At 40.9% G+C, this 128,738-nt stretch overlaps 1 protein-coding gene across 4 annotated transcripts; it reads left to right on the top strand.

Annotated features, from left to right (window-relative positions):
- The first annotated feature begins 9,885 nt into the window (after nucleotides 1-9,885).
- BRD4 (bromodomain containing 4) lies at nucleotides 9,886-127,752 on the top strand. 4 transcript variants are annotated; one of them, XM_089533476.1, is made up of 22 exons: nucleotides 9,887-10,075; nucleotides 31,924-32,009; nucleotides 32,204-32,436; nucleotides 62,920-63,238; nucleotides 65,580-65,717; nucleotides 71,500-71,635; nucleotides 73,235-73,503; nucleotides 77,784-78,146; nucleotides 83,653-83,781; nucleotides 84,574-84,783; nucleotides 85,702-85,901; nucleotides 92,404-92,705; nucleotides 93,659-93,769; nucleotides 110,404-110,456; nucleotides 112,121-112,448; nucleotides 113,620-114,168; nucleotides 118,167-118,279; nucleotides 118,484-118,640; nucleotides 118,781-118,908; nucleotides 119,566-119,777; nucleotides 120,906-121,179; nucleotides 122,918-127,752. In XM_089533476.1, exons 4-22 carry the CDS (start codon nucleotides 62,954-62,956, stop codon nucleotides 122,984-122,986), a joined length of 4,026 nt encoding a protein of 1,341 aa, XP_089389602.1. In that variant the 5' UTR covers nucleotides 9,887-10,075; nucleotides 31,924-32,009; nucleotides 32,204-32,436; nucleotides 62,920-62,953; the 3' UTR covers nucleotides 122,987-127,752. The 4 variants fall into 4 exon arrangements, with proteins under 4 accessions (XP_089389621.1, XP_089389602.1, XP_089389593.1 ...); XM_089533495.1 differs by lacking the exon at nucleotides 32,204-32,436 and having other exon boundaries at nucleotides 9,886-10,075; nucleotides 73,241-73,503; XM_089533467.1 differs by lacking the exon at nucleotides 32,204-32,436.
- The last annotated feature ends 986 nt before the right edge of the window (nucleotides 127,753-128,738 follow it).

The following is a 128,738-nucleotide window of genomic DNA, read 5'->3' as shown; positions in this document are numbered from 1 at the left end:
AAAATTGCTCCTCCTTGGCAACATACAAATAAATAATAAGCTGAAATTGCTACTTACTGTTTCAGTCTTGGATGATGTATATTCCTCCTTTCACATTCTAAAATACCAGGACTGTCATATGCATATATGCCTTCAAATTGCCTGTTGATTTATAGCAGTTCCATTAATTTCATATGCTTTTCTTAGGCAAAGAAAACTCAGAGATAGTTTTGCTAGTCCCTTCCTCTAAAATATAGCCTACAGCAACTGGATTTTGTTGCCAGCTGGGACAGGGGATTAAGTCCAGCAGATGCTGGGTGACTGTTTAGCTTCCAAGATCATGCAGGACCTGGTGCCTCCAGGGTATGTACAGGGATGTAGCGAAGGGGGGGGGTTCTTGGGGTCCGGACCCCCCCTTCCATTAGAAAAATGAATGGTGTGTGCTGCTGCGCCGCCACACCCAAGCCCCATTATAATAGTGGCACTTAGTCTGGACCCCCCCCCCTTCCTAAAATCCTAGCTACGTCCCTGATATGTAGGTGCCAGGACTGTTGCACAAGATAAACCCTCTTTTGCGCATTGTTTGTAATTATGAGGAAGAAGCAATTGAACACCTAATAATTCCAGTTCTTATTTCACTGTCAATTAAGTTACATTCATAGGTGGGGTTTGTTTGGGGGTTTTTTAAATAAAAAGTTTCTTTATTTAGAGCACCTATCCTTTCTCCTTCACCCAGAAAAATTCTCAGAGCAGCTTGCAAATTATTAATTTTACAGTTCCCTGCCCTCAGGCTTAAAAAATTTCAAACAAGGGAAAGGGATGGCAATGGGGAAGAGATTAAATCTAACAGATGCTGGCTGTTCTGCTTTCTCTTAGGGGCCACATCAATGGCAGTAGGAGTGGCAAGAGGGTTTCTCAAACAGCCATGAAAAAAGTTCATTACTTCAAATAGTCTACATGTTTTATTATTTCTTCATACCTGGATGAATTTAAAATATTGTTCTTGGAAAATTAATCTTATAATAGAAGTCTATGCCGAAGATTCTAAAGCAAAAACCAGATTCTACAGATGTTTCCATTTTTAAGCAGATCATTCTGCTTTTTCTTTGGCAAAATATTCTTCTTTCTCCTTAGTCATGGAGAGGGCAACTTCTATCCACTGTTATTAACCTTGGAAATCTTATATAGGTGTTTCTCTCACTTCTATGAATGCACCATGTATTGATTCATACCCTTGGAAGTCTTGTTTTTCAAAGCAAAGGATTAGCAACTTAATCCTTAAAACAAAGGAAGAAACAAATGGAGATAGAAAGTGCTGCAGCATATTTTTTTTCATTTGAATGGAACTGTGGGTACACAGACCTACATAAAAGTTACTAAGCACCCCTCACAATGACAATGATTTTTGTTTTTTCAAGAGTGTGACTCCTAAGCATCCCCTACTCATTGCAGCACATTGAAAGCAGGCAGAGGTGTCTGATATTCTGCTTAAGTCTTATGAAGAATGTACATATGCTTGTCATAAGCCAACCCTTGAAGTCACATGCTCAAAATGTCCCACAAAGTGCCTAATAATGGAATAGCTTAAAGTCCATGATACTTTCTTACAGCACAACTGTTAAGTTATCTTAGGGTATTTCAGGGAAAGGTGCATATAGCATGCATTGGTATCTTAGAGTCCACAAAAGTTTGCAGAGCCGACTTTCATACTGCCACCTGTCTGAATATATGTATCCAGTATTCGAAGACTAGTAATGACCAAACCTGTTGGAGCAACTTATGTTTTTGTTGCCTGTGGTAATGCTACAAGATAATATACTACTAATCAGGCTTGAGACTTGACATGATACTTGTTTACATTTCATATGAATCTTACACTGACTCACAGTGGCAAACTGCATGCTTTATTCAGAGAAAGTTTGCCATTGCTTTCTCCTACGGCAGAGAGTGTGTGACTTACCCAAGGTGCACCAGTTGGGTTTCCATGAGCAAGGTTTGAATCTTGGTCTCCTAGAGTCCTAATCCTTCACTCAGATCACTATGCCATGGTGGCTCTCTATTGCTTGTTCAAAGATATAGCTGTGTTAGTGTGTAGAATCAATATGTAAAGAGATCTTGTACCACCTTTGAAACTAACTGCAAGAAGTTGACAGCAGGAGCTTTCCTAGACCTAAGTCTACTTCCTCAGATGCATTTGGCATTAATGCATCATAAGTGTACAATGAAATGAAACAAGTCTCTGCCAAAGCAACTTGCACTTTAAGGAGTCTAATGTAGTCTCCTCACACATACTTTTCACAAGCCCAAGGTGCATATGAGGAAGTAGACTTCAGTCTATGAAAGATTATGCTACCAACTTCTTCCTTTCTCTCACTTAGGAGCTAAACAGACAATCTTGAAGCGGCAGTGTGGGGGTGTGGCATTTGGATGATGCACACCCCAATGCCACCCCACCCTGGCATTATGCCATCCGCCTGCCTGCATCACAGAGCTCCTTTAGCACGGCATTCTGTTGACACACGCCAAAAGGAGTGCCGGAAAGTGTCACTGCAGCAGCAAGGGCACCTTTATGCCAGCTCTAAAAGCAGTGGCAGTTTGCTGTTTCTTTTAGAGCTGGCACGGCGCCAAATCGGGGCCGTGGCATGCAGTTGCTGCGGCCCCAATCTAGCTTTGAGCTGCAGAGCTGCTCCTTTGTGGCGGCCTGTTTTGCCCCATAGTCTCAAAGATGCTAGTAGATGCCTTTGCATACAAGCCTAAGGTGTTTTCTATATAGTTCTCTACTGTTATATAGGAGTTATTCTATTACTTTTCATTTAAGTTAGCTTTTTCTGTCACAGAAAATGCTGTCTCAATATACAATAGACAATTGTATATTTCTCACAGAATATTACCTTTTTTAAAGCATCTCAGGATTGTGGATCTTTTGAATTGCTTTCTAAAAGGTTCTGCTACTGGTATAAAATTGAAAGCAGTGCTTCACTTGAGGACGCAAGCGGTATCTTTATTGCTTTGTGACAACACATTGTTTGCAATATGCATCGCACAGTGTCTTACAAACATGTACATTCTGTGATCCACCTTGCTTTTCCTTAGACCTGTGGACATGCATTTAGTACTAGACAGCAGAAATTCATGAAGCACTAGAAAAATCCTTCTTGGCTAGAGATGCTAGAAAAAGAGCAAGAAAAGTTAGTACTGGTTTTGCAGCTCTTGAAAGGCCCTTCTCCTGTTATTTACTTTATAGTACAGTTGCCCCTCCAAGTCTGCAGACTTGAGATGCGCGGACTTGAAAATCCGCGGAGGGGTGACAGCCATTAACACCAATGGGGCACCCCCCACATGTTTGCGCTTCATTCAAGCCTATGGGGCTTGAATATGTGCGGGTTTTAGAACTAGCGAGGGAGGGTCCAGAACAGATCCCGGTGAGTTCCAAGGGCCAACTGTATTATGACTCATGACAATATTGTGATTCAGGTGATCATAAGTAAGATGTTTCACACAACTTCAGACCTGTTTCTGCTGTGGTCTGCAGACTTACAGTTTGTTACTCAGGTAGTTGCATAATAGCTGAATAGTAGCTGGTAACTTAACATTTCTAGTCTTTACTAGGAAATGTGAATTTGTGGTGCTAGCTACACACTTCTGAAAAATCATACAAACACAGTGCTTTTTCATAATACTTGATTAGGGAAACTTTTTGTAGGGATGTTAAGAGATGCCAGTGTGGCACAGTGATTTGAGTGTTGGACTACAACTCTGGAAACCAAGGTTTTATTCTCAGCTTGGCCAAGAAGCCCACTAGATGACCTTGGGAAGTCACATACTCACAGCCTCAATATGTAATGGCAAACCTCTGAACAAATCTTGCCAAGAAAACCCCATAATAGGTTTGTCTTAGGGTCGCCATAAGCTGGAAATAACTGGAAGGCACATAACAAGAGATGTCAATCAGGTAAATGGAGGAAAGAAATATGTCACCTGGGATAAGGGTACTTTTTCTGTTTGAAACAAATTTTAGGCGCGTTACAGACTGCCCTGAAGGGGCAGTCTCGCGCCGCTGCCGGTTGCTCTGCGAGGGAGCCGCAGCAGTCAAACCACACGGCTCCCTCGCAGAGCAAGAAGAAGCGCCAAAATGGCACTTCTTCCTGGGCCCCGGAAGAGGCACCGCTGTGCGTCCGCGACATCAAAACGGCGGCGCCCATCTGTATAGGGCGCCGCCATTTTGACGCATTCATTACGTGCAAGGAGCAAGGCACGTCAGGAAGCGCCACCCCTCGAGCGTAATGACGGAGCCTCAAGGGGCCTGTCTGTAACACGCCTAAATTCACGTGCAAAAATGCTCCTCGTGCATATGCAAACATGTAAGCACTCTGGCTCTTAACAGTTGACACATTAGGAAGATAGTGTCTTTTGCAGCTGAGGCCATAAATTGAACAGAATACAGCAAATATATTTTCAATAGTATGCACATTATTTAATTTATATACCACCTTTCTCCTGAATGGGACTCAAGGCAGGTCAAGCATGAATTAAACCAAGATACATTAATTATAAACTAATAATAATAATATAATAAAGTTTTAAAAAATAGATCATAATGATTTGTGGCTGAGGCTCAAATTTGTCTGGATACTATGCCCTTTGGCCTCATTCTACATTTACTGGGTCTTATTTATGGTTATTCAAGAAGAAAGATACAAAAGATTTTCATGTTCAATTACTATTATTTGTTCACGTTTGAAAGTAGAACCCTGATACTGAAAATACGCATCAGAACTCAACCCAAATGATCTCTGTGTCAAATTAAACATCTAGGTGCGTTACAGACGCGCTGAAGGGGGCGTGTTAGGGTTAGGAAGGGGCGTGTTAGGGTTGAGAAGGGTGCCCCTCAACCCTAATACGGACCGAGTCCGTTCAAAATGGCGGCGCCTGTCCACACAGGGGCTGCCATTTTGACGTCGCGGACGCATAGCATCTGGACGTTGCACAGTGGAAGTGACGCCGTGAGCGTATGACTAGCGCCTCGTGGCGCCACTTCCGGGTTGCAGAAAGAAGTGCCATTTCGGCGCTTCTTGCTGCACCCAGGAACCGCGTGGTTTGGCCGCTGCAATTCCCGGACGTAGCAAACGGCGGCGGCAGAGCGCCCTTCTTGGGCGCTCTGTAACGCACCCTAGAAAGGTAACATTTTCCTCAATAATTCTATAAGTAAAAACTACTTTTACAAAGTGTGTAATGTAATGTACAGATACCAGTCCAAATACCCTAAAGGCAACAGATCCTGTTTCATCTTGGCAGCTAAGCAGGGTTGGCCCAAGTTAGTACTTGGATAGGTGACCACCAATGGAATACTAGGTGCTGTGGGGCATGTTTCAGAGGAATGAACTGGCAAAGCTGCTTCTGAGTATTTTTCGCCTAGAAAACCTATTAAATTTAAGGGGTCAATGTAAGTCAACAGGCAATTTGAAGGCACAGGTATACACACAGAGTACTTGGCTGCTGTAAGTGTTGTGAAGTAAGATTTTTATTTGCAAGAAGAGTGGTATAAAAGATAAATATTTAGGCTAAAATGTTACTCTTGTACAAATGGGCAAGAACATCTCAAGTGAAACGGAACAGACATGTGGGATACCGATAATACTGTTCTGTCCCAGTCTTTTTACTTTACTCCCATCTTGCCTCCCTTCCCCTGCGCTTGGAAATTAAATTACTCCCCCCAAAAGTGCTATTAACAAATTTGCATGCCTGTCACTAGCTTTTGTGTAAGCTTGTAGACCAAATGATCTACAAACCGACCAAGAAAATCTAGCAAATGCTGCACTCAGCGAAGGACAGGAGAGACCCTCTCACAGCTTCAGGAGTTCATCACATACCATGCAGGTGCAGACAAGTCTACATAGGGACCACCAAATGCAGTGTTCAAACATGAATCAAGGAACATGAGACACTGCAGACTGGGCCAGCCAGAAAAATCAGCAGTAGCAGAATACGTTATAAACCATCCTGGGCATAAAATGCTATTTGAAAACACTGAAAATCTGGACCATGCCAACAACTATCAGGTCAGAATGCACAGGGAAACCATTGAAATCCATAATGACCTAGACAATTTGAACAGGAGAAAAGAAACCCTTAAAGTAAACAAAGATTAGCTACCAGTCCTGAAAAACTAGGGTTGCCATAAGTCAGGACCTCCAAACCAGGACAAATGTAGGACAACATTTTCAAATGTAGGACACTTTTATTAAAATGGAGGACACAAAAATTGATGTTTTTAAAAAAATATATATAGGGTTAGAAAAAAGGGGGGTTAAATAAGGGGGTTTGAGAAAGGGGGGCTATAGAAGGAGGGCTAGATGGGGTACCTAGAGGGGGTTAGGGTTAGATAAAGAGGAGTAAGATAGAAAGGGGTTAGAGGGGGGGCTTAGAAGAGACTTAAATAAGGGAGTTAGATAGAGGGGATTAGAGAGGGCTTAGATAGAGGGGGGTTAGATGGGCTTAAATTCTAAAGCACCAGAGTTGTTCTCTCTGCAGGGCTCTCAGACTACATATACACTGCAGAAATAACCCAATCTGACAGTACTGCCCTGGCTCAGTACTATGGAATTCTGGGAAATGTAGTTTGTTGTGGCTCCAGAGCAGAGCTCTGCTTGTACAGTGCCAGGAGCTGATCTGCCTGTGTAGTTGGGCTATCTGTGAATTTCACAAACCGCTCGGATTCCCAATGATTGGGCGGTATATAAATAAATCCTATTATTATTATTATTATTATTATTATATAAGGGGGTTAGAGCAATGGTTCCCAAACTGTGTCCTTTAAGAGATTTTGGACTTCAACTCCCAGAAGCCTCAGACATGTTACTCAATAGTCTGAGATTCTGGGAGCTGAAGTCCAAAATTACTTAACGAGCACAGGTTGGGGATCACTGGGTTAGAGAGAAGGGGGAGTAGATAGAGAGGGGTTGGAGGGGGGTTGAGATGGAGAGAAGGCGGTAGATAGAAGGGGGTTAGAGAGGGCTCAGTTAAAGTGGGGTAACAGAGGGAGAGGGAGTCAGAGAGAGGGTTAGAAAGGAGAGGGGTGTGTGTTTGGGGGACCTTGGGGCTTCCAATATCCGACGGGGGCGATCCTGGGGGGAGCCTGGGGCCCAGGAGGGGCCTGGAAGGTGCCCTCTTGCCTCTCCCGGGTGCCAGCCCCTTCCTCCTCTTCTGAGCCTTCCCGAGGCTCTTCCTCCTCTTCCTCTCCGACGGCTGGGTCCCTGAGGCGCCCCTCCCCTTTAGTGAGGCAGCTCTCCCGGCGCTTCAGAGCCCCTTCCTTGCAAGAGCAGCAGGAGGAGGAGGGCTGGGGGGCAGGGGTTCCAGGAAAGGGCCCTTTCCTTCCCCAGGCCGGGCTGCCCCAGAGGCCAGGGCCCTTTCCTCCCTTCTCCCAGCGGCCTGCCTGGATGGGCGGGGCCACTGCTGCTGACGACCTGCCTGGCCCTGCTCCTCCTCCTGGCGCCTTGTTGCCCTGCCTGACTAAGCCTGCTCCTTGGGAGGGCTGGCCAATAGGGGCAAGGCAGAGCAGCAGAGCCCTCCCCTGCCAGCTCCAGCCCTGGCTGTTGCGCTCATCACAATATAGGGATGCAGCAGGGCCAGGAGCCGGGCAGCCACCCGAGGGCGTGACGGGACCGGGAACGCCCCCTAGAAAGCGGGGGAGTCACGCCTCCCACCGGGTTATGGCAACCCTATGAAAAACACTAAAATCAAGACCCAGCAAATGCAAATGAAAACCAGCCAGGGTGAGGGGGATTCCCAGCAGACGATGGAACATTAAGTAAACGGACACTCTAAGGCCTTGCCACTCAACAAGAGAACAATACACAGATTAACATGTAAATCCTCTCAACTAATAGTATACAGTATACAGTATACAGAATTTTCTTCCATTCCAGAATTCTCTGAAGATGCCAGCCACAGCTGCTGGAGAAACATCAGGAATAAACTCTTCTAGAACATGGCCTCATAGCCCAAAAAACCCACAAAAAACTATGGATGCTGTGTTTATTTGTAAAGTGGCCCCAATGTCGCCTTTCATGAATAAAAGACAGTGTGTGTGTGTGTGTGTGTGTGTGTGTGTTGTGCACCTTCAAATCATTTCCAATGTATGGAGACCCTAAGGTAAGCCAATCATGGGGTTTTATTGGCAAGGTTTGTTCAAAGGAGGTTTGCCATTGCCTTGTTGTTGTTGTTGTCCCTTCAAGTTGTTTCTGACTTATGGTGACCCTATAGTGACCAGTGCCCAAACCCTTCAGCCTCTCCAGTGAAACATGTCTTGCTATGCCCTTGGAGGGGAGCCAGGCTTTTCCCTGTTGTTGTCCAAAGCTGTTGGTTAGCCCCAATTTGAGGGGATCCATTGAATGATGAGTCAAGACATTGGTTGTGGTTGTATGCCTTCAAGTCATTTCCAACTTATGGTGACCCTATAATGGGTTTTCTTGGCAAGATTTGTTTAGAAGAGGTTTGCCATTGCCTTCCTTTGAGGCTAAGAGCATAGGACTTGGTCAGGAGCACCCAGTGGGTTTCATGGCTAAGCTGGGTATCGAACCCTGGTCTCTGGAGCTGTAGTCCAATGCTCAAACCACTGTGCCATGCTGGCAGTGAGTGACCCCACAGTTCTTCCTGGGCAGCTCATGGTGTCCTGACCCTGACTAAGTTGTGAGGCAGCCCTGGGGCTTCTTGCTACCCTGGCCAAAAACGGCCCCCGTCCTCCATTAAACTGGGAATTGTCAAGGGCTGGGCTTTAAAGGCTGCACCATTTTTACATTTTTAAGGTTTGTGTAGAGTTTTTGATTGTAAGGTGTAATGCTTTCAGTTATTTAAAAGCCTTTACTTACTTACTTACTTGTAAAACCCCTTTGTATCTACCTTTTAATGCTTGTGTAGAAGGAGAAACGTCAGGAATAAATTCTTCTAGAACAGGGCCGCATAGCCCTAAACCCCCACAAAACACAGCGCTTGTGTTGCTCTTCACTGGGACTGTTTCCAAGGTTTAGTAGCTGCCTCGAGCCCTATATGGGGAGAACGGCGGGACAGAAGAGTAAATAAATCAGTAGTAGTAGTAGTAGTAGTACTGTAGTAGTAACTGGAAGAAATGTCTCTTTTGCCCACAGTCAAATAGGGCAAAATGACGCCTGCCGCCTGCCCCAGACAGGCCTGACTCCTTCCCAGAGAAACCAGCCTCTAAGGAGCATGCTCTACGGGCCAAAACACGCTGCAGAAATCATCCACCTTGACTAGGCCACTTTAACTGCCCCCTGGCTCAATGCTGGGGAATTCTGGGAACTGTAGTTCTGGGAGGCACTGAGCCATCTCTGTCAGAGAGAGCTCTGATGACACAACAAACTACAGTTCCCAAAATCCCCTAGCGCTGAGCCAGGGCAGGTAAAGCGGCCCCAAGATGCATTGTTTCTGCAGTCTGCTTTGGCCCTAAGCCGTCGAAATAGTGTAGTTTGGCACCGCTTTATTAACCGCCGCCGCTCCCTCCTGGGATCTGTAGTTCTGTGAGGCGCCGCCGCCTCTCTTTGGCGGAGAAGGCCAAGGGCCTTGGGTGACTACAAGTCCCAGGGTTCCATCGGACGGGGCGACCGCGCTCCAAAGCGGCGTCAAAGTGCGTTATTATGTCATATGTGTCTGCGGTGCGGACAGTGCCCCCTGGAGGCTCCCTTTGGCTCTGACTGCGTGGAGGAGGAGAGCGAGGGCTGGGCTGAGAGGGGAAAGGCTCCTGACTGGGAGGAGGACATGAGTTCACCCTCTTCTTCCTCCTCCTCCCTTTCGAAGGGGCGTGGCCAAGAGGTAAGGGAGCCGGAATCCGGAGCGTGACGTCCTACGCGGGGGCGTGGCTTCGCTGCGTCGTGACGCAGCGCGTTACGCGGTGAGGTCAGCGTAGCGCCGTTGCTGGTCCCGCTGCCCGTCGCTCCGTCCGCCCCCCGTCGGCTCTCTGCGGTGCCAGGCCCTTCCCTGAAGGCGGTGCGAGGCGTCCTCTTCGTCCGGGGCTCTGCAGGATTAGTCCGGGAGGGAGTCTGGTGAGAAGTCGGCCTTGTTCCGGCTCTCCGTTGGGCCTCAGGTGAGGAGAGTTGGGCCGGGCCGGGGAGAGGCTGCGGGGGTTGCTATTCTCCTTGATCATTTACGCCGCCTTGGTAGCGTAACCCGCATTGCGTAATGTGACCGCTGCGTCAAATGGAGTACGTACTTTGCGCCGGGGAGGCCTATTGCGCAAAGGTCTGAGGCGAGCCTTTGCGGGCGTCGGCGTCGGGTTCCCGTCATGCCCAGCGCTGGGCCCGGGGGCGCCTTCCTCCTGGCCGGGCCTCCATGGGGCGCGCTTCCTATGGCGCAGGGGGCGGCTGGCTCTTCTCCGCGGCTACGCGGGTTGCGGAGGGCTGAGGGCGGCTGCGGAGTTTGCGTAGGAGGGTACGTGAATGCCGTAAGTAGGTCGCGCGCACCGTTACGGAGGCGATGATGGCGCCTTCGCTCGCGCCGGCCTGGGCCTCTGGGAGGGCCTCTCCTGCGCCGCTGGAGGAGCGCGGGTGGCGCAGTGAACGGGCCTGGGCGGGGCGGGGCGGGGCGGGTGGCGGAGCGACTGCTTCCTGCCGCCGCCATTTTGTCATCGAGCAGGAGGGGGAAGCGCCCGAGGAGGCGGCGGCGGCGGCGGCTGGGGGGCACCTTCCCCGGGCCTCTGGGGACGTCCCTCGCCACAACGCGGATCAAGCGTCGCCGCCGCCGCCGCCGCCTCCTCTTCTCTGCCCAGGCAGCGGAGGTTGCGGCTCCCGGAGGCCTGGCCCTGGCGCCCGAGCCTCCTCTTCCCCTGGGCTGTGACCCCTCGCCAGTGGAGGTCTCGTCTCGTGTTTTGGCTCAGGCTGCCAGCCCCCTCCTCCACACACACAGCCCTTTCTTTGCTTCTTCGTTTGTTTGGGCTTCCAGGATCCCTCACGCTTTGCGAGCCTGCTAAGGAAGGCCGAAGCGAAGCAGCAGCTGGGGGATCGCCACACAGAAACCAGACGGAAGCAGGAAAGCAGGCCTCTTTACTTACGGCTAACCAAAGAGGAGGCTCAAGCAAATGGCTTCTGCGTAAACAGGAAGCGCAGAACTTAATATTGCTGTTACTTTACTATCTAGCCTGGCTCTCATATTACAGCCCTAGTCAAGCCATTTCAAATGCATTTTCTCAGTGGCAAGCGATTTCCCCCTTCTTCAGAAGGATGCGCGCCCAACGCCACTCTGCCCAGGAAGGCCTCCCTCAGCAGCAGGCCCAGAGAGAAAGAAGGCTCTCTGGCACCGTTTTTCTTCCTGCCAGGAGCAGAGCCCTTAAGGGTGCATTTTAAGTGCCCCAGCCGCCCTTTCTCTTGAGTGTTCCCCACAGGCAGCTGCCCTTTCTCTCTCCTCCACTCCTGCAGTCCACAAAATCACTTAGCGCTCTGGAAGCAGTTCCCCACAGTTCTCTAGGATCTAACTGGAAGTGCAGACTACAACCCATCATTGCTGTTATTAATATTATATGTATGTCCTGCCCTTCTCCTAAGACTGGGACTCAGGGCAGCTTACAACATTCAAAAAACACCATACAGTTAAAAACATACAAAAACAATATGTTAAAATAGGATTAAATCACTACAATAATTTAAGTTTTTAGTTTAAGAGTCGATAAAACTGCCTACCTACATACAGAGCACTTAGTGTTTTGTTTGAACAGTTTAAGGGGGAGCTCTTTAGAAAGCTTTAATTGAATAGAAGCTCAGGTGATGGCTCACTGTTGCAGAAGCATTGGTAGTCTGCTCTGTTATTGGTTACAAGAAACACAAAACTTGTCAGATTCCCCATTTTATTTAGTCACCACAAAAGCACCTCCCAGTTGTGTAAATGGATATTAAGCATACTATCAACCAGTAAAATATTTTATGGCCTGTGGGGAAAAAAGTCATGTTTATTATGTTATGGTAAAATTTGTGATCAACGTTCAGTCTTTTGCCTTATCTGAAGGCTTATCATCTCTCCAGTAAGGGTTATAATAACTTGAGGTGTTTATATTGATATTTAATATTTATAGTTAAAAGTAGGTGTTCTAGTCCAAATGGTATAGACTGCTACTGAGTCAAAACAGTGATATAATGTCATTGGTTGTATGTGGATTAAACCTGAAAATAAAGTGTGGTCTGTCAGTTGAAAACCTAAATCAGCAGGGATAGAGTATAACGTACATACTATAAGCACATTTCTGTAGTTATAGGCATAGGCTTACAGCAACATGATCTTCAGTTATTTCTCTCTAGCAGTGTTGTTTGTCATATAAGATAGTACAGTCAGCTCTTCGTATCTGTGGGGGTTCCTTTATACTCCCCCGGTGGATGCCAGAAATCATGGCAGCTCAAGTCCTGTTCTTTGTAATTGGTGAGATGGGGTGGGGCCATCCATGGATGCTCCAGTCCATGGATGTCAAGCCCATGGATACCAAGGGTCGACTGTAATTGACTTTTGTGCTCTTAATTTTTAATAGAGAAATTTGTTTTCATACAGCATCTGCAACAACATTACAAAAGTGGGAAATGATCAAAAGTAGTCTGTGATATACCTCTTAATGAATACTCTTTGGTGACACGGTTGCCACAAACACAGCCTGAAGGAGATTGGGTACTGATACGCTTTTGAAGTGGGCAGTTACCTTAGTAACAGGACTACCCAACTGCTGTGTAACACTTCTATTTCTCTTATTAGCAAAGGGAATGAATGAATGTCATTGGGATAGTTGTTGCTACTTGCAAGTGGTATTTGGTAAACCCTGCGTAGATTATATTGGAAGATCATTAATTGCAGGTTGCTTACTGTGAACTGCTGAAAGAGAAATTGTTGCTCCCATATCATGTAGTTTAAGATGCAGAAGGGAATTGCCTGCTTTTATTAAAACCTTTGATCCAGAACATGGCCAGTGATTGTGAGACATTGACATTACCCGGATTTACCAAGAATATATCTGATCACATCAGTGTAGAGATGTTCTTAAAGTTACTTTTCATTTTTTATATATGGCTTTTCACTGTGGTGTTGCCCACAGAATAGCTATTCCAGTTGTAGATTTTAAGGCTGAGGAAGATAGTACTTGCCCCAATATTGTTCTTCATCCTACAGAAGTGTAGGAAGAACACATATTCTGTGTGCTGTTTGTGAGTAATCTGTACTTAGAACAAGAGGCTACTATTAGAATGCATCCTTGCCTTACCCCTTTGCCATTTGGGAACCATTCTGTTTCTCCATATTTTGCTCTATAACCCTATTTGTTCAACCTGTACATGGAAGTTTAAGCTCAGAAGGAGTGAAGATAGAAGAAAGGAAAATCAACTGTCATAAGATATGTAAGATATGTAAATGACACCATAGTACTAGTGGTAAATATCAGAGACTTGGAACAGTTGCTAAGGAAAGTTAAAGAAAAAGTGTAAAGGCAGGCTTGCTGCTAAAAAGGAAAAAAAATGACCACAGAGGATCCACATAAATTTAAGGCAGTCTTCCTGGAAGTCAAGATGATGAAACTGAGGCTGTCGTACTTTGGCCACATCGTGAGAAGGCATAACTCATTAGAAAAGACAGTAATGCTGGAAAAGGTAGAAGGTAGTAGAAAGAGAAGAAAACCACAGGCCATATGGATAGACTCAATCAGGGAGGTCATGGGCCTGAATGTGCAGGATCTGAACAGAGCAATGGAGGACAGGGGTCTCTGAGATGTCTCATGCACATGGTTTCTATTTGTTGGGGTCAACTTGAGGGCAGTTAACAGTAACAAATACATATTTTGAATATGGGGTGTACTGCACTTTTGCACATGCGTGAAAAGCAACTGAGATGTCTCTGAGATGACACATTGAAGTATAGCTGTTAATTTTGTACTTTCATATATGAAAGCTATAATGCGTGAAGCAGATTGTGGAGAATTCTTTCTTTGAGATGCATAATATGGTTCATATTTACAAGCATTTTTTAAAGTCACTATGGCGGGTTATAGACCGCCGCTTTGAGGCGGTCTGCCGGCGCTGCCATTTGCTCCGTAAGGGAGCCATCGCAGCCACACCGCGCGGCTCCCTTACGGAGCAAAAAAGAAGCTCCAAAATGGAGCTTCTTTCTGCGGCGCCTCTGTGACGTGTGGAACGGCCGGCGCCATATTGTATGGACAGAGTCCGTATTAGACCCAGGGGCGTCTAGAAGAGACACCCCTTTTTTAAAATGGGACGTCCTGCGGACGTCCCAAGTGCCGGTTTGTAACTGGCCTTTGTTTCTACCTGGAATTTAGTCACAATAATATTATTGCTACTTAGCATCGACTACCTTCATATGTTTAATATTACTCTTCATTAGATTTTTCTAGTACAAAGGGCTGGAAGTATCATTTGGGTGAATGAAGCTTTTGTGTTAGTTAAATCAACATAATAGTTATTTCCAACATGGATAGATTTTAGAAGGGAAAATAAGTGTGTTAAAACACATTCTTTCCTGTGCAGGTGAACTGATGCTGCAGTCTGTGTTCAGAGATGTCTGCTAAGTTGCACAGTACTGGTCCTTGCATAGCACTCATGTTGATAGGAAGCCGAAAATAGTATGCTTTTTCATAATAGAAAAAAATGGATGTATAAAATGCAACCCTACTCTGCATTTTTGTAGGAACAGTTTTATCTAAGCATTTAATGTTAACTTCAGGAATTTGAATTTTTGCCTTACTGTGTTTGAATTGTCCAATTGTTTATACTCACTGTATTGTTTTCCATCATCTCAATTTTTTTCTCAGGATGCATGGGCAAACAATCTTTTTAGCCTTAAGAGGGTGCATTCTGTGGTGGGTTGGAAACCATGCATTTGTGTGTGAGAGGTTAAAGTTCTCCTTTCTAACAATCCTGATTCAAATTTTTATTTCCTTACAGTTCTCAGTAGTAGGGAAGCAACGATCTTGACTGTATGGTAATCACAGAGTGAGTTGGGATTAAAGTCCTCTTCCCTGTACTTCAGCAATCCCAATTAAGATAGTTTTCTTGGCACTGCTAATTGCAGCAGTAAAACACTGGTCTTTCCCCTATCATTTCTTAACTGATCCACTGGGCTGTGTGGGAAATGGCTAGGGTTCCTTGGGATTCTGGCAAGATACATGGAGTGTGGCTACAGCTTGACCATATATATCCTGGAGGACTGGGGGCTCTTCAGAGCTTACTTCTGCTGTGTACTCCTTCATTATTTGTTTTATTCTCTCAATGCACCCTACCCCACTCTCTCACATTGCCAGTTCTTTCTCTTTTATGGTTTGTACAAGAACATTTTTATACAGTTTATTGTGTTTCAGATGTTTGAATATCTAGGTTGAATGAGGAAAACACAGGCTTTTTCCATACCTATTTTATGAATAAAACAAACTTTAAAACAGGCTTGGGAACCATGCAGTCCCAAAAGTATTAGACTGCTGTTTTCAAAAGTATTTAGCTGTCTCATCCATTGTTGAAGAATGCTGAAAGTTGCAGTGCAGCTGCACCTGGAGAGTGCCCTAGAATTCCCACTCATGCCTTAAAGTGTCTCAGGGGCTGTGCAGACCACCCCTTGGGGGGGTGGCCTGCAGCCACCTCTGTCTTCGCCACATTGGGGCCACAGCAACTGCATGCCACGGGCCCGATCTGGCCTTTCTGCAGTGCAGAAAGGAGCTGCAAAAAGCATGTCCTTTTTGCACCCTGGAAAGGGCACCGTAGCCGCTGGCACCACGGCTTTATCGCGCTCCTTTGGCTCTGTGTTATGTGGCTGCAGCGCCAGAGGGGCGTTGTGACAGTGTGTGCCGCGATATGCCATGTGGCATCATGCTACCATGGGGGTGGAGTTGGGGTATGCGTCATGTGGACACCACACCTGAGTCCTCCCCCAGGCCGGCCTTATTGGCCAGTCTGCACAGCTTCTCAGTCTTCTGTCACTGGGAGTGCTGAGTTTGGGATTTCCCAGTACTACACATTTCCACTTTTCTTTGTGTCTCCTTTCACTGAAAGCATTCAGTGTTATTATTCCTTTGGGGGTTATGGGGAAAATAGCCATGATCATAGACTATAAATCTTGGTATGAAGAGCTTGAAAATACAGGTTTCCCCCCTAGAATCAGTTGCTTGTGCTGAAGCCATGTGATGGAAGTAACAATGGTGTGCATGCCCATGGAGCGTGCTGTGCTGCATGCACAAGCATATGCAGTATTTCCCTTACACGGGAGGGTCTGGAAGGGATCCCCGCATTAAAGGAAGGGCGCGCTGTATTGTCAGAAAACACTTTGTTTTTTATTAGCAGAATTATTATTATTTATAGAGTGCCATCACTGTACAAAAAAAGAACAATAAAAAAACTAAAGACACCAAACAGAAGGAAAGGGGATGGCAGTGGGGGAGGGGATCAAGTCCATCAGAAACTGCCTCTTCTCTACCTCTGAGGCCAGGGCGATGGCAATTGGAACGGAGGGAGGGCCCTTTATCTCTCTTTGGATTTGGCATGATGGAGCTGTTCTTCACATCTGAAATTTTGGCTCAGATCTTCCATTCTTTAGATTTAGCAATCACTTTATAAAGCAAAAACCTCTTGTCACCCATATGCTTTTATAAAAGCCTGAAGACTGTTCTAGTGGGGGACTTACAGTGGCACTGAATGATGTTTTGTTTGGTTCTCTGTAAAAGAAATGCTCTTTTTTTACTAGAGGAGAATCCCAACATACAGCGCACCTGCGTCATACACGGGCGCGCCTTACACAGCTTGGGCATACGCGCTCAAGCCGCGGGGCGTGTGTGGGCCGGCGCGTCCCATTGAATTGAATGGGCGCGTGCACCCGTTGCGCCCGGCGCGCCGCCGTACACAAGCCCCATTATTTACAATGGGGCTTGAGCATAGGCGGAATTCGCCTTACGTGGAGGGATCTGGAACGGATCCCCGCGTAAGGCGAGGGCCCACTGTACTCTATTTTACTAACCAACCAAAGGTTTTTCACTCACCTCCTATTCTGGTTACATTCAGGATACAGAAGGTTTACGGTAGTTTCTGATATGTATTTATTCATTAACAGCAACAACCTCATGATAACTCAGAAGTATCCTCAGATGTATTCCTACAAGAATTTCATGTACAGCACTATATTGCTTCATTAGTGTGCTGTTCAAGGTGTATCACTTAGTCAAAGTAGGTTTCCTCAGGGGCCTTTATTTAAAGGTACTCTTAAGTACTCCTCAAAGGCAGAGTGTATAATACATGGTTATGAGCTGCCACTGAAGCTGATAGGCCATTAAGGTACTGTATAAAGTGCAACTGGTGAGGTCACTGATGCCTCTTTGGTCTCATGTAATATTTGTCTTTATCTTTAACGAGAGATAACCAATCAGTTTGACACTGAAGGAGTTTGTATTTGTGTTGGCTTAATCTGTGTTTAGTCTGCAAAAGTTGCTTATCTTATACCTCCATTCAGAAGGCCTTGGTATGCAGTCAGAGAAATTCTTTCTAAATGAGTATAATTATTTGTGTTTGGTTTTAGGAGAATAATTTTGAGTTAGACCATTTATGCCAGAATTAAATTTGTTTAATCTATTTCAAAGGAATTTGTTAAGTAGCACTTTGTGCCAGATTCTTATTCTGCTAAATATATAATCATTTGCACTTTTGCTGGTGGTGTAATAAGTAATAAATTTGAAAGATATAAGGGTTTAGACAGAACCTGCAGTGTGGAATGTATAGTATATACTGGGATTATATTCTTTAGTGTTTGTTGTTGTCGTTATAATGTGTCTTCAAGTCATTTCTGACTTGTGGTGACCCTGTTCACAGTCGGTTTGCTTTTGCCTTCCTCTCAGGCTGAGACTTGCCCAGTATGATATGCCTAAGGTCACCCAGTGGGTTTTCATGACTAATTGGGATTTGAATGGTGGTCTCCAGAGTTTTGTAGTCCAATGTTCAAAACTACTACACCGTGATGGCTTTCTTTAGTGTTTGTTATTGAACTGTATTTATATACTACTCAACTGAAAAACTGATAAAGCCATTTGATTATAGCCATTTGCAGTCAATGAAACAGAATAACCAGCATTAGAGTTAAAATAACAAGGTATTAAAATAGATATGGAGTAGGAAATTTTGTGTGGAAAATTATCTGATGCTATAATTTCCATGCTGTATATATAAGTGCTTATCTGTAGTTGTCTGCTACAATTGGATGCTAAAATCTGTGGATGTTCAAGACCCATTAAATACAGTGGTGTAGTGAAATCCCTTACATAAAATGGCAAAATCCAGGTTTTGTTTTTTGGGAATTATATCTTTTTGGAATATTTTCAAGCCGTGAATGGTTGAATCTGTGGATAAAGTGTCCATGGATATGGAAGGTTGACTATGGGCCTGAACAGACAGGCCAAAATAAAGCTGCTTTGGGTCACTGGAGGTATGCTGTTTAACTGACACACACGCATCTTAAGAGGCCAGAAGCTGTGCCAAAGCTGCACTCCAGTCCTTAGGACTGGAGCATGGCTTTGGTGCAGCTTCCAGACTTTTAGGATGTATGCATCATTTAAACAGCATACCCCCAAAGTAACCCGAAGTACCGTATTTTCCGGCGTATAAGACAACCCCCAACTTTTCCAGTTAAAATATAGAGTTTGGGATATACTCGCCGTATAAGACCACCCCTCTTCCAATGCACACCATATAAAAAATTTAAAAACATCACTGCATTTACCCCAACTCGTTCTCCAATCTTGGCTTGCTTGCTTGCTTGCCTATCTATCTATCTATCTATCTATCTATCTATCTATCTATCTATCTATCTATCTATCTTATTTTTTTTATTTACCGGTTATTTATGCTTCAACCACTAGGAGGGGCTAGCTGCTATGTAAGCCAGCTCCCCAGGCCTTTGCTGAGGCCTGCAAAGCCTGCCTTGCATGCAGGCAGTGCCTTGGCCTACTATAGGCCAAGTTAGGGGGCCTGATGCCCACAAATGCCGGCTTCCAAAGGGCTCTGGAGGCCTTTGGAAGCCGGCATCCAGGGAGGCACCCTCTGCCAGCTTCCAAAGGGCTCTGGAGGGCTTTGGAAGCTGGCAGGACAACCAGGTAAGTGCGCTGGGTTCCTGGGGCTCTCTTGTTACCGGCGTACAAGACAGCCCCCAACTTTTGACCCCATTTTAGAGGGTCAAAAAGTCGTCTTGTACACTGGAAAATACGGTAGCTTTATTTTGGCCTGTCTGTTCAGGCCCTTAATTCAAAATTCCCAGTGCTCAGAGCAATAACATTAACAAATAAATGTACTACTAAGCTTGTTTCTATTTCACAACATCTCCTGCTTCTGAGTCTTAAGACCTAGTAGTCAAGACAAAATGTGATACGTTGGCTCTGCCCACAGACTTATGTACATCCATTAGTTGGGAAAATCATGGCCTGTGAGTTGTATGTAGCCCATGGGTCCTATTTTTGTGGCCCCCCCCCATGCTCTTCAACCCCAACTTTAAAAAAAACTTGGATGAGTTGGAAGCATTTTTGCTTCAAAACATGCAGAATCTCCCCCACTAAACTGTGTGAAAACACATGAAAATACCCCACTTGACCCCTGTAAGCACCCTAGCACCCCATAATTCCACCAAACACTTGTTTTCCTCTGAAGTCCGTCTGAAAGTGGTAATAGGAATTAACACTATGTCACTTCCTCGTGCCATTTTGAGAGGGACTGCAGAGGAAAATTAAAGTATTTGGGCTTTGGGGGATGAAGCCCACAGGGAGGTCAGGAGTGGGGTGGGAATTGGTCCTCCTGACGTCCATTCAATTGCCCAGTGCTGATTTATTGAAGTAAAATGTTGTATCTATTCCAGTTTCCTTATTTGACTTGCAAAATATTCATTCATTAATAGTAATTCATGAAATAATTTCTCAAAATTTATATTTTAAATGTTTAATGTCAATCACTGGTAGTGACATCCCTCAGTGACTATCAGTGATCTCCCAAGGAGCTAGTAGAGAAATATTTCATTTAATAATTAGAACGCCAAACTAATTCTTTGACCATACTGAAAACCAGAATGTATGGTTTGAAGAATTTGTTTAGTCCAAGTATGTTTGGACTATTGGTATAATCTGTAGCTTATGACACTCATGCCCTCTTAGACATGCAAAGCCATTTTTGAGAGCACACAGAGATACATGAAGGCGGGGGAAGAGTAGGAACAGGTATGCGCTTGTTCCTCCTCTTCCTCCTGCCCCCTGGGCCTTCAGCTGTCTCTGGGGAAGTCCTGCCCCCCCAGAGATATCCCCCCCCCCAGCACTGGGTAATACCAGTGCTGGAATGCCTTTGAGTTTGGTCACTTGCATTCAGTCTCTAAAAAGTTTGCCATCTGTAAGCTTGCTCAGAAATTACTGATTACACACACTGAGGGATGCACAACTTAAATAGTTTTGAGAGGGTTTTATTGTTTGTTTGTTTTTGTTCTTTTAAATGCTAGTACTATACAGCTGGCTTCAGCTCCTTGGCACCCCAAATTAAACTGGCAGCATGTTGGCTAGGAAGGAGGCTTTCACTATGGGAGCATTCCAGGTTTATGCTGGGTGCCAAGGAAAATAAGTAGGGAAGTAAGTGTGAGGGATTGCCAGAAATTACTGCCAAGGATGCACAGGTTACCAGAGTATGTTTGTTTGTTGAATGTGTATTCCTGTGCTGGAATGAGTCCAGAGTCATAGAAATATTAGAATTTTTACCCCGATAGTTTCTAAACCTCTTAGCAGGTCACATGTAAAAACATTTCAAACATCTGACATGGCTATAAAATTGTAATGGGATCATTGTGGTGTAGTGGATAAAGTATAGGCTTTGCTGGGGTGATCAAGGTTCAAATCTTCATTCAGCTAATAAGACATAAGGTGATGTTGAGTCAGTCCCATTCCTAGCCTAATCTACCTCAGAGGATGGACCTGTGTTGTGGGAAGAGAATATATTTGTCATCCTGAGCATTTAAGAAGTAAGAGAATATAGAAAAATGACATGGAATTTCATAAATGAACATTAAGGGGACTATGTTTTACTAGTGTCTTGATTCTTTCATCTTCTTTAGGGTCAAATCCAGCTGTTAGTTGACATGGAATAGAATGGAGCCTGAGCAAAGTTTGTTTCCCTATGTTCCTTTCCAGAACTTCTTTTCAGCCAGGTGTGTGTGTGTGTGCATGCACACACACACACATGCAGACACATTTGGCTTAGTTCATTAGCACTGGAAAAGAAATGTGCGTCCATTAGACTTACAAATTCTACACTTGGCTCCCTTACTTCCTCCAGTTACTACATGGAAACCTCAAACTATGTTACAAAACAATAATTGATTTTACACTCATTGAAATCAAGTCTGGCTTCTAGAATGAAGAAGTGTTAGTCTAGTAATCTTTTGATTCATGTCGGAGCATCTAGGATACTTGCATGCTTTGTCCATGATATTTTCCTCACTTTCATTCTAACAGTATATAAAAATATTTTCAAACATTTTGTTAGATTAGCAACAATCCTGAAAGTAATCTAATGCAGTTCCAAAACCCTATGCTATACTCTCCATGCATTAGGCCTGTAATTTCCTCATAACTGGTTTGGGATTGTCTGTATAAGGCACTTTGAATTAAGTACCAAGAAATGGCCATCCAACCTTTTTTAAAGACCTCCAAAGAAGGAGACTCCACCGCATTCTGAGGCAAAGTATTCCACTGTCAAGCACCTCTTACTGTCAGGAAGTTCTTCCTAATGTTTAGGTGCAATCTCTTTCTTTGTCAGTTACTGGTGGGTTGGAAGCCTGGCCCCCCACTGCTCTTACCTTCTACAGCCTGGCATGAGGAGAAGGTGACATCAACAACCATAGCTCTTCGCCCTCCACCTGGTCCTGGTGCTTGAGGGGAACATACTACACCCCAACCTGTGAGTCTTCCCTTTCACTCCCTTCCCCTCCATGGGGCAGTAGATGAGCAGGGAAATATTTTGATGGCTAACGCAAAAATATACAATTTGCTATCATTCAGTTTCCATATTCACACAAAGTCCTGCTGTATATCCTCATACAGGTATGGATGTTATACTGTATTATGTAAGGGAATGTTGTGGGTAGAATTCCTCCATCTCTGTCTTGATCCTTTTTGTGATGCCTAGTTTTCACCGTGATGGGGTGATGACATGAATTGCTGTCTCTCCAGTTTGACAACCAAACTCTCAACAATCTTTTGAAAGAGAATGGGGCAACAGAAATTTGGGGGGGAATTCAAAACCATATGGACTATGCTTTGAATAAGGCTGCAAGGAAGCCAGCTGACTCTTGATGCAGTTGGCTTGTGGAAGCATCTGGCTCTGTCAAATCCACATTCAATACAATCTAACACAGTAGCAACTCTTTTTAATAATCTTAAACACAAATTTTTAGAGGCAATATATTTTGGATTATGAAATGATGAAGAAAAATAACAGTGAGTGGTGGCTTTAGTTTATTACCTTTTCTTGATAACCAGTATCATGATATATAAATGAGTTGCTTAGTAGTAGTTTCATGTTTTCCTTTTAATTTTCAACCAATGCTGAATGGTTAATATGCAGTACAAGTTATACATGACTAGTGTTAGATGTAATGTTGATGGCATGTTCCTTAAAATAAAAGGCACAACTGAGTACTTTTTTTTTTTTTTTTAGTATCAGTTTAAGAAACACCAATGAAGTCTTTTTAATGCATTGCCTATGACCTTTCCTTGTCACGGACCAATGCTTGTATATGTTACCTTAACACAAGGACGGAATTTTATGACCCTCCAGATGTTTTTGTACTGCATCACTCAGATCATAATCCAGCATAACCAGTGATAAAGAATGCAGGAGATTGCAGTTCAGTGCTTCTGGAGAGCCACACAGTTCACAGTTGTGACATAATAGAATCTTGTTTACAATCTTTCCACAAAGGGAAAAGCAACAAATGGAATCAGACCTGTACTTTACCCTGATGATGAATATATGTTGGAAGAGGAAGAGAAGGTTGAAAAGGGAAGTGGGAGATACACAGAACTGAATTTTACTAAATTTGAAAAGTATGCTTGGGGTACTCCGACTTAAATTATAAGCTACACAGGTGGCATGGTAAAGCGATTTGAGTATTGGACTACAACACTCAGAGACCTGAGTTTGAATCCCCGCTAAGCCATGGAAGAACTGGGTAACCTTTGGCAAGTCACAGAGGAAGGCATTGGTAAACCCCTTCAGAACAATTTTTACAACAAAACCCCTGTGATAGGTTCACCATAAATTAGAAATGGTTTGAAGGCACATAACAGCAACACACAGGACCTATATGTGTAGGAATACAGTGAACTGAGAGAGGAACTGTGGCTGTGTTGAAGTCTGTCAGGATTCTATCATGGACAAAGCACTTGTGTATTTCTTACGATAAAATAGACAGCTAAGGTCTAAAAACAAAGAACCTTTGGGATTCTCAGTTATCCCCTTACTGTTAAGCATTGTACTGAATGACTAATATTGAGGAGATGATGAAATAGACAGCAAGAGAACTAGCAGGACAAGCAATACAACTTTTAATTTGCTTGAGGGCTGAAAGAAACATGAATTTGCAAGAAGTCAAGTATATGTGTCTACTGTATCATTGTAAAACATGCTATAATAACATTTCAAGTCTTTATTAAATGGCCAGTTGTTGATAACAGTGAACGCCAGGAATTTCTTTAACCTACAGTGTTTCCAGTGAGGTAATGTGGAACTTTTACTTGATTTCCAATTCATTATTTACACGTTCATTTCCTCTGTTGTGATAATCTCAACATAAAATAATTTTTGTTCCCTCTCTAGCAGACTTATTTAATGGTGATATTTTCACAATACAGGAAATGATCTTGTAAATATTGTGTTGGAACACCATGAACATTTAAATTTTAAATATTTTAATATATATGAGTAACAGTAAATTGAATAATAAATGGATTATAATATATTTAATTTCAGAATTGTTTCTTGATCACAGATTATTTCCTTATTGTTTTAGTAGTTTCAAAGTTTTTACATTGGCAGCCAGAGTTGAGTAATAGTACTTGAATGCAGATATAAGGGAATCGGTAGCGTATTTAAAACTTGCAAAACAGAATTTTTTTACGTAAGTTCTTGTGGATTCCATCAGGTGCATGGAGTTAAGTCTTTGCAGATTCCCTTTTATATGTTTATGCTGAAACAGACTAACAGTGCCCATTTTGTGTGAGACTCCAGGTGCATGTCTGGAAGATCAGACACTTGTATCACTGTCTGATCACCATAGCCACTTCAGCCTCTCACAAGATGTTTGACTGCTTCTAGGTTAAATACTAGTAAGAATTACAGCAAGCACATGATCGTATATTTGCAGACATTCATTGCAGACAGTGGACGACTGTATCACTGGCTTTATTGGAATCTTTTTTTAAAGTGAACTCTGATAAGACCTTGTCATTGGAGAAACTTTTATCCAGTCAGGTGTCTCCTTGTTGACTGGAACTTTTTTATAGCATTCAAAATGATTGCAACTTCTTGACAAAGTCAGGAATAGTTACATTGCCTAAAAGAAATTATCTACAGTTTCACCTGAGAAGTAGGAAAGAAGTTGGATAGTATAGGCTGTAAGGCAAATGTTGTATCTGCTTTTTCTTTGAAAATTGTCATTATCAAAGTTTCCTTGAACACTCCCAGTTTTTCTTGTAGGTCAGAATTTAATGCAATAGTTCAATAGCAAACACTTGAGAGGGCAGTCTTCTGATTCATATATTATGGTTTTGAGAGGAACACGCCTTTACATAATGCATCTGGACATCTTCAAGTTATCTAGGGCCTTATTGCCATTTATACAGGGACCCATGGTTCTGGTAGTCAAAGACAGCAATGCCATAGTTATGTGGTACCTGAACAAGAAGGGTGAAACTTGGTGTGTAATACAGTCCACCCTCCCTATTGGTGGACTTGCCATCCACAAATTTAACCGTATGCAGATGGCAAGCCTCTGTTTTATAAAGGTGCCACGCCACCATTAATTTTGATGGGGCTTGAGCATATGCGGATTTTTCTATTTGCGGAAGAGGAGGTGGAAGGAATCCCTTGCACATACACTCCACAAAAGAACACATCCCAGAACAAAATATATTCTGTAAAGAGAGGAGCACATTGCTCTTAGAAGCCTATAAATCCTCTTTGCAACTGAAGGGTAATTTTAGCTGGAAATGTGATCAGAAAGTGACAAAAAGTCACATCCAGGGAGGGAGAGGTGAAAAGTATTTAGTAGCGAGGCTGTTTGAAGTTTTGGTACATTGTTTTGAACTGTAAGAAGATGAGAGCAGGCTGGTTTTCCTTTACATGACTGGGTTAGAGGAGTGGGGAGAAGGAGAAAGCATGCTGATAACCATTATGGGTAAGCAAACTATTTTTGTTTCAGTCAGCTTTTCATACAAAGCCAAATCCTGTATTTTCCTTTACCATATAAGCTTGTGTATTATTTCTTCAGACTTCCAGTGTTTAGTTACTGTAGTCTTCTAGGGACAATCATAGAGAAACAATCTTTTTTATGTTTAATATCTTTACTTTTTACCACAAAAGTGGCAATATCAAAAGTCCATTGTCGTATACAGTTAGCCCTCCACATTCGTGGGTTTGACTATTTGTGGATTTGTTGCTCCTGCTTAGCCAGCTTGACGTCTCCCCTTCCTCCTCCTCCTCTCAATTTCGTATTCTTCCAAAATAGCTTCAGTCAGAGTTTAAACCACTTTCTAAACCATAGATCTTCTCATCTCCTGTTTTTCCCTGTTCACCACCTTCCAACCTCTTGTCCTTCCAAAAGAGCCAGCCAGGAGGTTGACAGACAGGGGTTTAAAACCTGGCTGGCTTGTCTGTAGCATGCTTATTTCAGGACCTAGAGATATTCATGGGTTTTCCACTTTTAATACCTTCTCCTGTATAGACACGGACATAATTTTAAATGCAACTCCTGACCATATGTTTTCCCAGTGTTTTTTCAGTCATCTGAGTGTTTAATTCCGCTTCCTATGCTAGTCTAGCTCCCCTACCCTGATTCTTACCCTAGTCTTCTGTTGCAAGAATCCTTGGGAAGATATGTATTAGTTGTCTTTTAGTAATTGTTGGTTACTCTTGAGGGCAATGTCCATATAAGTATGAATGGCAACATTTTCCCAGTGATCATTATGTTTGTTTATTGGAAGTGTGACACTAGCTAACCATCAGTGAGATGACAGAGACTAGGTGGCTTGGAACTAAGGAATAGAGGAAAAAATTATATGAGTCAATTGATACTGTCTTTTCTGTAGCCAAGCAGTAGAGGTAAAACAGGATTTTGAGTAACAGTTGCCCAATTTTGTAGTTAGTACTGAAATAGAATCATAGAACCATAGAGTTGGAAGAGACCGCAAGGGCCATCCAGTCCAACCCCCTGCCATGCAGGAAATCCAGATCAAAGCATCCCCGACAGATGGCCATCCAGCCTCCGCTTGAAGACCTCCAAGGAGGGAGACTCCACTACACTCCTAGGAAGTGCATTCCACTGTAGAACAGCTCTTACTGTCAGGAAATTCCTCCTAATGTTGAGGTGGAATCTCTTTTCCTGCAGCTTGCATCCATTGCTCCGGGTCCTAGTCTCTGGAGCAGCAGAAAACAAGCTTGCTCCCTCCTCAATATGACATCCCTTCAAATATTTAAACAGGGCTATCATATCACCTCTTAACCTTCTTTTCTCCAGGCTAAACATCCCCAGCTCCCTAAGGCGTTCCTCATAGGGCATGGTTTCCAGACCTTTCACCATTTTAGTCGCCCTCCTTTGGACACGCTCCAGTTTCTCAATGTCCTTTTTGAATTGTGGCGCCCAGAACTGGACACAATATTCCAGGTGGGGCCTGACCAGAGCAGAATACAGTGGCACTATTACTTCCCTTGATCTAGACACTATACTTCTATTGATGCAGCCTAAAATCGCATTGGCCTTGTTAGCTGCCGCATCGCACTGTTGACTCATGTTCAACTTGTGGTCTACTTGGACTCCTAGATCCCTTTCACATGTTGTCTCCTTAAGCCAGGTGTCCCCCATCCTATATCTGTGCATTTCATTTTTTCGCCCTAAGTGCAGTACCTTACATTTCTCCCTGTTGAAGTTCATTCTGTTAGCTGTGGCCCAGCTTTCTAGTCCATTCAGGTCATTTTGAATTTTGATCCTGTCCTCTGGGGTATTAGCTATTCCTCCTAATTTGTTGTCATCTGCAAATTTGATAAGTATTCCCCCAATTTTTTCCTCCCAAGTCATTGATAAAGATGTTGAACAGTACTAGCCCCAGGACAGAGCCCTCTGGGACTCCACTGATCACTTCTCTCCAGGATGAAAAGGAGCCATTGTTGAGCACCCTTTGGGTTCGTCCGGTCAACCAATTACAAATCCACTTAACAGTTGCCTTGTCTAGCCCACATTTTACAAGCTTGTTTGCAAGAATATCATGGGGAACTTTGTCAAAGGCCTTACTGAAATCAAGATATACTATATCCACAGCATTCCCTTCATCTACCAAGCTGGTAATTTTATCAAAGAAAGAGATTAGATTTGTCTGGCATGACTTGTTTCTCTGAAACCCATGTTGACTTTTTGTGATTATGGCATTGCCTTCTAGATGTTCACAGATTCTCTGTTTAATGATCTGCTCTAGAATCTTTCCTGGTATTGATGTCAGACTAACTGGACGATAATTGTTGAGATCCTCTTTCTTCCCCTTTTTGAAGATGGGGACAACATTTGCCCTCCTCCAGTCTGCTGGGACTTCTCCTGTTCTCCAGGAGTTCCTAAAGATTATTGCCAATGGCTCCGATATTACATTTGCCAGTTCTTTTAATACCCTTGGATGTAGCTCATCTGGTCCTGGAGACTTAAATTCATTTAGGTTAAACAGGTATTCCTGTACTATCTCTTTACTTATTTTGTGCTGAAATTTCCCTATTCTGTCCTCTACTCCATTATCCTCAGGTTGAGCACCCTTTGCCTTTTCTGAGAAGACTGAGGCAAAGAAAGTGTTGAGTAATTCTACTTTTTCTCTGTCTTCTGTTAGCATTTTGCCATCTTCTCCACACAGTGGTCCTACTGTTTCCTTATTCTTCCTTTTGCTGCGGACATATCCCAAAAAGCCCTTTTTGTTGTTCTTAACCTCTCTAGCAAGCCTGAGTTCATTCTGCGCTTTAGCTTTTCTGACCTTATCTCTACACATGCTAGCTATTTCTTTGAATTCTTCTTTGGTGATTTCTCCATTTTTCCATTTCTTGTACATGTTCCGTTTAAAATTTAGCTGAGCTGAAAGTTCCTTTGTCATCCATCCTGGGTTCTTGCGACACCTCCCATTTTTCTTTCTCACTGGAACTGTTTTAATTTGTGCCTTCAGTATCTCTCTTTTGAGAAACTCCCATCCATCTTGAACTCGCTTCTCTTTTAGTATTCCTGACCATGGAATCGCCCCCAGTATTTCTCTAAGTTTACTGAAATCCGCTCTCCTGAAGTCTAGAATGCGTGTCTGACTATGCCTGGCTTCTCCTTTCCACTGTATAACAAACTCCAAAATATTCCTAGATTTTTTTAAAAAAAAAGTCTTAGAGTGGGTGGAGGAAATACTAGGCTAGGCTTGCATTTTTTGATGTGTTCTAGCTTTCTAGCAGCAATTTTAGGGGAAAACCAGTGAAGAATCTTTCCTAACTCTTTTGTAATTTTTTCTATTCTAGTTCTCTGGATTTATTTTTTTAAATGTGTATTGTAGCAAGTCATGGATTTCATATATCTGACCCAAGGATTATAATCTGGCAAACGAATAACACCTTTGCGAAACATACATATAACCTTCAATCACTCCCCCCCCCTTTACCCCCGAATTCCTTAAAAATAAATCCAAATTGATTTCCCCTAGTGCATATCTCTTTGGGGCAAACTTTTTTAGAAATATGAACACAGCTTCTTTGTGTATGTGGAATTCAAAATTCTTCTCTTTATAGCTTTGGATAATTTTTGTAACTGAGGGTGAATCAATACACATATGATTTACCTAGCTTCATCTTTTTACAGAGCTGCTGATTTTGATTAAAATGTCTAATTATGCTTTCCAAATTAATTTTCCTAAAATAAACTTCTACAGCTGCTATTTTTTATATTAAGAGCGGAACTTCAGTATGTTTCAGTTCTGTTTAAGGGATGTAGGTGAGTTTTCTAGTTGAGACTGGCATAATGTGTGATTAGGTTTGCCTTAACCCAGGGTCAATTAATGTTATCTAGGTTGCTTTCCCATCTCCCAGTCTTGCTTAAAGGATCAAAGTTAGCACACACTTTCCCTCACCCCACTTTGCAATTTATTAAACACAGATTCCTTTTGCTTAGTTCAACCATAATTAAAGCTTATGTTAATGATGCTTATTAAAGTTCAGTATTCAGTAGGGTTTTTAAACTACCATTGGTGTTGATTATAAGTATTAACTTGGATTGCTGACTGCATTATGTTTGCATGGACCCTTGCTGTTTCTATGGCTATAGCATAATTCAAAGTAAAATACCTTTATTTTATACAAAAAAGAACAAAATAATTATATTTATCCTAGTCATATGATAAATGTACAGTGGGCCCTCCCCTTACGTGGGGATCCGTTCCGGGTGTGCTGGAGCCCAGTTATTTCTTCCAGGGTTGCGCAAGGAGCTTTCCCGGTATGGCTTTCAGTGAATGCTGAAAGCCGCGTATGCCATGGCCATGTAAGATGCGGGTGCACTGTATGTAGACATGGTGTATTCCTGTTAGCACTCAGCTGCACTGAACAAGTGTTAGAGGGTTAGCCTTTTTTTCTTTCTTTTTTTGTTCTTTTCTTTTCTTAGTTTTGTTACACAACCATGATCCAAAAGTTATTAGTGAAACTGAATTACCATATTTTCCGGCATATAAGACAACTGGGCGTATAAGACAACCCCTGACTTTTCCAATTAAAATATAGAGTTTGGGATATTTTCGCTGTATAAGACTATCCCTCTTCCAATATACACCAAATAAAAATTAAAAAAAAAATCAGATTTGATTTCAATATGGTAATTTTAATTCAAATGCTTATGACATACAGGCACTTATCAGGAAAACCTGTTGTATACAATGCCTGCGTGGATTGGTCAGTTCTCCCTACATGCCCAGCCCTCCCTGTCTCCAAGACTATCAGAGTGGTAGCACAAACACAGCTCTTTTTTCCATGTCCCGGGCGTCTTGGAGACCTGCAACTTGTTCTGCCCTTCACTTACACCTTCCTGGTGAGGCAACCCCTCACCTCGTCATCGGGATCACGTTAAGTCACTTCTTTCCACGAATCCTGATGAGTGGATTTTCTTCTACTGTACTTGTACAGTGCCACCCTTGCTGCTTTCATACGGTCGCTGCATATGGCGAGGATGTGGCCGTGGTCGTTTTTGAGCCCCCCCTCCCCACCATCTGCAGTGACCACAGATTCTCCAGTTCAGCTCAGAGGTTTCAGCACCCGCCCTATAAGACGACACCCAGCGTATAAGACGACCCCTGACTTTTGAGAAGATTTTCCTGGGTTAAAAAGTAGTCAGAAAATACAGTACGTATGTTGACGGCAAGAATATTCTTCTTGCCTGAAATGAAGATGCATTTTTAAAAAAATACATAGCTACATTGCAGGTGGGGCCTTTTTTATTTTTATTTCTGTCAGAAAATTCTTTCCCATCTAGGATGCTTTAGTTTCAGATAATGTTCATATGTACAAGAGAGTTTATCCTCCCCCCCCCCCCCCGGTGTCTTCTAAAGTTTAGTAAAAAAGAGTTCAGCATGGAAGCCTAGAGACTTTCAGGATCTCCTCTTTGGTGTTGTTCTGTTTTTCTCCACCTCAGAACTGTTGCATAGAAGACTAAATCACATGCTTAAAAGCTGTCCTATAGAGAGCTTGTGCTTGTGGATAGCGAGAGCCAGTGTGGTGTAGTGGTTTGAATGTTCAACTGTGACTCTGGATACCGGGGTGAAATCCTCCGTCAGCCATGGATACCTTTGGGTGACCTTGGCAAGTCATGTGGTCTTAGCCTCAGAAGAACATAAAAGTAGACACCTCTCTGAACAAATGTCCAAAGCAGCTTGAAGGCACACAACAGTAGCAATGGGAAAGAGGGAGTTGTAATTGCTGAATTACAGCTGAAGTTTGGAGTTATAAGTAACAAAACAGTCAATATAATGTCATTATAAATTGTCAGCAGGAATTCAGTAAAGTGAGGCCCCATACAGACAGGCCAAAATAAAGCTGCTTTGGGTCACATTGAAGGTATGCTGTTTAAATGATGCATGTGTCCTAAGAGTCGGGAAGCCGCACCAAAACCACAATCCAGTCCTAATGACTGGAGCGCAGCTTTGGCACAGCTTCTGAACTCTTAGGACGCACGCATCATTTAAACAGCATACCTCCAAAGTGACCCAAAGCAGCTTTATTTTGCCATGTCTGTATGGAGCCTGAGTTTCTTTTTAACGGAAACGTGGTTCAGCAGCTGTACGTATTAGTCAGATCAATTAGGTAACAACTCTGTTCTCAGAAGTTTATTTGTCATGATGTTAGGTACAAAGCTCAGGAGATAAAGAATGTATTCTGCCTGGTTATGAGGTGCTCACAGGCAGTTGGCTCCTCATTGTTCAACATAGTTAATTTTCTGCATTGATCCAGCAAGGAAGCCCTTAGGTTGAAAATTTACATTTTCAGATATTATATACATACATATATACATAAGGTAAGAGAGCTAAAGCCTAAAAGGGTAGATAATGTTAGAAACTGAAGTATAAATTTTTGGAACTATAGTTCCTTCATAGACATCTGTAGTTTGATATTAATTATTTTTATTATTATTATTTTCTTACAGAACTGCACTTTGCTGTTAAGTGTCAAAAATGGAGATTAGAGAGTAATAACTGGAGGAGACTAGACAAGCATAAACTCTGTATCAAGGTAACTTCCATCCTCCATAACCACCCCATCCACCTATATGTGTGTTCTGGCATAAAAGATTTGGCTTTCAGATTTTCTTTGTCCATCTTGTTTTTGTTTGCAGTTTTAGGTAGTTAATATTGGAAATTGTTGTTTATAATCAGAACTATAATAGCTGGATGAGCATGTATTTTATTAATTTTTATGCCAAATAGCATGGGTTAGGTCCAGAGTTTCCCCTCCATGAATAGAAGAGTTTCCTCCTTTTGGCTGAGGTTCACTGCAGAGAATAATGAAGGGGGATCCCCATTACCATTCTGAAGAGTCTTCCAAATCTGCTGAGCAGCTTTTTTGGGGTGAGAGCAGCAGAAGAAATTGGAATTGGCAACTACCTACAGTGCGGACTGCTGGTTGTGGCAACATGGAATCAAACCATTTATATTGCAGTGTAAGATTCTGATATTAATTTATATTTTTCCCCATGTTCCTTGGTCATCTGACACATTTTTTTAACAACATCAATTGGAGCAAAACCTACACTAAACACTGGGAATGTCTTGTGGGATTGAAGCACCTGGAGGCATATCCAACTATTTGACACTTCTGCATACAGTCATTTAAAAGTACTTGTCCAAAATCCTGAGCTTGTGGCTTGAGTCTGTTCAGAGATTTAGTTAAAATACTTGGGGATAGTAGAATCTTCTTTCTTGGATAAAATCTTATTTGGGTTTGAGTCAAGAACAGAGATCTAAAATTTATTTACAAGATCAGAGACATGGGTATTGGGAGATAATTTCCCTAGTTTTATTTCAGTGACTTACATCCTTGTGGGTGGATTCAAACAACATAATGTGGCTTATTTTTGTAGACACTAAAGTGTTAAAATACCAAGTCAGGCGGGTTATAGACCGCCGCTGCCCTTTGCTCCATAAGGGAGCCGTCGCAGCCACACCGCGCGGCTCCCTTACGGAGCAAAAAAGAAGCTCCAAAATGGAGCTTCTTTCTGCGGCGCCTCTGTGACGTCGCAAGGCGCCAGGGGCGCATTCGCGACGTCACAGGTGCCACAACACGTTCGGACGCACAGCGTCCGATACGTAAAGATGGCGCTGGCCATGTGGAACGGCCGGCGCGTTATTGTACGGACAGAGTCCATATTAGACCCAGGGGCGTCTAGAAGAGACACTCTTTTTTAAAATGGGACGTCCTGCGGACGTCCCAAGTGCTGGTTTGTAACCGGCCTCAGTCATGGAAGACTTAAATTTTGTGGACTGATGCTAGAAACTTTTAATGTTGGTGAGTGATTTCCTTTAGGGAAAGTAATGGGACTAGTACCCACTTACGGTAATAGTCTCATTTGCTTACCCTTGATCACAAACATACACTGCAGCACTTTTCATCTTTGACTGTTGTAGCACTCCTTACTTCAGGTGGAAATGTGGTTGGAGATACTGGGATACCTACATGCAGCATAGCACCTCAGGGCTTTGTGAGTGTGCCATTTATGGAGACCAGGGTGCAATTCCCTGCTCACCCATGAAACTCACTGAGTGATCATGGGTAAGTCACATGTTCTTCGCCTCAGGGGAAGGCAGTGGCAAACCTCTCTGAACAAATTTTGGCGAGAAAACCACATGATAGGTCTCCATAAATCAGAAATGACTGGAAGGCACACAACAATAACAACAATCATGTAGGTATAGATGTATAGATATCATGTTCAGATCTATGTAGCAGCCACTTGGTTGTATATATTTGCCTGTAATGTGTATACATTTAGAAGGAGGTACTGCCAGGGCAGTTTCTAGTTAAATTATCTATTAATTTGTGGTCATAGATCTCTAGCCAGTATACATCATATCTGAGCAGATGATAAGGTGGTCACTCACTGTCAGCACTGTCACAAATAATGTGAATTCACTACGATTGTGGTGGAGATACTGGAGATAGCAATGCTGGGGTGATGTCCCTTAACTTATCAGTACTAACCTGTTAATTGTGCACAACCCTGCTCAATGTACAAATGTTACTGGTGGGTTTTGCGTAATTAACATGGTGGTAGCTATCATGAATTGAGCATTAATATAGAAGTGGCTAACCATGCACCTGTACTCATTGGTGTTGCCTTTATTCTTATTACCCTGGTACTGCCAAAAGATTCCCATGCAGGCCTGATTTCTCCCTGGCAGCTAAAGCAAGCACAAAGCCTGCCTGCCACCTACTAAGTGTAAGATTGGCTCGTCAGGAAACCCAGGTGAGATTGCTTTGAGTCTGCAGAACCTAGAACCAGGCTCATCTGACCCATAGTATAATATCTGTTTTTATAATAATAATAATAATAAGAAGAAGAAGAAGTTTATTTGTATTTTCCCACTTCTCCCAACGAATTGAAGCGGGATTACAACCAAAAATCTCCATATAGGCAATCATGTGTAAAATACATATCATAAAAACTGCACAAAGTATAAAAATTTCAATTACAGTAATCGCAGGGCAGCGGGCAGTTATGCTGTTATGACCGTAAGTGGGGTTTCCTAAAGTTCTTTATAAAAGGTCAGGAGGGTATGCCTGCCGGAAGAGATCCGTCTTCATTGCCTTCTTAAAGGCATCTAAGGTCGTGATGAGATGGATCTCCTCCGGCAGATTGTTCCATAACCTGGGGGCCATAGCTGTATATGCTCTTTTGGAAGTAACGGTTAGTCTGACCTTTGGGTGGTCTAACAGATTCTTCCCTGTTGTCCTGAGGGTACGGGGCGGATTGTGTAGGGAGAGGCGTTCCCTCAAGTAACTCGGACCCAACACTATTTAATGTGTTTTATCTTTTGTTTTCATTAGTGCACTATTATTGTTCCTTTGATTTTCTACTGGTATCATACAGGTTGTTTAGTGAACTATAACTGCTTGGCATGGGAACAGAACTTTTCCAAAGCCATACTTTCTTCTCAGCTTCTCATAATGCATTTCATTCTGCTAGTTTCTTCATTGTTAATTCCAAGTCATTGCTACTCCTACTGTAATAGCCATATTACTGATTTTTCTTCCAATAATTACTCTGTCTCCTGCAAACACTTTTCATTTCATCCCCTCCGCCTTTGTCTTTTTTATTCTTCCTCCCATTTGGAATGTTTTTTGTAACTTCCAAGAAGAGGATGACTCATTCCCTCATGAGCCTCTCATCACCTGGTTTGACTGTTGATTTGCCATCTAATCTGTTATGAGCATTATCTTTTATAGTAATGTGCATCTACTATATTTTTGTACAAAAATAATAGCATCCTGATTCTATAGGAAGGGAGAATGAATTATGCAAATTTTGCATTTATATATTTCATATAATTTTGGAATGCAAGTTGACAAATAATTCTGGATTTAACAAGAGGGTTGGTATAAGAAGTAGACAGGAAGTATAATGGCAGAATACGAGAAAAACAATTGAAAGCAGTGTGCTAATGAATATCTGTTGACCACCTCTTCTAAAATATTCAGGAGAAATCTGGCAAGCTGTATCTAAATCAGTTGATGGCATGATTTGATAGCCAAACACTTTGATAACCAAAATGAAAAGCCACATTATTCCTGCTAAATCTTTCAATTTTCTTTAGACCTTAAATATCCCTGTAAAAGAGTGGCAGATTCTTAAAATACAGTTGTCCCTCCGTTATTGTGAGGGACCCATTCTGGACCCCTGCAAAAACGGAAACTCACATATATTCAATCTCCATTGGTTTGGATGGCCGCCTGCTCCTGCACGTCGCCCTGCGCGCATACCGTTTTAGCCAATGGGGCTCACACCTCCATGAATGATCTAGACCATGGACTTCAATTCCACAAAAACAGAGGGGTGACTGTAATAATAATCTATCTGACTCCATAAAGATGATGATATGCATCAGTCCAGTTTGGGTTAAAGAGTATTTCTATTTTGATTTTCTGTATAAAATAAAATGTGACTCATCTACGACATCCAAATTGATTTTCTTCTACAGAATACTGCAAGGTCCAGTGGATGGGGCTGATGGTGTACATCTCTGCATGCTTAATCAAGAGCTCCATCTTTTACATACATAATAGTGTTTGGCTTGGTTTATATAAAAATAAATTAAAAACTGAGAAATGTTGTCAAATGTTGATAAAATCAAATGCGACCATTTGGAATTTAAGTATTATGAATTACATTTTGTTACCATTTGTTTTTCTTTTTTCAGGGGATATTTGTACAGTGGTGGGTAATCTGGAAAATATAAGGCAGTGGTGACTAATTTGCAGTTTCCAGGTTACATATACTACCATAAATAGTATTGGCAACTTCAGACTGGATTCTAAACCAGAATTGTTCATAATCCAAACTTGTTATTCACTTGCCACTGTGCTAGTGCCTTCTGCCTGATTGATCCCTCCTTTCCCGCGGACTTGAGGTCCACAGTTTTCAATATTTGTGGAGGGGAGACCTCCATTATTTTTAATGGGGCATGCCCCATTCAAGCCTATGGGGCGTGAATATTGGTGAGTCTCCGTTTTTGCAGAGGTCCAGAACGGATCCCCTAGGAAAACGGAGGACCAACTGTATTTCAAGAAGATCTTTGTAGTGTTAATGGAGGATTAAGCATGACAGTCCTTTCTTATACATCTTTGCAATTGTATTCTCCAAAAATATTGTAAATTCATCAGGTTTCTAAAAGCATAATCCAGAATTCTTTAATTAGATTATAATAATGTCAAACTGGATAATTTGCTTAATTGTATCAATTGTTTGTTTCATGAACAAAGGAATGGTTGTGGAAGATCTGGAACTATGGATTGTATTTCAGCCATTACACCAAACTGTAATCTGACTATAGTGAACTATAATTAGAAATAGTTGTTTGACAGTTGTGGCTATTCAATAAAGCAGTCACCACAACCACTTCATATTTCTTATCCATGGTTTATAATGGTGTTTGAATTGAATCGGGAGAATAAATTTCTGACTCTTTTGAGAGGCTAAGAAAAAGGATTCATGCAAGAATGATACAGTGAACCGGTGGCTTCTAAGAATATTTGTGCTAAGTAAGGAAAAGATTGTCTACTAAACTTGTCAGTGGGTGCAAGCATCTATCCATACAGGGATTTTTTTGTAGTATAGTACAGTCCCTCCGAATTCTCAGGGGATCCATTCTGGACTATCCCCCCCCCCCAGTAAATTTGGAAATTCGCATGTATTCAAGCATACATTATTAACTTTAATGGAGGTTGCCCCTCTGTGAATAGTCAAAACCGCAGATCTCAAGTCTGTGAAAATGGAGGGGGTCACTGTATTTTCATCACAGCTTAAATAACAGCGGTATCTAACTAAAATGGGTTGTAAGAGTTCCTGATAAACTTTGATTTTGCTTTTTGATGTTTATATTTACCGGTAATTGAAATACATGACTTAATCATGTTAATCATGTAAACAAACCTCTTTGTTTACTTATGCAAATAGACAGCATTTAAGTTTAAATCTGCCATTTTAACTTGTATTTAAGGACTTTATTTTGATTAGTAATTAAAATGAATATTCCCATACCTCTGTTGTTATTATTATTGAATTTTGTTTTGGTTGAGGACATGGCCTACATTATTATAACACAGCCATGAAACTGTCAGTCATTCTGTCAGCCTAACCTACCTCACAGGGTTGTTGTGAGGATATAGTGGGAGGAACACAATGCATTCCCCTGGAACTGATGGGAGAAAAGCTATAATGTAAGAAATAATACATAAACTTGTAAATAGTTTTACTTAAAAAGAAATAAAAATATGTTGTCCAATATTTATAGTAGTTTTTTGTTTGTTTGTTTCATATTAGTAAAAATGAACAATTACTTGGTTTTCTTCCAACACTGGCTTTATTCTTCTCTTGCTTTGGAAGCATTGCTGTCATCTCCATTTCTGACAGTTGTTCAGAATCTGCAGGAAGTAAGAGATGACACTTTCTAGCTGTTAACAGCAGTTTTCTTTAGACACCAGAGGAATAATTTGCTGGACATTTTGCATAATATTGGCCCCATACAGACAGCTGCTTCGGGTCACTTGGGAGGTATGCTGTTGAAATGACGCATGCGTCCTAAGAGTCCGGAAGCCACACCAAAGCCACGATCCAGTCCTAAGGACTGGAGCACAGCTTTGGTGCAGCTTCCGGACTCTTAGGAAGCATGCATAATTTAAAGACCATACCTCCAAAGTGACCTGAAGCAGCATTATTTTGGCAGTCTGTATGGGGTCATTGTTAAAGGTAACAGCCTCCCAAAAGCTCCAGTATAAGTGTACAATTTAGAGTGTGTGAAAGAGATTTGAATTCAGGTGTTCTGAGAGGTGAGGTTGAGTTCCTACCTTTTCTTCTCTTCCATCTCTGCTCCCAATTACACTGTGAAGGTACATATTTGGTATCCAGCAACAAATTGGAATAGCTGCTATCAAGTGTGTGTGTGTGTGCACATGTGGAAGGATTTAATAGTAATCTGTAATTTGCTGCCTGGTTTATTATATCATCCATAACAATTAAGGCGGTGGGAAAATTAAATGTGGAAAATACCCACACAACTTTCAGTTCTTATCTAGAATAATAAGGCAGCTGCTGTGTAGGCTTTTCTGAGCCCTTGAGAGGGCAATTTGAAAGATAGGTAGTTATGGTTGCTTTGTACAATGTGATGCTGTCACCTCATGATGCTGTCCTACTGGCTTCATGCTTCACGCTTTTGCTGGATGCTTGACTAAGACCCCATACAGACAGACCAACATAAAGCTGCTTCGGGTCACTTTGGAGGTAGGCTATTTAAATGGTAATAAAATAATAAATAAAACTTTTATTTATATCCCGGTTTTTGTTACCACAATCAAAGTGGCGTACAACCTTTAAAAAATACAACAATCCTAAGTCCTAAGAGTCTGGAAGCCATGCCAAAGCCATGATCCAGTCCTAAGGACTGGAATGTGGCTTTGGTGCAGCTTCTGGAATCTTGGGACGCATGCCTCATTTAAACAGCATACCTCCAAAGTGTCCCGAAGCAACTTTATTTTGGCCTGTCTGTATGGGGCCTAAGAATTGAAGGTAAAGAATGCTTGGATGCATATTGGCTTATTGAGATCCTGTTGCAATATGGCTGGTGAGAACCTTCCAGTTTGTCCACAGCAGGGATCAGACTTATGCAGCCATCCCAGTGTTGTTGGACTGCATGTCCCATTAGCCATAGCCAGCAGGGCCAATGGAAATTGCAGTCCAATAACTGCAGAGTTGCACATTTCCAATTCCCTGCCTACAACAACAGTCTAGCTACATCCATGGCCCACACACACTGCATAGGTATTTGGGATGCCTGAGATATATTTTGAATATTTGGTTAAGTGTGTTCTGAATAGTTTTGGTTGATTATTGGTAAGGCTTGGGCCTGATATTTCTGTTTTGAGTCAGAGATGAGATCAGGAATTTGGAAGATGCTGCTCCAAGCTTTTGTTTCATCTCTGTAGGACAATCTTAAACTATTGATTTCTGTGCTCCTAAAAAATTTAGTGTTGTATAGAAATTTCTTAGGATATATTTGATGAGAAATATAGTAATGGTGGATAAGTTGCCAAAAGACAGATTCTCAGGCGATACTGATATTTCTCTTTACTGTTCTGCCTCAGAGACATGACATGTTGGCATATATGCAAATTTGTCCTGAGGGCTCAGCCAAACTTGTGGTGTTGTGTATAAATTGAAAAAAGCAGAGCATACCACCAAGTTCTGTGTAATATCTGAGGATTCCATGCTTAGTATACAGAGTTCCTTCATCTAGCAATTTATCCAGGAAGATATCTACAAAGATACAAAACTTAAAGAGACTGGTCTAGATATCAAAAAGTGAAGGACATTTTTATCAATTTACTTATTTCAGTTCAATTCTAGAAATCTGAGCCCTGTAATCTGCTGGACAGTGGTTAGGAATTATTAGGACCAAGGATATACTAGAAAACATTTGTTAGAATACTATAAGATACATATTCTTTTACAGTCGTCCCTCCCAATTTGCAGGGGATCCATTCCAGACACCCCCGCGAATCCAGAAAATTGCACAGATCCAAGCCCCCTTGATTTGAACGGTCCCAAGGGTAAAAAAATTTGGGAGCCACTTTTCCATTTAATCATACTCTCAATGGGTGGATGTTCTGTTGCTAGAGGAATAGTGCCTCCTGTGTTCCTTTTGCATTCTTTTTATTAATAAAGACAATGAAGATGTGGCCATGGGGACTGTTGCTGCTCCACTTTGTAGAGGGCATTCTCATCATCCTTTACCTAGTGATAATTAGCTTTATTGTACAGTGTGCCCGCGTTATATACTGCTTTCAGCTTATGCTGAAAGACACGCAACAGAACAGACATTGATGCACTGCGTGCATAAGTCCCATTGTTTTCAATGGGGCTCAAGCATACACGGTATTTGCCTTATGCGGAGGGGTGTGTGGAATGAATCCCCGCATAAGGCAAGGGTGCACTGTACTAGGCTGAAGGTCTGTGTAGCCCACCATTTTATAACTGACCATCCCGATGCTTCTAGGAGGCTCACATAAGAGGACATGATTGTGATGGCTGTTTACTATGGTATTGCCATTATCTAGTACTCATGAAGTTAATGTCTTGAAATAATAATTTTCTCAATGGTTTTATTGTTGGCATTCTGGGTCATAGCCATTAATAGGCTTAATCTATGTGGATGTGTATATTGTTTTTAGTGGCATGCAAATTTAGCTAGTCATTACCATGTTCTGCAGTGGTTTTTTAGATTTATCGTGTCACTCCTGTGTTATGAACCCACTTGTATTACATTTTTAGAAAGTTTTCAGCATGAGAAAATACCTGTTTCGGTATTCTTTAATAAAACTGAATGTGTTTATGTGCCTCAAAGGGATTTGAGTAAAACTCCTTGAAATGTAGTCACATTTATAATTCATCGTTCCCGTAGTTTGTACAAAGTAATCAATTAAATGTAGATTACTGTTAATTTTCTAGATTAGTGTTAATTTTGCTGCTCAGTATAGTCTCTTTGACCAGAATCAGATTTTATTAGGTATTGAACAATGTCTGGAATAGTTTTTTGCGGGTTTTTCGGGATTGTCTAGAATACTTTTAAGGCAGCCCATTTTTTTAAATCCTAAATGTGGCCATTTGATAATAGTGAGGAGGGCTCCTTATTTTCCAGTCCTGGCAGGCTCCGCCTCTCAAATGCAGCTCGGGTTCATGCTCTGCGATCCATTACAGAGCCCTTGCCTTTGAGATTCCTTACTGAACCTTCCTTCCACAGTTGGCCTTAGCTTAACAGCAGTGGTTTCTTATACATCACAAGAGTATAAAGTGCAAAAGAGCATGAAGCAACACAAGATCCCCACAACTCCATATGAGTAGTGATTACTTTTGTGTATAACAGGCAGATGTCTGTTTTTGAAATATTGTTTTGAATGCAAACATGGATTTGGTGTTGCTTTATAGCATAGCATGAAAGTTGGAGGAGTCTATGGTAACATAGACATCTAGAGCAGAGAGGGCAACAGTTGGGGTCTGGGAAACACATTAGCCCCCAGGAGACCATGGGGCCTACAAAAAAGCAATTGTATGCCCTCAGTGCCTTCTAGGAATCATGTGGATTATTTCCCCCCATGTTTTGGGCTTTTTTAAAAAACAAGACACTTCCTGTTCACTTTCTATGGGTCTAAAATAGTTCAGCGGCCGTAAAACATGACAAAAATGCCCCTATACCTCCTAGTGAATGCTTGGAGGACAACACATCATTTATTTATTTACCGGGGGGTGGGGGGTGGGGTATAGAGTTTCAGGGAGTTGTAGTCCAACAACATTTAAAGGGTCACAGAATACTCTCACTTGTCTCAAGTCCATCATTCAGCTTGATACCCCTTCTTGGAAAACCTGTGTTGCAAATGTATTTACATTGTTGTTTAGAGCAGTGTTAGTACAGGGTGGATATAATCACTAAAGTTCCGTCTCCAAAGTGAGCATAAGTTTGGAGTGATGCTATTAATATATTTCCTTCCCAGCAGTCTCTGTGCCTGAGCTGATAGAGATTTTCTTACTCTTGGTACTGAAGTCTCACGGGATAATTATTCTGAGTATTTCAATGCCGTGCTAGAATTATGTCTTTATGTAGAATAGCTTTGAACACAGTGGGTGCTATACCAGTCTGTTCCAAGCTGTCATCAGTTAAGTAGAATCATAGAGTTGGAAGAGACCTCAAGGGCCATTCAGTCCAATCCCCCTGCCAAGCAGGAACTCTCAATCAATCACCCCAGACAGATAGCCATTCAGCCTCTGTTTAAAGACCTCCAAAGAAGGACACTCCTATCACCCTCCAAGGGAGTGCGTTCCACTGTTGAACAGCCCTTACTGTCAAGAAGTTCCTCCTAATGTTTAGGTGGAATCTCTTTTTCTGTAGCTTGCATTATTGTTCCATGTCCTATTCTTTTGGGCATGCACCGAAATTGCCGCAGGAACGAAGCCAGGGAGAAGGGGCCTGTCAGGGTGTCCGGGGGCATGCAGCCCCAAGGATATCCCTTTTCCAGGCCACAGGGAAGCGGCGTTTTGCCACTTCTCCGTGGCTTAGAAAAGCGCCGGATTGGGGCCGCAGGGGCTGCCGGTATGGTTGCCTTGGCCTCAATCCTCCACGGAAAGGGGCGGGTGCAGGATGCCCCAAAGGGGTGGTCTGTACCACCCCTCTATGTATTGTTGTTTGCTTATGCTGTGACCCGCCTCAATCCACTGGGAGAGTAGGAATAAAAATAAACTTTATTTTTATTATTATTACCTTGAAGGCACCAGATCCTGTTTGATTTGGAAGCTAAGCAGGGTCAGTTCTGATTAGTACTTGTATGAGAGACTGCCAATGAATACCAGACGCTGAAGGATATATTTCAGAGGAAGGAAATGGCAAAACCACTTCTGGGTATTCTTTGCCCAAGAAAACTATGAAATTCATGGAGTTGCCATAAGTCAACGGGTGACTTGAATGCACTTACATACACTTCATTCTTTTTTGTGGTCTCTGCGAATCACACAAATGGGTTATTCTGCGCCAGCACAGCAATTTCGGATCCTACTGGAATCTCTAGGGAAGACTTTTTGATGGTAGCTCCACCCACCCTCCATATAGGCTCGGTGTCTTCCTGCCCCTTTTCAGTTCCTTTTGTCCACCATGTGAGCTGCACAGGGAACCTCGCTTGGAATTCACTCCTTCCGTCTCTTTCGCTTTTGACCACGTTTTGGCTTTGACTTCTCTTTGGATGGTGATTTGGACTTGTTTTTGACTCTGATTACCAGCATTTTTTGACGTGTTTGACCATTCTCTCATCTCATCCTTTGGCTTTTGACAATGTCCTTGCACTCTTTCAAAAGATGCACCAAGTGCAGAGGAAAGATTCCCAGCCTGGATGGCCACTGTATGTGCCTCCTTTACTTGGGCAAGGGTCACAGTGTCTCTACGTGCCCTCACTGCAAGGCCTTTACACCACAGGCCAGGAAGAACAGGGAGATGCGCCTTCACTCTATGTGCAAATTTTGAGACCTCCCACGCTCCTTCTGCCGAAGGCATCCCTTCCGCTGAGGCTTGACAGTCTCTGCAGAGAAACGCAAAGCTACCAGTGATTAGGGTTCCGGGCAGCTGCCCTTCCCTAAGCAGAAAAAATCCTTAATACGGCTCCAAGTCCGATAAAAAGAAGCATAAATCTTCTAAGGCCAAGGGCAAAGACTCTTCGCATCATAAGGACAAAAAGTCTCACCCTTCAACATCTTCGGAGGCTGACCATCGGTCTCGTACTGAACAAATCGTGCCTCCCATCAATATGGACTCGGGCTCGCTGCCTTGCGGCCAGCCACCCACTCATCCTGAAACACCTATTCCTTCCCGAGAGGACCTCAGCTCTCCACCTTGAGCTGAGTCTCTCCCAATTCTTCAAGGACTCCCTGAACCTTACAAACTCTCTGATGCAGAGCTTGAAGCTTCTCCTCGTCAGCTTCCTGATCCGAACTTGACAGCATCTCAATAAATCCCTGTGGAATATCTCTCTCAAACCTCTGAAGTCTTCCACTTTGATGATGAACTTGGCGAGAATCTCTCTTATGGTCTCCCAGAAACCTCTGATAGAGACCTCATTTTTGATGACCAGACGGAACCTACTACCTTCCCCTCGACCCTTCAGAAGTTTGAGCTGGATAGTTTGGGCAATCCTTCAGTACCGAGGAGCCTCGGCTTCCCTCCCTGATGGCCTCTGCTTCAGCAGTGGCCCCTAGGTGCTGTCCTTCCTCCACAGTGGCCCATGCTGACCAGCCATGTGTTTTTCCATTTCTGGCGTCTCTTCCTGCTGCTGTTTTTCTGCCACCCTGGACATCTCATTTGCATTTAAGGCCTGCCCTCAGTCCTCTTTCAGCCTTATCCGAATCGCCTGACTACTCAGAATCGGACTATTCCCATGTTCACCCCAGCCAGGCCCTCACAATTCCTGAAGTGGCCTCTCCCTCTTATGATGTCAAATCATTTGCTGAACAAGTCATCCAAATGGGCAAAGTTCTCCGTGTCGAGGTTCTCCACACCGACTCCGAAGCTCTCAACCTCATCGATGAATGTGTCCAGGGCAGGGTTCCAACCCCCTCTTCAATCCCATTCTTACCCTCCATGTCAAAAATGGTTAAACGTTCTTTGACTGTTCCCTCATCTGCTCAACCACTCTCCAAGAAGCTGGATAATTTGTATAGGATCACCCCTTCCAATGACTCTTGGCTCTTTGAGCACCCCTGTCCCAACTCGGCTACTGTGGAAGCCTCTCAACTCCGCTTTACCCCTAAAGTGGCTTCGATTCTGAACGACACAGAGGGCCACAAACTGGACTCCATGGCTCAGAGGTTCTATGCCTCAGCGATCCTAGACCTCAAAGTTACTAACTATGGGGCCTGTATGGTTGTTTACCAACAGTACTTGTGGGAACGTGCTCTTCCTCTCTATGATGACCTCTCAGAGGAAAAGAAACGCCTGGCCCTTACAATTCATGCCGAGGCACATTCTCTGGCCACTCAACAGATCACCTCGGCCAGACACTCTGCTGATTGTGCCACCAGACCACTCTCAGCAGCCATTGTCCTCCGTTGCCATGCTGGCTGAGATCGTCTGACCTGACACCCCAGGCCAAACTGGCCATTTAAGAGCTCCCTTTTCATGCATCAGGCCTTTTCCATAAGGACACCGACAAAAAATTGGATTTCAGAAACAAGATGAGAAACACAGCCCGTAAATACGGTATGCCATCCTCAACAACTTCTTCGTCTCCCCACCCATACCATTGTGGTTCTGGATGGCTAAGACCTTCCTACCCCCACCCCCAACCAGGGTAGATCCAATCAACCTTCTGATTTCCAACAACAGCATTTTACCTCTCAGTAGCAGTCCTCATCGGGAAAACGCCAGTCAAAATCCAAATACAAACAGCCCTTCCAAAAGAAGGATTCTGACCAAGGCAAACGGCGCTTGTGAAGTTTTCCAGCGCACTTCGCCCCATTGCCCCCCTTTGGGGATTGCCTGGCCCATTTCTACCACTCTTGGGCCACCATAACATCTGACTCTTGGGTCCTCAAAATTATCTAGAGGACAGAGAGAACAGGAGATGCCGAATTTGAAAAAATAATAAAGGAAGAAGGCAAACAAGAGATTTCTCGAGTTTATAAATTGTTATTAAAATTTGGTTTGGAGCAAGAAACTGTTAAAAATGCATGATTGATTGGGCCAGAGATATAGGACAAACTATATCAATGGAACAGTGGGAAAGAAATTGGAAGAAAAGAATGAAAAATACGCCAAATTTGGGACTTCGTGAACATTTAGTAAAAATGCAGTTTAGGTGGCATCTTACCCCACATGTGTTAGCCAAAATTAATAAGAACAACAGTAACAAATGTTGGAAATGCGGCAAGGAGGATGGTACATATTATCATTGTTGGTGGCGCTGTGAAAAAGCTCGAGCTTTTTGGTCTGATATACACGGGGCGATGATAGAAAGACTAAACATACATTTTAGAAAAGACCCTAGACTTTATTTACTTACTATGATCGATAAATCGGAAGAAGTTAAAGAATTTGAAAAGTTGATTTTTTATATGGCTTCAGCTGCCAGAATTTTATATGCAGGAGTTTGGAAAGATACAACAATTCCGAACAAGGAGCAATGGCTAATTAAGTTATATGACTACATGGAATTGGATTGTTTAACTTTACTGTTAAAAGGGAAAACGAAAAATGATTTATGGAAGGTGTGGCAACCCTTCATACATTACATGAGGCTTAAAAAGGGAAAATATTCAGCCATTTTATTTGATGACTGACCATCTGTAAAATTGCTCACTGGTATGTAAAGTGAGTACTATTAATCTTATCACAATAGAAAGAGGATGTGCACTGGTAGACTAATGAGGTTAAAAAGACATTTTATTGTTGCTTTTTCACTACGAGAAGATGAATAATTTTAAAAATGGCAGTAGAAATATGCTATTAGAATATAGAGATAACAGGAAAAGCTAAGGAAGTGGAATAAAAAAAGGTTGAGAACATAATTTTGTATATAGAAATGCAGGTATGGGGAAGAGGAACTGTAATATTTGTATGTAATAAGAAGTTATATATGTTTTATTTTTTGACTGGAAAACAATAAAGAATATTTTTTTAAAAATTATCAAGAGGGGCTACGCCCTCAAGCTCCAACATCTTCCCCCAAGGGGTAATTATGTTTCCACTCCCCCTTCAGACACCCTTCTCAGCGAAGTGCACTCAATACATCAAAGAGACCATTCTCAAATCCAAGACTGTTTTTTCTCCAGATACAGTACTTCATTGTCATACTCCCAATGTCATTGGGCCTGACAAAGAAGAGCCCTCCCTCCTTGCCAACTGTCATCTTCCAGTCTGGGAGGGAGTGAAAGGACAGGCCCAATAACATCAGGCCTGATGAAGAAGATCCCTCCTTCCTTGCCAACTGTCATCTTCCGGCCTGGGAGGGAGTGAAAAGGCAGGCCCAATGCCATCAGGCCTGGCCTTTATTAAAAAGCAGAGCCCTCCCTCTAGTCCATCTGCCTTGGTCCAGGCCTCAGAGGGAGAGAAGAACTGCTGGACCTGACCCCCTTCCCCACCACCATTTCCTTTTTCTTTTGTGTCATGTATTTTTAATTGTAAGCCTGAGGGCAGGAAACCATCTAATTAATTATTGTAAGTCACTCTGAGAGCCTTTATTGCTGAAGGACAGGGTATAAATACTGTTAATAATAATAATAATAATAATAATAATAATAATAATAATAATAATTGTCGCCAAACCTAATGGAGGCCTCCGCCCCATTCTGGACCTCAGTTGTTTGAATTCTTTCATCCATAAGTGTTTCCGTATGGTGACTCTTGCTTCCATCTTACCCCTATTACAGGACTCAGGCCCTGTACAGATGGGCCCTTTGCGACGTGTCCACGATGTACTAGGGTTGCCTCGGGGTGGCGCGCACACACTCCCCGTAACCCTAGCACGTAGTGCATGCGCTGCCGTTACGTAGCGCCTTACAGATGGCGCACGTAACGATGTCGCAGCTGCGCTGCCTCCAAACAGCGATGCGTAGCTGCAACATAACAGTGCCCGTCTCCGGTGCTTTGCAGCGCCACAAAAAGGAGCTGCTTTTTGGAGCTCCTTTTCTGCTGCACAGCAGCGCCACACAATTTATATGTTGCAGCGCTCCTGTGCAGCAAAGAGAGACCCCCCCCCCCGGCACCTCTTTCTGGTGGTCTGTACCCCGCCTCAGATTGGTTTTCCACTGTGGACCTTCGGGACACTTATTTCCACATCAGCATCCAAGAGGACCACAGAAATCTCCTTGCCTTTTCTGACTGACAAGGGACTATCCTCCTCGGAGGTCAATGTCCCCATTGTCCTCGAGTTCCTCAACTCTCTCTTTCGGTCTGACTTTTCTATCTGCTCCTTGAGATGCTGCTTCCAGCTTTCTGGCCACCCTTCCTTTTTTGTCAGTCCCTTGATAAAGAAATTCTTCAAGGACCTCCACAACCTTAGGCCCCTGATTCCCGCCCCTGCGCCAACTTGGGACCTTCAACTCGTCTTGGCAGCCCTGTCTACAGCGACCTTCAAACAACTTGCTTCCTGTGATCTTAGGCTCCTCACCTGGAAGACGGCATTTCTGGTCACACTGCCCTCTGGATGCCAAGCCAGTGAAATCTGTGCCCTCTGCACTGACTCTCCCTACCTCAAATTCCTGAAGGATAAGGTTGTACTCAGAAACTATCTTTGGCAAAAAGAAAATGTCCGGTCTATCTTTCATCTCAACCAAGACATTATTCTTCCAACCCTTGCCCCGAACCCAACCACCAGCACTGAACGTCAACCCCACTCTCGATGTCAGGTGGGCTCTGGCTTTCTACCTTGATAGGACTTTGGTCTTGAGGCATTCTTGACAGTTTTTCGTCAGTTACTCTGTCCCTAAACGGGGATTGCCTGTCACCCCCCAACGTTTCTCTAAGTAGGTGACCTCCACTATCCACCTCTCTTATGAACTTTTTGGAAAGACTCTCCCTGCTCAAATTCGAGCCCATTCAACCAGGGCGGTAGCCACTTCCTCTGCCTTCCTGTCTGGCATCACCTTGGAGGACATTTGTAAGGCTGCAGTCTGGTCACAACCGCTGACCTTTATCAAGCATTATAGACTTGATACCAGACAACATTGTGAGGCAGCGTTTGGCAGAGCTGAGCTTCTTTCTGCAACACATTGAGGTTAATTGACAACTGTTAAATGATACACAATCACACTGTTTTCCTAGTTTAATAACTTTATTTATTACCAGGACGCACCCTCCTCCGGGAGAAATTCAGCTTGTCAGTCTAACCTATTTGTGTGATTCGCAGAGACCATGAAGAAGAAGGACAGGTTGCTTACCTGTAACTGTAATAATAATAATAATTTATTTTATTTATATACCGCTATTCCAGAGATCATAGCGGTGAACAGCAAGTAAGCTAATTTGCAAGTAAGCTAATTAGCCCCAACAGTCTGGGTACTCATTTAGCGACCTCGGAAGGATGCAAGCCTGAGTCGAGCTTGGGCCCTTTTGCTGGTCTTGAACTCGCAACCTTGTGGTCTTGAGTGAATGGCTGCAGTACAGGCATTTAACCACTGCGCCACCAGGGCTCCATTCTGTAGTTCTTCGAGTGGTCATATGCGAATCCACACAAATCCCGCCCATCCTCCCCTCTGTCGTGTCCTGCACTTTCTTCTTTGTCTGCTCTTACGGCGGACTGTTTGAACTGAGAAAGGGCAGGAAGACACGGCACCTATATAGAGGGTGGGCAGAGCTACTGCCAAAAAGTCTTCCCTAGCGAATCTAGTAGGATCTGAAATTACTGCACAGGCACAGAATAACCCATTTGTGTGGATTCACAGATGATCACTCAAACTACAGTTACAGGTAAGCAGCCTGTCCTTCGTGAAGATCCCTAGAGCATTCTTTCACTTTTTGGATAACAATCTTATTAGAACTTGAGCCTATGCACAAGATATTTTGTCAAGTCTCCTTTCTATGATTCTGTGTTCAACCAGCTGCTTGTGTGTTTGGCCCTTCCTGTTCATGGCATATTAATTTAGGAGGAAGAGAATGATGATCTGCATCCAGAAAGTTGCAAATGTCTCATTGACAGTGTGAGAGAGTTGTAAGGAAGGTAGGATTACTCTTTATCACTCTCAGTTCTGTCTCTCTTGGACATATATGTTATTAACAACTATAGGTGCATGGCTAGAATTCTCTTCATGGGTATGACAACAGAGAGAGTGAAGGCTGGCCAGTTCCAGTGACTTGTAGATAAAACTGCCTATCTTGATGCATTTCATAGAGTTCCAAGACTGGTTTGGTACAGGAGTTTTCTTCGTCAATCTAGGATGAGCTTTGTTAAGATAAAGCCAGGTGGAGTTCAACCACGATGATTCTCTTCATGAATTATTATTCCCAACCACAGTAAACCCATTGAATGATTGTTGGTTTACCAAGTTACCATTGATTCAATAAGTCTGCTCTTGTTGAGACTTAACAATAGTATTTGGGCCAATAGAATGGCTCAGTCAAAGAGGACAGTACCCTAGGTCTGCAGGAACTGAGCAGGGTTGTTGAGGCCAGGATATATTAGAGATACTTCATTCATAGGGTCACCAGAGGTCGAAGTCAATTTCAGGGCAGTTAACAACAAAGTATTGTTCAGTTTGCTAAAACTGAGAGTTTACTTATTCTTCATTTATATCTGTACTAATTATGATTAAGTTCCTTCATTTTGTTTTAAAACAGTTCAGTACTTCGCAGCCTTGGAATCTGCAACCTCACTCTTTGCGGAGGGCAAGCCAGGAGGGAACAAAATGGCGCGCACGGGAGCGCACAGCCATTGAAATACATGGGACCCTAGTATTGGCGAGTTTTCAGATTTGCACCGGGGAAGGGGGGTCCAGAATGGATCCCCATGAATTGGTAGGGATGATTGTACATCTATTGGGTATTAAGACCTATTGAAAAGTGTTGGATGTTTCTTCTAAGCAAAACGTGCCCTCCTGGTGCTGTCATGTCCACAGGCCTACTTGCTAAGGAGGGGAACAGATACCTGGGATAAAAGTCTAATGGAGAGATTTTAGTGAAGCAGAAAGTAGAGTTGATCCAACCCTTATCAGCAAAAATTTGCTGTGTTACATTTTGTATTGTGTTCATTGAAGAAGGCCAAGAGTCTGTTGAAAATTGGATTAATACCTCCCTGTCTTGTTAACTGTCTTCACACTGATCAGTACTCATCTACATAGGCCCCAGTTTTGATTTGTTAGTAGGTAGATTCCTTTAGTAAGGTAGCTGTGGCCCAGACAATCCAGCAAGAACTCAGGTACACATTGTTCTACGTCCACAAAGTTTATAGCTTGTGTGTACAGCTCATGTAGCAGCAAAAGAGTTTTGAAGTGCTAGTTAGAATATTCTTTATGGTGTGTTCCAGTCTTTTAGCACCCTCTCATGACTTTCCCTGTGTATTACACTGTTCTGGAAGAGGTTCCTCTCTGTAATTTCTAATATGATTTAGTAATAAGATTGCAGTTTTGAGCCTTTTTAAAGAGTTAAACAAATACTGTTGATGGGGTAGGCTTTTTTTATGGCCATCAGATAAAAAAGTAACAATGAATTTTTGTTCATTGTTCTTTCTCAGATTCATATCCTGTCTTTTACGTATGTGATCGGAATGGCCTACACAAATGATGATAATAAAATCAAATCTAAAACAAAAAGCAAATAGGAGCAATACTTTCAAAACATCAGAACGAAGCCTTTTTAAGCAGTATCTCAAAAAAGCCTGTGGTACATATTAGAAAGTTGATCATAATAGATAATTGGATAATCTTGGATTGATTTTCTGGCCAGTCTTTTATTGACCTAATGATTACTGATGTAAAAACTCACTTTGCGGGCAGGTGGTGAAGGATTTTTTTTTGGGTGGGGAAGAAGAATGCAATAATAATCCCACTTGATAGATTACAAACCTTTTTTAAGAAACTTTTTTAAAGGAACATACATTTTGTGCAAAAACCTTGTTTTGCATAAAATTAACTTAATATATTAAAAATACAGTTGATTCAAAATTATGAATTGAACTTTTTCATAGAAATTATTTAAATTTTATAACTTTGTATAGTTTGTACACCGTTTGACAGGTTTTACTTCTATTTTAACTCCTGTATATAAAGCGCTGTGTAAAATTTTACAGCGCTATATAAATAGATGATGATGATGATGATGATGATAATTTTGCTACAGATGAGGATCCTGAACTACCATATATACTGTACTATAAATTGACATCATGTATAAGTCAAGCTCAACTTTTGGGGGCAAAAGTATAGATTTTGGTATGCCCCGTGGATAAGTCGAGGGTCAAACTTCCTGAGGCAGCCGGTTGTGGACAAGGCTGGGATACCCTGCCTAGACTCTCTGCAGCAGGGCTGAGTGATCTCCCTCCCTGCCCAGCATCTCCTTAGCCATGCTCTCTCCCTGGGGAAAAAGCCTGACTGTGGAGAGGCTTTTAGGTGAGCAATCACCCTGTCCAGCATCCTCAAAGCCAGGCTCTTTCCCTGGGGAAAAAGCCTGCCTATGAAGAGGCTTTTGGGCAAACGATCACCCTGCCCAGCATCTCCCTAGCCAGGCTGTCCCTTACGGAGGCAGCCCGGCTGGGGAGAGGGTCAGGTCAATTACCTATGGGCCTGTGTATAAGTCGATCCAGGTTTTTTTGGGTCAATTTTTTGTCCAAAATTTCTCAATTTATACACGAGTATATATGGTATAAAGAGCACTTGAATCATAAGGAACTACTTTCGGTTTTCTCAACAACCGTGTGTGTGTATTTTCAACATCAGTAGAGCAGAGAAAATTAATTGGTCTCCCCCAGTTCTCCATAGTGTCAAGCAAACAGTCATCTGATGCTGTGCATAGTCTCATGTTGCTATCATCCTCTTATGTAGTTTTTAGAAATGATTTTAGGGCAATAAAACTAAACATATTGTCTTAAACCATCTATTTATCATTCTAAAAGAAAATATTTCACAATCCATTCTTTCAATTTTTCTGGGAAAATTGGCTTTGGGGAAAAAAGGGGGGGATGGGAGGGCCCTGAATTTTCACATTTCTGGTTATGATCATACTCTCTCAGTGCTAGGAAGGATCAGCAAAGTTACTCAGAGAGTGCAGGAGATGGAATGCTTCCACCACTATTTTCACACTGCTGATATAATTGTAGGGTGTTTTAGCACTAACTACCACTGGCTAGCTAAGCTCAGTTTGGTAATGTTACTGTGGCCTATTACAGACTGCCAAAATAAAGCTGCTTCTGGTCTCTTTGGAGGTATGCTGTTTAAATGATGCATGCATCCTAAGAATCCGGAAGCTGCACCAAAAGCTGCACTCCGGTGCTTAGGAATGGAGTGTGGCTTTGGCGCGACTTCCGGACTCTTAGGACCCATGCATCATTTAAATAGCATACCTCCAAAGACACTCGAAGCAGCTTTATTTTGGCAGTCTGTAACAGGCCTATATGTCCTTGTTGACATGTGTGTACAAAGATGTGTGTATACATGTAACATGATGAACACATGATTATTAGGGTTTTCCACAAAGTTGCAACACTGTGCTGCAACAACAAAAGAATATAGCAGCCTCAAATGTGGACAGTTAGCTTAGCAACAAATATTATAAGTAAATGATACTCATTATTTTATCACACTTATTTTACAAAAAAGAAGCATCCTACTTAGTATAGCAAACTTCAAGATGGGCAGCTACAAGGAGTGGGAGTTACCCCCCCCCCCAAAAAAAAAAAAAATCCTGGAAGGCTGCATTCCCACATTTCAGAGGAAGGAACTGGCAAAACCACCTCTGAGAATTCCTTATTGAAGAAAACATTATGTAATTCATGGTATCACCATAAATTGACAGACTTGAAAGCTCATACACACACAGAGTCACCATTGACACTGTGAGCCAGTGTAGACATTGGAATATTGATGTAGACATTGGGATATTGAATTAGGAAACTGGGGGACCAGGATTTGAATCCCTGCTTATCCATAGAAACCACCTTGAGCAAGTCACACTCAGCTCCAAAGAAGGCAAGGGTGAAACCCCCTTTCAACAAATCTTGCCAAGAAAACTCCTTAGGGGCAACATAGACTGCACCCACCAAAAGACTTTCCAAAATTTCTCCATTTTCAGTTCACACCCCAGCCCAATTCTCTAGTAGAAGTAATATTGTGCTGTATTTCTGCAGGTCGTTGTTTTGGCCAGGACATAGCTGAAAATGGAGGTATGGGGGGAGGGTTATGCTATTTCATATGTTGGGGGGGCTTTGGTGAAGTTTTCAGGAGAAAAAGCCCCCCCCCCCCAATATTACTTTTTTTTTAAAAAAATGGACTGTTTCAGGAGAGTGTTGCAGCTTTGGTGGCTGCAAAAGTAGTGTCCAGGCAGCCTGTCTCCCCTTCCCACTAGAAATCACAAAGATAGCTCTAGAAATTCTGGATGGAAGCCCCAATGTGATATTGACACAGGAGCATACATGAGGAAAATAGGATGGATTCAGAGATTTCTAATAAAAAGAGAAGGTATTATTGCTCAAGCAAATGCATTTGCTTTCATCCTGAGTGAGATCCAAAACACACTGCAGAAATAATCCAGTCTGAGATTGCTTTAACTGCCCAACTGGCTCAATGTTAGGGAATCCCCGGAATTGTAGTTTATTGTGGCCCCAGAGCTCTCAGACAGAGAAGTCTAAATGTCTCACAGAACTACAGTTACTGGGATTCCCTAGCACTGAACCAAGGCAGTTAAAGAGGCGTCAGACTGGATTATTTTTGCAGTGTGTTTTGGACCTTTGAAACCCTGGCTGACCACTATTACTTAAAAACTCTGAAAGGAGAGACCACCGTATAATTTCTCAATTTGGGGCTATGGACTGATTAAGGGGACAATCACATTTAGATTCAAGGTGACAGTGTGATCTTTGCTCTACAAAAAGATGACAGTGGGGAAGCTGTGCTTGAGTCCTGACCCTTGAAATAACTTTGACACAAAACCCATTACTCCTGGTTTGTTCACCAAACCATTGGACTTTACATTACCCTGAGGTTTCAGCTTCCTATGGGACACACAGAGCACTGGCAGGGCAGTAAAATAAACATATAGTGGGTTTCACTATAAGAAAGCTAACTAGACATTTACTGGGTGCTTCACCAGGAAATAAACTTCTGTTATATACAGTTATGTCTTGAATAACATTTCAATACACTCAGCCCTCCATATTTGCGGTTTTGACACTCGTGTTTTTGATTATTCGTGAGGTCAAGGCCGCTGTGTGCAGATTTCTTCTCCTTCCTCCCTTTTTACCTCAGGAGGGAAAAGCCGGGTAGGGTGAGCGTGCCAACCCTGCCCCTTTCTTGGGCAGATCAGTGCCTGGGCAAGACAGGCAGCCATCCACCCAGGAAAGGGGTGGGGAACCAGTTAGAGGGACTTGAGGTAAGGGGGAAAAGAGGAGCGCCTGCACCTGCTCCTCTTCCACTGCTCACCCATCTCTTTAACTGGCTTCTGTGCAGGGAAAAAATTGTGATTTTCCCACATTCATGAGGGTCTTGCACCCCTAATCCCTGCGAATGTGGAGGGCTGAGTGTACATTTAAAAAGCATTTTTTAAAAAAAAAGCTTTTGTGTATATACATATATCTGTGTGTATACATATATCTGAAAATAATATTTACAACAAAGGAAATTCCCATATATAACTTATCCTTTCCTGTTCGAAAAGTGTTGTGTATGGTGTTTAATTCTCTTCATTTAACCAGTATGTAAGGAGCAGCCTCTTAAGAGCAGCAGTTTTGAGACCCTTAAAATTCTATGACCCTAAATTTATGTCAAATAATCTTTCGGTATGCCTGGGTTTATGAGCATATCATGTATATCTTATAGCAACAGGAAGACTAATGCTTTTCACAGAAAGTAAGTCCCGGTGGTTCTATGCATTCTTTCAAAAATTTTCACAGTCATATTCACATATGAGTATATTTCAATAAACCAGGAGGATACCAGGTGTGAAACGTAAGTCACCATATTCTTCATGTTCAGTGATTCCACTTAAGCAGATATTAAGCCTTTTGCTGTTATTTTTGACTTTGTCCAGCCTATCCTGCAACTGCATGGTCTTCTTTTCCATCTAACTTTTTCACTATTTGGAGCACATTTGGTCTAATGCTTCTCCCATGGTATTTCCCGGTTTTAAAAATTTGTTTGACAGAGTGTAGAATTTCTCATCCTAAGGAGCAACTCTTCTCCAAAGCTCCTTTTAGCTCCTTTTTATGTTACTGGGGCATTTCATAAATTAGATCTCTTACAGCTTCATCATTGTGAGGTTTGTTTTAATATTTTTGTTACTGCCATCCATAATTTGTAATGTTTTAGAGGAAGTAACTAACATTTGTTGAAGTGGAGGAATAAGTTATATACAAATCTGGTATTTCCATTGTCTCCTGATGCAAATTATGGTGTTTTTAAATTCTCCAAATGGGTTGAAATTGTGCCTTAATGGCTGTTAATCTGACATAATCTGCTCCGCTTCCAGCTCCAGCCACCATTATGATTGACGGCCAAACTACCGTAGAGCTATCCACTGGTTAACAACCATAACTGCCAATGTATTCAGCAGTTTAAGTATACACTATGCAAAGGTCTACTTCTCTGTCCTGAATCTCCTAGCATTCAGCTTCAGTTGATGACTCCATTTATGAGATATGAGAGATGGAGAAAATCCCAGGCATTATTTTATACATCTCCGTAATGTCTCCGCTGTTAGTTTTTTCCCCTAAAGCTAAACTGCCCAAAATGTCGTAACTGTTCCTTGTAGTTCTGTTGTTAAAGTTGACTATTTTGTTCGCCCTTTTATCCACTTTTTTGATATTCTTTCTTTAGCTTTGTTATTCAGAACTGTATCAGATATTTGAGATTTTGTCATACAATGGATGTGTTTAAAGGCAGTACGATAGCAGCAGTTTTGTTTCTAGGCATGCCCCACATGGAATTCACATTATACTTCTATTGCATTGTGGATCAGCATTTTCATTAAGCTGTGTACCATAGCTCCAAGATCTCTTCCTGGTCAGTTGCTGCCAGTTCAGATGCTCTGAATGTATATATGAAGCTGGGATTTTTGTTCAAATATGCATCACTTTATAGTTGCTTACACAGAATTTTATTTGCCATTTTCTGCCCATTCTTCAGCTTCGAAAAATATTTAAAATTTAGTCTCTTCCACATATTTGACCACTATGTTTTTTTATTAACAGGTTTCTTAGAACACTGGACATTTGAGATTGTATATATGTGTGTACCTTCAAGCAGTCTGTTGATTTAAGGCAGCCCCATGAATTTCAGAGTATTTTCTTAGATAAGGAATATTCATAGCTGAAGTCGAAGGCTTTCATGGCTGGCATCCATAGTTTTTAGTGGGTTTTTCAGGCTATGTGGCCATTTTCTAGCAGAGTTTCTTCCTGACATTTCACCAGCATCTGTGGCTGGCATCTTCAGAGAATTCTGGCATGGAAGTGTGTAACTTTAGGTTGGGAGGAGTGATTTACATGTTAATCTGTGTATTGTTCTGTTGTTGAATGACAAGGCCTCAGGGTGGGAGGATATGTGTCTGCTTAATTAGTGATCCATTGTCTGTTAGGAAAAAAACTGATCCTTAATTTTGGTGTTTTTCAGGACTGGTAGCCAAACTTTGTTTACTTTAAGGGTTTCTTCTTTCCTGTTGAAGTTGTCCAAGTGTTTGTGGGTTTCAATGGATTCCCTGTGCATTCTGATCTGATAGTTGTTGACATGGTCCAGAATTTCAGTGTTTTCAAACAGCATTTTATGCCCAGGATGGTTTATAACATGTTCTGCTCCTGCTGATTTTTCTGGCTGACTCAGGCTGCAGTGTCTCTCATGTTCCTTAATTTGTGCTTGGACACTGCGTTTGGTGGTCCCTATGTAGACTTGTCTGCAGCTGCATGGTATGCAGTAAAATGGTAATTATTTAACTTTTTTTGAAGAGTGGAGGGATCAGAGTTTCATTGAAAACATGCAGTTGGGACTTTTATTAGCAAGAATGAGTTGGTGACTTGGCAACAATGACTAGAGTCAACAAATTAAATCCAAGCTTTAACTGATATTTGTGTGTATGTGTACATCTGAGCTCTACCTGCCACAGAATTTCTTTTTTCCAAACTTCCCACTCCAATTGCCACCTCAAATTACTTTATTAATTTCTCCCAGTTGAAATTACTATATTTAATGCATAACCGGCAAGCAGAATTTTTTATGGAAAGGAAAATCAGAGAGAGAAATGTGTTGTGTATGCACATTGCATTTTCCCTTTGAAAAGTTCTGGAACCAAATTCTTAATGAATTTTTGAAAAGTTTGTGGATTCAGGATGAAGTGCAAAAGAAAGTTGATAACCTTCAAAAGATGGATTATCATATAAAAACTATAGTGTCTCCTTCAAAATACTGGGGTTGCTATGTTCAGTGGCCTGAAAAATATTTGCACTAAGGACTTGTGTTTTTATGATTACATTCATAGCTACTTTCTATAGCTCCCAAGAGCTGTAGCTCCAAGAATACACTGTTGTCTGCCTTTCTCATGCTTCTATCTGTTTATAGTTCAAACCATGTTTGTAGTTTGAAAAGGAAAGTGATCCAGATTTAGTTAGGGGATGAATGCCTATCTTGCTTTTCAAAAAGAAATGTGCAGTTTTTGATTTGTAGAACTGTGACTTTCAGTTCTCAGTTTTGACTAAGTAACAGTGTGAAGTTATTTCTGCTTACAGGCCTTTTAAAAAACACCTATTTAACATTTACAGCCAAAGAAAAACATGTACAGTTTGTCAGAGAAAAGCCTCTATTTTTCAAATCTCCATAGCTATTACAGGTAGTAACTTGAATATTATTTCAAAAGCAGTTCAAATGTAAAACAATAGAGGAGGTCACTGGGAGGGAATGAATGTTATTAAGATCCCAGTGCTCTGAAACTGTATTGCTTTCAAGAATCCAGTTAACATTTAACAATAAAAAAGGTGTAATAGAAAAGACATACAGTGGATCCTTGTTATACGCTGGGGTTTGGTTCCAAGATCTCCCGTGTATAACAAAATCCGTGTATGCTCAAGTCCCATTACATATAATGACATAGCAAAATGGTGTCCCTTATAAAAAATGGAAAATCAAAGTAAATTTATACTTTTTTGTAACATTTTCAAACCGTGTATGCTTAAATCCGTGTATAAAAAATCCGTGTATAAGAAGGGCCGACTGTATCATAGTAACACCACAGTTACCAACAAATCTGCTTACTGTATCTTCAAAACACGCTGTTAATAATGAGAGCATATTACTTTGCACCAAGTCTAGCTTTTAGCACACTTTCCCCCAGGTTCCTGCTGAAACATCATTATGGTCTTTTATTATACTGTATAGTGCCATCACTGTACATGGCGCTTTACAAGTGAAAGAACAACAGAACAGTTTCCTGCCCTCAGATTTATAATCTAATTGCCCAGAACTCAATCAGATGAGTTTTATGAGGTGAAATCCTCAAGTTCATAATTATATGACAGAATATGGCAGTGGTTCCCAACCTGTGGGTCGGGACCCCTTTGGGGGTCAAATGACCCTTTCATGGGGGTCGCCTAAGACCATTGGAAAACATCTGTTTAATTACAGTTATGAAGTAGCAATGAAAATAATTTCATGGGTTTGGGTCACCACAACATGAGGAACTGTATTAAAGGGTCGCGGCATTAGGAAGGTTGGGAACCACTGGAATACGGTCTCCCAATCAATTCCTTTTTTCAGACCAAATTTTTAATTGGACTTTCTTAAGATCTGAGATATAGGTCCAGATACCAGATTATATACAGGGTGTTTCACAAAGAACAGTTTTGCACCAGTATTTTTAAATCACTCAGTATTTTTATTTACAGTGCAATAGTTTTACAAATGATCTGACATTTTGTTAATTGTGGGTAGTGTACTATTTCCTGAGCAGTACATGTTTCTTGAATTTTATGTTCCAGTTACATGATGTAAGATTTCATAATGATTTCTTTTGGCTATTTTAGTATTAGTATCTGTATTAGTAATACAGATTTCTCTGGTAAGGGGATAAGACAACGGGAGAAAAAAGCTTGAAACTTTTGCATTGTGTGAACAGAAGTCAAGAGAAGTTACTCACACCATTGGTGTTGTTCATCCACCAGGTCCAACTGTTAAAAGCTAAGGCTTATCCTCTCCCATCAGACTATTAACTATCCCATCCATATTGGCTGCCTTCTTTCAGGAATAAACAGCTGTTTGGTGTCATTCAGGTTCAGTTACAGAAGAAAATTTGAAATCTTCCTCTCTTATAGTTATGACAAGCTTACTAGCCAACCACAGATGACTGGTTTTTATCAGTAGTAAGCTGCGCAACAGGTCTTTCTTAGTACCTTTTTCAGTCTCTATGTCTAGAAATTACCAGTGTATGTGCGTCAATGGTAAAGGCAAAAGTAGTTGTGACTCAAGAGAAAGTCTATCTTAATGCCTTCATTTTGCTTGTAAATGTGTCCAGTGTACGATTCACTGAAGATGGCTGAGGGTGTGGGAGAAACAAATTTAACTTGTATTTAGGATCTTTCTTTGCTAGATAGCCTTTCAAAACCTAAGAGTTTCCATTGAGTCAGTTTTAATCTTTAAATTTTAAGGTTTCAATGATGTGGAGATCCAAAGATTCTTTCAAACATACACAAAATGTGCATGTATGAACAGAGACATGGGACATCTATCCATTCTATCTGCCATTGCCATGGTCTCAGAGAGACAGAAGATCTGCTAGACTTGGACCTCTTCCCCAGTGCCATTCCTTTCTTCTTTTGTGTCATTTCTTTTTAGACTTTAAGCCTGACGGCAGGGAACTGTCTAACAATTTGTAAGATGCTCTGAAAGCATTTCTAAAGAGCAGGGTATAAATATAATAATAATAATAATAATAATAATAATAATAATAATAATATATGAATTAACATGCTGCAATATATTTGTACTAATAATACACCTGTAATGTGAAAAAAGCTTTAAAATGCTTCTACTATTTGAACCTTTTTAAAATCTCCTAAAGCATAGTTACTTAGATGGAAGCATGATTTTCATGTACAAAAGGACTTCAGTACAAGTTGGCATTGCCTAACTTTTTTTTAACATTTCTACATCCAATAGCAGTTATATGGAATGCAAAAATTTAGCAGTGAAACGCTCATCTAACTAATTATCCATTCTGGTAAAAGTTTTCAGTGGAGTAATGCCTGGTATATATTTGGTTAGTTGATGGCTTTGTTTTGATTTGTTCAAATAGCTCTTCACCCTGAGCTTTCAGAGCACTGTGCTGTCTCTGTGACTTGCTTCTCCCTGCCCAAAACCTTTTAAAAAGGTTCTTTTTGAGGCTCAGTGTGGCTTCTTCCTTATCCCAGAACAGTGTCAGAGTGAATGGTTACAGCTGCTGGGGATCGTGTGCAAAAAGGGTCCCATGCAAACTGCAAGTCACTTCATTTCAAAGGCACAGGAATGCTGTCAGAAAATTTGTTGGCAATTCCAGTACAATGTGATACTAACAGCCAAGCTGTTGTTGTCTATTATAAATTCATGTCAGCTTTGTAGGCTTCGAAATATGTATATACAGTGGGCCCTCCACATTCGCTGGGGCACAGGAGCCCAGTGAAAGTGGGGAAACGGCAAATAAAAATACATTAGTTTTTAACTTAGAGCACACCTCTCTAGGAATCTCTAGGACTTCCAGTACAACTCAGTGGTCAAAATCCAGTAGATGATCATAGGATTGTGCTGAAGGACAAAGAAATGCCTAGAGAAGTGTTTTCTCTAGGAATCTGTAAGTCCCCCAGTGTGACTTCATGGTCAAAACCTCTGACAGAGTGACACTGGAACATCTGAGATTTGTAGAAATAACATATTAATCAAACCCATAAAAGTCAAAGGAAGGACAACTGTACTTCACTTGATAGTATGATACCGTATGTGTAAATTTGATTTTATTATTAATTGTACTCCTGCCCAACACCCTTTTCTCCCTTCCACCTCCAATCTGTTCAGGTTATGGTGTAGTTATAGTGTTAATATAGTGTGCAAGTTATAAAAAAAATTTTACTTACACAGTTACACAGTTATATATATAAATTCCTAGCAAATAAAGTTTGTTGCAGCCAACACTTTTGGGTGACATGTACACTGGACATTGTTGATACAATAGATGCCCCCTCCCTGCATCTCCTCAAGCCCCATATCTGCTTGAGAGGGATGGAGATGGAAGATGGGGGAAAAGGAAGTACTGTTTTGCAAACAGACATCATCCTTTAGTTCTTATGGCAGCAACTCTGCTAAAGTACCAGCTCTGTCAGGCCACTCTTCCTTTAATTTTCACTTCCTCACACCCATTCCATCAGTCTGCAGCAAAGGAAAATAGTGGTGGGGGAGCAGAAGTAATCTGCAGCCTGTGCCAAGAAGCCAAATCAATTTAGTCTCTTCTGTCTCTCAATTGGTTTCATTCTAGCAGAAATAACGTAATTTGTAAGAAATAATACGTAACTTGCAAGATTTGATTCTTGAGTTTTCCTGTTTTCCCATGCCTTCCTAATCCTTTATTTCTTCTCTATCATGTATTTTAATTTTAAACCCATGGTCACAAACTGTTTTTTTTTATTTTAAGCTTCTTTTCGAGACTTTCTGGATGAAGCCCGGGAAAAATACCTTAAATAAGTACATTATGAAAGAGCCAAGAAAAATATTTTGCCTGTCTTGCAGGAAAAAAAAACTGCATTAGCCTAAGGTCAAAAACACACCACAAAAATAATCCAGTTTGAGACTGCTTTAACTACCCTGGCTCAATGTTAAGGAATTCTGGGAAATGTAGTTTTGTGAGACATTTAGCCTTCTCTGTCAGAGAGCTCTGGTGCCACAATAAAGAGCAATTCCCAGGATTACCTATCACTGAGTTAGACTCAGGACAGTTAAAATGGTTTCAAACTGGATTGTTTCTGCAGTGTGTTTTGGACATAAGATATTCTATAGCTCATTTGTATCTTATGATAAAAGATGTCACTCTTTTGGCTAATATATATATTAAAAAGCCAAGGTGTGAGCTAAACTAGATGCTGTGTGGCTACATCTTTCACTTTAAGGAAATTAAAGCGTTCAGAAATTGCCTTTCTATACTGTACACAAATGAACAGCCATATTTAAACAATGTTTAATATTATGGTATTTATTTTGCAGAGTGCCTGGTGAAGAATGCAATGGGATCAATAGCATGTCTACCGAGAGTGGCCCTGGGACAAGACTGAGAAATTTACCAGTAATGGGGGATGGACTAGAAGCTACACAAATGTCTACGACACAGGCTCAAGCCCAACCCCAACAAGGCAATACTGTACCTGCTAATCCTCCACCTCCAGAGACCTCAAATCCTAACAAACCCAAGCGCATGACCAACCAGCTACAGTATCTGCTCAAAGTGGTGCTCAAGACACTATGGAAACATCAGTTTTCATGGCCTTTCCAGCAGCCTGTGGATGCTGTCAAACTAAACCTCCCTGTAAGTATAAACTGAAAAGGGAAGGGAAGGGCAGTGCAGTGCAGTGGATCTTTGGTCATACCAGAGAGCAAGGGGAAGAATAGTTGTAGAACAGTGATGGTGAACCTTTTAGAGGCCGAGTGCCCAAACTGCAACCCAAAACCCACTTACCCTATATTCCGGCATATAAGACGACCGGGCGTATAAGACGACCCCCCAACTTTACAACTTAAAATAGAGTGTTTGGGATATACTCACTGTATAAGACCACCCCTCTCTTCCACGATAAGTCAGAAAGGAGTGAAGGCACACAACAACAACAACAGCAGCAGCAGCGACAGAGGAGAAAGAGGGGGGAGGAGAAAAAAGGAGAAGGAGAAAGAAGAAAAGGAGGGAAAGAGGAGGGAGACTCCACTACACTCTGAGGAAGGAGTGTGTTCCACGTTTGAAATAACAGCATACACAACATTATTTCACCTGCCTCAACAACTCCTCCCACCCTTCCTCTTGGTGCATCTACACTTTAGAATTAATGCAGTTTGACACCACTTTAAGAGCTGCTGCTCCATCCTATTGGAATCCTAGGATTTGTAGTTTTATAAGGTCTTTTGCCTTCTCTGCCCAAAGAATGCGGGGGGGGGGGGGCTGCTCCAAACTACAAATCCCAGGGATTCTGTATGGATGGAGCCGTGGCAGTTCAAGTGGCTCCTATTGGAATCAAAGCCCAGGAAGCTTTGTGCCAAATCGAAATGTGTTAGGCTGCAACTGCACTGCAGAAATAATCCAGTTTAACATCCTTTTAATTGCCATGGCTCAGTGCTATGGAATCCTGGGAATTCTAGTTTTCTGAGACATTTAACCTTCTCTATCAGCAAACTTTGGTGTGACAACAAACTGCAATTCCCAGGATTTCATAGCACTGGGCCATGGCAGTTAAAATGGTATGAAACTGGATTGTCTCTGGAATGAAGATGCAGCCTGAGTTGGATCCAAGACACACTGCAGAAATAATCCAGTTTGAGATTGCTTTAGCTGCCCTGGCTCAGTGCTAGGGAAGCCTGGGAATGGTAGTTTTGTGAGACATTGAGCCTTCTCTATCAGAAAGAGCTCTGGTGCCACAACAAACTACAATTCCCAGGATTCCCTAGCACTGAGCCAGGAGAGTTAAAGTGGTCACAAACTGGATTATTTCTGCAGTATGTTTTGGACCTTCATTATTAAAAATGCTCAAGGTCCGATCCATACTGCAGAAATACTCCAGTTTGAGACCACTTTAGCTGCCCTGGCTCAGTGCTAGGGAACCCTGGGAATTGTAGTTTTGTGAGGGCGGGGCGGGCGACCACTGTCCTTTCTCTGATTGGCTGTTAGTGTGACTCCATCCAAACAGGATTGGTTGCTCTGTAGCCAGCCTTGCTATCAGGCTGGAGCCGAAATGGGCAAGTCACCAAATCTGCTTTGAAAGAGAGCCAGGCACCAAAATCACACCAAAAGCTCTTAAAGGTCCCCATTTTCGTGTGAAAGTCACACATTGGAGGGAAGGTAGAGAGACCTTCTGCCGTCTGCTGCTAGGAAAAGGAGGACAGGAAGGGAAGGGAGGAGAGGGAGCAAGGAAGGAAGGAAGAGAAGAAAAGGGAAGGAAGGAAGGAGGGAGGGAGAGGAAGAAGGAGGGGAAAAGAAAGGGAGGGAAGGGAAGGAAGGAATGGGAAAAAGCAAAGGAGGGAAGGAACGGAGGAGGATGCTTCTTTGCCTTTGAGAGAAGGCTTCCCTTCTGAGGGCTCTCTTTAGGACCCAGGGGCTTTCCGGCATACAAGACGGCCCCCGACTTTGGGGAAGAATTTCCTGGGCTAAAAAGTAGTCTTGTACGCCAGAAAATATGGTATTTATTGCAAAGTGCCATGTCCCTCTGGCTTTCTAGTAACAAACTCTGGCAAACTCTGTGCTGGGATGATGGCACATGTGCCCAGAGGGCTCTGAGTGCCACCTCTGGCACGTGTGCCATAGGTTCGCCATCACTGTTGTAGAATATGGGAGGGCATGAGGAGCAAGGCAGTGCTAGAAAGGAATATGTATGATTTCTGGCTAGGGAGTGAAGGGAAGAGTAGAAATGCTGCCTTGTAAAGCTATAATGAAATTATAGTGAAGAACAGACTTTAGATTTCCATCAGAGGTGCTCAAGAAGAGTGGGGGGCAGGATTTGATAAAGCACGAGAGTCAGCTAGGATTTTGAGGGAAATAACAAAGACAATATTGCATGATGTTGGCATGATGAAGAAAATCAAGAGTGTACTATGCTACTGGGGGGGAAATGTAGCAATTTTATTATAATGTTTTCTTGTCCTACTTAATTATCTTCTTTTATCAGGATTATTATAAAATTATTAAAACTCCTATGGACATGGGAACAATAAAGAAACGCTTGGAGAATAACTACTACTGGAATGCTCAAGAATGTATCCAGGACTTCAATAGAATGTTTACAAATTGCTACATCTATAACAAGGTATGTTTTTGTGTTAGATCAGAGTTTGTTTCTAAAATCTGAATTTGTCACATATGATCATGTTGTTTTCATATCTTTTTGTAAAACACTTCTCTGACTTAAACAATCTTTATTTTAACATGTAGAGTTTCTTTAGCCAAGATGAAACAATTCTTCACTTTTCAGCTTTAATTTAGAAAAGGATTTTCAGTATTTACTGTCTTCTGTACTTAATGTATATACTCAGTAGATCTGTAGAACTAGGCTTTTGCCCATGGAAGCTTATTCTGATATAGATTGGTTAGTCTTATAATTTTCTTTTCACTTTTGTACTTCAACATATACTGCTTATTGTTACAGACAGAGGTGAGAAATAGCAGCTTTTCTAGAGATATGCCTTGAGTAGACCTGTACTATAGTTTAAGATGTCTCTCTGTTATGCTATATGAATCCACATGTATAATCACAGACTCACTGAATTTGGTGTGTTATCTGATGAGAGGAAAACAAAGAAAGTAAAAATTTCAGACTCTGTCAATTAGCTCACGTACTTTCTGAACAAACATTGAATTTCTATATTTTTAAAAATAGTTTTGGGCACCCACTTAGCATGAATTTGAAATTTTATGGATTGCAGATGATACCAGCCATAGATTCCAAGTTTGATTATTGGATTCCATTTCATAGATGAATGAAGTAAAATCATCAGCATAGATCCAGGCAACGCTGAATTTCCCTAATCTTTGTATTTAAAAATATGAATGCATCCCATAGAAGAAAATTCCAATTTTGTATAGTTCATGTCCTGCAGTGGCCCCCAAATTTTTTCTGACTACTACCCCCTTTCTCTCTCTCTCTCTCTCTCACACACACACACACACACACACCATGTGTATTTCTTGATATTAGGGCAACCTATTGCAAATTTCAAATAACCAATTTTGGTCGCTTTACACCTGGTCACCCTTGTTACAGGAAGCTGGCGAAACAGCAACTGAGAAGCCCCTCTCCCATGCCAGCCCTCCTGCAAAGGGCAGTGCAGGCAAGAGGCCTCTCAGTCACTGCTCAGTTGTTTTCCCAAGGTGACTGGATATAAAGAGAAAAGCTTCTCCCTGGCAAGGAAGGACTGCCTCTCAGTCCTTCTTCATTGGGGCAGAGATGGGCATAGTCAGTGTGTGTGTGTTGGGGGGTTTACAGAGGCCATATGCCCTGAACTGGAGACTAATGCAGAGGGGGAAAGGGCGAGATTAAGAGCAAGAGACAACACTACACTTAAAAATCAGTGGGGCTGCATTGTGGTTTTAAGGAACGCTAAGAAGAATTTTCATGCAACCCTCATCCCCACCATGGTCCTAAAAGCTGCTAGTTCTCCTTGTCTTTCTTGTGCACAAATACTTTGACTGAAGGCCTCCCCTTGCCCCGTTTTCCCTCAAACCCCCCCCATTCCCCCTTTCCCCCTCACCATCCTCCTGAATTTTTCCACTGTCCCTTGGGGGGGATACTGTCCACTTTGGGGATCACTGATTTACTGTATTGATATTTTAAGTGAAATCCAAACAGTAATGCATGTTTTCAACGTTCACCAACTGAGTGAAGGTGCTTAAGTGCTACCATGTCCATGAAATGGCCTTGTTATTGTGGCAGTTTTCAAAGTGCAGTATTCTTGAGGCAATATTGCATTGGGAGACTGATCTTCAGATGAGTTACCTACTGCTCTCTACATCTTGTTGGACTCCAAGTCCCATCACTTCCAACCAGTTAGGCCAGTGGTTAGGGACAAAGGTGTTGGGAGTCCAGCAACATCCAGAAGGTTATAGGTTTTCATTAATAGTATTAAATAAAGAGATTTAATAACATTAATTAACTATTAATTAAGCAAAATAATATAGCAAATTAAAATATAATTATATAATATATATAATATTAAGCAGAATATAAGTCTGAGGAGAGAAAACATAGAGGTGAAATTGATCAAAGTGCCAGTAACAAATCAAAACAACCAAAAATAATAATAATAAAAAACCTACCACCAAGTAGGTTAGAGAGTATATAGAATTTAATTAAGTCTTTAAGAGCTACTTTGGGCATGGCATTTTATCATTAAGGAAATAAAAAATTGTAAAAAGAAAATTCATAGCACAAGAATTTATACAAATTTGAAGTCTTCTCCTTTTAAAAGAATCCATGTATGAAAACAATAGAGTTTGGAAATTTACCAAAGCATTGTCCTAACACTTCTTATTTACAGAAGCTTCAGTGTGTCATCACGTTTCAAAAAAATAACTTTACAAGCAAATGTCATCTGTTGTGGCCCTAAAATTACTAGTGAAAAACTTCTAGGAGTATCCTGGGGGAAATGGTGTACTCTGAAAAATAAAAGTGGAGAGTGATGTAAGTCTCAAAAAAAATAGGATGTAGGTATCAAAAATAATAATGAACCCATTCCAGAATCTGAAATGAGAGACCAGAATCATCTTGGTGACTTATACAGACATAACTGGGAACTTGGTCAGTGTAAGTAGCTTTTGGGAGGTTATACAATGAAATATTTATTTATTTATTTAAATAATATTTATTAAATTATTAAAAACGTATTTAACAACAACAGACAAAACAGGGGTACAACTTACACAACAGGAACACAAACAAAATACATCCACATTACATATACACTTCATATGGATTTACGCAACTAACACAGTACAAAACTAAGTAACTTCCTGGAGAAGCATTAGGACCTTATTGAGCCAAAATAAAGTCATTAATACATTCAAAGAAAAAAATTATATTCTCTCCTTGCCTAATTAAATTCTCTTCCTTTCTTTAAATAAAGAATGGGATGAGAAAACAAAATCATTACTTTATCTCGCTTTCTTCTTATTTATATATTTTGTGCTTTAACTCACCAACTACTTGCCTTAAATTAAAATTAAACTTCCAAACATTGAGATATTACCAAAAAAAGTTGGGAGTTATACCTTCGATTTTAACAAATAACATTAAAGGGTTCCATATGTTTTTTGTCTTATTCCAGTTGATGCCCTTAATGTAGCAAGTAAGTTTGTCCATTTCCATAAAATCCAAGAGTTCATAATCCAGCAGATCTGCCCCCTTCCAATGAGAGGTGTAGACCATTCTGGCAGCAGAAATCATAAAAAATATAAATTTTCCATGTTTATCCTCTAGCTTACAATCCGAAATCATATTCAATAAAAACAATTTTGGTTCAAACTTAAATTGCCAGTTTAATATCTGCTGCATCTTTTTTTGAATCTGTATCCAGTATTTCCTAGCAAACTCACGGTACCACCACGTATGTATAAATGAGCCCCGTTCTTTCCCACATTTCCAACAATCTGTGTTCTGATTTTTATAGATTTTAGAGAGTTTCAAAGGTGTGAGATGCCACCTGTTCTGCATTTTATAATAGTTTTCCTTAACTGCGATACAAGTGGTATATTTTAATTGGCTACACCAGGTTCTCTCCCATTGATGTAAGGGTAAGGGTTCACCTAAATCTTGTGCCCGTTTTATCATCAAAGATTTTACTGATTCCTCATGCATTTCTAATTTTAACAAGATTTGGAAATTTTTCTGGTATTTTTTGCAAAAAAAAATATTATCGAATTCGAGAGCTATCGGCTCTATATTGATAGTTTTAAGATCCTAGAGAAACCTTTCTTTAATTTGCCGGTACAGAAACCAATTAATACAAAACTTTTCTCTTTCTAGATTCTCCTGCATTTTTATAGTCAAGGCGTTAGTTCTCTTATCCACCACTAGAATATCTCTATATGTAGTCCATCTACCAGGACATATTTCGTCATTTCTATGAAAGGCCTCATTTATTGAAACCCACATCGAAAGCTTCAAATATATTAGCGGTTTAAACTTAAGCCATGCTTTCATTAGGGCTTTTCTAACAAAATGATGTAAAAAAACATAATTGGCTTTAAGCTTATCATAAAATAAATAAGCGTGAGCCCCAAATAATGCCCCTGCCATTTCCAAATTTAAAACATGTCTATCTTCCAATTTAAACCATTCTGCTAACCACTCAAAACAACAGGCGTAGAAATATATCTTTAAGTTCGGAAGTCCCATACCACCACGTCTCACATCATCCTGCATGATTTTAAATCGGACTCGCGGTTTTTCCACCCCAGACAAATCTGTTTATATCCTTATTCCACTGTATAAATGGAATCTCATTTACCAAAATCGGAATGGTTTGAAATAAAATACAATTAGATATTTAATGTTTCCTTATGCAGTGCTTTCCTCTAGGCATTAGGAGAGCTCACTCACAGTCACTGGAGACTTATTCTGCTGTGGTACATCCAGGTTACAGTCTATATTGGACAACTAATTACTTACCTTTACTGGAGGTGCCTACACACATTGTTATTCCTCCTATGCTATTACAACAACATCCTTTGACCATTGAAGAAGACTTAGTGTCGAAACGTGTTTGGTCATTTTAACATATTTCTCATTTGTAATGGGCATGTACTGTTATCCCTCCCATCTGTATCTATGAAATTGTTAAATACTTGATTTCACCTTCATCTTGTATGTCAAACATTTCCCTTCACTCTGTTCATTGGTTGGGATTTATAGTATCTTAGCCTAGTACTTATTGGTTATATCAGCATTTTTACTGACGGGTTTGAGTATTATTTTAGTCTACATCCGGGTTCTGCACACAGACCCCAGGATCCCTGTCTGCCTAATAGTTTGGCAACAATTTTAACCCACCCCTTTTACATATAACCCATTCCTTTATTCTGTTCTTAATAAAATTTAGCTATACTTTGATGTTTTTCTTCCCTAGACTTCTCTGTTCTGCCAGACTCTGTTAAGGTTTAGGGCAACACCTCAGTGTTTTTGTCACATCATAAGCTCCCTCCCCCATGCACCTCTAGTGGACATTGGTGGATCTTTAAAGAGGACGTTGATTGTCCTTAGCTTTTAGTAATACCATTGTGAGATGAGGTAAATACGCAAAAGATTGCATGCTTCCATTTTTCACTGGATTGGCCTAACCAAAGGTATCGTGGTTATAAAGGGATTGTGTCAAGGCTGTATTCATGCACTCTCATTATTCAGCTTGTACCTCAATGATCTCGCTCCAGTTTCATCCTCAAGATATTTTTCATGCTCCAAAACATTGAGCTACCAGTGTGGCATCATGCTTAGAGTGTTTGACTGCAGGTCTGGAGGCTAGGGTGCAATTGCCTGCTCACTGTGAAACCTACTGGGTGATCTTGGGCAAGTCACATGCTCTCAGCTTCAGGGGAAGCCAGTGGCAAACCTCCTCTGAACAAATCATGCCAAGAAAACCCCATGATAGGTTTGCCTTATGGTCACCACAAGTCAGAAACTATTTGAAGGCATTCAGCAGCAACAATGAGCAAAACTGAACCAAAATATGTCCTAAAAGTAACTACATTGAGTGCAGAGCAGAATAAAATGCAATTAAGGGCAAATTTGGGGTTATTTACAGAAGCACAAATTTAGTTTTAAAATGCTTGGTCATAGATGCTGAAAGCACAGAATGATTTCAGAGTCCTCATCTAGAGATGTTTGAAGTAATCAATAAACATATCGTACCATGGTCATATATTTCAAACATTTATTTAAAAAATCAAGTGGAGATGTCTTAGAAATCAATCTGCCAAATTAACTACCACTTGTTACATGTATTTCTGCATTGTCATACACCTCCAGAAAAGTTGTACATCCTGCCTTTCTGCTGATGTCTACAAATATATATAACTTTGTGCATTTCTTGTTTATTCAGCCAGGGGATGATATTGTTCTAATGGCAGAAGCTCTAGAAAAACTCTTCCTGCAAAAAATCTCTGAAATGACCCAGGAAGAAACTGAAATAGATATAGTCCAGACAAAAGGAAGAGGACGTGGTAGGAAAGAAGCAGGTACTGATACTAGGTCTCCTGTTTGTGTTACTGGGTTTTGTACTTTTATTTTGAAGCAGCAAAATACCTGTCACCATTATATTTTGGTATGTGTAAGGACGGTAAACTTGTATTTGAAAATTGCTTCTTTGAGACAGTGTATGTACTTTATACATGAATCTCTGGTTTTGAAAAGAAACTGCCACACAGAGTAAATTTTGGTCCCATTCAGGTAATATTCCCCAAAACAGTAATTTTCTTTTCCTTATAGGAGTGAATGACAGCTATTCACTTCTGGAGGAGAAAATAGAGGGAGTACCATGAGGGTGAGGGCTAGTTGTGCTATGGATTATACACACACACACACACACACACACGTGCAAAACTATATACTGTATAATATAGTGGGCCCTTCCCTTAAGCGCGGGGTAAGGGAAAGACCATGTATGCTCAAGCCCCATTAGAAGCACGCCCCATTACTTCTTCCGGGGCGCACCAGGGTTTTTTTCTGGTGTGGCTTCCAGCGTATGCTGGAAACTGCATAAGCCACACCAGTGTATGATGCGGGCTCACAGGATGAATATCTTATAATCATGATTATCCTGAAATTCTATATTGGAAAACATTGTTGTGATGAAGTTGCCACAACTGCTTTGTGATACAGGCCAGTTGTACGTACTTCTATGTGATTCATAGATTTCGAACACAAAGGGCCGTGGAAGGAGTTTGGAGCTCAGTGTCAATTAATGTGCCTTGGAAATGGGTAAAGGCAGCCAGTTATCCTCTTACCTCTCTTTAGATAAATGTAGTTATAGTAATTTCAAGGATCCCAGGCTACTTTGTGGAGAAAATACTCCCTTGAGCTTCACAAACTCACTACAGAACCTTAGATGCATATTGAAATAAGTGAAGTTTTTGGTTTTGTTGTTGTTGTTTTAAGAGGATGCAATAAGGGACAAGGGAGTTTTCTCTGCCTCCTATGCCAAACCCTTTGGAGGCAAGTGCAGAAGTTGGGGTCACACATGCAGATTCAGCATCCAGCAATTTTGAAGGGTCGAAAGAGATGGCCACTTAATAAAAGGAACTTTTTTTTTTTTTTTTGGTTTTAAAAAGTCAAGACTCCTGGTGTTTCTCAGAATAGTAGGTTTCCTGAAATGTGTCATTTTGAAGAATTGAAGGATAAAATGTCTTTCTTGTGTAGGTTCCATTTTTAAAAAAAAATGCTTTCTGGATATGTCTTGGAATTATCAACAGGACAGAGAACTGGCACATGTCTTAACTGAAACTATACCTTCACTTTTGCTTTGAATAAACAATACTGCTTGTAATTACAAAGAGAAGAAGAACAGAGTTTAAAATAGATTTGTTTTCAGCTTGATAGTATACATTTGTTAGATACTGGAATAAAATTTGATTCTGTCAGTACGAGATAGGTTGTTTGAAAATGATGGTGGTGTTAAACATTTTCTTACTACTGGTAGTAACAATTATCAGAGAATGAGGATCTATACATTTTAGATAGCTTAAATCTGGCTTATACAGCATTGTTCTTTTAAAGTATATTTTGGTATACTCAAGAGTCTTCATTAACAAAATGTGACATTGTCTCTGTTCTGTCAGTTACAGCCAAGGCAGGAGCATCAGCGGTACAGAATACAACTCAAGCATCATCCCCACCACAGACTCCAACTCTGCAACAGAATCCTCAGCCTGCCCAAACAACTCATTCCTTTCCTCCTGTGACCCCTGACCTTATTGTCCAGACGCCAGTAATGACTGTGGTGCCTCCACAGCCTCCTGCACCACCACCTCCCCCTCCTTCAGCTTCTGCCCCCCAGCCTATTCAGACTCACCCACCGGTTATCCCAACAGCTGCACAGCCCATGAAGGTGAGCAACGCATGGCTCAACTGTTTAGTCTTTGCCATCATCTGCTCTTGAAAAGAATGGGTGCAATTTTCTTGTCTTCTGCCCTCGTGCAATATTAAAAAAAATTATGCCAAAGAAATGTGCAATTGTGCATTACAGGCTTCCAAATTATGCTGGTATTGAAAGTATGAAATTCTTTATTATGGCCAAAGACCAGCATCAATATAAAATATAACATAGAAAAATAAATAATACACATAAAAATATTGCTTGGGATAAAAATCTGTCAACTAGAAACGTAAATAATTCATTTCCGTAACATTTAAGATAGCTTCATTTAAAATAAAATAAAATAAAATAAAAATAAACCTTTATGGGCTTCCGCCCTTAAGATAGAAATAATAAAGGTAGATTAGCAATATCAGATTTTAACCAGACATGCAGTACCAGACATGACACAATATTATGTGTTTAACTTTGATCAGTTGTTCTTTTCCTACAAGTGATTGCTAGTGCAGAAAATTGTGCCACTTTATAAGTAATATGCGAGTTCCAGTCTGATAATAGGTAATTTAAATAAAAAGCTTCAGATCTCCCAGGTACCTTCAAAAGTATAAGAGTGATCAAATTTCTGCGAGCATTGTCATAAAAAGGGCAGTGAAACAATATGTGTCCAACATTTTCTATATCTCCTGAGTTACAGGAGCATGTTCGCTCATGAACAAGAGTCTTACTAAATTTACCTTCCAGTAATGCTGATGGAAGAACGTTTAATCTAGCCAGTGCGAAAGCTATTCTATATCTGGGGATCAATAGATTCGTGATGTAATTTGGCACAGTAAGCAGTCCTATACTGTCCCAATAAGAAAAATAGCTTGCGGACTGAGTTCTATGGTTTTGGAATTCTGTGTCCTTTATGTGCTGCATAATGCCTCAACAAATCATGCTGATTTTTATATTGTCAAAAGTAATTGTAAGAATTAGTTTATTTATGTGTAAATTTACAGGGCTATATAAATAAAGCTTAATAATAATAATAATAATAATGTGTCTCTGGATATTTTCTTTACACTTTTCAAGGTGTAGGCCTTCACAGCAGCTTGCAACATAAAAAATAAAATTCAGTTTAAAAAAAACACATTGTCACACAACAGCAAAAATAATCAACAAACAAAAACATAGCGACCAAAATGCTGGAGAGGCTGTGGCACTATTGGTTCCTTTGAGCACTTGTGGCTGAATTGTCCTAAAATCGAAAACTTTTGGAATGTTATACTAGCTCAAATTTCTTCTATTATAAAACATAATGTAACTTTTTGTCCAGGCCTTTTGTTGTTGTCCATCTACTGTAAAGAAAACAGACAGTTAAAACATCGCAAGCTCATCACATTTCTTATTGTAGTGGCTAGGAATGTAATCACAAAAAACTGGCATACAGGGAATGTACAAATAGTGACTGGTGGACAAAGGTTTGGGACACTTGATTAATGGAAAAACTTTCCAACACCTTCAGACTCTGTAAGAAACCATACACCTTTTTTGAAGACTGGTCGATTCTTATTGACCACATTAACAACAAGTCCCCTGATATCAAACCTCCTGCCCACCAGGACACTAACTCTGAGCCTACCAACCAGCAAAGCTTGAGTGGCAATTTTAGAAACTTGGTTACTGATACTACTTCTAGTCAGATTGTTATTCTGCACAGTTTTTATATGACTAATCAAGGCCTTTTGTTATTTTTGTATTGTTATTTTAGTTTATTGTTATAAAACAAAATATTCAAATAAAAAAACCAAAAACATAGCAAAACATATAATAACAAAGAGAAGATTTAGCCTCTGCATCCACCATCTTGGGGGAGAGAGAGGCAGGCTAGCTCCACCAGGCCTGCAAGGCTGCAAGGAAGAAGACAAGCCCTCCCTTCAGCCACCATCTTGAGGGAGAGAGAGGCAGGCTAGGTCCAACTGTCCGCCTGGAAGAAGACAAGCCCTCCCTTCAGCCACCATCTTGAGGGAGAGAGAGGCAGGCTAGCTCCAACAGGCCTGCAAGGAAGAAGACAAGCCCTCCCTTCATCCACCATCTTGAGGGAGAGAGGCAGGCTAGCTCCAACAGGCCTGCCTGGAAGAAGAATAGCCCTCCTTTCATCCACTATCTTGAGGGAGAGAGAGGCAGGCTAGCTCCAAGAAGCCAAGCCCTCCTTCCAGTCCATCTGCCTTGGTCCAGGCCTTGGAGGTAGAGAAGACTGCTGGACCTCACCCCCTTCCCCACCACCACTCCCTTCTCCTTTTGTGTCGTGTCTTTTTAGATTGTAAGCCTGAGGGCAGGGAACCGTCTGATTAAAAAGATTGTATGTACAGCGCTGTGTAAATTTACAGCACTTTATAAATAAAGGTTAATAATAATAATAATAATAATAATAATAATAATAATAGATTCCTACTTATCTGTATTATAAATACAGCAGTTCTGCTGTGTAAGTTCTCTGTATTACTGGTTTATTGTTGATCATATCCATACTTAGGTTGAAAAAGTTTCTTCTTTAAAAAATAACCCATCCATAAATGGATCTCTTCAATAAAAGGCAGTTCTTTAATCAGTGCCTTTTAAGTGATAGTATTTTATTTTTAAAAAGGTGTAAGTCCAAAGCATGCTTGAATAGGCCCAATTGAAAACAGTGGCATTTAATTGTAAGTAGAAATATTTTCATCATTTTCATAAAAACAAATATAAGTCATATGGTTTTATACAACAGAATATTCTCAATTTATGTCAGTGTGGTCAAACTTTTCATTTTGTGATTCAAAAGTACATATCCATATCATTGATTAATTAACTCTATCACATGTTATCACCTGTAATGGTTTTAGGAAATAATACATGTGTTCCCTTTTCTACAGCATGGGTCCAGAATTGTTTAGGGCAGTGGTTCCCAACCTGTGCTCCTAGGAACCCTTAGAGCTCCATGTACACTTCCCAGGTGCTCTACAGCCACTCCAAGAAAATAAAAGCAACAGAAATGGAATGGAATTAAAGAATAAGAAACGAAAAGTAACACTGCTCCTAAACACCATTAACTTGTAAGACATAGGGTAGGCCTCTTAGGAGCTCAGTCATAGAAATTCATTCTAAAAAGGGCTCTGTCAGTCAAAAAGATTGGGAACCTCTGGTTTACAGCAAAACTTGTTCAGTCTTTGGTCCCTGGTTAGAAGACGATAGCAACATTTGTATATTTTTGTATAACATTTCCCTGCAACCTTGAAGATTTGCTCTGTAGAATTGAGAGACCTTCCAAAATAATGTGTAAAGGAGATGAAAGAAAATGCAGTTAGAAGAAAGAATCACCAACCCTCCCCTTCATAAGTGGAAGGAGCTATTTCCTCAAGACTCCTGTTTTCTCCACTAGTTGAAGGACCCCTTCTGTCATATACAGGAACACTATAGAGTTCAGAAATCGTGGCTTTTAGTTGCAAAAACAACAAAGCTTTATTCAGAAGCTATAGATGTTCACCATGGATGTGTATTGTAAGGACTAAAGAGCCAGCATTAACAAGGCATAGTTAAAGCATACATGAAATCAGATTTTAAGTGGGCTATATTTTCATTTGTTATTAAACCAAAATACTTTCCTTTCCCCCTTTCTCATGAATGCCCCTCCTTCTATCCTCACACCATCAGTTCTCATGAGACTGATCTTGGATCTCCAGGCACAGCCTCAATTTCCTTCCCACCTACTCTTTAACCACAAAGGAATGTTGGCAATAGTCTTAGCAATTAGCATACTACTACATCTCCCATCATTTAGCAGCAGTACTCTATAATGCATTGTAAGCAAGCAAAGCTAGGACAAGAAAATCTTAACCATGGCAGACAAGCTGAAAGACTTCTGGATCCATCCCTGTAGTGGTAGCAGTGATTTAGCATATCTGGTATCTTTCAGAGACATTTACTTGATAATCCTTACCACCAGTGTGCCAGAAAAAGGGTATTAGTTTCAGCTATGGGAAATGAAAGGATAAGAATATAATGGCCTCCATATGGCTACTTGATAAATTCATGACTGAGACAGATTTGAATCTCTGTTTTAATGGCACCTACACTACATCAGTTTTCATAATTCTATTTGTTATTTTATTGGTGTTTGGTAAATAGTTTTGATAGCTTATAAGTATATGTGCAGTCATTATAATTTAGTTTTCTCTTCTTGCATGGCGGAGTTTGCTTAATGATAAGAGTATCAAGGAACAAGTATTGTCAGTAAAAGAATAAAGTCAACATACAGTGTTTTTTTGCTTTTTCAGACAAAAAAAGGTGTGAAGAGGAAAGCAGACACTACTACCCCAACAACAATAGATCCAGTCCATGAATCTTCATCACTGCCTGTAGAACCCAAGCCTGCCAAGACAGGTCCACGAAGGGAAAGCCGCCCTGTTAAACCTCTGAAAAAGGAAGTTCCAGACTCTCAGCAGCATGTGGTAGAGAAAAGTAGCAGTAACAAAATATCAGAGCAATTAAAGTATTGTAGTGGTATCATAAAAGAGATGTTCGCTAAGAAACATGCGGCATACGCATGGCCCTTCTACAAGCCCGTGGATGTGGAAGCACTTGGACTTCATGATTATCGTGATATCATTAAACATCCCATGGATCTGAGCACAATTAAAGTAAGTGTAGTTTTATATGATGGCTTACATGTGAACATACATTATTTAAGTTTCCAGACCACACGATTACAAAGGCTGTATGTGTACTTTTGGTTGCTTGGCCAACAGTATGCATAACATGGATTTTACAGCAGTGGGACAGAGTAGTATTTATTTATTTTGAAGAAAGATTTTTCTTCAAAAATTTGGCCTGAAAGCTACCTGTTTCTTCTTCATAGTCTCTGTGACTCACACAAATGGGTAATCTGGCCTGTGCAGTGCACCTCTCAGAAGCTTCTAGATCAGTGGTTTCCAGCCTTTGGTCCTCCATTGATATCAACTTCACCTTCCATAATTCCTGACTGTTGACCTAGTTGGCTGGGGTATCTGTGATCATAAATCCCCCCCCCCCAAAAAAAAGGAGGACCAAGGGCAGGTGCCACTGTTCTAGAGCAATGTAATATGCATCTTTGAGATATCACTTCCCATCCTTTATACAGCCCTCACTGTTCCTGTTCAATTCCCTTAGTTCCTTTTCATCAACTACAGCAGCAGCAGCATCATTAGAAATTGTTCTGTGTGCTTTTGTTTTTTGTTGTACAGGTTGGTGGATTTTGGTTTACAATTTCAATTCTCTCTCTGTATGTTGGCATAGTCTTTGTCTACATTATACCTGACAACTCTTTTAGACTGTTTTGGTTTTGGTTGTAAGGTTTGGCCTCTTCTAGCAGCCATTGCTGCAACATTATGGCCACATGGGGATTATGGCTTTCTCTGCTTCCTTCAAAAAGTGTACAGCATAAAATGTCAAAAATCCTGAGGACAGACTTGTAAGTGCCTTTTGTGCTTGGGAAAACGGCACAATGTTGGAGTTTGTGTTTTTTGCCAGGCATTCGACCCTATTGTGTGCTTCTTGAGACTTAAGGCTTTCTTTTGGAAGAATGTCTTAATAACAGTTAACTAGGCTGCAGAAAACAGGACACTTTATACTGTCTCAGTATGGGTATCATCCCATTGATCTTCAACTATTTTCCGGTGCACGTCAGTCCCAACAGCTTCAGGCTCATTTTTCAACTTTCTCTGAAAAGATCATTGTTGGGTGTATCTTCCAGGACTTGGAGATCCCAAGAGGGCATGGACTGCTCAGTTTTGGAGTTAATCCTTGGATACCATCTACTCCGGGCCATTTTGTAGATCCCAATGTGGTACTGTTGAGGAAGATCCCTCGATACCAATGTGGGACTATTTCAATATTCAGAACAGCCTTCTCATAGGCAGCATATGAAAAGGAAGAAGGTAGAGGATACTAAAGGTGAAGGATATAAGAACCCCAGATAGTACTCTCCCAGTGCCAAGATTCACTCCTCTGGATCTCAGGTTCAGTTGGGTTTGGTGAGTCAAATTGCACAGGAGAGGACCTCTCTGCCTTCCTCTCTTAGAGGGAGGTCAGTTCTGGGGATAGGGAATAGTAGCAGTCCCTGCAGGCTATTATCTGTGGGCACAGAGGTGGAAGATGAGATACTGGAGTCATTTTGTCTTCCAACTCCTGCACCACCTGATTGTGGTTGATGTAGTTTGCAGTTGCCTTCTCGGGATCAGGCTTTTCCTCAGTCCCTCTCTGTACGTGGGAATTCCTCATATCACCACAGGCTCTCTTCGGGATCATATTCTAGTTCAGCCAGTACTAAACTTTGCCATCCTTAGCCTGAACTATGAGGGGCACTGCTCCATGTCATTTCATCGTTACCATTGAGATTGGTACAAGTACTGTGGGATCAGGGAGAGATACTCCAGATTTTATGCATACCAGATGGGCTTCACATATCACTGCATGGAAAGATCACTGTCTCCACACTGCTACTTTTATTGTGATTATGGTTATCATCAGTTCTACTGTGAGCTTGCAGAACAGCATCATCCTCATCAACATTGGAGACACGAGTCGATACTGTCTGTTTCAAGATGTCGGATTCAATTGCTTTCAGTCTTGGTTGTCCATTCTCCCTCTCTCCAGAGCATCAAAGATGCTAACTGCAAATCCATGTAGACTTCCCCCTCCAGCAGGCTCCCCAGCTTGTTTGTTCCACACTGTTTCACAGCTGGAATTGTCAAGCTCAGAAGGGGATTCAGATTCAACCTCCAAATCTTCAGACGTGCCTACCAGGAATACCCCTCTACACTTGGTGGGTGAACACAATCTAGCTTTCTTAACGGACATCTCAGGCTGGGATGCTATTCCTTCCCCCTTAACCCTCAGTGGTGCTCACAATAGTTCTGGAAAACCATTCTGCAGGTCTGTCATTCAGAGGACAATGGGCATCTGAAAAGAGCACTCCTAGCATCAATGCTCTGGAGATGCTAGCTGTCATTAAGGCCTTTCAGGCACTTGGCAGTCCCTTCTGGGCAAAGTGGTTTAAGTAGTCTCAAACAACACCATAGTGGTCTTTTACCTGAACATGTGAAGGAGGATGAAATTGGATACTCTGCTTTGCTCACTTTTCTCCTGTGGTACTTTTACCTTGCGGAATATCCATCTCCATCATCCATCTCCCAAGGGAAGAGAACATCCTGTCAGAGGCCTTGAGTGGGGCACCAGTGTCCTGCCATAAATGGAAGCTACACTTGGGCAGTCTCTCCCCTCCTCTTCCCCTCCCCCCCACATGGATAACAAGGGCACACTGTACTGTAATTCATGTCTATTCTACAAGCATACGAAGAGGATATTTTTCTATAGTGAAGACCAAGGATTCACTAGACCATATGGTCATTCCTATCTTGGTATTTACTCTCAGATGTAGCCACTGAAATAATAGTCACCTTACCCACAGTAGGGTGACTACATGATGAAAAGTGTAGGGCTCTTGCACCTTTAATAGTTACAGAGCAATGCAGACTTTGCGGATGTTGCTTGTCACTTGGCCAGCTTCATCTTCCCTTTCTGACACTGATCTCACAGTAGTGAGGCAAGACAGAAGACAAGCCATTTCCTTTTCCCTGTGAGCTCATTTTTCTGGTGGAGCACTCCATTGACTGGACTGTGTATGTAATATGAACACAGGCAAAATATAAAATCTGGCTATCTCTTCTGTGTTACAGTAAGCTAAATGCTACAGAGTTCCTAGCTGGTCGCTTTATCTTCGTCTACAATTTGTTGTGGGGGAGGGATGCAGCAAAATTGACATCCTAGTTTGTGCATACCATCCTTGTCTCATATAAAGCTAATTATTAAAATGAATGTTCTTGTCATGTTAATGTAGAGAGGGAGAGTATATGAAATAAAACTTGATCATTTTGATTTTGAAAGTGAGAGAGGTTGAGTAAATGAATATTATATTAATTATAGATACTATTAAGGGAAAAAAGGAAAGATGAATAGAAAGAGATTAATTTTATATACAAAAGCTGTGGCTGCTTGTTCGGAAGGAGCATGGTCAAGAGTGCACTGTTCCTTCAACCTCTTTTGATTAATATGGCCATACAGTATTTAGGAGGAAGTGTCTGTTAAATTTCTACAGGGTATTGTGTGTAGTGTACGTGTGTATGTGTATTGACCTATGGTGACCAGGGGAAGAATGCTTAGAGGTAATTTGCCATTGTCTTCCTCTGAAACACAGCCTACAGCACCTTGCAGTTCATTGGCCTCACCTTGCTTAGCTTTTGAGATCAGACAGAATTTGATGCCTCCAGGATATTTAGGCCATGTCATGTGTACTAGGCATTGCTTATTTATTATTATGTATTTATTATTAGCTACATTTATATCCATCTTTCCTTCATTAAGGTTGCATATATAACACTCTCCGACCTCACTTTATTTTCACATCAGCCCTGTGAAATAAGTCTGGCTGAGAGGGACACTGATAGGTCACCCAGTGAGTTTCATGGTTGAGTTGTATACATTCAAATCCATAAGGTAGAAATAAATATTGTATGCTTATTATTATTTATTTACGGTATTTATACCCTTCTCTTCAGCCCTAAAGGCTCTCAGAGTAGGCTTACAATCTAAAAAGACGTGACACAAAAGGAAAAGGGAAGGGTGGTGAAGGAAGGAGATCAAATCCAGTGGTTCTTCTTTCCCTCTGAGGCCTGGACCATGGCAGATGGACTGGAGAGAGGGCCCGTCTTGCTCTGGCTAGCCCTGATGGAGTTGGGCCTGCCTTTTCACTCCCTCCCAGAATTATGATGTATGTAAAGTACAGTGTGCCCGCACTATATGCGGACTTGAGCGTACGCACTCAAGCCGCGGGGAGCGCAAGGGGCGGCGCGTCCCATTCAAATGAATGGGGTGCGTGCCCGTGGTGCCCTGCGCGCGCAAGCCCCATTCAAATGAATGAGGCTCAAGCATACGCGGAATTAGCCTTACACCGGGGGGGGGGGGGGGGGGAGGTCCGGAACAGATCCCCACGTAAGCAAGGATCCACTGTATATATGTTGACTTTCCAATATAATAGTTACTTGTTACTATGGAGATATAATGTACACAGTATAAGTCTACAGTGTACATATATCTCAATTATATCTCCGAGCGCATATAGTTTTGCAGTGGATTACTGCTATAGGAGAGGACATATAAGGCCTGATACTTTTTCTTATCCCTGGGTGTTTCCTGTTGTACATATTCTTCCTTGCTCTTGGGAAAAGATAGCATTTTCTTTCCAGCATTGAGCAGCACAGTGTTTCTGCCCTACTACCTAATGGCAGTTCAGATGTACACCTGCAAGGGCATTTACTTACTTAAATTCTAGGAAGTATTATTTGTGCTGCTTGTATTCACTATTGCAGGGTTGTCTTTACTCCTTGCTTGTAGTCGTAGTCTGACCTGACCTAACCTATTCTCCAACAGAATAGGAAAGGGCTGGTCATTGCATTTATACATTATGGCATAGAACTCTCTTTTGTTCAGCAAAAGGTGAGGTTGAGATCCCCCCCCCCCCGTGCAAAAACATCAGGACTATTATCATGCTACAAATTGCAAGATTCCATGTCAGTACTGTCAAGGGTTTATTGTGTGTTATACAGTGAATTACGCCCACAAGCATATTAAAGTGCTTGGGAAATTGTCTATAATAAAATCAAGAACTCTAGAGATTGAGTGTGACCCTCCATGTTGATGAACTGCAACTTCCATCCTCCTTCAGCATTGTCTATGGCTACAGCTTGTGGGACATGCATTCCCACAGCTACCAAATGGCCACATGTTCCCTGTTAGCTTTCTCCAGCTTGATTCCCTCTAGATGTTTTGCAGTTCCTCTTAGCCCCTCCAAAAATGGCCAGTGATGTGGACGTGCTGAAGTCCAAAACATCTGGAGGACACCAGATTGAGAAATGCTGCCTGCCGTTAGAGTACTTGGCTGCAGCATATTGCAAACAACTCCAAAGTAAAGCCACATCCTAGGGAGAAAAAAAAACTCATTCAATATTACTCCAAGTTTAATTGTTAAATGCAGTAGAACACCAGGTTTGATTCTTTATTCACTGTGTTTGCATTATTAATGACAGAATTATTTTTTTTAAATGTTTCCAGTCCAAACTAGAGAATCGGGATTACAGAGATGCTCAGGAATTTGCAGCAGATGTCCGGCTGATGTTTTCCAATTGTTACAAGTACAACCCTCCTGATCATGAGGTAGTTGCTATGGCTCGAAAATTGCAGGTAAATGAAAGCTATCTTTTGTTTTAAATTCATACTTGATAAAAGTTTTTTTAAACTAATTGTGAAAATAAATTACTAATGTTTAGTGTAAAACTAAAAACATTTTATACATTGGGAAACATAGTTCGATTGGTCTAGATAAGGTTTTATCTTTAAAATTAAGGCCTGGTTTTAGACGATGACCTTAGTGACAACCTACTGAGGAAGAGACAGGGAATGTGACACTATTGTTTCTCCTGAGCACTTTATTCATTGACTTTGATATCTTTCTAGACTGCTTTCTGAGTTTGCAGTTAGAGAAACTATGGGTGGTGCTTTTTTTTCTAGCAGCTGGGAGTTGGGCAACTGCTTAAAACTGTGTAGTAGGAAGACTTTGATGTAAGACAGTACAGTACCAGATGATTGCAGTTCCTGGTCTTGGTTTCCTTTTTGCAGCACTTTATGTCTGTTTGACACTGAGGGACTAAAGAAGATATTTTTTCTTTGTTTTACTAATGAGTTAATGAATTCTATTTTTGTTGTTTTTTGGCAGCTCTTAATAAACTGACAAAGCCAAAGAGATTCATTACAATTTTGGACCTTGTGGCTCTATTTGTAAAAGGAAACAATTTAAAAAATGGAAATTCAGTTTGTAACTATTTTCTGAATAAGCTGTACTTTTAATATACCAAAATCTGTAATTTAATGCCAAACGAAGTGTACATAATAGGTTTATGTCCCCCAAAATAACAAGTAAAGACTGTATCAAAAAGAGGTAATGTCACATGCTGATATACTGCATTTTTTCACCAGGATGTATTTGAAATGCGTTTTGCTAAAATGCCAGATGAACCTGAAGAACCTGTGATTCCAGCTTCCTCTCCAGTAGTGGCGCAGCCCCCACCTAAAGTGCCCCCACCTTCATCCAGTGATAGCAGCAGTGACAGTTCCTCTGATAGTGACAGTTCCTCAGATGATTCAGAAGAAGAACGAGCTCAGCGGCTGGCAGAGCTCCAAGAGCAGGTAAAACATTTGTGTCTTCTGCTTGGGAAGTGAAATATATCCTCTTTTGTCTATTCACTTAACTTTGGCTTTCAGCTTTGTGTCAGGGCCTGTTTAGCTCCCTTGAATAACTTGTTTCACAATTGAATTATTTATATTGTACACTCTGTGGTGCAAAAATTAAATTAAATTTTTAAATTAAAATCCACAAAAGAAGAGAAACCACCACAGAGCAAACTTCCTCATGTTTCTTCCAAATTAAGGAAAGAAAGCATACATGATTTATAGCCATATATTATGAATTTCTTATCCTTTGTGTCACTAGTTTGCTTGGAGAGAGTCAGATAGGGTTTACTTTCACACAGCATCCTCTGACATGCAACAGCCAAGCTAAAAACTTGTTGCCAACCAGGTTTTGCCTGGAGGAGGAGGGCCTTCAGACAGCAGCAGACAACCTAGTTCTCCCAATGGCTTTTCCTCCTCTTGGAAAAGAAAGGCCAGTAGGAATGACAGGAAAGCCCAATTTTGACAAGGTACTTCAAGCAAAAGGTGCTCCACACAAAAAGAAAAGAAAAGAATCCCCAGCCTGCCTATCACCTTCAGAGTGGAGGGGTGTTAGTTGCTGACTGGAAAGGTGTGGAGCAAAATCTGGACCCTTTTCTGCCTTTCTAGTCTGTGCTAGATTCTGAAGAGTGAAAAAAGATTTTTTTTCCTGTATTGTGGGGAGGGGGGGGAGAGAGACTATAAACACCTTTGCTAGTGAGGTATTGGTGACCTTGACAGGCTTCCTCATGTGAACATACTTGTTTGGTAAAAGCCATTAGATGTGTACCAAAGCAAGAATAATCATGTAAGCAGTGGGGCAGGGGGTTTAAAACCAAGACTGTGAGCAGAGGTGATCAGAACAAAATTATATTGATTCATGTTTCTGCTCCTTAGCTTAAAGCAGTACATGAACAGTTGGCTGCTCTATCCCAGCCACAACAGAACAAACCAAAGAAAAAAGAGAAAGACAAAAAAGAAAAGAAAAAAGAAAAGCACAAAAAGAAAGAAGAAGTAGAAGAGAATAAGAAAAACAAAACCAAGGATCCACCACCTAAAAAGGCCAAGAAGAATAATGGCAACAACAGTAACTCAAGGTCAGCCACCTTCTGTATCTCTATGTGTGTTTATGTGTGCACACATGCATGTTTTCCAGTTGATCATATTTGTTTGGTTTGTGTGGACTGGGGAATAAGTGTGCTGTCAACAATGTAGCACATCATCCTTTACTTCAGCTATCTAAAAGAGGGGTTAGCAAAGTTTACCCCAGCGCAACATGTGGTTCTCGCCAACTCCTCTGAAAGTCCTTTTCCTAGCAAAATAAGTGGTGAAATTGCCTCTCCTGGAAGCAAGCAGGGAGAGAGGCAGTCTTCCTTCTGAATGGACCATAGCCTTCTGTGCATTATTTTCCAACCCAGAAATGGACTTCCATCCACTTCTCTTTTTTGTTTTGTTTTGTTTTTCAGTGTCTCTGTGGCCTTGAACATACTGTTTATGTTGGACATTTGTTTTCTAAGAATTCATTTTGTTTGTCCTACTATGGTCAATCTTTTATTCAATCTGTCCTCTTTCTACATGGCCATTTTGACAACTGAGGGTGAAAATTACCTTAGTGGCTCACCCACTCTCTAAAATTACAATACGAATTAATGAAACAAATAACAGGATGACACCCCAAAGCAGTTGTTAACTGCCTTTGAGTCGAGCCTGATTCATGGCGATACTGTGGATAAGGCATCTCTAATGCCCCCTGTCCTCCACTGCTCTGCTGAAGTCCTGCAGATTCATGCCTGTGGCCTTCCTAATTGAGTCTAGCCATCTTGTGTGTGGTCTTCCTCTCTTTCTATGCTCTCCACCTTTCCAAGCATTAATGTCTTTTCAAATAAGTCTTCTCATAATGTGGCCGAAGTACAACAGCATCGGTTTGATCATCTTAGTTTCCAGGGAGGTTTACTAGCTTGATCTATTCAGGGACCCATTAGTTCATCTTTTTGGCTATCCACAGTATCTTAAACACACTTCTCCAGCACCACATCTCAAATTAGTTGATCTTGTTTTTTCCTATTTGCTTTTTTCTCTATCCAACTCTTACATGGTGATGGGGAATACTATGGCTTGGATGATTCTGACTTTAGTGTTCAGTTGTATGTCTTTATTCTTTAGGAATCTTATATAGTTCTTTCATTGTTGCCCTTTCCATCTCTAATCTTCTTATTTCTTGGCCGCAGTCATGATTCTGATCAGTGTTTGACGCTAGGTATGAGAACTCTTGCACTATTTCAATTTCTTCATTATCTAGGCTGAATTTATGTATTTCATCTGTATTCATTTTTTCCTTTATATTTAGCATTAAGCCTGCCTTTGCCCTTTCATCTTTGACCTTCTTTAGTAATTGTTCCAAGTCTGTAATGTTTTCTGCTAGTAGTATGGTGTTGTCCACATATCTAAGATTGTTAATGTTCCTTCTTCCTATCTTCATTCCTCCTCCATCAGACTCTAAACCTGCTATTCTTATGATGTTTTCTGCATACAAGTTGAACAAATAGGGTGATAGAATGCAGCCATGCCTGACCGCTTTGGCAACTAGGAACAAATATGTTTCTCTGAATTCTGTTCTAACTGTAGCCTCTTGTCCTGAGTACAGATTTCTCATCAAGACTATCAGATGTAGTGGCACTCCCATAACCTTTAAAACAAACCATAGCTTTTCATGATCTATTCTATACAATCAAATGCCTTCGTGGCGCAGTGGTTAAATGCCTGAACTGCAGCCACTCACTCACACACCATAAGATTGTGAGTTCAATACCAGCAAAAGGGCTCAAACTTGACTCAAGCTTGCATCCTCCCGAAGTCGCTAAAATGAGTACCCGGATTGTTGGGGGCAATTAATTTAGAAAGATACTTGCTATTTCTATTGCTATTTGTTGTAGTCTGTAAAGCACATGGTAATTTTTTCCTAGAATTTCTTTGTATGCTCCATTAGCCACTGTATGTTTGCAGTATGGTTCTAGTGCCTCTTCTTTTCCTGAATACCACTTTGACCTCTGGGATTTCTCTCTCCATGTATGATTGGAGTAAGTGCTGCAGCATTTTGAGCATAATTTTGCTGCACTCTTTTATGTCTGGGGGGGTATATATTGATTGTTTCCAGTCTGTTGGCCTCTGTTTTGTTTTCTATGTTTGTTGACATATATTAGTTAGCACTAGAGTTGCTTCTGTCTGTGTGCATTGTAGCAGTTCAGTTGGAATATTGTCTGTTCCTGGTGATTTATTTTTATCAGTTTCTCTCATTGCAGCTTCCACTTTGCTTTATAGGACATGTTTTTTAGGATTTAGGATGCCTGCTGGTAGCAGTCATATATTATTGGTCCTTTATGAGACAGTGGTGAAGGAACAGATATGGAAGGTGCTTGCCCTTGTGGTGGGTGGGTCTGCTTCAAAAATAAATCAGCCACTGATTATATTAGTTTATTCTCCTTCCACAGCTGTAAAACCATATAAACAGTTACCAAACAGAACTTGATAGTAGCCCTAGCAACAGACAAAAACCCATTTCTGTTGTCTGTCTCCCTCTCTTCGTTTTGCAAGACTGAACATTCTTATAGGGCTTAGACTCCTCCCCTTCTCAATAACTGCTTTCCAGGAGGAAGTAAACCATACCTGTTTCCTTGTTTACACAGTGGTATGATTCAACAGTTGTATTTCTCAACAAGCATTTCTTTCTCATAAACAATGGTGTTAGATTTGTGTATGTGTACAACTGCATGGAAGGTTACTCAGGATAAGTGACTTGGTTTTTGTCCTCAGTAGAGTAATGTTGTTTGGGCTAGGAAAAGAAAAAATACAGTTGAAAAATACTGGTTTATATTAATATACAGGTTTAGTCTTCCTTATCCAGAATTCCAAAATCCAAAATGTTTCATAAACCAAAGCTATTTTTTCCCTTCATGGATGGCTGAGATAGTAATGCCTTTGCTTTCTATTATTATTATTATTATTATTATTATTATTATTAACCTTTATTTATAAAGCACTGTAAATTTACACAGCTCTGTACATACAATCTTTTTAATTAGACGGTCCCCTGCCCTCAGGCTTACAATCTAAAAAGACATGACATAAAAGGAGAAGGGAAAGGTGATGGGGCTAGTAGGCTAATACATATAAAGTACATAGCAATACAGGAAATGGTTCGATAAAACAAGCATCAAAAGAACATCAAATAGCAAGCAACAATTATGCGATGCCTGGGAACGCTTCTCTGAACAGGATGGTCTTTCTGATGCTTCATTGTATACAAACTTTGTTTCATGCACAAAATTATTTTAAAATGTTGCCTAAAATTGCTGTCAGGTGATGTGCATGAAGTATATAGGAAACATAAATGAATTTTGTGTTTAGACTTCGATCCCATCTCTAAGATATCTCATTATGTACATATATGCAAATATAGGTATTCTAAAATCCCCAAACACTGCTGGTCCCAAGTATTTCAGATAACAGAGACTCAATCTGTATTAGAAGTAAGCTTCCCAAAATTTTAGTCTTTTTTGAATGTGGTATAGTACAAAAAGAATGCTGTTTACAAATGTCAAAACCACTGCTACTTGTACATACTCCCTGCCTTGCATATTACTCATTGGCTTGTGTTTACTCTCTTAAAATCTGTGGTAGCCTAATTTCCATAGTCTGAAGTAAAATGTTAGCTTGTCAGATTTATCTTGGTATCAGGTGTGAACAGCTTAGTCTCCCCGAAATAGATACTGATTTAATTAAATTTGTCCTACAACGTTTCAGAGAAGTACTGACGTCAGGGGTGCCCAGATGTACAAGATAAAGAGAAGGACCATGTCTTTATTTAACTCCCTAAGATGAACTTGAACGTAATAATAATAACAACAACAACCCCAAAGAAAGAAGTCATAAATTATGCAAAAGATGCTGGGTGTCAGGAATCTTAATTTGCTTACATAACACACACACACTCTCTCTCTAAAAATGTATGCCCCAAAATTAACCTCAAATCCCAGGTCGACTTATTTACAGGTCAGTATGGTAATGTGATAGGAGCTCTTTCAGATTTCCCCATGCAGTGGGACAAGAGTTTCTTTTTCTCTTGCGCCAAGCAAAAAGAATCCTGAATGATTAATTGCTTTTAAACAAACAGAGACCCTCTTCCTCCCTGCTGTGAAAGTTGAAACAACAGCCTCAATTAGAGTCTCTCTTGCCGCACGCACGCGCGCACACACACACACACACTGTGATGGAACCTCCAAGTTTTACTTTCAATTTATCCATGGATCATGGCAAAATCCATAATTTTGGCCCCAAAACCTGACCTTGATTTATACATGAAGTCGATTTATAGTTGAGTATATACAATATATATATATATCAGTGATGGCGAACCTATGGCACACGTGCCAGAGGTGACACTCAGAGCCCTCTCTGTGGGCGCCCCAGCACAGAGTTTGCCAGAGTCTGTTACTGAAAGCCAGAGGAACAGGGCACTTTGCAATAAATAAGTGGGTTTTGGGTTGCAGTTTGGGCACTGGGCCTCTGAAAGGTTCAACATCATTGATATATATATATATATATATATATATATATATATATATATATATATATGTGACAAGCATAGGCAGGAATTTTTTGAAAAGGTTATAGATTGAGAGTCATAATTTTAGATTGAGAGTCATAATTTCAGAGGAATGCATACACTCTGGTTTATTTATTAGCCTTGTCTTATATGTTAAGATCTAGTAATTAAAAATCCAGTTATTGTTAATCTGAGAAGCTCTCTTTAAACAAGAATTACCATGGTGTCATAATGTTTTTAAGTTATACCCCCTACAGAGTTCCTTCATTTTGTAGGTGTGAAATGATATGTAAGTTTTTGGAGAGATATATTAAAAATGAATTTTCTGATTGGAAGCCTCCTCAGAAAACAGCTGATAAGATAGATATGTTTGGCTGTACAGATATCAAGAGGCATTATACTTTGTTGCATACCTGTCTCCTTATTTTTATGTATTAATAATACCTAGTTATGCTTTATATTATTCCTTATAGTGAAGTAAGGGAAATACAAACATAGAATGAATTTCTGCAGATGTGTAGGGCATCTTGGGAGACCCTTAAGCCTAGAAACAGTTTATCATAGGCTATTTAGTATACTATATTTATTTAGCATAGAATCATAAATTTGGAAGAGACCGCAAGGGCCATACAGTCCAACCCCCTGCCATGCAGAAAATCTAAATCAAAGCATCCCCGACATATGGCCATCCAGCCTCTGTTTGAAGACCTCCAAGGAGGGAGACTCCACTACATTCTGAGGGAGTTTGTTCCACTGTCGAACAGCCCTTACTGTCAGGAAGTTCCTCCTAATGTTGAGGTGGAATCTCTTTTCCTGTAGCTTGTATCCATTGCTTCGGGCCCTAGTCTCTGAGGCAGCAGAAAACAAGTTAGCTCCCTGCTCAATATGACATTCCTTCAGATATTTAAACAGGGCTATCATATCACCGCTTAACCTTCTCTCCTCCAGGCTAAACATCCCCAGCTCCCTAAGTCGTTCCTCATAGGACATGGTTTCTAGACCCTTCACCATTTTAGTTGCCCTCATTTGGACACGCTCCAGTTTCTCAACATCCTTTTTAAATTGTGGTGCCCAGAACTGGACACAATATTCCAGATGGGGCCTGACCAAAGCAGAATAGAGTGGCACTATTACTTCCCTTGACCTAGACACTATACTTCTATTGATGCAGCCTAAAATCGCATTGGCCTTGTTAGCTGCTGCATCACACTGTTGACTCATGTTCAGTTTGTGGTCTATTTGAACTCCCAGATCCCTTTCACACGTAGTCTCGTTCAGGTGTCACCCATCCTATATCTGTGCATTTCATTTTTCCGCCCTAAGTGCAGTACCTTACATTTCTCCATGTTGAAATTCATTTTGTTAGCTTTGGCCCAGCTTTCTAATCTATTAAGGTCATTTTGAATTTTGATCCTGTCCTCTGGGGTATTAGCTAATCCTCCTAATTTGGTGTCATCTGCAAATTTGATAAGTATACCCCCAATTCTGTCATTGATAAAGATGTTGAATAGCACTGGGCCCAGGACAGAACCCTGTGGCACCCCGCTGGTCACTTCTCTCCAGGATGAAAAGAATCTATTGTTGAGCACTCTTTGGGTTCTGCCAGTCAACCAATTACAAATCCATGTAAAAGTTAGGTTGTCTAGCCCACATTTCACTAGCTTGTTTGCAAGAATGTCATGGGGAACCCTGTCTGTTCTCTTTCACAGTGATAGCAAACAATTCTGGTTTTTCACCATTTCAGATTGTGAAATGATGGTTTATTTAAGGCCAACTAGTATGCTTGTGACTGAGGTAAGATTTGAATTCTAGATTTCCCGAATGCTCAAATTATTATACATTATTATATGTCAAATTGCAGAACTCAGTAGATGGTGGTAACAAACTTTAAAATGTAATTCATGAAAATTCATAAAAAGTGTTACCTGTTTAAAATCTTAGAATTCTTAGAATTATTGTGTTGCTTAACAGTAATGCATTGTAATTGTTCTTTAAAGTGGTAAGAAGGAGCCTGTGACTGTGAAGAACACCAAGCCACCTCCTGTTTATGAGTCGGAGGAGGAGGAGAAATGTAAGCCAATGTCTTATGAGGAAAAAAGACAGTTGAGCCTGGACATTAACAAATTGCCTGGTGAAAAGCTAGGCCGGGTTGTCCATATCATCCAGTCAAGAGAACCCTCACTCAAAAACTCCAATCCTGATGAAATTGAAATTGACTTTGAGACATTAAAGGCATCCACGTTGCGGGAGCTGGAGAGATACGTAACATCTTGTTTACGGAAAAAGAGGAAACCTCAAGGTACCGTTCAAGCTCAGAGCAGTTGCTTGACATTTCAGCGATGTTTACTAAGTTACTCTGTGTAGAGATGGGGAAATGTATTAGTGTTCAGGAACTATAAGCTCATGCAAGAGAAAAGAGTCCCTCATCTGGACTTCCAGCAAATGATGGACTAGATTAATAACAAAGGACCAGAAGTGTTAGATGTTCTCACTGGACTTCATCCTGATGATCCCTGCTACTGGCTATTGGATCATACTTAAAACAACACTACAAGTATTTTCTTCAAACAACTATAAAAGCATGCCACATTACTGTTATACTTTTACAGTCTTATATCCTGTTATTAGTCTATTTTAATGGCTTTGTAAAATTGACGCATTTCCTTTTTATTGTGAAATCCATCCCAAGTAGATGCACAAACTTCTTCAGGTGTAAGAAGAGCTCTAAAACTGTTTATCATGATATCTTGTAAAACAATTAATTTTATTACTTTATATTCTAAATTTTTTGGAATATTAAGGATTTATATAGTAATAATTTACTACTTATAAACATCAGTCAGAAGATGAATAAAACTTTTATAAAGAGAGGAAGAGAAACAAATGCAAAGACTTCATGGCAGTGGCTGCCATGACAGGACACATAATTGCTAAACTATTTGAGAAATACAGGTTTGGCTGCTTGGTAATGATACATTCCCTTTCATCTTGCATTATTTCTTAAAGGATGATATAAGAAGACCATCTCTCTTCTACATGGCTTTGTTGAAGTCGGGGGGGGGGGGGGGAATAAGAGCAGGGCAGCACATTTGCTTTGCCTTCTAAAAGTTCAAGTGCATCAATATGTAGAAATCTTCCATGTGGGAGAAAATAGTTTACCATAGTGTTAAATGGGAGTAGTGCATAGCACAACAATGGGTTCTGGATTATATTCTTATCCAATGACAATACTGTGCTATTATCTTGTTGCAGCAGAGAAAGTGGATGTAATTGCTGGTTCCTCTAAAATGAAGGGGTTCTCCTCCTCAGAGTCTGAGAGCACCAGTGAGTCCAGCTCCTCCGACAGTGAAGATTCAGAAACAGGTTAGATGCAGATTATTTAAAGACTCAGTCCTATACCTGTTTCCTGTATAAATAAATATGTTTTTAGTATTGGCTTCGTCTTTTTATTTTTTTTATTTTTATTTTTGTATTAGTATTAAAGCAGTATATATGATTTCTGTATATGGAGCTAGGCCATTTGGGACCCAGCAGTATAATGGGAGTTTTGCATCTGATGGTTCAGATGCATTAAATATATTAAGCATGGTGGAGCTACTCCTTCCTTTGTGCTCAGGTATTTTATCATTCTAATGGTTTAGATTCACTTAAGAGAGAGGTTGTTTTCTAAAGTAACTTCTTACTACACTGATATGAAGAAGCACTTTTTAATCTGGAAACACATAGCTGGTTTGCCAGTAAATAGTAATAACGTTTGTGTATTAGAAAAAAGCAGTGAGAGTTTCTTGAAAAAATAGGTTGCACTTAGAACAGAAATGTTCTCAAAACATCTGTTATTTTACATTAACATTGAGAGATATTGAGAAAACATATCTTGGGGTAGCAATGTTGGCCATATAGAAAAGTACCCTAATATCCTAAATCTGCAAAACAGTGATACCTCTATGGGGCCAACTAAAATGCACATTATACATGTTGCAAGCTTTTGAAGCTCCACTGGCTTCTTCATCAGGCAAAGGGTGATTATGATGATTTATGTTTATTTATATAGCATCATAAATTTGCATGGCACTTTACAGGCATCATTAAAACAGCATATAACCTGCCAATGGCATACAATCTAAAAGTCATCAGATATAAACTATTCAGATTAAGCAAGTTACACAGTTAAAATGCAAACTGTAAAAACAACTAATGCATATAGGAGCTTATCTCACAGCTTTAAAAAGCGACTTACTGCTCCCGAATTGAATTCTAATTCAGGCTGCATCCAGATACTATCACATGGATTTTTGCCACCGCTGCCAGGCAGATGAATTGCAAAGCTGGCTTTGCAAATCGGCTGGCAGAACTCGGATTCTAGCTGGAAGGTTCCCCAATCTGTATCCGTCTGGTGGCATCAGCGGCAAAAATTTATGCAATAGTATTCGGATGCAGACTGAATTAGCATTCAATTTGGAAGCAGTAATTCGCTTAAAGCTGTGCAATAAGCTCCATAATCAAATACAAAATTATAAAACAATATTAGATGTTAAAAATCCTACAGGAGAATGGGGAAAAATTATGTTTTGTCATAGACCTGCATTTTGTTAAAACGTTTTGGTGGCTGTCCTCAGTTCAAATGGTATGGAGGGATATTCTTGTAGGCAGGCCATTCCTCCTCCTGGCCGTGTGGATTTCCTAGACTTTTAAGAATCTCCCAGTAACCACAGGGCCAAAAGCAGGGAAGGTTGGCATGTGTGAATGCAAGCCTATGACTAACATCTTTATTTTTTTCTCTTCTGTATAATTGTTAACACCTTTGCTTGATGAAGAAGCCAGTAGAGCTCCTTTTGTTTTGTTTTGTTTTAGTTGGTCCAATAAGGATATCATTGTTTTGTGGATTTTGGATGTTATTGTACCTTGAGAGATACTGGATTTTTATTATTTCTTCCCAATTTTGAGACATTTTACAGCAGGGGTAGGCAACCTGCGGCTCGCGGGCCGGATGCGGCCCGGCAAGGCCTTGGGACTGGCCCCAGCCCGGTCCTGCCGCCGATTGCCGCCGGAGCCTTTGGCCTCTCACGTGAGGGCGTGGGGCCTTTGGCCTATCAGGAGGAGGCGGGCAAGGGGGGCAATTGTCTATAGAAGCCTCTGAAACATGCATTTATGTTAACATTTTTTAAAAAATCAGCCAATTTGTTAGCATGTCCTTAATTTTTTTAAAAAAGTGTCCTCCATTTGAAATTTTTGTCCTACATTTGAACCGGTTTATTTATTTATTTGATTTTTTTTAAAAAATTATTTAATTATTCATTTTTTGGCTTCGCCCCCCCAGTTGTCTGAGGGACAGCAACCCGGCCCCCGGCTCAAAAAGGTTGACTACCCCTGTTTTACAGGGTTCACATAATTTAAAAGACTTGTGCAGTATACTTTGGTAAAATATCACTGCAGCTTACATTTGTATATGTGATATTTTCAAGTTGAAAGTGACTTAGCTTATGGTTCCTTGTGATTCAACAATAGCGTTTGCTTGATTCTTTTTGATATACTTAGTGGCAGCAAATGGTGTTTTTAAATTAATAAATAGGTCTTATAAATATGGCAGAGTGTTATTCTGATGCTGTTCAGTTGCTGTTTTAGTCTAGGTAATCTAGCCTAGGTTGTGATTTATGTAACATTCTATAGAAATCAGCAATCTAGAGACTATATGAGTTTTATGTTGTATTCATTAAATCAGTAATTCATAATACACTTGTAATTTAGTAGCTGATATTTTTAAAAAATCTTCGGTTGTAGCCACTGGTTGCATGAATAGAAGGCTGCTGAGGCAGTCTTCCTCTTTCCCTCCTCACCCCTTCTTCCCTCAATCCCAGAGTTCCACTATCCCTTGAAAACCAAAAGGTTGGGGACTCCTCCAGTGGGGTCACATATGTCAGCTGTGTCATATCCTGTGCCATATTGCAAGAGGGAAATCACCCATAATTGGGATCTTGTACCAATGGAGCTTTCACTTTCCTCACTCATACTGTAGCAGATACCTTCTTGCATCACAAAAACAGGATCCATGGCAAAAGGATCCTGTTCATGAATCCTAATACCTTCATAACTGTATGAAAAAGCCCCCTCCTTCCCTGCCTCCCTCCCCCCTTTTTTTGGTGGGGGGAGAGAACAGTTTTACCTGTATGTGAAAGAAATTAATAGAGTGGACTTTAAAAAACCCACAATCCAAATCTTTTTTCCTGGAATTTTTAAATCCCGGCATTGGCTGTACAGGTAGTCTTAAGTATTTGCTTCAGATTTCAAATTATTTTCTGATGTACTTGATCTTCCATATTTGTTCCCTGACTTCTTTCCTTCTTTTCTTTCTTTCTTCATTTCTCAGAGTACAATGAATGTCAGTAGCAGTTTATTTTAAAATTGCAACTGTAAATGTAGGTTTTCTGTAACATAAATATAAATAATATATATACTGTCTGTATATGTGTGTGTGAGAGAGAGAGTATGAGTGAGTGACCAACCCAAGTACTTTAACAGTGTGACCTTGGTAAAGACATTTTGATTGCTTTTAAAACATAGGCCAATCGTTTTAAATGTCCTTAATTATATTAAGAGGGCACAGATATTCTCTAGTTTGTGAATAGTCCTGCACTAAAGTTCCTGACTACTAAAAAATAGAATGGTCATTTTAGGTTTTCTGGTTTTATCTGTACAGGCTTATTCCTGTCCAGTTGAATTTAATGCTAGGATTCTTACCATTCTTACTAGAAGCTCTTAAGTAAGCTACTGAATTGCAAAGCTTGATTTCTTAATAATATTCACTTTAGTTTTTATCCTTTTATACCCAGCTCACTAATGGGCATAGTATCTATAAAGGATACTATTCAGAGTGGAGTATTCATCATTTATTTGTTTTTGTTTTTTAATCTTCTCTTTCCTGTTGTCTAAGCCTTATTACAGACCACCGCATTGCGGTGGTCTGCTGCCGCCGCCGCTTGCACCATCCGGGAGCCGCAGCCTTTAAACGGCGTGGCTCCCAGATGCTGCCGAGAAGGAGCGTGGAAATCGCACTCCTTCTGAGGCCCCGGAAGAGGCACCGCAAAGCGCAAGGGGTGCATTTGCGGTGTCTCTTCTGGGTTGAGACGTGCGGACGCAGAGCGTCCACTACGTCAAGATGGCAGCACCCATCTGTATAGGGCGCCGCCATTTTGACATATCGATTACACGCGAGGGGCAAGGCGCATCCAGAAGCGCCGCCCCTCACCCGTAATCGCAGCGTGACGACGGCGCCTCTTGGGCCCGTCTGTAACGCGCCTAAGAAAGCTCAGAAACTCTGCCTAAAGTTTGCTATATTTTAAGAAGCAGCTTGGAGAGAGCCTTTCATTTCAAAGGGAATCTGTCCTTGCTGTACATCTGGGAGCCTCCCAAGTTTTGTTTTGAAAACTTCATTGCAAAATCCCAACACTGATTTTTAAACGGAGGGAAACTTAATAGTTGAAGACAACATTTCAAAAACATTAACATGTGCAAATGGTTCTATATTGTGGCCAAAATAGGCAGTAAAGGAGGCCTTTTTTAGTGGTGTCCAACTTAAGGTGTTACGTCCCAAGACAGGTTTGCTTGGTATCATGCCTGTTATCACTGAAGCGGTTCTGATTTCCTGAGATCTTAATGGCATTTTAAGGTATTTATCAACTTTTTATTAATTGATCTGCCATTTTTAACTGCTGGCTCAAACTGTGCATATGTCTAGGTTTTAATATGTTTTTAATAGCTGTTTTATTATGTTCTCTGTTTCCAATAACTTCAAAGTAACCTTTTAAAAATCTGATGCATGCTGCAAATAGCTGAAAGCTCTGTGGTTTTATTGATGTAGTCTCCACCATTACATAGTTGTTGCGGTTAGTTCATCTGCTACTGGCCACTCTCTAGGCATGTCATTGGACAGCAGACTTGTGATCCAACATTGGAGGCTATACTGAAGGCCTTGCCAGTCTCATAGAATTTGTAAGAGTTTATGTTCTGCTGGCATAGCCTTCAAGAACACATGGTCACCACAATGCCCTGATTAGGTGACCAAATAAGATTCCATGAAGGAAAGGTGTGCATAGATGCAAAACAGAAAGGTTAGTAGTTTTTTGTGGGTTTTTTGGGCTATGTGGCCATGTTCTAGAAGAGTTTATTCCTGATGTTTCGCCAGCATCTGTGGCTGGCATCTTCAGTAAGGTTAGTGATTACTAATGAAAGCCAGCATGGCATAATGGCTTGAGTATTGGACTGTGACTCTGGAGACCAGGGTTGTTCAATTCTCAGCTTAGCCATGAAACCCACTGGGTGCCTTTGACCAGGTCATATGCTCTCAGTCTCAGGGGAAGGCAATGGCAAACCTCCTCTGAACTATTCTTGCCAAGAAAAGCCTATGATAGGTTTGTCTTAGGGTTGCCATAAGTCAGACATGACTAGAAGGCACTCACCACCACCAGTGATTACCAGACATGGAGATACGTGTCATACAACAGAGCTATAACTTGAAATAAGACAATTGTCTGTGATAAAAGATCACAGATGTCTCTAGTGTGTTTTGCTGCACCCTTTCTGCTGTACTATTTTTAACTTTGCCCATTTTCATGGTAGTTCTAAATATGGTCAAACTCCCTTACCCTCTTTTCAGAGTACTCTTTATAAAACTGTAACAAATTAGTATTAATTCACATTAAAATAGTGTAGTGCAAGGCCAAGCATTTCAGGAGTAGCATCTGAATTAGAAAGTGTTATTCATTTCTGTGGTTTAAGTTTTCGTGGACTTGAAAATCTGCCTAGGGGCGACCACCCATTCAAGCCTATGGGGCTTGAATATGTGCGAGTTTTGGAACTGGGGGGGGGGATCTGGAATGGATCATCTACGAGTTCCAAGAGGCAACTGTATTAATGATTTACAGATACTATCTGTTCATGTCTCTCTACATACTTGAGACATCATAATGTAACTGAAAATGCCAACAGTGCACCTGGAAATGGAGAGGAATATGGTGTTAATCTGCTTCCCTCTGCTCTTAAATCTGAAAGTGTATCCTGCATGTATGTGCCTTCAAGTTGCCTATAACTTATGGTGACCCCATGAATCTGAAAGGATTTTCTTAAGCAACTTGATAATAGTTTTGCCAGTTTCTTAAGCAACTTGATGATGGTTTTGCCAGTTTCTTCCTCTGAAATATAGGCATAGCATCTAGTATTCATTGACTCTGTCATTGTGTGTTCTGTCCAAGTACTAACCAGGAATGACCCTGCTTAGCTTCCAAGATCAGATAGGACCTGGTGCCTTTATGGTATTTAGGCCTGTATCCTGCATATATATTTAAATAGTTTGATTTCTGAATTTGGATTACTTCCTTCAGTTAGAAGGTTAAATGGTAAAGTCTGGGCATTCCAAGAAGATAGCATATGAAAGAGATGAGAATGCAACTGGAGATTTGTTTCTTGAATGTGCTATAGAGCTGAGGAAACATTCTGTAGCATGCTGTTAAAAGACCTCCACCTCCTTGGCCTAGGTAGTATGATAAATAGAACCAGAGAAACAAAGTCTGACTTATGCCTACAGTTATTTCATTCCCTTTTGTGTATATTCCTTCCTTGGAATCTTGTTATTTCCCAGTGTCTCCAGGACAGCTTAAGTACAAGCATTTTATTTTTAAAGGTTATTTGCTTTTACAGATAAAAAGTTTAATTTAGATCGGTCAACCAGCCATCATTTATACAGATAAATAAGTAAGTTGATGGTTTGGTAATATTCAATATACCGTACAACTGGATTTATTTGGAATTTTTCTCATTGAAGCTTTGATTAAAAAAGTAAAAAGATTTCAAACTTAGCCAAAACAACAAATTTATCAATAATAATTCTAGATCATTTTTTCAATCCTCATTTTTACAAAGAGTAATGAGGGTTGTCTTGTTAACTGCCATCAAGTTGACTTCAACTTATGGTAACCCCATGAATGAAAAACCTCTAAGTCACCCTATCATCAACTACTTTGCTCAGGACCTGCTGACTTACGGCTGTGGCCTCCTCGATTGAGTCTATCCATCTGGAATATGGTCTTTTTCTTTTCCTTCTACCTTAACAGGCATTATTATATTTTCTAGGGAGTGATGATATGGCCAAAGTATCTTCTCATGATATGGCCAAAATATGTTTGATGTATTCACCATGTACAGTCGGCCCTCCACATTTGGAGGTTTTGACATTCTCAGGCCCCATTCCCACTGGTCCAGTTAACGTGGGTGGAACTGGGTAGATCCGGATGCCCCTCCCCCGAATCTCTCTGTGAGCGAGTGCCCACTACGACTGAGGGGCATTTTAACCCGAATGCCTTATCAGGTTTAACTTGAGGGCGCCTGCTGTCAATCAAGCAGTCGTCATAGGTGACGTTTGCAGGGGCATTGGAAGTGTCCTCCCCCCCTCCTTTTTTTTAAAGAGCCATGCACAAGATGCCCCAAAGTGCGCACCTTTTGTCAAATAAACCTCTTTGTGTGTGCAGGTTATGATCTCCCCTTGGCCCCATTTTCAACCCCCAAATGCAAGTTAATGCATCCAGTATCCCCCATTCCTTGCCACCCAGAATGCCTCATACACAGGTAATCATAATAATAATATCAATAATATTAATTCCTCACCTCGGAATGCCAGAAAAGGATGCAATTTTTTTTCTCTCTCTCTCTCTAGGCTACTCCTGAATTCCTAGCAAAAGCTGTATCAATTTGTCAATTTACATAATTGGAAAGAGAAGCATTACATTCAGTTGGTAACATTCATCCAGCAGTCATTCCAAAGGAAATAATAGCCTGCCCTAGCAAAAGCTGTATCAATTTGCCAAGTTGCAACATTCGATTGGTAACATTCATTCGCAATACAGCAGTCATTCCAAAGGAAAGACTATGCGCATAGAATAGACAGAGAAAAATAATTTTAAAAGAATACACATCAAAGGGAAAAGGTCCCTGATGGATAGGAGAGGCTTGTCTTGCTCTGCCCCCCCCCCCACCTGCCCTGAAATGACCCTTGCTCCTGCTCACTGTCTATCTATATATCTATATATGTATATGTATATCTATTGCCAAGAACATGCACATTTTTTTGCCAAAAATAATTTTAAAAAATACACATCAAAGGGAAAAGGTCCCTGATGGATAGGAGAGGCTTGTCTTGCTCTGCCCCCCCCCACCTGCCCTGAAATGACCCTTGCTTCTGCTCACTATCTATATATCTATATGTATATCTATTGCCAAGAACATGCACATTTTTTGCCAAGAATAATTTTTAAAAAATACACATCAAAGGGAAAAGGTCCCTGATGGATAGAAGAGGCTTGTCTTGCTCTGCCCCCGCCACCTGCCCTGAAATGACCCTTGCTCCTGCTCACTATCTATCTGTCTGTCTGTCTATCTGTATATCTATTGCTAAGAACATGCACATTTTTTGCCAAAAATAATTTTTTAAAAATACACATCAAACGGAAATTATCAGAAATAGAAGAGGCTGCTTCTGCTGCTGCTGGATTTCCCTACATGCCTCAGCATAGCCCCGCAACCCAATTCCCCCTGGAAATCCTCCTCCTCCTTCCTTCAGACCCTCTCCTTCCTTGGGGATGCCCATTGACTCTTTCTCCCAGCTCCTTCCTCCTCCTCCTCTTCCTCCTCCTTCATCACTTTCTCCACCCCCACCTCTCTCTGACAGTCCTCTGCAGCCCAAAAGTCACCCCTTTGCATCCAGATTCCCCTTTTTTTCAGCTCTTTCCTCCTCTTCCTCATCCTCCTCCCTCCCTTCTGATGATGGGAGGGAATGCCCTGCCCTTTGCCCACCCTCTGATCTAAATCCCTCCCTCAATTTGCCCCGATCATGATCAGGCGCAAGTTCATATTCCACAGAACCCGGGGTTTCTCAAAAGAAACGCTATTTGCGCCGATTTCTTTTAACCTGCTCTAAGGGGCATTTGCCACGGAACAGGTGTGCAAGCCTCTGATTCGCTTGTGGCGGATTCGGGGTGAATATGAACTTCACGTGCAAGAATCGATTTCAGAACTGGGGTAAATTGTAATGTGAATGGCCCCTCAGTTTTAATTATTCACAAATGCTAAATCTGGCAAACCTTTCCAGGATGGGAAAGATGGAGGAACAAAACGCTCCTGTTTCCCGCAAACCCCTCCCCCACCTTGGTAATGGCTACGGGGGAGCAGTTTATTCACAGTTTTCACACATTGGTGAGGTTCTTAGTCTCCTAACCCCTACGAATGTGGAGGGCCGACTTTATTTGCCCCTAAATTTTTTGTGTTAACTTTATTAGCCTTTCAAACTGGATTTCAGTGAAACCACTTTTGCAAAAGTTTGTGGATTGGATTAAGACTTATCCCTCCAGAACAGAAATCAGGATGAGGCAGAGGCTTCCTGCTCGAAGTAGAGGATAAAGCAGTGATAGTTTTCTCTTCCTCCTATAGCTTTCTGTGGTGGCCTCCATTCTGAGGCTCACTAAGCCCTCTTGAATAGAGTATGAGATGGTACTGGAAAGGAAATCACCGTCACACCCTCTTTTCTAATGCCAATTGAATTCCGCAGAACAGAAGTGTACATCCAGTCTGAAACAGAGTATAATGCATAAATATTATTATCATTATTAAGCTTTATTTATATAGTAGTCAAGATCCTGTATCATCAGACATAACTACAGTGACAGAGCTCTGTTGTCATAGTCATGTCTGATAGAGATGGCAGCTCCCCCCACAATAAAATAAAATAAACACCTTTTTAGCCTGGCAGGGCCCCAACAGAAGTAAGTGTTCTCCCAGTTGCAGAGTGCATCAAGAACAGGCAACTGGACTTTTTCTGTCGAGCCACCCCACAACCAGAAGCGTGCTGCAGATGTCCTTAATCTACACTAGTTGTTAACTGTTCTCAAGTCGTAAGTCATGTCTTCTCATGACATGTCCAAAGTACAGTGCACCCTTGTTTTATGCAGGGGATCTGTTCCCCCCCCCCCCCCGCGTAAAACAAAAAGTGCATATGCTCGAGCCCCATTACAAGTAATGAGCTCATGGCGGTGCACATGTGCCATGGGCATATGTGCCGTTGTTTTTTCCAGTGCATAGCGCTGGAAGAAGCAGCACTACTTTCAGCGTATAATGCGCCCGCGTATGACGTGGGCGCACTCTATATGTCAGTTGAGTAATGTTGAATTCTAGGGAGAGTTCAGGCTTGATTTGCTCTAGTACCCATTTATTTGTCTTTTTTGCAGTCCATGCTGCCCACAAAACTCCTCCAGCACCAAGTCTCAGATGAGTTGATTTTCTTCCTGTTGGTTTTCTTCACTGTCTAGCTTTCATGACTGCGCATAGAAATACATGGACAATCCTAATTTTAGGATTTAATTATATATCTTTACACTTTAGGATGAACTTTAGCTTTCTTATATACCAGTTGCATTTTCTATCTTCAGGAAAATAAGAGCACTATCAACAAACCAGTATCTGTTATTTTTAGTGTGACTATCTGACAAATGTTTTCAAATGACGTTTTAACACTTGAGTGATATACTGCTCAGTACAGTGCTTTAAGTGGAGAACAATTCCAGTGAAATGTTTTGAGCTAGAACATTTTAATCAGCAGCTAAATATCCAAATCTTATGCCCCATAGATGGCCGAATCCTAGCATATGGTAAGCAATTTGTATCCTTCAAGCAGTTTTCAAAGGTCACCCTATATGCTTTGGCTGTACCCACTGAGTTGGTTTTTACATCTTAAATGATGTGTTGTGAACTAGTATATGTGTTTGGCAGTTTTCTTATTTCCCTTCAAACAGCTCGTTCCACTCCCAAATTGTTTTAAAACCCTCTTCCACACTTGGAAAGCAAGTTAATGGTTTGAGCTGTAAGCTTTTGAAGAATTGGAATTTGGCCATTGTAAGGGAATTCCCTGGTTTCTTTCTGTCTTACAGGAAGATAGAAATTCTGTTTTCCTCTTACTGTTTGGAGGGGCTAACAGCTTCCTCATCTGGAGCAAGTGTTGGAGGAACTTCTATTTCAGGCTGAAGTTCATCTTTAAAATAGATATTAATTATAGTTTTGTTCCATAACCAGTCCAGCCCAGCCTAAAGCTCTGGGGAATTCATTGTTTTGATGTAAGGCACCTGTATTTAATTCAGCATATAGCTTGGAACATCTGATACCCAGTGGTTTGAGTGTGGGACTAGGAGTCTGGAGACCAGGTTCAAATCTCCATTCAGCCATGGAAATCCACTGGGTAGCCCCGGACAAATCACACTCTCTTGGCCTAAAGGGAAAGCAAAGGCAAACCCCCTCTGAACAAATCTTACCAAGAAAACTCTTTGATAGGGTTGCCTTAGAGTCACCATAACTTGGAATCAACTTGAAAGCAAACAACAACAGTGGCTCAGAACACACTATACTAAAGTACCAAACGGACGCGTCTTGTAATTAGAGAGCCTATGTACTGTATACATGAGAGCTCTGTGTGGTAAGTAGTTACTTGATCATCTATAGTGGGAGTAGGGCCAATTTGTGCCTCTTCTCCTCCCCCCCCCCCCCTTATTCAAGCGATGAAACTCCCATTATCTGCCACCATTTGCTTTGCTGGGTACAAGATCATTTTAGCATAATCAGCTTAAACTGATGTCTCTTAAGCATTTTAATTCTACTCTTTTCCTACGAATCAATAATTTTAATTTTTTCTTTAAAAGGTAACAAGATATCTTAGAAACTAACTTTTCTTTTATAAATTCAAGGACAGAGCATTTCTAGACAAATCTGAGGTTTGAATTTTCAGTTTAATTTGGACTAGTGTCCTATAGCAGATTCATTGATTCGGGGTACATGACTGTCAGGGGCAAGAAGTGTTACGTCAGTTGATCTGCTCTGGCAGGATTGGGTGGGCTGTACATCTAAATAAATAATGACCTCCATGCATGAGACCAGAAATAGTTAGATCCATTGACTTTCATTACAGCATTAAGAGAACATTACAGTTCAGCACCTCCTACCAAGTGAGTCACTCAGTATCCCAAATGTTGACATTTTAAAACCATTGTATAAATGAGAGGTACATTTGGAAACTCCCTCTTACTAAGTGGTGGTTATTCATAAATATAACTATATCCAGGGCATTTAAACACATACTGGATTTATTAGTGTTGTTAAATTGTTTTCTCCATTTTGCATTTGTTCCTGTTATATGTTTTTAACTTTTATGAAAGGATGGAATAAGGGCGTGACTTTTTTTTCCTGGCTGGAATGTGTAACTGCATGTTTTTACCAAAACTGTAATTCTACTTTCTCTTATATATAAGTGTGAACTATTCAAAATGCATTTAGTAATGAATTGACTGTCTGCTTCATTTTTATTCAACTGTTCGGTTATTTTACTTTTGCCAATAATTTACCAATAATTTATATAATCTGTTTTTATATTTTATCTGCATGCTCATGATTTAACAGTGGTGTAATCGCAATACTTTTAAAATAAATTGTATAGTTTCTCTATTTTTGTTCTAAATAAAAAAAAATAAAGAATTTGGTTTGCTACAAAAATGTACCTGTTGTATAATAACTAAAACTGTAGCTTTTAACCTGACATTAAAAAATCAAGATCCTCCCTCCCCACATTTTATATGGCTACAAATTACAGTTGCTACTATTAAGAAAATCAGGTGGTTTTTTTTTAACATTGTAAAGGAATTACATACAAACTTTTGGCCAGAATGATTTTCAAAAAGTACTGGGTCATAATGTTCATTATATTGCTAGTCCCATTGGCTTAGCCAGCAAGTAAACAACATACCATCTTCTGTTACTGAAAACTCTTCCTAGGTTCTGATAATTAAGCTGATCTTCCGTGAAATTGTATATATTTTCATTCTGTGGGACTAAAATGAGCATTGGGGGGAGCTTTGATTTAAATGTCTTTGTACATGTATGGAAGGTACTTTTGCACACACATGGTGAGGAGGACTTACTGTTTTTCCATCCTGATTACAATCTCTTGTGCCCCCAGAAAAGCCTTTCCAGAGAGTTCTCTGCCCTGGAACGGGGATCAGTTAATTGCCCTTTAATGAATGGCAGCATTCTCATACTATTCTAGTCAAGCCAAGGTTTTTAGAAAGCAAGTGAGTCTAAATTTCTATCCCCTGTGGGAAGCAGAACTTTTGAATTTCTTAGTGACCAGCCTAATAATGATTTGATATAATTAGTAAGTACATTCAGATTCAGACGTCTGTGTTGGGTTTAGCATTATCTTGCCTATATGACAGTTGATACTCTGTATCCAAAGATTCAACTATTCAAGGCTTGAAAATATTTCTTTAAAAATCCAAAAAGCAAACCTTGATTTTGCCCTTGTATGTAAGGGGCACCATTTTACTATGCCATTTTATTTCACTGGACTTGAGCTGAAACCAAATCCCAGCAGATACCAAGGGGCCATTGTACTATGTCATTGTGAAAAAAATTCAATAGTTTTTGCATCTTAAAACAAAACAAATCCCCAATTCTGCCATCGTTTATCCATTGTTACCAGTACCCAAGTGCACATGGTATTGCTTGAGGATCCAGACTCCTCTATCTTGTGTGGAGCACACCTTGGATCTTATGAACAAATTAAGTTTTCAATAATTATAATATTAATGTAATTTGAAGTAAGCATGTACAAAATGTAAGCTACTACATGAAACATTGCTGAATGTGAATTTCCTTGTGGGAGTCCAATTAGGAGATAGTATACCTAAGTACTGAAGAGGGATGAGCACCAGTGCAGGAGTCAGAGGATACTAGGAATTATTTAAATTGTTATCATCGTTATGTGCCTTCAAGTCATTTCCAATTTACAGGGACCCTAAGGCGAGCCTATCATGGGATTTTCGTGGCAAGTTTCTTGAGGGGAAGATTGCCATTGTGTTCCCCTGAGTCTGAGAGCATGTGACTTGCCCAGGATCACCCAGTGGGTTTCATGGCTGAGCTGGGAATTGAACCTTGGTCTCCAGAGTTATAGTCAACACTCAAACCATTATGCCAGACTGGTTCTCAATTATCTAAATAATTCTAACTTTTTTTCCCAAAATGATGACAACTTTTCCATTAATGTAGATCAGTTTTACTCAATCTTTTTTTAGCTTGGAGGAACCCTTGAAATGAAGGTCTCAGGGACCCCTTGCATTAAAATGACTATATCCACAGCTCAATCACAATCTCTTTTGGAGGCCTAGGGTTCCAGGGAACACTGAAGAAAAAAATCTGCTCTATATGAATGTGTGCCCCTTTCAATATGGTCTTATAACATGCTTTTAATTATTTTCATGCTAAAATAATCTGTGGTACTTAAGGGAGCATGGAGCTAAGAAATTAAGGTACAAAGAATATACAGCTGGTAAACTTTGTGATGTTGTCATCACTGTGTGCCTTCAAGTTATTTCTGACTTATGGCAACTCTGTCATGGGGTTTTCTTGGCAGAATTTGTTCAGAAACGGTTTGCCCTTGCCTTCCTCTGAGGCTGAGAGTGTATAACTTATCCAAGTAGGTTTCCATAGCCATGCGGGTATTCAGACCCTGATCCCCAGTGTGCTAGTCCAACACTCAAACCACTGCACTATGCTGGCTTGTATGTAATCTTATATTGTCATATTAAAATCTTTTCTATATGAGGCCTCTCACATGCACAGAAATTATATTGGCTGAATATTTATCCTCTTAAAGAATCATGCATTCTGCCTGAAATCTTTTAATAGCACTCTGAGACCTAGTTCAAGCAATACCTCAACCAGCATGTTTGCTGCCTGATATCATCTTGGATGGATTTCTGTTTGGTAGCTACCTGCATCAGTACTGATGTATGTTCTTAAGATGAAGGAAGATCCATGAAGGAACAAGTATGGCAAGGTGATCTTCTGTAACAACCATATTGATGAAATAACATTACAGTCTGACAACTAGAATGATGCTTCCCTTTTCTTTCTTTTTTCTTCTTCATGTATCAAGCATCAAATTCTAAATTTGGAACTTCAATTTTACTTCTTGGGACTTCAAATCTAAGAATTGCTCAATCAACTTGGCTAGTTCTAGTCCAAATAAATAATTTTCCCAAGCTCTGAAACATATATTCTCTTGTTTGCTGTTTTGATTTTTTTCCTTGACCCCATAAAACAAGAGCATCTGTTGTTTTTTATATTTGCTTATTTCTTACAACTTGAGGATTCTAGATTTTGAAAGCACCTTTGTAAATGCAAAAATGTATCAAAAGGTAGGTCAGTTTATTCTTATAGAAACAGAATGTCTTTTAAAAGTGAGAAACTGATTTCATTTCCTCTGTATTTTCTTCATGGCTATTTAAAACTTTACAGTGGTGGGTAGAGTGTGGAAAATTGTGGTCAGCATGTTTTTTAATATCGTGACTGGTAGGCAGATAACTGCACTTACATTTAGCGTACAAAAATGACCTAAGAAGATCCTGTGTACTGACTGACTCCAAGGTGGAAAACTTTTTTGAGAAACTTTAATAATGAAGAAAACTGGCAGGCCACATTGTGTGCCTGATGATTCTAAGAAGGATGCTAGGTCTGGATTTGTTTGTAGATTGCATGTGTGATGCTTTAACATTTCCTAGTGGGAAAAGAGAAGAGAATTGCTACCATAATGGTTTCTTTCATGGTACCTTAAAGAAGGCTCATAGGTGACCAACTATTCTGCTGGATTCTGATGGACCAGTCTTCAAATTATAGACTGGGGTGGAGTGAGTTGGGTATAGGCTGTATTTGCAAGTTTAACCCATGCACCTAACCTTTCTCCACTGTGGCTCCTAGCACTAACTTTCTTTATAGCTCACACAGTATAGATTAAGCTCATTCCTTTAAGACAATCAGCCAGTTCCTTTAAGCCAGTTTCTGATTTGATTCATTCCTTTAAGCCAGTCAGAAGCTATTTCTTCTGAGCAGAATTACATAGACTTGCCACTGGAGCCAAAGTTATTTTGCCTTTGCCACTTATAAATAGAACTGCAATATTTCTTACTCCAGGGAGATGAAAAGTGTATAATATTGGCCAATGAGATCTAAACTATGCATTTTCCAACCGTTTACATGTGAGTGTGTGTTTTGTGTATTATCTCATCTATTCCATAGAATTGTGTAGCATGCACTTTTTTAACACAAGCAGGTAGTGCTAGTGGACTGAGGAGTTCTTGCTTAGCTGGAAAATGGACACTGCTCTCAAAATACTCTGACTTTTGCTTCTTTTTAAAAATACACCCTAGATATACTAACAGGACCTATAATCTTCTGTAACTTATCCCACTGTTAGTTTTCTGTAAATGATATAACAAAATCCCTAGAGCAAATTTGCCTTGTTCTTTGTTTCCTGGAGTAAATAAGAACTATTAATTCAACACAAGCAAGTTCTTGCTGTTTTTATTCAGCTTAATGCTGGAAGCAGATTTGAAGGGAAGGTGTGATAAAATGTTATGCTAGCAACAAAGCTAGAGATGGGACTTATCCTGTCCTCTAGACATAATTGAACTGCAGCTCCCAATAGCCTTTAGCCTGAATAGCCAGTGATGAAAAATAGTATGAGTTGCAGTTGAATACCTGTAAGATCATGAATTACTCACCCCTGAAGCAAGTTGTTGAAGGAATAAAGCTGATGGAAGAGCTCTGTTAACTTTAGATGTTGCCTGCTTCCTCTGTTGCTTTGTTCAGCAATGTATTTGCATTCATTGGAATGGTTTCTTTAGAAAACAAATCACTTGAGTGTTTAATTTCTGCTTGGTTTCTCATTTTGTTCTCTAAGAATAACTTTTCCCTGAGGAAATCCCTACATTCCAAAAGAAAAAGGGGTGGGTTGGGCCATCAAACAAGTTTTCTTCACATGCTAGAACTATGAGTGCTCTGTCCTTTGATATGAATGCCAGGTAATCCCAGAGCAACTTGCAGTGCCAGGTCAGTAATTTTTGGTTGCTTTATTCCTACAGAAATCCCACCAAAACTTAAGAAAAAAGGACATGCTGGACGAGAACAGAAAAAGGTAAGTTATTTGTTACAGGTTTGCAGTTTTAGTTACTGTTTTTGATAGGTGAAAATTCTTTAAATAATATTCAGTAATGAGTTACACAGTTGACTGCTTGGTGTCAAGAAGCTAAATGTCAAATTGCCTCAGCTTTTTGCACTGAACTGTCTTTCCTGGCAGAATCTATCTGCAAATTTGTTGGAATTGATTGCTGAAAATTAGCACTGACTGATGGACTGAATCAAAAATAAACTTTAGGAAAAATATTTGTCACTTATTTCTCCCCACTCACATTTTGGTCTGTAATGCATACTGTATAAACTCTTGTATAAGTATAGAAATTGTACCCAAAAGAAGCAACCCAAAAAAGCCTGGGTTGGCTTATCCGTGGGTTGCTGGAAGTACTGTACCTTAAATCTCATTTAAAAGAAACGGGGGGGGGGGGGGGGAACCATTCCCTAGAATGACAAAAGGCCAGAGCTTAGTCCATCCCAGGAGAACTAAAAAAAAGCACTGATGCTCTGTACTTGCTCCTCTGTGATAGTGCTTCTAGCCTTTTTGAATGCCTGGGTGGAAAGAAGGTGGTAGTTACACCTCTTTGGCACTTCCCCTCAAAGGAGCACCAAGAGAATAGACACGCATACATTTTCTTAGCCCCATCTGCACCTCATTGCCTTCCACACACATTCCAAAGCCGTCATTTACCGTAGTTCCCTCCTCCATCCTGCCTGTAGGGTGAACACAAACGTTTATGCCTGACAGAATTTTGGAAGTTCTTTGGTTTCATTTTCCTTTGCTTCGTTCATTACATCTGTTGTTGTTGTGTACCTTCATGTTATTTCAGACTTGAGGTTTTCTTTGTTATATGTGCCTGAGTTTTCATTCTCAGCCTTAGAAAACTCAATTATAGTTTAGCCATAAGTAAAAACAGACTTGGCTGCACACAACAACAACAAAGTTTATCCTTGATTTATACATGAGGTTGACTTATGCACGAGTATATGTGGTACTCCTCCTAAAAAGCAGACTGTATATGAGAATTTGTAATGGAATATCAGTGGCCTATTTTAACAACAAAATCAATGTCAGAAAAGGACACTTTTGCATACAAAGTTGCCTGGGCATACTTAGCATGTTTGCATTCCTTTTCCCTTACCTGCTTGTCTCTGTCACAAGAGTGGACAGCTACAAAAGGCTAGGGGACTATATTTGCCTTCCCCCAGAAACTTTTGAGGGTCATAAAAGAAGTCAACACATTTGTGAGCCTCCAAATACCTTCGGGGGATGTAGGGCATTTTTGTCATGTTTTTAGGCCCAGGAGAGGACTTTTCTAAGAACAGGAAGCAAGAAGACATCACTTCCAGTTTACTTCCTGTTTACCTCCTCTCAAATTGAGAGGTGGGAAGGTGATGAAAATGCCACCCATGTCCCTTAGAGAGCATTGAAGGCTTTCTGGAGCAAAATGTTGACACCTAGGAGGCTGTGTGTGACCTACAAGCTACAATTTGCCCATCCCTGCTCTATCACAAAGATTCAGTTGAGTGTTCAACATTACAAAAAAGTGAGGAAAGAGAACAAATCCGCAGGAGTTGTGGGGAAAGAAGAAATTCTTCTTTACCGTGCAAAATAGTCCCTTCCGAAGTTTTCTTCTGTTGATTGAAGCATCTTTTTTTTTTGTACAGCATCACCATCATCACCATCAACAGGCACAGCAGCAGCAGCAGCCACCACCATCACAACAGCAGTTACAACCACAGCAGCTACCACCGCCACCTGCAGCTGCCCCTCAACAAACAGCACCTCCAACCAAGTCCTCCCCTCCATCTTTTGTTGCAACGCAGATCCCAGTTATGGAGCATCCACTCCCAGGGAATATGTTTGACACTATCTCCCCTTTCACTCAACCTATTATGCATCTTCCTCAGCCAGAGATGCCACCCCATCTCCCTCAGCAGCCTGAGCACAGCACTCCTCCTCATTTGAATCAACATGCGGTTGTGTCCCCTCCAGGTGAGTACTTACTGAGTAACCTGGATGTATCATAGCTTTAACCTTGATACGTGAAATCCCCCTTACAAGCCTTTGCTAGTGCTTGAGCACCAGGACAGCCCAAGGTACTACAAATCGAGTATTAGTTTGATCTTGAGAGAGACAGAAACATTTTGGGCACATCATTGCTAAGCCATAATTAGCTTAATCCTGGTTAGCTTATGCTTCAGTTCTTAATTACATCTAAAAAAAGCAGCTGTGGTTTAATGTTTGTTTATTGAATGGAGTCTTAATCCACTATTTCAACACTTGCTGGCTAACTGACATTAAACCACAATGCCCTGCTTTGGAAGTAATCCGTGAACTAGTTCAGTCTTGTAGAGAGAGGCACAGCAAGTGCTATACTGTGGCTGTATCTGAAATGGACCATTAGAGTTCTGAAGGGCCAGAATTTGGTGTTCTTTTATACACTATGACACAATGTACAGGATCCATCATTTTTGGTCTTTTTGACACAGAAAAGGCTCTGAATGGTATTTTAATGTGTAGAGAGCTGTGCTCTGTCTGATATGTTTTCTCTGTTATACAGTATTTTATACTAAAGAGCCAAAACAACAACAACAAAAAACAACAACCCCACTTCTATTGTCAAAACTTTGTTCATATAGGAACCTGAACATTACAAAGAACTCTTCCTTATTAGAATGATTCTCAGTTGAAAGGCTTGCACTAATATTTCCCACAAATGTTGGTACATAGAAATAAACAAATTTCATGCTTTTATGTCTCTTGGACTTGGTCCACACATGCAGAAAAAGAAGTTGGGGTTCTGAGGTGGTAGAATGGATTTAACCACTTCAGGTGCACAATAAAACCTTTTCTGTCATAATGAAAAGCACACTGTAGGTAGAACTATCACAATAACGAGCAGGCTAGGCTGTTTTTTCTCTCTCAAAATGCTTTAAAACAATATTTTTAAAATCTCAGGCATTTTACTGGCAAGAATTTTAAATTGTAATCCACCACCTGAAACATGAAGCAATAGTTTGTTCCATTTTACCATAAACTTATGCTTCTTTGTGAGATGCTCGGCTACCTCACTAGATAATGACCTTAATACCCAGAAATAACAGTAATGCTGCTTCTGTGGCACAATATTTGATACCATATATTGCTGCTTATTCTTTTCCAGCTTTGCACAATGCTCTGCCTCAACAGCCCTCAAGACCCAGTAATCGAGCTGCAGCACTCCCCCCTAAACCTTCTCGGCCTCCAGCGGTTTCACCAGCTCTTAACCAGCAACCCATGCTTCCGCAACCCCCACTCCCCCAGCCTCCCCAAGTGCTCCTGGAGGATGAAGAACCTCCTGCTCCTCATCACAACCTGCCGCTCAGTAATAGCCAGATGCAGCTGTACCTGCAGCAGCTGCAAAAAGCTCAGCCACAGACTTCTCTCCTCCCTTCAGTGAAGGTCCAGTCACAGCCTCAGCCGTCCTTGCAGCCTGCCCCTCATCCCCCTGTGCAGCAATTGCAGCACCAGCCACAGCAGAGGCCAGTACATATGCAGCCCATGCAATTCACTTCCCACATGCCTCAGCCTCAGCCACCCCCGCAGCAGCATCTTCCCTCACAGCCACAACAGCAGCAGCCACCACCGCCACCTCAACAGCCATCGAAGCCCCAACAAGTCATCCAGCACCACCCATCGCCGAGACATCACAAGCCAGACCCCTATTCAGCGGGTATGTAATTGAACAGAAATCTAGTGGGTGTGATTAATTGTTTTGCTCCCAAAATCTTCTGTGCTTTTTATTATGTTCAAAATGTGGGGTCAAATAGTTGGAGGCCATCCCCTTGCTTTAGGACTTGTTAAAATCTTTTGTTGTCTTTTTATTCATCTGTGTAAGAATTTAACTGAAGACAATTCAAAGGTGTGAGGAAAAAGGCTTTTTATATTGGAATTACTGAATTCCTGCCCAAGTTCACCTCGTATTTCTTTCTCTTATTGTATCAATTCACAAAAGGAACGTTTTTGACAGGAAAAAAAATCCATCTATCTGTTCCTTGGAATGTGCAAAGAGCAAAACCCACATTGTGAGATATCAATTGTGCTGCCTAAAGTGTGAGACAGAAGTCACATAACTTTAATAGTCTTAGTGGACTCCTTTCCCTTTCCTCTGTTTTTTTAATGTGCCTTTGCTGAGATCAGAGCTAAAGTGGGTCTCCCTCTTTTCATCAGCCCTTGTTCCTTTTTGATTTTCTTCTCTAATTCCTCATATTTCCCCAAAAGATTTCTCCTGCTATTTTTTCAAAAGCCTTCCCTATATTTCCTGCATTTTGTTGCTGCCTTCTAACCTCTGGCTGAATTCTTCTATGTCTTACTTCATGGGTTCAGGTAAGAAAAAAAAATCTACGGCTGTTAGAAAGAGAAAGAAAAATTATGATAACTCAGATGATACTGTGAGTAAAATCAGCAGCCACTCACTGACAGGGTCATATCCATGGCAAGCAAAGAGCCTCCTCATCTAGTAGCTCATACTGTTGTCAGAGTGGTATACAACGAGGCAGTGAGAGAGACACTTGTCCAGATCACCAGTGGGTTTCCATGGCTGAGTGGAGATTCAAATTCTGGTCTCCCAGAGCCCTATATCCAGCACTCAAGTCACTGCACTACGAATAATGCTACTATGGTAAATCAGTATGCACTCATCTTTGTTTTTGCTGGCTGATGTCTATCATCATAGGCCAGGAAACCCCAAAATGTCCTGTCAAAACAATCCTGTCATATTTCTAACTCCATGAGAGGTTATCATGAAGCCCTTTCTTTAGACTTCCATTTTCTCTTTATCCTCATAGCTGGTGCTTGTTTTAGCAGCAAAGGTAGGCTGGAGCTGTACATGACATTAACCCTCCCCAAAGACCTCAAAGAGTTAACAGACAAAACAAAAGCAGGAGAGAGGAGAAGTCAAGGATTGAGTCATAAATCATTGGTATGGGAGAGAATAGTCTTGTGGCAAGGCAGACAAAATTAAGTTTGAGTGATTTTTGAAAAGTTTTACTAAAAGAATGGGTTTTCAGAAGAATTTAAAGGAAACGAGGGAGACAGCTGAGTGGATTGGTGGATACTGTTTAAGGCATGGGTAGCAATATGACATCCAAACTGTTCAGATCAAAACAGCCTATTCATTTGCATTGAACTGAGGTAAGAAGGACCAGATGGAGAAATTGAGGAATGAGATGGAAGACTTAAAAGTGAGGACTAGCCTTTTGAAACTTATGAAGCGCATCTGTATCAAAACTAGATGTGAAGCCCCTTCCCTCTTCAAGAACCTTAGAAAACATTTTCTTCTCAGTTTTTATCCAAAAAAATATTCCCATTTTCCAGTGGAAAAAAATAGAAATTTTATGGAGTGTTGGGGGGAAAAACACCTCTCCATTATTTTCTCATGTGGAATCAGTGCAGTATTCAATCCAAAACAGTTTTTGGAGTTTTGTTTCTTTATTTTTGGAGAGAAGTACATATGCCCTTGGTTGCATGTGAGCTGCTATTTTCTGCTAGTATTTACTTTGAATACTGTTGTGTACCTTAACTGCTGTGTACCATAACCAATTTATGGCAACACTAAGATGAACAAGATTGGTTCAGAGAGGGTTCATGCTTTCCCCTGGAACTGAGGGATTGTGACTTGCCCAATGTGATCCAGTGGATTTCCATGGATGAGTGGGGATTTGATCCCTGGTCTTTAATGTCCTGGTTTAGTGCCCAAACCACTACACCACACTGGCTCACTCTGAATATACCAGAAGCAAATATCTTGTTTCTTTCGTCCTTTTCACATGGTTCCCTTTTTTTCTACTTTCCCACCTCAAATGACTGACACTCTGCTACCCATACAGTACGTAGAGAGATCTTGTAGCACCTTTGAAACTAACTGAAAAAAATTGGCAGCATGAGCTTTAGTAGAAAGCTCATGCTGCCAATTTCTTTCAGTTAGTCTCAGAGGTGCTACAAGATCTCTCTACATACTGATTCTACAGACTAACAAGGCTATACAGTGGTACCCCGGGTTACGAAATTAATTGGTTCCGCTGCCGCTTTCGTAACCCGGAAACTTTCGCTAGCCGAATAGCCCATAGGCGCTAATAGCGAAAGCCGCGATTTCGTGTGAAATCGCGCCGAAAAGCACCAAAAAATTTTTTCGTAACCCGAAAAAAAAACCGTAACCCGGAACAGTTTTTTTCTTTGGAATTTTTTCGTATCCCGGGAATTTCGTAAGGCGGTGCTTTCGTATCCCGGGGTACCACTGTATCTTTGAATTCTGCTACCCATACTTTGTTGCCCTGCCTTGCTGGAGAACAGTGTCAGAAGGAGGTGGGGCAAAAGCTTTAAAAGACCTGTTGTGGATATCAAAGAAGAAAAATGGCAAATTGCACATTATAATTGACCTCTGTCCGTTGACAAGATTCACAGAAGGAAGGAGATGGCATCTAGATTTTAGTGAAACATCCTGGGTAAACCTGTATAACAGTGGTTCCCAACCTTCCTAATGCCGCAACCCTTTAATACAGTTCCTCATGTTGTGGTGACCCAAACCCATGAAATTATTTTCATTGCTACTTCATAACTGTAATTAAATAGGTATTTTCCAATGGCCTTAGGCGACCCTCATGAAAGAGTCATTCGACCCCCAAAGGGGTTCCGACCCACAGGTTGGGAACCACTGCTGTATAAGAATGCTCTTTAAATATAATAAATATAGAAAATAATATAATTGTACATGCAAATTAACTTGTAAAAACAGTAAAATAAGTTTAGCTTTGATAAGCAAGTATTTGCATATATTTCTCTCTCCCCTCCCCCAATATTTTTCCAAAAAGAAATCTTTAAAAAAGAGTTCTATCTGCCCTACCCCTAATGGAATATATTTTTCCAGAAAATACTGTATATACTAATGTATAAATTTAGGAATTATAGTCAAAAAATTGACCCAAAAACCTGGGTTGACATATCCATGGGTCAGTGTGCATACTGTACTTTAACATCAAAAAATAAACCATCCCCTTCTCTTAGTAGAATGGCAAAAGGCAAGAGCTTATTCTATTCTAGGAGAACCTAAAAGGACCACCAATCCCCCTACTCTGTCCACCACAGCATCACTTTATGGCCTTTTTGAATGCCTGGGCCAGAAAATCACAGTCGCAGTTCTTCGGTGCTTCCCCTCAAAGGAGCACTGAGGCAGTAGAAGTGGGTTGGTGCTTCCTTTAAGTTCTCCTGAGATGGAGTAAATCTTTCCCAGAATTTTGTAAGCTTTTGGCATTGTTTTCATTTGTTACATTCTTTACATCCTTTGTTACATACCCTCAACTTATCTATGGGTCATATCAAAATCCATAATTTTTGCCCCCAGATCTGGCCTCAATTTATACATTAGGTTTATTTATATAGGTCTCACTAATCCATCCACTAAGCTGCATAGTGGTGGTGAGAATAAAAGACCCTCTTCTCATTCTGATTTTCTGTGAATCCCAGTTTGCAGCTTGTGCATTGACCAGTAGAATGTAGAGTGAGCGCATACCTAGTAGGAAGCTGATAACTTAAAAGAAGCCCTTCCCCCAACTGTCATGTGTTCTGGATGGAATCGCAGCTGCAGATGACAGGATCGTCCTCCCAAAGTCTCTGATTAATGACTCTCAATAAACTGCCATGAGAAGGTGACTGACTGGTGCCGAATTGTTCCAGGTCACTTGCGAGAAGCGCCTTCCCCTCTCATGATGCATTCCCCACAGATGGCACAGTTCCAGGGACTGCCACACCAGTCTCCACCTCAACCAAATGTCCAGCCAAAAAAACAGGTAAGAGGACATTGGGGATGTCAAGAGACTTTTTGCTCGGAGTTCTCAGGTTGCACATGTGTTTGAAAACATTTTCTGGTATTCTCTGCAGGTCTTTACTAGACACTAGCTTTGGAACTGGGACATAGGGGAAAAGAATGGGCTTAATGCAGAGAATACTGAGGAAGTGATGATTGACTTATTTTTGATGTCTGACCTTGGTAGGAACTGAGAGCAGCATCTGTAGTTCAGTCGCAGCCTATGGTAAAAGAAGAAAAGATGCAGTCTCCAGTCATTCGAAATGAGACTTTCAGCCCAGCCTTGCGGCAGGATCCTCCCAAGCATCCAGAGAGTATCAAGCCACCTGCACATATCCCACAACGTAAGTGGCGGCCAAGAAATTTTTGCCATCTCTTTCATTGCAGATATGTCTCAAGAATGGTGGAACGGCCAGTTTCCCATCTAATCTGTGATAAGTTTTTCCCTATTGCTGACCTACAAAAAACACACTTTTTGTTTCAGGAACAGAGATGAAGCCACTAGACAGTGGCCGACCTGTTATAAGACCACCAGAACAAAATGCACCACCAGGAGTCCAGGAGAAAGAGAGACAGAAACAGGAACCAAAAACACCAGTCGCCCCTAAAAAGGTAACAGTCCATTGTAACCAAGCATATTTGAAGAAGTAACAGAAGTCCAAATGCATCTAAGGAAGTAGACTTAAGTCTACAAAAGCTCGTGTTGCCAACTTCTTTCATTCATTTGATCTCAAAGGTGCTACAAGATCTCTCTACATACTGAAGAAGTAACAATTATACCTCACCTTAGAAAAGGCAGTTTTAGTAATGTGTATTAAGTCGTTTTTATTCCTACTCAGTACTAAGAATATGGGACAGAAGTTCCTCTCAGGTGCTAGGCTTGGGGACAGGACTCCGAGACTCAAGCCCCAGCTGACTGGGCAGCAGACTTCACCCCCAAAGTCAAGCCAGGGCAAAGAGGAAAGAAGGAAGGAGGGAAGGAGAGGGACTTTTGTCCCCGATGGCAGCGCTTGCCGTCCGCGGATGTTCAAATCCACAGGCACCAAAAGCTCATCTTATTCTTGTTTGTAATACGGTTTCAATAATAATAATAATATCAAGCTGCTTCTGACGTACAGTAAGCTAGGCAGAAAGAATTTTCTCTTTTCAAGTAACCCAGTTTAAGCCTTCTTACCTTTATGTGGTAGAAAACTCGAGAGTTCTGCAGTCCTGTTTCATCTGTTGCCCATGCTACTGGTTCAGTTCATTCTGCACTCTTTTTCTCCTCAGGATTTGAAAATAAAAAATATGGGCTCCTGGGCAAGCTTAGTGCAAAAGCATCCCACAGCACCATCCTCTACAGTAAAATCAAGCAGCGACAGCTTTGAGCATTTCAGGAGGGCAGCCCGGGAGAAAGAAGAACGTGAGAAGGCCTTGAAAGCTCAGGCAGAACAAGCAGAGAAGGAGAAGGAGCGACAGCGGCGGGAGCAGGAGCGAATGAGGTGAGAGGAATTTGTGTCCTGGGAATAAGGGCTTTGTTCAACTTTCCATTATAGGTGAGACACTGGTGGAAACTGTCTTGTCTCGGAGGAGGAAACATAATATATTAGCAAGATAGTAAGAGAGCGTGTTCATCTCTATACAGTATTTAGCCGGTGGGCTCCAGTGTCCTTTCATTGCAAGTGATTGGTTTTCTAAGCAAGACATTTTACACAGACCTTCCCAAGGCCAACACTCCAAATCCCTGTGGCAGGATAATGGGGTGCATTCCCCAGGTAAACAACTGAAAAATGGATCCCCAGAATTATATGGAGCAGAAAGAAAGGAAACTGAACTGTGGAGTCATGACCCATCTCCTATTCTAATAGGTATGGGGACAGTATTAGCAAGTTGCTAAGAGAGAGGTTTATTTCCTCACTTCTTTCCCATCAGCTTCTGTGTCCTTGAATTGCCAGAGTAACATGTAAACTAGGTTTCACTAAACTCAAAATAACTTTTCTTACACCACTAGACAGCTGTTAACATTTGGCCATGCAGCTGATAAGGAACACATCTGCCTGATGACAACTGATGCAACTGGAATAATGCTTTCATTACTGATGTTGTCTGGCCATCAGTCTACAAACCCTTTTCATCCCCAGCAGCTTTCAAGAAAGACAGTAGGGGTCAGAAATTGAGAACTGAAGAAACTCTAATTCAGCTTAAAAGTGTGAGGGTTTCCACTGCTAGGCTGCTCACTTGATGACAAGGACCTGTAAAAATACTGCATGACTTGCTCTTTGTGTGTGTGGTGCAAAACACACTGGAGTAATAACCCAGTTTGAGACCACTTTAACTGCTTTGCTTAATGCTAGGGAATTCTAGGAACTATAGTTTTGTGAGACATTTAGCCTTCTCTGTCAGGAAGCCCTGGTGCCAGAATAAACAAAAATTCCAGGATTTCCTAGCACTGAGCCAGGGCCCTTAAAGCAGTCTTAAACTGGATTATTTACTCAGTATATTTTGACCTGTATGTCTTGGATAGAATGTCCAGCTGTGCCTTCCAACTAATATTCTAATTGCTTGGTCTTATCAGTGATTTCCTTGATGCTGTGGGATGGTGTTTTATTGGTGTTTCTGATCTTGAGCAGGAGTCGTGAAGAGGAGGATGCACTGGAGCAAGCTCGCCGAGTTCATGAAGAAGTGCGACGGCGCCAAGAGCAGCAGCAGCAGCAGCCCCAGCATCAGCCTCAGCCCCCGCAACAGCAGCAACAGCAGCAGCAACAACAGCCCCAGCAGCAAGTGTCAGCTGCAGCCTCAGCTCCTCAAGCACAGAGCTCTCAGCCCCAGGCTTCTCAGTCCATGCTGGACCAACAGAGAGAGATGCTCAGAAAACGAGAGCAGGAACGAAGGCGCAGAGAGGCAGTAAGTGAGAGAGATGTGCATTGTTGGGGTTTGGATAAGGAGGCTAAATGGGAGAATTTTATGAATATGGTGTTACATTGAATTTGCTCTGTGACAAGGATTCTCAGGCTTTTCCAGAGTGAGTCTAAGTCATTGTGTTCACTTTGGATTAAGTCCCATTGAATTCAATGGACTCCTAAACATGTCTAGATTTTTGCAGTAAATCAGTAATAAAATGATTTGTTCTTTCCTCTTGAGATTAAAATCCAGGTCCTTTTAAAACAAAACTGAAGAAAAGAACAGGTATTGAATTTTAGCCATAGGAAGAAAAGAACAATGCTGCCTGCTTGCCTTCTAGCATTAACATTGACAGCCTTGAATGTTAAATGGAAAACATTGTGGAAAGGCCTTCCTATAAAATTTATATTTTCCCATATGAAAAAACGGGTTTTAAAAATAATCTGTCGTTTGTAAACCCAGGAAAGAAATATATAAACAAATAGTCATATAAACAAATTCTGGAGATGCTGTGGTGTACCAGCTGTGGTGCAACATCTGATGGGAATGTTCCAGTATTTCTGGATACTGGAAATTCAGTATTTTCTGGAGTCACATAAACCAAGTAGTTTAAGGCATTAAATCATAAAGAACTAATTACATTTTTGTACTGCTGCTGGTAATAGTTCAGAAATTGACAGATTTGAAGCATCGTTTGTTCGAAGCCTAGCATAAAAGAATTTTGGACAAAGTATTTACAGAAAAGCTAGCATCTGATATATAAAATAATACGGGGGGAAAACTTGCCAGATTAAGCTTCTTTTCAGTCTGTTTCATTTTATTGATTTCATCAGTGACAGTGGTGAATTTGCACCTCCTGTGTCGTCATATCTGGACCTGTGGAGTAGTGCTTTAGTTGAATGGTAAAGTGCTATTAATTAGAATGTCGAAGGCTTTCATGGCTGGCATCCATAGTGTTTTGTGGGTTTTTCGGGCTATGTGGCTAATGTTCTAACAGAGTTTCTTTCTGATGTTTCGCCAGAATCTATGGCTGGCATCTTCAGAGAATGCTTTGCCTGGAAAAATTGGGTCCTGAGCAAAATAAGGACTCAGCAAATGCAAATGGGAAACCATTCAGAGTCAGGGACTTTCCCAGCAGATAATGATCACCAATTAGCAGACATTAATCCTCTTTTGCATTAGTGTCCCAGCCTGAGGCCAGCCATCAGCACAGAACAATACCCATGCAAATCACTCCTGCATTCCCAGGCTCACACAGTATATATACACCCAATTTTTCCAGGCAAAGCATTCTCTGAAGATGCCAGCCATAGATGATGGCGAAACGTCAGGAAGAAACTCTGCTAGAACATGGCCACGTAGCCCGAAAAACCACAAAAAACTATGCTATTAATTAACTATTACATTCTCATGATGTGAATCTGTGGGCCTAAGTCTTCACAGAAATATTGAAGAACTTATTTTTTGAGAAATACTATGTAAGGCCTGATGCATTTGGTTTTGTTTTGTTTGTTTGTTTGTTGTTGTTGTTGTTTGTTTTTTTCCCCTTGTTAAAAAAAGTTATGTTGTGTCATTTTGGTCCCTTGATTAAAAAAAATTGCCTGGCTGGGAAATGTGATTGTAACATCCTTTATGTTTATGTTATTATTAATAATAATAATAATAAGCTTTATTTGTATATAATAGAAGCCTTTTTAAAAAATCAGATAACTGTTATCTTTTTTTCTTTTCTCCCCTCTAGATGGCAGCTACTATTGACATGAATTTCCAGAGTGATTTGCTGGCAATATTTGAAGAGAATCTTTTCTAATAGCACCCGGTTTTCTTCGCCTGACTCCTTAATTTCCTGGCAAATCTTTGACTCTCCACAGTGTTGTTGGCGGCTGGGAGGAAATCATTCCTGCAGCCTTTCTGCATGTGTGACAGTTGCAGCCTCAGATGGATGGATCAGCAGAGTCTGCCTTACGATTTGACTTTCTTCCCCACCCACCACCCACCCCATATCACTGAAGAAAGAGAGACCAAGACAAGCCAACTCTGTACTAGGTTTGAGTCGGTGGACATGCAGTTGCTGGGAAGGGTGCCCTGATCACTTGATATTCTCTATGCCAAACTTACTTGCAGTATATCCAGGACGTTATGCTGTTCACCCTTTTTCTATTCAAAAGAGTTCTGGGTCACAGAATGTCTTTGGCTCTCCAATGCTGTGTGCTGGCAGCACAAGACACTCTGCATTGAGAGATTGTGTACAGGAAGACCCTGCCTGGGCTTCAGTAGGGAAAATACACAAGCTGTTTGGGGTCCTTTCGTCACTGGCTTTGCCTTTAACTAAACTTCCCACAAGCCTTTAGCTGGGAGCCATTCTCTGTAAGTGTTCGCTTGTGAAAAAGGGAATAATTTAGTGGAGGTGTCAAAGTGTAACTGGCCTTTTGAGTGAGGTTTCTTGTCTTAGCATCGTGTGGAGGTCCAGGAATCTGAGCTAGACTACCAACCAAAGTCAGTTTCTTTCAATCTGTTTATTTTCCTCCAGACAAATTGCCACTGCTCAGATCTTGAGTGGGTGTTCTTATCTCTACATTACAGAGTGGAGTGGAGTGGGGAAAACATTAGCACCAGGGGAAGCTCCCACCCTGTCAATAGTGTTTGACTGTGGCTGTATTGTATAGTGAATATAGTTGGCATATATTTGTTTGAGTTTTACTGGTGAGCTCACCAAACTCTGTAAAGACACTGCTTATATTTTCCTCAGTTCCAGACTTTTAGTCTATATTTTTAACTGTAATACAAGAAAACTACATTTTGGGTTTTTAAATGTCATGGAGTCTGTTAAAAATTAGTTTTTTATACAGCAAAGGAGCAGCTCTGAAAGCTGGGAGCAGATTTGAATCAGCAGGAAGGAAGACCTGCTCCTTTTGTCTTCAGTTGAGTCCTCTCTCACACTAGCAGTCATCATTTTCTCAGCACCTTTAGTGTGTTGTTTTCATTTTACTCTTTGACTTGTTCCAAGTTTATGTGCCATAAATACCCACTATACAGTACAATACTGGTGTGTCAGTATTGGCCAATCTCTGGAGTAATTAATTGGTTTTACTTTAATACGGTGAATATGCATTTGGTCTGTACTGATCATGGAATAAACTCATCTCTTTTTTTTTAAAGTTGGTGTCGTACTGACATTTTTCTTTCAATCCTGCTTGTGGTGAAATGATTTAAAGAAGTAAGCCTACAGAGAACAGCATGTTCTTCCCAGCTGTCTTGCTTTAGCAATGAAATATGTTCTCTAGCCACAATTAGCAGAGTTTCCATCTTGTAACCAGCTTAGCAAAGGTTTGTCTTGAGAGCAGCAGTACTAAAATGAGAAAATTCCATAGAATTGGAAGTAAACAAACAAACTGGTGCCTTGCCAGCATAGACTTGGTTGTTTTCACTGTAGCACTAAGCCAAATGTAGGAGAAGTATGCATAGAAACTGGTCCCAGTTATTCTTGTTCCTGCTGCGGGTAAATCTCAAAGAGAGCATGATGTAGCTTCTAGCAGTAAAAATTCCCCACTTCTGATTGAATGAGAGGGAAAAAGAACATTTGTCTTAATTCTTAAGGGCAATAGTCCTCCAAGCCTTGTTATCAACAGCGATTTCTTTTGAAGTTTGCCAGTGTGAGATTTACAAGATTAGGGGCATTTGGACTGGTTGAAGTTCTCCCATGAGAATCAAGTGAACACAGAGGAAAAAAATAAACAGCTTTTCACCTTTCTGTTCCTTTCATCCACACAACTGTTCTCATGAGAACTGCTGGCCATAGGATTTGACAGTTCCTAGCTTAACAAAGTGTCTTGATACTTCTCTTGATAAAATGTGATTGTTCTGGCTTTAAGTTCTTTTTAGTCTGGGTCTGGAGCTGGACTGTCAATTAAACACTAGTACTCAGTGTGCTTACTCTTGTCAGTTCCCTACCTGAGTAAGTGCTGTAGGAAAAGTTGTCATTCTTGTCTAAACATCTCAGCCAAACTCACTTCAGAACCTTCAGCCAAAAGTGTCCCTGTTTTGCCCTATGACATGACAGTTCACAGCCTGCCCTCATCTCTTTTCTTCACTCGCATGAGACTGGAATATTGAATCCAGTGAAGATTCTGTAGCTGGCCTAATCTGGAGATAAACTTAGCTTTGTGTTACATAGGCCACATATTATGAAGAGATCAGGATTAAAAATAACGTACATTTAAGTAGCTATGTGGTGGCCTACCTCCAGGTCTCCAGGCCTGGAAAAATAATTGCTGCAGCTCTCCTCATGCTGTTCTCCTTCCTATGCTGAAAGAAGTTGAATGGGACACCTAAGGAAGCTTAACTTGCCTATGGTTAACATTGCTACTACATCTTCCAGTCCTTTCCAGCCTCATTCTCAGGTCTTTGGGCAGCAGACGTGCAATGTGAAGCACTGCATAGCACCAAGGCCATCAGCAGACACTGCCAGATGGTGTGGTGGACCATGTGCTCCCCATTCTCAGTCCAGCTTGGTCTTTCAATGTACAGTTGAATCTCTTTGCCCTTAAGCAGCAGAGGTACATGGTCACATATCAGTATTGATAATTTAGTATAGTAACCATCTACTGTGAGAGAAAATTGAATTTAAGGGCCAGTTTTCCTTTGGCATTCTTGTGAGCAGTTGAATTGTCATGCTGGACTTTTACCTCAAGGTGCCTTTTAATTCTACATCATTAGAAGATCTTTGTGCTTTTCTATGTAAAATACTAGATGGATGGGTACTTTAAGGAAGATAGCAGAAAGAGGAAAGTTACCAAGATAGCTTCTACAAAGGCTATTTAGAGTCATCTTGCTGAAAGCATGTGAGCAGATGTTGAACAAGCTTTCTACTACAATGGGTTGTTTAAACAGGTAAAATCTTCGCTGTGCTCTTCCTGATAGGCGTCGCTCTTGAAAAGGCCAAGGGATGTTTGCACTTCGTCGCTAAGCCTAGCAAATTTTATCAGCAGTAACCTTAAACCCACAGCCAGTAACGGCCCTTAGCTTTAAAATGCAATTGTGTGATCTGAAAGATGCTGAGTTCTTGACTGCAGCACTCAGGCCTAGAGTCACTGCATGCTTGAAAACATGTAGCGGTTCCTTTTCTGAACCAACATAAAAGTAGTCACAGCATGCTGTGTTGTACACAAAAAATAGCTTCCATCCTTGAATTGCTGACATGGGCATTATCACTTTGGAACAAATTAAATGTTGGTTCTCCAGATCACACCATTTCTTTACAAAGCCCTTGATTTTAATGTATATCCCAGGAACTGTCAGGAAAAGGAGGCTCGTATAAATACAACTACAGTTCATATTTAAATAGAAAGAGCCCTGTACACCTCCTTCTCTTCCCCGCACCACTGGTGCATCCTCTTTACCACAGGTTCATTAACTGGCCTTAATCTCTTCTTGACTTGTGCAAATTCTTGACGGGGAAGTAGGACCTTCCACTTCCCCTCTGAGTGTGTTCTGATCCTCTCATTTCCATTGCCAGTCCTTTCTCACAGTATTCCTTGTCCCCACGTCTCCCCCTTCCACCCTACCACCTTTTTTACAAAGCACTTTGGATGATCGTCTCCCTCCTTTGATTTTAAGCTCAGGGTTTTCGGGGTACTTTATGTGCACATCCGCTGTAAGAGTTAGTCACATGTGAGCTCATTGCAATTGTATATAATAAAATTACACTATACTGACAAAAATAAAGGCATAACAAAATGGAGATGCTGGAACTTCTACCAAGAGAGCACCCTCGGTTGTAAATTTTTAAAAATATATAATTTATATGTATGCAAAGAACAACACCCTCTGTATTCAGTCAGTAGTGAGGTCGTCCTTTTTTTAATGTTTAATCCTCTTTTTGCATTTGACATTTGCCAAACCTTTCTTGTCAGTAGTTGAGAGTTCCAAGTAGTGGTAGAATTTTTTAGATTGGTGGCTTACTCAGCTGTCTCGTTCCTCTTACTCACTGCTCTCTTCTGCTCACTTTTCTCTTTTGCAGACTTCTTGAAATGTTTACAGGCTTGCACCTATCTACTTTAATTTTTTTTTAAAGCTGTACTTGGACTTTTATTTTTACATATTTCTGAATGATGAACATAGATAGAGTGGTATCATTAGTTGGAGACATGATTTTTTTTTCCCGCCAAAGGCATTTTTTTTTTTTGCAATTCTTGTGTTTTATTTTTCTGTTTTTACAAGATGTTTTGTGTTAATAATTTGGTTGTCATTCAGACTGAGACATATTTAATTTCCCTTTCCTCCCTCAACTCCATTGTATGATTTTAACAGTTACAGATATTAGCTGTAGGAATCTAGCCTAAATGATGTATCTTGGTTATTTTTTCCTCCCTTCTTCAGTCCTGTACAAATGAATAAGAGAAACGTACAATCCCACTGTACTTAATGCACGGAACGCTTGGCAAATAATTATGTCAGTGAATTTGAAACTTGTATTAAACACTTTAGACATTTGTAGAAGGGAATTCATAGAGTTTTCACTTATATACTAAAGGTTTTTGTGCAGTTCTCATTGCAAAAATAAACATTTGTACTGAATATATGAAGTTAACTTTTTTTCTTTAATTGTTCCCTCTGGGCCAAGGGTGCATTGAAAGATGGGCCCCAGCACATCAGCAAAACCAATCTCAAAACTCTAGAAACCAGCTTAATTTCCTAAAAGCCCCCTCAAAGTATAGACGTTCTTGTTCTTTCAACAAAATCCTTATGTTAAAAAGATGTTCAAGCACTTCAAGTTTGCCCATTCCAAATTGTGAACTAGCCTTTGACAGCCTTTTAACATTAAGAGACACCACCAACAGCCTCCATATAGTACAATAATAAAATCAAACTAAGAGCAGTTTATCCTTGTCCACTGATAATTTCAGGTTCTAAGTCAATTTAAATGGAGCAGTTATGAAATCAAGAGGATATAAACAGATTACTACCAACCACATGAACTATAATTATTGGTGCCCAATGTCACCTGGCATTAGCATGCATACATTTCCTTGCCATTGTGCAAGAGAGAGCTCTCCATACAAAGGCCAATGTGATTATATCAAGTATGTGGTTAATGCTTATTATGCAAGAAGTGCATTAGTCATAGAAAAATACCTGTGGAAAGAAGAATTTTAAAATGTTCAGGTCTTTAATCTGAACATTGATCACTCTGTTTCCAATTTATCACCAGACTGCCTTTCCTTAAAGGGAGGTATTTGAAAACTTGGAGATATTCTGGTCTTAGTCTGACTTGTGCCAACATCAGGCAAAAATGACAATCGCTGCAGTCGTGGGATCTTTCTCCGCTGTCTCCTACTGCTGAGTCCTCCACAATCCATGGGAACTGTAGAAGAAGTTGAGGGAGAAACAACATCCTTTGTCTGCCTCTTTGATGCAATTATGAAGTCGATTCCTCCCAGGGATGTTGCTTTGGGAGCCAAAAATAGGTCTCATGCTGCATGACAGCAGCATGCATGGAAGATGAACATATTTCAGTTCTTCTCTAAGAGGTGATGGGAAACTGGGAGTAGACCTGAAACAAA

This window comes from Sceloporus occidentalis, unplaced genomic scaffold (assembly GCF_023333645.1).
Source record: "Sceloporus occidentalis isolate IW3139 unplaced genomic scaffold, rSceOcc1.0.p SCAF_1, whole genome shotgun sequence".
NCBI classification, from domain to species: Eukaryota; Metazoa; Chordata; class Lepidosauria; order Squamata; family Phrynosomatidae; genus Sceloporus; species Sceloporus occidentalis.
This window is presented reverse-complemented; position numbering and strand designations above follow the sequence as displayed.

What these genes read in the sequence shown, in the direction of transcription:
- BRD4 (XM_089533486.1), top strand. Translation starts at nt 62,954, where the DNA reads ATGTCTACCGAGAGTGGCCCTGGGACAAGACTGAGAAATTTACCAGTA. An exon ending in GCCAGACCCCTATTCAGCGG is followed by an intron (nt 114,169 to 118,166) that starts GTATGTAATTGA and finishes GAATTGTTCCAG; the next exon opens with GTCACTTGCGAGAAGCGCCT. An exon ending in CGGGAGCAGGAGCGAATGAG is followed by an intron (nt 119,778 to 120,905) that starts GTGAGAGGAATT and finishes GATCTTGAGCAG; the next exon opens with GAGTCGTGAAGAGGAGGATG.